The following is a 125237-nucleotide window of genomic DNA, read 5'->3' as shown; positions in this document are numbered from 1 at the left end:
ACCAGGGGGTGCATGGTGGGGGCAGGGGGCCTAGGTGGGTTGGGTGCTTGATGGAACCAGGGGGTGCATGGTGGGGGCATGATGGAACCAGGGGGTGCATGGTGGGGGCAGGGGGCCCTAGGTGGGTTGGGTGCACGATGGAACCAGGGGGTGCATGGTGGGGGCAGGGGCCCTAGGTGGGTTGGGTGCACGATGGAACCAGGGGGTGCATGGTGGGGGCAGGGGGCCTAGGTGGGTTGGGTGCACGATGGAACCAGGGGGTGCATGGTGGGGGCAGGGGGCCTAGGTGGGTTGGGTGCACGATGGAACCAGGGGGTGCATGGTGGGGGCAGGGGGCCCTAGGTGGGTTGGGTGCACGATGGAACCAGGGGGTGCATGGTGGGGGCAGGGGGGCCTAGGTGGGTTGGGTGCATGATGGAACCAGGGGGTGCATGGTGGGGGCAGGGGGCCTAGGTGGGTTGGGTGCTTGATGGAACCAGGGGGTGCATGGTGGGGGCATGATGGAACCAGGGGGTGCATGGTGGGGGCAGGGGGCCCTAGGTGGGTTCGGTGCACGATGGAACCAGGGGGTGCATGGTGGGGGCAGGGGCCCTAGGTGGGTTGGGTGCACGATGGAACCAGGGGGTGCATGGTGGGGGCATGATGGAACCAGGGGGTGCATGGTGGGGGCAGGGGGCCCTAGGTGGGTTGGGTGCACGATGGAACCAGGGGGTGCATGGTGGGGGCAGGGGCCCTAGGTGGGTTCGGTGCACGATGGAACCAGGGGGTGCATGGTGGGGGCAGGGGCCCTAGGTGGGTTCGGTGCACGATGGAACCAGGGGGTGCATGGTGGGGGCAGGGGGCCTAGGTGGGTTGGGTGCTTGATGGAACCAGGGGGTGCATGGGTTGGTTGGTGCCTGGTGGGGGCCTAGGTGGGTTGTGTGTGTGGAGGGGACGCGGGGCGGCTGGGGTGCATAGGTGGGTTGGGTGCATGGAGGGGTTGGGGGAACGCATGGGTGGAAATTGAGGTGGGAGCAGGAGGTGCATGAGGCAGAGTGAGGGGCACTGCAGTACAGCAGGGACTGAATTCCTTTCCCAAGTGCCCCAGAAGCAGGAATTGGGGAATTCCTGCACAGAGATTTGGGGGAGCAACCAGACCCCTCATTTTCTCTTTGTTCTGCCCTTCTCTTCCCACTGTGGGATCTGTTTGAAACTGGCCCTGGGGGTTGGGAAGGGAATGGGGGGTGACTCATTAACCTCCCCCGCATCTATTCAGCCCCTTGCCCCAGAGTGACGGAGAGGCTCTAAGTGTAAAGTGGCATGGATGTGACCACACTCACACCAGTCATTACACAGTAAAGACTTGTGAGGTGAGGCAGCTGTCTGGTCTGTGAGAGGCCTGGGGATGCCCCCCTCCCCCCATCCCTCAATCCATCTATCTCCCATCTGGTCTGTCAGAGGCCAACATGACCCCCAGGAACTGTGAAATTGGAACAATACTCTTTGGACTTAACGGATGCAATCATTTGATATTTGGAATGAAACCATAGAAGGGGGTCAGGTTGCCGTAGGGCTAGAGGAGAGTCCATCGGCTCAGAGACCCATTAGAACATCCCATTCAGTCCCCTCTCATTTACAAATGCAGGTTATAAAGTTATGCTAAAAATTTCATCCCAGTGGGCCCTCACAAGTCTTCTACACTCAGGGTATGCCTTTCCCCACACTTGCAATGCAGTCACTTCTGGGGAGGGGCATAGCAGCACTTTAACAGCATACAGCAAGGCTAGACAGCCGTTGAAAGACATCAGCTGAAACTGCAGGGGGCTTTTGATTGACGCAGTGGGATTAGCAGAGTTAGAACTTGGCTGGGACAAGAGATTTCACAACCTGCCTTCTGGGGAAAGTGCCATGGGATCCCTGTCTGCAGCAGCTGCACCCCGGGGACTGCTTCAGAGGGAACGAGCACCCTCTACTGAATCACCTCACCATTTTCTCCTGGAGCGCAGGCTGGGTGTGAGTTGGCCCTGTCCTACTCAGCTTGGAGAGCTGAGGGCAGATCACAACCTGAGTTGAAATGGCTGCTTCAAAAATAAGCTTGTTCTGGCTTCATGCTGTTGGTACCAGGAAATCTGCCCCTGCCTTTCTCACCTGGAGCCAGTCACGTGCAGGTAAGTGAAACATCGATCATGGTCATTCCAACCAGCAGGAGCGTACTGGATTTGCTTTTTCTCAGTGTAAAGGGCAAGAGGACTGAGCCACAGGTTGGAGAGAGAACACCGTTAGCAAGGGGGCATTGCTTCGGCTGTGAAGCAAGGTAGCTTTCTAGGGAAAGGAAGACACATCTGCGGTCTCTTTCTGTATACAGCATGCTTCCATCTGCTTCCTGCTTTTGCAATGCTCAGACCGGGATTGCTGGTATCCCTCGTGCTCTCCTGTGGCTTTTCCAGTGGCCCGGCTGGACTCTTGGCGTGTTTTCTACCTGCGTCTCACGGGCGATATCAGGCATGTTTGGGTTGATCTAGCCCCGTGTAACACTGATCCATCTGCTCAGGTACAATGGATGCAGATGCCCCAGCCCCCATATGTCCACACAAGGTGCAGGGGAGAGGCAGAGGGCTGCTTTAGTTAAATGCAGCGTTTAACCACCTCAGAGGCCTCCATCCCCTGCGAGTGGTTTGGCTGCAGACGCCAGCCCACTATAATTACATTTTCCATGGCATTAAATATGGATGGTTCAGGTTCTGCTGTTTCCACTCCGGGCTTGATTGTGCCAAGCAGCAGCTGCCAGCCGCCAGGATCCTTGTCTTGTTCTTGGAGGAATTTCATTTAAAAAATGGCTTTTAATTGCACCTGCTATTAGCTGGCAGTACCGAGTGAATGGCCGCACCCGTCTCCAGGCTGGCACTCCCGCTGCTCGCAGTCTGGGATGGCAAACTCATTCCTCATGTGGGCGGGGGGGGCAGTAAACGTGGGCTAATTCAGGGTGGGGGCAGCTGGCTCATCCAAAAACCAGGTAGGTACCTGAAGCACCGCCTCTCTCTCCAGGGCTGATGAACACGTGGCTCTTCAACGACCATCCAGTCAGATAAAAGAAACACGGCTCATCATGGGCAGAGTCTGGCTGGGAGGCAGAGGAGCATCCTGGTAGCAAATGCCCGAGCTGCCAACTTCCCAGGTTCCCCAGAGAAGAGAGCATAAGGGATTAATAACGTCACAGCGCCCCCCTTCCCATTGGGCCCTGATCCTGCAACGAGCCCCTGCACAGCTCATCACAAGACGGGGTCTTCGTTTCCTGGAGGTTAGTAACAACTCAAGGGAGCTTAAAATTAACATTGTTGTGACTGGCTGGCGGCCTGTGTGTGCACGTACTTGTACAATCCCTGCCCTTTGCTGGGTAACTGTGTGTCATAGGAGCTATACTGTCTCCAGCTGAAGGAGAATCTCCTTCAGGCCAAGCAGCAGGTGAGCTGGGATCTAGAGCATGAGGATCCACATTCTAACGCCAGTAGCTACCATGAGTTGCCCGGGGCAATGGCTTCGTTACGCTGTTTTAAGACCCACACTTCTTTGGCTTTGTTGATTATCTGCAGGTTAAACTCCTAATTCAGGCCCCGATCTTGCAGGCTCTTAGGAACGTGCCTGGCTGTCTGTGCTGAGGCCAGCACAGTGCTGGTGTGCAGCTCATGTGTTCGTATCTGTGGATCAAGCCCGCTCTTTACTGCCCGAGTGCTGTTTGCAGTGCCGCGTGTAGAGAGCCAGGATCCACTAACCCACCTCTCTCCCTGCCTGCTCTGCACAAGCCCCATGCTGCCAGCACAGCAGGGGGAATCACCACAAACAGAGCCGCTTCCACCAGGGTTCACAAAATCCCACAGCTGCAGCATCACTGGGCCTCTTGCAAAACCTCCTCTTTATGCCTAAATCAACCCTGCGGTGCCCCCGGAACACGGCAGTCAGGGCCAAGGCCGAGCTCCGAACGGAAGAGCAGCTGGCACGGAGCATGGCAATGCCATGGCCTGTCTGAGGAGCGGGACTCTGCCCCAAGAGATGCCCCTCACCTCATGGAAGCTAAGAACATAAGGAAGGAGAAGGGAGGCAACATGCCGATGGCTGAGCTCCATGTCCCTCTGTCTGCCTGGCGCACACGTGCAGGACATGGAGGGCCAGCTGGGTCCAAGGGGCCACCCCACAGTGGTGCTACCTTAAAGTTCCAGCTTTATGGCAGAAGCTGCCCCTAATTGATGGGGGGTGTCTCCTCTCAGGGCAGCTCACTTCCAAACTGTCCATTCTAGGGGGGGCCTGGAGCATCTGTCCCACTACAGCAGCTCCCAGGCTGGTCGTAACCACGGTCGATACCTGCCTGCCTCTGCCCCATGCCTGGGAATGGGCCCCTCCTGTGGTGCTTAATGAGGTGTGTGGCAACCCCTGCTGGCACATCTGTGCCGAGAGAGACTCCCCCCAATGGCCGTAGTGGAAAGCCTTGCCCTACGCCCTCCCTTTCCCTGCTTCGTGCCCATTGCTTGCCCCATCTGCCAGGCCAGGTGTCTGCTTGTGTGCACTGGCTCCCCCTTTGCTCCATCTGCAAGGCATGAGTAGAGATCTAGGGGGCTGTGCCAGACCCCCCCTTCCTGCTGGTGCACCCTCCCATTACTTTATGGGGGTCTTTGCAGATCGAGCCCCGTGCCATGCCCCCTCCCCCACCCCAGGCTCCCTCCTGCCCGCGCTGCACCTCGGCAGCTCTGCGCTGGGATGCAAAGGCTGTTCGCATCAAGCTCTGCCTCTTCCCGGCGCTGCTAGCACCTGTCCCACTGCCCGTCCCCTCCACCCTCCCCAGCTCGAAGCAGACGCTGCGGCTGCCCATTCCCCAGCCAGGGGCTGGTCTCCCAGCCAGGGGAGGAGGGGGCAGCCTCCCCTGCTGAGATGGGGCACATGCCTCCCCAGCAGCACTGTATGGCCTCAGGGTGCCGAATGCGAGGAGCCCCAGCTGATGCATCCATAAAGTTGAGTTAAAGGGTTGCCATGGACATGGCTTCCTGCTGCTATCGCTCATGGGGACTCAGCCGTGATCTGCAGGAGGCGGATGCCTGCCCACGGGGCTGGCACGGGCAGAAGGGCTGGGCCAGGGACAGAGGGAGTTGGGTGCAGGAGGGAGCGGGTGCCAATCCAGCTATCGCTAACCAGCCGATACCCCGCGTCCCCAGCTGGCACTAGGGTGGGCTGTTTGTCTGCTGCCTGGGGAGGGGGTCCCTGCATGGGCAGGGAGGGTGCTGTAGCTTGACACACACCACGCCAGCACGTTGTGTCCCCGCCGAGTGGGGCCTAAGCCTCTGGGAGGGGAAATAGAGCAGGAGGGGGAGGCTGCAGAGTGGTTAACGGCCATCCCCCATCTGCGCCCTGCCAAGCTGTCTCCCAGAGATGGGGCCCAGGTCTCTCCCGAGAGGATGACCCTGCCCCAGGAGGTCCCTGCTCAGTTCAAGGGGCTGCTGCCCCTTTAAAGAGTCTCCTGTGGCTGCTGCGATTATATAACATCTCCTCTAATCGCCTTAGATGTGATTTTTGACAAGGCTGATGGCAGCAGACAGAGGGTGGGGGTTATGGGCAGCAGCTGGAGACAGGAGTTATGGAGCCCCTCAAGGCCAGCTCGGAGCAGGGGGCCTGGTCCCCCAGAGCTCCCGCCTGCCCTGACACAGGTCCCACAACCAAGCTCCATGCTGCTGAACAAGGGTTGGCTCCTGGGAGTGTTCTGTGGGGGTAGCATGGCAGCCTGTCTCCATCAGCCCACAGTGCAGAGCGCTTACCTTCACTGCAAGCAAACAGAAGCCAGATCAAACTATCAAACACTTGCTGCAAGGTTGCATTGAATTGTGGTTTGATTGCTTAGTCCCCAGAGCAGTAACACCCAAGAACCCAAAGCCAGAGAGAGACAAAGCAGGCTGCTCCCAGGGCAGACACACAACTGACCCCACCCTGGCTGGCTGGCTCTGGTCGGACAGGCTTCCCTGCAGAATGCCATAGGCTGCACGAGGAACAGGAATCCCCTGACATTTAAAGCAACAGCTTACAATGTCCATATGCCACAGGAACCACCCCACATTTGGGGTTCTCTCCCCTCAGGCTCCTAAATCACTAGCCGTTTGCTTCTGCCTCAGGGACTCATCCACAAAGCTGGGCGTTGAACCCAGCTCTCCCCTGCCCCAGCTCAGCCCTGAGACCCGGCCCAGCCTGTCTTCACCATCTTGAGAGGGGCTGGCAAACGCAGTCGCCTTGCCCAAGTCCCTGCTGCTTTCCCCTCCTGGGCCTCCAGGCTGCCTTGTTGGGCCGCCCCACCCAGGCTGCTGCAGGTGCGTGGGTGGACTGGCCCAGGGGCTGTAGATGAACGTGGCCCCCGAAGCTCCCCCTGCCATCGAGTGCAGGGACCTTGAGCGACCCCACCACTCTCCGTCAGACTGGCTTGGCTGGGCACCCCCAGACCCAGCTGCCTGGTCAGTCCTCCCTCCCCTAGGCTGGGAAGGGGCACGACTGGACCCAAAGCTCAGCCTAGCCCTGCAGTAACCACATACCCTACCATGGCACTGAGTGGGGGCTGGGCTGTGCTGCTCAGCTAGTCCCGCCCGGGGTCTCAGGGCAGCCCTCCTCCTAGACACTGCAGCGGTGCTGGCCCAGGGCTCCGGGAGCTCCCGCTCTCATGGGCTCCCAATGCAGCAATGCCCCACAGCAAGGGCACGTGAGTCACAGTCCTGCCAGCCCCAGAATGTGGCCCCTGTGAGAAATGAAGTGGGGGGGAGAGGGAAGAGAGGGCTGCACAGCCCCAGCCCCCTTTCTCCTCTCCAGGCAGTATTTAGGTCTAGGACGAGGGCTGCTGGAGTCCAGCACAGAACCCCCGGTCCCCCTTATTACCTCGGAGCAGCCCATGGGGCAGTGTCCTCCAGCCCCACCCTGACCCAGCCAGCTGCTCCACACGGAAACAGGATTGCAGTTGTTAGTTATTAGATTGGCTCGTTCTGCTTAGGACGTAGCTAATCCACAGGGAATTGGCTGCAGCAAAACTATTAACCACAGCACAAGGCGCCCAGCTGCCATGCCCCCGCCGCACCGGCCCCAGGAGTTAAACCGCTTACCCATGCATGCAGGGCAGAGGACTCCTGGCTCTCGGAGGGGTGCAGGCTCAGCATGGGGGCTGAGGCAGTTGGAGGGGCTGTGGCTCCAGCCTTTGATTTTCCTCTCTACAGATCCAAACAAACCTGCCTCCGAAACCCAAATAGGAACACCCACCCCCCCCCCAACCTGCAGCGAGGGCTCAAACTTACTTTAACTTTTGTCTGGGCTGGTGATTTCTCGATCCAGGATGGCCCCCAGTCTCCTGCCCCAGCTAGCCCAGCCCTGAACCTGCCCCCCACCCCTTTGCTGGTGCCCCTCAGTCCCAACCCACAGTCCTCCTTGCCCCTCCACCCCCTGGAGCCAAGTGGGTGAGATGTGGACAAATATTCAATAGGGACCAACAGGCCATATGCTCTGGCCTCGAGCTCCATGCCGGAGACCCACGGGTTGGTGCCTAACGCTGACATGCCCTCACGCTGGGGGGCTGGAACTCTGGGGCCTGGAGTGTCCCCCCTCCTTTTAGAAAAATGGGGGACCATCAAGTGCAGTCCCCCCTGCCCCCGAGCCAGCCGGTCCCCTGCCCCAGAGGGAAATGGCCCCGTACCCCCTGCCCCACCCCCTGAGCCAGCCAATCTGGGCCTGGAGCCGCACAGGAGCTGGTCCCCCTAATCCCCCAACTTGCTCTGACAGCTTGGAGAAAGCCGAGGCCCAGGGGCTGCACCATTGACAGAGGCCACTAGAGGGAGCTGCAGATTCAGCCAGGACACACCTGGTCCCAGCACCGGCACCCGGCTGCAGGTAACCAGGCCAAGGGGCAGGATGGGGCCGTGCTGTCTGGGAAGCAGCTCCCAGCAGGGACTGGCAACGCTCCATGAACCGGGCTGGCAGCCCGAGCTTGCGGGGGGATAAATGCCACTGAACCCCCGCCCCACCATCTCACTAGGGCTGCCCCAGTTCCTGCCCAGACAGGCTCCTTCCTGCCATGCTGTGGGCCCCAGGCCTTCAGCCTGCAGGGGAGAGCCCCCCCATTGGTGAGCCCCATAAGCAAAGGGCTCTCGGCCCAGCTGGAGCAATTCATGGACCAGTGGAAGGAGACATCCCGTCTGCAGCTGAGAGCACTGCAGGTTGTAATGGGCTTGGCACTGCCCTGCTTCCCTTCCAGCCAGAGGCACCCCACACTCCCACCCTCGCACCTAACTCAGCATTGGGGCACAGTGCCCCCCACTGGTGAGAGTGCCGCTCACTCAGCAGCCTCACAAAATCGTAGACTGGAAGGGACCTGGAGAGTTCATCTAGCCCAGCCCCCCGGACCCATGGCAGGACTAAGTATCATCTAGACCAGGGGTTCTCAAACTGGGGATGGGGACCCCTGAGGGGATTGTGAAATTATTACATGGGGGGGGTCGTGAGCTGTCAGAGGCTTCCTGTGTGAAAGGGGTCCCCAGTACAAAAGTTTGAGAACTACTGATCTAGACCATCCCTGACAGGGGTTTGTCAAACCTGCTCCTACAAACTTCCAGTGATGGAGATTCCACAACCTCCCTGGGCAATTTATTCCAGGGCTTCACCACCCCGAGAGTCAGGAATTTTTTCCTAACATCCAGCCTAAACCACCCTTGCTGCAATTTAAGCCCAGTGCTTCTTGTCCTATTCTGAGAGGCTACTGAGAACCATTTACCTCCTGCGACAGAGAGCCAGCCACCGGACGTCCTTGGGCAATGCCAGTGCAAGCTGCCTCTGGGGAGGGGGTGTGAATGGCTGAGCTCCACCACCCAGGCAGCCCCTCCCCCAGAACCCGGCACCACGGGGGCTGGGATTTCACCCCATTTTCACGCGGTAAATAACGGGCGCACACGGGTCGGCGTTTCTCACCTGTCAGCTTTATTCCAGGGGCAGCGACACCTCATTGCTCTGGCTCCCCTCGTATTGACACCTGTCCTGGCGCCGTGGGCCGTGATTAGCGCACCCAGAGGGGGAGCTACATTCCCAGCGGGGGTTTGCAGCAGGCAAGATGGACGGGCATGAGCGGCTCCGGGTCCCCGGGACGCAGAAAGCAGTGCAGAGTGGAGCAGGCTGGTATATGGGCACCCATGACAAGGCACAGACAGCCGCCGCCGCCACAGGGGGCATGAGCCGTCTGGGCACAGTGGTGCAGGGAGGCTGGCAGCTAAGCAAGGGGCAGCAGTGCTGGGCATCATGGGGCAGGCGATGGCAGCCTCAGGCCACGCTGCCAATGAGCGGGGATGCAAAGGGACCTGGTGAGAGGGGACCGAGCGGCCTGGGCCAAAGCCAGGGGTTCTCAACCTGGGGGTCGCGAGGTGTCAGCCCCGCACGCGGGGTCACCAGTACAAAGCGTTTGAGAACCCCTGGCCTGAGCAGTGGGTGCTACGCCCTCTGGGGGCAGACAGGGCAGCTACAGCTCGTTATACAGCAGAGCCCTGCTCTGGGTCCCACCCCGGGAGAGGGATTGCCCCAGAGGCTGAAGACAGGGCAAGAGCCCAGGGACCTGCTCTGGGGTCCTCTGTTTGGTCTCAGTGCAGGGTGGTCCCGCAGGGCGAGAGGCTGAACGGCACCTGCAGCAGGGCAGCGTGCAAACCCCCTGGAACGGGCTCTGAAAAGAACCACAGGAACTGGCCTTCTGCCCTCAAGGAATGGAGTCTGGGCGCAGCCCCACTCAGCGCGCCTGGCCCTCAACCTGCAGCGCCTCCCACAGTGGGGTCCCAGCCGGGATGGGGCTTTCTGCGACGTTTTCTTTGGTCTGAGTCCTGGGCTGTGCCTGGCCTCTCCTCCCGCTGCAGGACGCTATAATTTGCTGTAGATGAAGTGCAGCAGCTTCTCCAGCTGGCTGTCCAGAGAGAGCTCGTCCCCGTCGTTGGTGATGACCCAGTCGAAGGTCACGCCCTGGTCCAGGCCGCACTCGGACTCTGCGTTGTCCACCCCTGGAGAGGAGCAAACCCAGAGATGTGAGCTCCCTGCAGATGGACTGGGGCAATGGACAAGCACCGTCCCCCCGATCCGGTGCTGGCCCCAGCACTCCCAATCCTGGCTGGATGGCCATGAGCTGCAGCCACACGGCTGAGGGCACCAGCCAGGGATGGCACAGCCAGGCAAACTCTGCAGAGCCAGCCTGGAAAACGGCTCTTCCCCAGCACTCCTCCTCCAGCCTCGGCTGCTCCACACAGCTCAGCTGGGAGGGAGGAACCAGGGGGGCAGCGGCAGCTGGGGGTGCAATACGGCCAACCCCAGGGAGTTTTGTGCGGTCTCTCTTCAAGCCCCAGGAGTCAGGGAGAATCTCCACTCTCCCTTAGAGACCAGAGAAGTGCCCAGACTCATGGTGTGCAGGGAAACGAGACCCGAGCGTGACTGAAAGGCTCAGAGGCCGCAAGGCGAAGACCCGAACCGCCCGCACACCTCAGCATTTGCTGGTGCCTGGCTCGTGATGGCTGAACACGGAGCAGAACCTGGCAGTTCTCAGCCGTTGTCGTTACCCCAAACCGGTGCCACTCACCCGCTATGAACACCCAGTTCCTCCTCTTCCTCGTCTCCTCTGTCGCGACCACCCGCACCAGCTGCACCGCGGCCCCGTACACGTCCTGGAACCACTCCACGTCCGACAGGCGCCGCGTGTCACTCACCACCTGCGCAGGGAAGGAGATGTCACGGGGGGGGCTGCCGGCAAGGGGGAGTGGCTCCTAGTTGCCCCTCTCCCTGGCTGGCCCCCTCCTTACCCAAACGGGCTGCGTTACACCCTCCACCACGATCCTGCAGAAGAAGCCCGGGTCTGTGTTGCGTTTCTCCTCCCCCCAGCGGATCATGTCCTTCCGGTAGGTCTCTTTGTAATCGCTGGCGTCCAGCAGCCGCTGGAAATCCAGCCCGTGCTCCTGCAGAGAGAGAAGAGGTGGCCCTGAGCCTGGGCTCAGCCGCTCCGGGCGCCTCCTGGGCCGCAGGGGGGGTGGCAGGGCAGTACCTTGGCATACTGCTCCTTGAGGGGTCCCGACAGCTGGAGGATGGCGCAGACATCTGGCCCCAACCTGCCAGGGGGAGGCACAAGGGGTTGGAGGGTGACAGGCAGCGGCCCCAATTCCTGCCAGGCCCATGGGAAGAGAGAGATGCATTTCCCCCCCTACCCCAGCAGTTCCCAAACGTTTATCCTGGGGACCCCTTTCGCTGAGCAAGCCTGAGTGCCACCCCCCCTTATACATTTAAAACACCCGTATAAACGCTGGAAGCAAAACAGGGTTTGGGGGTGGAGGCTGACAGCTCACAACCCCCCAAGTAGGGTGCCCCGACCCTGGGGGGCTTCCCAGGGCCAGACTGCGGCCAGCAACCCCCCCCCAGGCCTTAGACCCCCGCTACCACCCGATGGGGGTCCCGATACAAGCACCTTGGCGTAGGTGCCCCCCACGTGGGGCCCTCACTGCCCCCGCCCCTCGTGCTGCCCCATATCCCCGCCCGGGCTCCTCCCTCCTCTCCTGAGCAGCGTCACGCCACCGCGGCCTCCCCTGGCCTGGATCGCCGCGAACGGAGCCACCCCCAGTTCCCCGCCCGGTCCCGGATCCCCCGGTCCGGTCCGGTCCCTGCTTCCTCCCTGCCGGTCCGGTCCCGGTTCTGGATCCCCCCGGTCCGGTCCGGACCCTGCTCCCTCCCCGCCGGTCCGGTCCCGGATCCCCCGGTCCGGTCCGGTCCCGGACCCCCCCCCGTCCGATCCCGGTTCTGGATCCCCTCCCCAGTCCGGACCCTGCTCCCCCCCGGTCCGGTCCCGGATCTGGATCCCACCCTCCGGTCCGGTCCCTGCTCCCCCCCCAGCCCGGTCCCGGTCCCGGTTCCCCCCCCGTCCGGTCCGGTCCCGGATCTGGATCCCACCCTCCGGTCCGGTACCGGTTCTGGATTTCCTCCGCCACGAAGTCCTTGCCCGACTTCCTCTTGCCGCTCAGCAGCAGCACCAGCCGCGGGAGCCCGGCCATGGGGCTGGGACACCCCCGCCGCGCAGCGCACGTGGGCCCGCCCGGGACAGACCATCCGGGCCGGGGGGGGCCCCGAAACCGGACTCCCCTGCGTGGATTCGAGCAGTCGGAAGCTCCTCCTCCTCCTCGGGCCCGCCGTGGTACAGTCCGTTTTCACCCTGCCGCCTACGTGGTGAAACCCGATTCCCCCCCTCTGCTGGACATGGGCCGGCCCATCCCAGGCGCTGCTGCCCACGAGGGGGAGCGCTACCACTGCCACAAGAGAGGGGACAATGGTGCAGCCCGAAAAGGGGCGGAGTCAAGTCTGCTGGGGGGGAGGAGCCTCCATAGCTCCTCCCCCTGGGTATGAAGGGGAACTGGGGTCTTGGCCTCGCTTCGTGTTACGTCCGATCCCCCAGCCAGTCCCACCCCCGCCGGGCAGCAAACTCCATTGGAAACAGACCCCTCCCCCCAGCACAGCGCCCCCTGCGGAGCCCCCTTACCCTGCAGCACAGCGCCCCCCACGGAGCCCCTCTCCCCCCAGCACAGCGCCCCCTCTTGAGCCCCCTTACCCTGCAGCATAGCGCCCCCCACGGAGCCCCTCTCCCCCCAGCACAGCGCCCCCTCTTGAGCCCCCTTCCCCCGCAGCACAGCGCCCCCTGCGGAGCCCCCTTACCCTGCAGCACAGCGCCCCCCACGGAGCCCCTCTCCCCCCAGCACAGCGCCCCCTCTTGAGCCCCCTTCCCCCGCAGCACAGCGCCCCCCACGGAGCCCCTCTCCCCCCAGCACAGCGCCCCCTCTTGAGCCCCCCACCCCCGCAGCACAGCGCCCCCCACGGAGCCCCTCTTCCCCCAGCACAGCGCCCCCTGCAGAGCCCCCTGACCCTGCAGCACAGCGCCCCCTCTTGAACCCCCCTCCCCCGCAGCACAGCGCCCCCTACGGAGCCCCTCTCCCCCCAGCACAGCGCCCTCTCTTGAGCCCCCCTCCCCCCAGCACAGCGCCCCCTACAGAGCCCCCTGACTCTGCAGCACAGCGCCCCCCACAGAGCCCCTCTCCCCCCAGCACAGCGCCCCCTGCGGAGCCCCCTGACCCTGCAGCACAGTGCCCCCTACGGAGCCTCCCACCACCGCAGCACAGCGCCCCCCACGGAGCCCCCTCTCCCCCCAGCACAGCGCCCCCTGCGGAGCCCCCTGACCCTGCAGCACAGCGCCCCCTCTTGAACCCCCCTCCCCCGCAGCACAGCGCCCTCTACGGAGCCCCTCTCCCCGCAGCACAGCGCCCTCTCTTGAGCCCCCCTCCCCCCCAGCACAGAGCCCCCTGACCCTGCAGCACAGCACCCCCCACGGAGCCCTTCTCCCCCCAGCACAGCGCCCCCTACAGAGCCCCCCTCCCCTGCAGCACAGCGCCCCCTACGGAGCCCCCCTCCCCTGCAGCACAGCGCCCCCTACGGAGCCTCCCACCACCGCAGCACAGCGCCCCCTACGGAGCCCCTCTCCCCCCAGCACAGCGCCCCCTGCGGAGCCCCCTGACCCTGCAGCACAGCGCCCCCCACGGAGCCCCTCTCCCCCCAGCACAGCGCCCCCCACGGAGCCCCCTGACCCTGCAGCACAGCGCCCCCTACGGAGCCTCCCACCACCGCAGCACAGCGCCCCCTACGGAGCCCCCCCCCCCATCTGGAAGCTTCCTGCACCGCCACCCAGGGCTAGAAACTTACTTTTTCTTTACAGGGGAAGGCTGAAGCCGGGGGTCTGTCACTGCAGTGCAGCCAGATACTAAGGGCCCCTGCCAGGGCTGGGCCACGGTGCTCTGGTCCCCTTATGCCGGGGGCTCCGGGGGGCTGCAGCTCCCTGCCCATCTCAGTCCCAGCCTGGCCTAGCTCCAGCTCCGATGGCCCTGCCGAGGCAGCAGAGCCATGGGGCAGCTTTTGTCAAGGTGAGATCTGGCCCTCCAGCCCTTTAAAACCAGCCACAGCTGTGGGGCGTCCAGCTGCAGCCCAGGGCAACCACAGCGACCCCCATGGCTCCAGCCAGGTGCCGAAAGCAGCCGCCCAGTCCAGCCCGGAGAGCAGGGGCAGGTGCCGGGGCCACGGGATGGGAGCTGATCGAGGGCAGCAGAAACAAGGCTTCCCCACACTAAGGGCCACGGGTGGTGAGAAGCCTCAACCCTGGGGCGTCTCCAGGGAACCCCCACCCCATGGAGCTGAGAGTAGCCAGCTGTCCCTGCACCCCAGAGGAGACCAGGGCTGGGGAGCCATAGCGAAGGGCCCAGCTTACTGGGAGGGGGAGAGCTCTGGCCTGGGGGGCCAGGCTGGACGCAGGAATCCCTGGGTGGGTTCTCTGGCCTGGGCGATGCGGGGTTCGGTGGAAGACGACAATGGGCTCTGCTGGGCTGACGTGGGGCAGGCTGGCCTGGGGCCCACGGGAGCGGAGGGCCTGGGAGTGGCGAAGGAGGCGTCTCACCGGGCACTGGCATCATTTGCTCCACCCCCAGTCCCCCAAGGAAACGGGCCCCACGGCAGCGCTGCCCAGGGAACCATGTGGGCGGGCAGGCAGGGTGCTGCCGACCCTTGGAAGCTGCCCCCCGGCCCCAGTGCCCCACGGTGTACGCAGCCCCGCCCCACTCAACAGCGGCCAGCCTCAGGAGCTTCCCAACAGCGAGTTTATTTGTTTCTAGCAAAGTGCAACATCACACGGGGGGCAGTTAGTGCCGAGAGCGCCCGGCTGGGGAGCACAGAGGGAGCCCCACGTGGCCCTCCAGAGGGTGGCGGGAGGAGGTGGGGGGGATCTGGCATGACTCGGTGCAGGGATGGCAGTGGAGTGGGCACGAAGCCAGGCCGCAGCAGGGGGGACACCGTTACCAACCCACAGTTGGGTGCACGTGGGAGCTCAGTCCCCACAGACCCAGCCCTGGCCCCATGCCAAGGAAATCAGGGGCCCCTTGGCACCTGGAAGGGACAGAGCAGGTGGCAGGGTGCCGTGGGGAGCCCTTTGGCACTGCACCAGGGGAAAGTGCAGGCTGTGGGCAAAGCATTCAGGGCCCCTGCTGTCCCGAGAAAACCCCCTAATGCCCCCATCCTTTTGTCACGGCTCAGCCCCCCCAACTCAGCCATGGGAAGGGGCCTCTCTGCCTGACAGCAGGCACAGGGCATCGGCTGCATTGGCATCTCACTGGGGTGTGCTGTTTGCAGAGCTGGTGCGCTGGGCAGGGGCTGACGGCTCTGATCAAACTCTGGCCGTACAGATTTAGAGGGGGCACGCCCCTGCTCTGGCATCACCTTCCCCCAGGGGTCACCCCCTCCCAGCCCCCCCTAGCCTGGGACACAGCGCAGCAGAACAAACATCGTGTCCCTACAGGGCTCTGGCTGCTGCCCCTACACAGTACAGGGCTGGCTGGGGCCCCGCTCGGCTGGCGCTGCCTTCCCAGCTCTAGCCTTTGTCTGGCGGGCTGTTCTCCTTCCCGCGGGGGCCGTCCCTGTCCCGCGGGGGGCCGTGCCCACGGCGCTCCTTGCTCTGCTGCTTCGCCCGCCGCTGCGCTCTCTCCTTCCTGGCAAAGCTGCAAGTCCGAACGCACAGGGCGGGTTAGCGGGGAGGGGCTCGTGGGGAGCAGAAAGGGCAATGCCCCCCGGCCTCCCTCCTCCTCCCCTCCGCACACACCGGGGAGCCCCGGCTCCCCTCCCCTGCGCGCACAGAGCCACCTCCCCTGCCCCTGCTGCCTCGGCTGACGGTGCCACGTGCCCACCCACCGTAGGGCCTGGTCGGGGAGCGGAAAGGGGGCAGGCTCAGCCGTCCTCGCCGTAGGGCCCGGGGGGGAAGGGGGCAGGCTCAGCCGTCCTCGCCGTAGGGCCCGGGGGGGAAGGGGGCAGGCTCAGCCGTCCTCGCCGTAGGGCCCGGGGGGAAGGGGGCAGGCTCAGCCGTCCTCGCCGTAGGGCCCGGGGGGGAAGGGGGCAGCGGGAAGGGGGCAGGCTCAGCCGTCCTCGCCGTAGGGCCCGGGGGGGAAGGGGGCAGGCTCAGCCGTCCTCGCCGTAGGGCCCGGGGGGGAAGGGGGCAGCGGGAAGGGGGCAGGCTCAGCCGTCCTCGCCGTAGGGCCCGGGGGGGAAGGGGGCAGGCTCAGCCGTCCTCGCCGTAGGGCCCGGGGGGGAAGGGGGCAGGCTCAGCCGTCCTCGCCGTAGGGCCCGGGGGGGAAGGGGGCAGGCTCAGCCGTCCTCGCCGTAGGGCCCGGGGGGGAAGGGGGCAGCGGGAAGGGGGCAGGCTCAGCCGTCCTCGCCGTAGGGCCCGGGGGGAAGGGGGCAGGCTCAGCCATCCTCGCCATAGGGCCCGGGGGGGAAGGGGGCAGCGGGAAGGGGGCAGGCTCAGCCGTCCTCGCCGTAGGGCCCGGGAGGGAAGGGGGCAGCGGGAAGGGGGCAGGCTCAGCCGTCCTCGCCGTAGGGCCCGGGGGGAAGGGGGCAGCGGGAAGGGGGCAGGCTCACCCGTCCTCGCCGCAGGCCCGGGGGGGAAGGGGGCAGCGGGAAGGGGGCAGGCTCACCCGTCCCCGCCGCAACGCTGCAGCACATACTCCTCGAAGTCATCGGCCGCCTCCTCGTCGCCCTGCTCCTGCTCCGCCAGCAGCTCCGCCAGCTCCTCCACGACGTGGCGGAAGCGCGGGTGGTCGTGGGCGAAGGCGCCGTCGAGCTGGGCTGCCAGCCCCGAGAAGTGCTGCCCCCAGCCCAGCCCGGCCATGTAGCCCTTCAGCAGCCGCAGGAACTGCCCCTGCTGCACCGACGCCAGCTCGGCCCCAAGCAGCTCCAGCCCCTCCTGGCGGGCGCAGCCCTGGGGCGCCCGGTACCGCTGCAGCCGGGGCGGCTCCCAGAAGACGTTGTGCTCGTGGGGCCCCTGGAGCGCCCCCTTCCCACCGCCCGCCCGACGCTGCCCGTTCTGGTCCTTGGCCGGCCTGGCGTCCCGCAGCCCCTGGCGCTTCGGGGGCTTGGCACCATCCTGCTCCCTCCTCTCCCTGCCCCCCGGGTCCCCATGCCGGCGCCTCCGCTCCGCTCTGGTCTCCTGCCTCTTGTGCCACCCACCCTCCTTCCTGTCAGCTTTGGGTGGCTCCAGCCAGGGGGGGCGGGATGGCTCCGTGGCCCCTCTGCCTTCCCCGCCGCGCCCCCCGCCGTCGGTCTGTTCCCAGCTCTCTGCCCGCTGCAGCTCCTGTGCCAGCCGCTGCTCCACGCCAGCCAGCTCCGCCCGCAGCCGCTCCGTCCCGCCCGAGCCCTGGGCTCGCTGCAGGGCCTCCTCCAGCTCCCGCCGCACAGAGCCCAGCAGCCCACGCTGCCTGGCCAGCTCCTGGGGCAGCAGCTGCTCCTCGGGGGGTCGCTCTGCAGCCAGCCCCTCCCTCGGCCGCGGGGTCTCGGCCGCGCCCTCCTGCTCCAGGCCCTGCAGCTGCTCCCGCAGCTCCCGCAGCTCGGCCTGGGCGGAGCGGTGAGCCTCGGCCGCCTGCTGCAGCGCCTGGTGGAGCCGCGCGTTCTCCCCTGCCAGGCTCTGCTGCTGGGAGCCGACCGACGCCTTCTCCCCCTCGCTCTTCTGCAGCAGGGCCTGGAGCTCGTCCTTCTGCGCCTGTGGACACCGGGGTGGGTCAGGACAGACGGGTCCAAGCCTGGGGGAGGCAAACCGCCCCCCGGCTGACCCAGGGCACTGCCCAGTAACCCACCCCCCGGTGCCCTCTGCCCATATCTGCTCTGCCTATTCGTTAGGCTCCTTCCACCCAGATACAGCAAATGGCTCGAGCTCTGTCCACAGGTCCCCCCAGCACAGGCTGGAATTGCCCCGGGAGCTCAGCCGCGGGCCATCCCAGCGCACAGAGCGGGCGAGCCGGTCACAGACGCGGCAAGGGGCGACGTGTCCGCAGGGCGATACACAGAGCTGGCTCCCGGACACCACACGGACCTGCTGCAGCTCACCCCGAGGCAGCTGAGCGCCCTGGCCCCGCTAGGAGCTGGCTCTGCCCTTGGCCGAGAGCTACAGCACAGACAGGATATGATGCAGCCAGTGCCCCCCGTGTGCTCCCCCCAAGCACCCACCTGCAGCTCCGCCTGCATGAGCCGGATGTCCTGGTTCTCCTTGGCCAGCTTGTCCAGAAGCAGGCTCATGGAGTGCAGGCTCTGGGGGTCCCCAGCCGTGTCCAGCGGGGGCTGCTGCAGCCAGTCCTGCGAGCGAGGGTAAAAGCTCGACTCTGTGACTGTACCAGGCACGTGAGAGCTAGGACGCCAGGGTTCCCCTCCCAGTTCTGCCCCAGCCCACCCTGCCTCCCTCTGTGCCTCAGTTTCCCCAGCAGGATGGGGCCAGCGGGTGGCAGACCTCACTGCAGCGCTGGCTACCCCAGGGGTGGGAGGGATCTCACGGCAGTATCGTGCAGGCCTGTGTGCCCGGGAAACAAAGGCAAGGAGGCCTGGGGCTGCATTTCCAGGACCTCTGCTCCCCCCAAAGCCAATGCTGGGGACAACCCCCTTGTTCAGCAGTGGGGTGCCAAGCTAGTCTCAGGCCTGGAGACCTCCCCTCGCCACATACCTTCACGCCAGCAGCCAGTGGCTGCTGCTCCCCATCTGGGATGTCCCTGGGATCCATGCTCTCTATGGGGCCTGGCAGGAAGGAAGGAGAGGAGATCTGAACAGCCGGCTGGTCTGTGTCCCAGCAGCTCCACACAGGCGGTTCGGGGGGGGGTGTCAATGACACTGCCCCCTTCGCTCCCTAAGCGGGGAGTCTGGGGGTCGGAGACAGGCGGAGGCCCGGCGAGCGGGGCTGGAGCAGCGCGGCTGGTCAGTGAGGGGGAGACCCCCAGTACTTACCATCCCCAGGGTCGTAGATGGCACCTGGGGAGAGAAGTAGACGGTGAAGGAGACGCCAGCATCAGCCCCATCTGCCCCCCAGCAGCCGCAGGGCCTCACTCACCGGAGAAGGCCAGGAGCCCGATGCCCAGGAGCGCCAGCACGCCCAGAAGGCATGAATTCACACGGAGCCCGCTCTCCCCGTCACTGGCTGCCTCGGCCCCACGGCACTCGGCAGGGCCCCACGGGGCCTGGCGTGAGTCCTGCGGCTGCTGCCGGCGCAGACCCGGGGCATCATCCTCGCTGCTGCTCCCCTCCTCCTGCGGCTCCCCTGCGGAGAATGAGAGGAGCCCACCGAGAGCGCCTCAGGGAGCCAGGCCCCGCCCCCAGCCACTCGGCCCCGGCCCCACTGAGCCAGGCCCCGCCCCAGCCACTCAGCCCCGCCCCCACTGAGCCAGGCCCCGCCCCAGCCACTCAGCCCCGCCCCCACTGAGCCAGGCCCCGCCCCAGCCACTCAGCCCCGCCCCCACTGAGCCAGGCCCCGCCCCAGCCACTCAGCCCACCCCCACTGAGCCAGGCCCCGCCCCCAGACACTCGGCCCAGCCCCCACTGAGCCAGGCCCTGCCCCCAGAAACTCGGCCCCACCCCCACTGAGCCAGGCCCCGCCCCTGCTGAACCAGGCCCCGCCCCCAGAAACTCAGACCAGCCCCCATTGAGCCAGGCCCTGCCACCACATTCAGACCAGCCCCCTGCTAAGCAGCCCCCACCATTGAGCCATGGTTCCCTCCCACACTCTCTCTCCCCTGAGACAAACACCTACTGAGCTGGGCCCCCCCAACACTGAGACAGGCTCCCCACTGAGCTCTCTGTAGAGGGGTGGGGGCTGTGTACCAGTCTCTAGGGGCGAGTCCTGCACAGCACCCCTGTGGCCCAACCCTGGAGCCTGTCCCTGGAGCCGCCCAGTGACTTGGGACCCACCTGCTCTGCCAGTGGGCGCGGAGCCTGGGGTGTTGGTGTCAGAGCCCAGCTTGGGGCCCTCGGAGCGTGGCCCTTCCTGCGCCTGGATCTCTGGCGCCTCGTGGCCCAGAGCGCCAGGCCTGGGGGAGGCTGCTGAGCTTGGGGTCTCCCGGGGATACTCCTCAGAGTCCTGGGGACAGAGCGACGCTGTCAGGATCCATGCGCCGCCCACCCCCATGTGGTCCTCCTCCCGGGCCGCAGGCAGGGCACCCTGGTCCCAGCGGGCAGGAGCTCTGCAGAAGAGACCCCGGGTGGGGCTGTGTGCCCCGGCTTGTCTGGCACCTTCCCCCATCACGACAAGGCAGCATGGGAGCCTAGCTCTAGATCCGACCCCCGACATCAGGGATTAGGTAATGATGCATACTGGCCTCGTTACCTAGGCTGCCAAAGCTAACACCCCCCTTGCTGGGGGACAGATCTGAGCATTTATCTACAAAATCCAGCTGCAGGGCTATAATTCCACCGGCGTCTGCTGTCGCCCAATCTTGGTTGGGTGCAGGGATCAGGGGAGCGAGCCTGGATCCCTGCGTGCAGCTGAGGACTACCAGCTAATGCACCAGAAGTACCAACTGTAATCCTTGTCCATCTCCTCGTAACTCTCTCCTGCAGGCAACGTTCCCTCTAATTTTTGACAGGCCGTGCGCGCAAAAAATTTCTTCTGTGCAGATTGCTGGGTGGGCGGGGTTTCGCCATGTGCACGGGGTTTAGGAGCCGTGCGCACGCGCAAACAGCTTAGCGGGAATGGTGCTGCGGGTGCTGGGTCCTCACAGGTCCAGCCAGCAGCGGAGAAGCATGCGGTTTGGCTGGTTGGTCAGTTGCACTGATTAAGCTCTCTGAGCTGATGTACTTAGCTGAACAAAGAGCCGGTTCAGGGGTGGCTTGATCCCCCCTCTGAGGATCTACCTGGGAACAAATATTAAATCAGGGGCTCGTCCGTCTAGCAGAGGAAGGTCTATCCGGAGCCGTGGCTGGGAGTTAAAGCTAGACAAATTCAGACTGCAAGTCAGGTGTAAATATTTAACTGTGAGGGGAATTAACCATTGGGTAGTACTGGGTTCTCCATCACCGAGGGGCTGGTTTTCTAACCGCTCTGCTCTAGGGATCACTTGGGGGTGGGTCTCTGGCGTGGGCATCTGTGACCCTCCCTCAGTAAACGTACCTTGAACTCAGCCTCCTCAGGACAGGGGGACGTGTTCAGCTGGGAGCCTTCACTCTTCTTGCCTGGAGAGGCGCTGGCTGGGGAGAGACGGCCTTGTTAGCATCCAGCGGCCCAGAGGGCAGCGAGTGGGGAGGCCAGCGTGTCCCCAGTGCCGGGGGAGGGGGACGGGAGCTAGGGCCCTTCTTGCCCAATGCAGAAGCCCTGCTGGGCACCTGCGGAAGCCCCCCACCCCCTCCGCCCCCAGCCAAAAGGGGCCCAGGGATCCTCTCCCTCAGCCCAAAGTGGAAGAGAGAGCTGAGAACCCAGCCAGGAGGCCAGAGCAACCCATAGGGCCAGGCCGTGAGTGGGGGGAGTTGGGGGGACGGGGCAGGACAGGGAGATGGAGAGGAAGAAGGACTGGGCAGGGTGAGAGGGCTGGTGGGGAACTAGGGGCAGACGGTGAGAGAGCTGGGCAGGCCAGGGGGGCTGGATGGGGGTAAGCTTGAGGCAGACAGCCGGGGGGCGGTGCTGTGCAGACGGGCTGGAAGCTGGGGACAGACAGCCCAGGGGGCTGGGTAGGACGGGGGGGGGGCTGGGCAGAGGGAAGCCGGCAGACAGCCAGGGGCCTGGGCAGAGGGAAGCCGGGGGCAGACAGCCAGGGGGCTGCACTAGTGGGGCTCATCCCATATCTGCTCCGTTCACGTGCCCATGTGCGCACCCTCGGTGTGGTGCCCCTTGGGGACGCTGTGTCCTGCTGGCTCCTCATCTGCGGGTGTCTGGGTGGCTGCGCCCAGCTCTGGGCCCACGGTTTCCACAGGAAAACCCTGGAGACACAGAGGGCTGGTTACCCCAGTCCCTACCTGCCCCCGGGTGCTCCCCAGGCACAGCCCAGCCCTGCCCCGCCCTGCCAGGAACAGCAGGGAAGACCCTCGGATGCTGAAATGAGAGTTCCTGGGTTTCAGATCCCCACCCCCGCTGCCCCCTGGGATGTGTTTGGGGCCCACGGTTTGGGCCTGGACCCCGTACCGCCACCAACCCAAGGGGGGGGGGGCAGCACAATGACACCCCTTGCCCAAGGGCAGGCAGCTCAGAGTCCCCCAAGACCCCCGAGCAGGAGGCAGCAGCTGCTCCCCTCGCGAGAGGGGCAGGGATTTAGGGAGTGCTGGTAAAGGGGGTCTCAGCAGCTGGGTGTTCAGCAGAGGCCAGGGAAAGCCCCCTACCCCCGAGGAGCTCTGCACCCCAGACCAGCGGGAAAAGGAGCAAGAACCGAAGAGACCACCTTGGCCAGGGCAAGTTCTGGGCCCCCCCTTGGTACATCTCCACCCTGCAGCCCAGGGCCTCCTCCTGTACCCCGGAGCCTGCGATCACCCAGCTGTTATCCGAGTCCCGAGAGTCCGAGTTCTCAGCCATTCCTGCTCCGGTCCCAGGACAGCCCGGATCCCACCTGCAGGACAGAGGGGTCAGTGCTGGGGCAGCCAGCAGGGACCTGGCTGCAGCGACCTGGGACTACAGCCAGCGTGTGGGCCCAGGGGAGAGACACTGCCCAGACAGGGACTTTGCCAGGCTCTGGGTACCCAGCTGACGCTCTGCCCTGGGTGATTTGACTTGCAAAGGAAAATTTGCAAATGGAAACAAAGAGACCTTCAGGCCCTGTTTCCGTGCAGCTTGGCCTCACAATGGGAGTGGGAACGCCATGTTCCCACTGCTGTGCGACACAGCTCCAGGTCAGACGGGAGCCAGGAAGAGACCCCACCCCCCCTCTAACCACTGGGCTTTATTTCCTACCCGAGCTGGGAATAGAGCCAGGAGGCTGAGCTGCCAGCCCCACCGGCTCTCACCCATTAGTCCCCTCTTCCTTGCAGGGGTCGTGGGGTCAGGGTGCCTGCACTGGGAGGGGCTCGGAGTGTGCGGCCCCGTGCGGGTTTGGCACCGTTGATAACACAGACCCCTGGTCCCCCAGCCAGGCATGGTGTGGGGAGGGCAGCCTCATTCCCCGGACAGGTTCTGAGGGCTGGAGATCAGGGGAAGGGGGCAGGGAGGAGCCAGCTGCCGCATTCCCCTGCCCAGCTGCCAAGGAGCCCCGGCCCACCCCTGGGGGCGGGGGCATTCCCAGCTGGCACAGGACATGGGGTATGAAGCCCCAGGCCTCAGACGACAGCTGGCAGCCCAGAGAAGGGGAGGGAGTCCAGGTGCCAGGGCTGGGACTGGAGCTCCAGGTGGTTCTAGAGAGAGGGGTCACTCCCAATTGCCCGTCTCTGAGCTCCCTGCCCCTGGGGCTCTTGGGATTTCACCCAGGAGCTTCCTTCCCACCCGGAGGACACCTCACCCCAACTGCCCCTGCAGTGACGTCACAAAGCAAACTCCATGACATCACAATGTTTCCATGACAGTAAGATGAAGTCACACAGGTTTGGTTCACATAAAAGGAAGAGCTGAGCTGGGAGGGAGCCCTTAATAGACACACCTGTGGCAAGCAGGACAGTGGGGGCTGGGAGCCAGGACTCCTGGGTTCTATTCCTGGCTTTGATGCCACAGACTCACTGTGTGACCTTGAGGGAGTCCCTTCCCCGCCATGTGCCTTGGTTTCCCCATTAGTACAATGGGGATAAAGATCCTGCCCCTGTCCTGGGGCGGCTGTGAGGTTTGGGCTCTCCCACTTCAGCACCAGCCCAGGGGAGCGCAGGAGGATCCTGGCTGCAGCCCTGCCCTCTCCAGCACTCGCTCTCCCAGGGCAGGTCACCAAGTTCTCAAGAGAAGCAGGAAGTGCCCCAAGGTGAGGAAAGGGAGGAAACGCTGCAGGCAGGTGAGACCCAGCTGGGCCCGGCAGAATGCGGGTGCAGCCTGAGGGGGCCCACGGCCCAGCCCCTGGGGTGACTCAAGAGGGTCTACAGCAGTGGTTCTCAAGCAGGTGTCCGAGGCCCCTGGGGAGCTGCAAGCAGGTTTCATGGGGTTCTCCAAGCATGGCCAGCGTTAGACTTGCTGGGGCCCAGGGCAGAGAGCCGAAGCCCCACCGCATGGGGCTGAAGTCCGAGGCCCTGAGCTGCCCCACCACCCAGGGCTGAAGCCGAAGCTGACTGATGTAGTTTCATGGGGGCCCCTGTGGCATGTGGACCCCAGGTAATTGCCCTGCTTGTTACCCGCTAATACCGGCCCTGGCTTTTGTATGCAGAAAACCAGTTACTGTGGCCTAGGGGGGGCCGTGGAGTTTTTATAGCATGGGGGGGGGGGGCTCAGAAAGAAAACGGTTAAGAATCCCTGGTCTACAGCAGGGCTTCAAGCATGAGCCAAGCTTCCTGGAGAGCTGCCCGGGGCACCCGTCTCCCCACGGTCCTGTTCCCTGCGCAGCCCCCGCCCTGCATTCCCCTCGGCCCAGCCCCTGCCTCCCCTCCCCCTCGCGATCCCCAGGCCAATGACACCAGTTGCAACGTGGGAAAGCGACAGGGGGGAGCTACTTTTAGCTGCTTTTAACGCAGTTAAGCAGGTGGAAGTAGAGATGGTGACGCTCCATGGGGCCAGGGCAGCTGCAGCTCAGCACGACGGGCCCCTGGGCACGGCTGGGCAGGGGGGTGCCCTTCTGTCCCCTGCTCCCCGGGCGCTGCACAGCAGCCGTCTCTGCTGGCAGCGCCTCACGGGAAGGAAGTGGCAGAAACGAGTTTATCGGAGCCGGGCGGGTGAGACTCCCTCCCCGGGGACACCATGGCAGCGGGAGCGGGCACACTGGGAGAGCGACGTGGGGCGGCGGGCACAGCCCCAGGGGCCGGGCAGGGAGCAGAGCGGAGGAACCTGATCCTCGGGTGAGACTCTGCTGTGCAAGGCCCGGCCCGGCGAAGGCGCCAAGGGCATCGTCGGGCGCCTTGGCCCGGCGCCTGCTGCCGGGCACTTTCAGGGGCCTCCCTGAGCTGGTGAATGGAGGGGGTCCCTAGCTAAACTCACCCAGTGCAGGGTTCTCGGCCTTACAGGACCCCCGCTCCCAGCCAGCCCCTCTGCCCACTCGGGAACAGGACCCCAGGCTGGGCGCACCGGGCCGGCAGATCCCCGCCGCTCACCCCGCTGGGCTGCGTGCCAGGGGCCCCCACCCAGCTCGGGCTCAGCCGCTCGCCCAGACTATCCTGCACCCGCCGGTGAAGGCGCCCAACCCCCGGGGTCCTCTCCGAGCACCGGCCGCGCCCCTGGCCAGGCCAGAAGGGGGCTGCCCTGGGAACGGGGCGATGGGACCTGCGAGAGCCCAACCTCAGCCCCCCGGGACGCGGGCTGCAGCCGGGCCAGGGGCTCCGCTCCCCGCGGCCTCACTGACCTGCTCCGGGCTGGCGGGGGGGTCCCGGCTCCGTCTCCCGGGAGGGTCCCGGGGGCTCCGGGGCGCGGCAGCAACTTTGTATCAAACTCCGCCAGCTGCTCGCAACACTCCGGGCGGGCGGGGAGGGCGCACGTGACCCGCAGCCAATAGCAGCCACCCTCTGCTCCCAGCTGTCGGGGGGGGGCAGTGAGGAGGAGGCAGGGACTCTCCCCCCCCCCCCCCCCCCAGGCCCCGGCGCTCGGGGCGGGGCCAGCCCTGGCAGGACCAACCCCCCAGCTGGGGGGCGGCCCCGTGGGGGCGACCGGCCCTTTCCTCCCGCCCGCCGGCCTCGCCCCCGGGGGCGACACCCAGGAGCGCGCGTGGCGAGGAAAGGCCCGTGTCACCCCTCGGGGCTCCGCCCCCCCAGCAAAGCCCCCGTGGGGCAAGGGGAGCCCCCCCTGGAGCCACTTGCCCTGCACAGGGCTGCTGGCCTTCCCACCACTCCAGTTGCTTTGCGTCGCCAAAAGGGCCAGCGAAGCCCAGTCCTTGGACTCTTGGGGCAGGCTAGATGCTACCCGGGGGTGCCGATAACCAGCTCGAGCACCAGCTAATATACCAGGCTGGGGGGTCACTGCTGGCACCATCCTGGGAGAGGCTAACAGAGCAGAACTTCTCAGCTAAGGGGGCCCCAGTTCAGCAAAACCAACCCAATGCAACAGGGGGCATTAGAAAAGGTTCAGAAAAGGGCAACTAAAACAATGAGGGGTTTGGAACAGGTCCCCTATGAGGAGAGATTAAAGAGGCTAGGACTTTTCAGCTTGGAAAAGAGGAGACTAAGGGGGGATAGGATAGAGGTCTATAAACTCATGAGTGGTGTGGAGAAAGTGAAGAAGGAAAAGTTATTTACTTGTTCCCATAATAAAAGAACTAGGGGCCACCAAATGAAATTAATGGGTAGCAGGTTTAAAACAAATAAAAGGAAAGTTCTTCTTCACTCAGCGCACAGTAAAGCTGTGGAACTCCTTGCCTGAGGAGGTTGTGAAGGCTAGGACTATAACAGGGTTTAAGAGAGAATTGGATAAATCCATGGAGGTTAAGTCCATTAAAGGCTATTAACCAGGCTGGGTAAGGAATGGTGTCCCAAGCCTCTGTTTGTCAGAGGGTGGAGATGGATGGCAGGAGAGAGATCACTTGATCCTTACCTGTTAGGTTCGCTCCCTCTGGGGCACCTGGCATTGGCCACTGTCGGCAGACAGGACACTAGGCTGGATGGACCTTTGGTCTGACACAGCATGGCCGTTCTTATGTGTCTCAGATGGACGGACAGACAAGAGTCTGATTTCAAAGAGTTTTATAGCTGGACAATACAAAAAGTTTTCCTTTAATGCTCAGACGGTTAAAATGGGGCAAGACTGTGCCCCCTGGTCCTGCAGAAAGCTCTGGGAGGTTAAAAACTATTACAAACCACACCAGCAACCACTTTACAAAAGGGAACAAGTCATCAAAACAGCAAAAAATTAACAAACCCAGGAGAGTTCCCCAACACACCCGAGAGCAGCAGGGCCCAGCCAGCTCCAAGCCCCTCACACAGCACACAGGCCAGCTGCAGCCCTGTCCAGGGTGCCCAGCGAGGGTTGGGATGACCCATGGCTACTAAATACGAGCAGCTGTTAGCCAGCTAGCAGTCCTGCATCCGGGCAACGTGTGTACGCAGCTGGGTAAAGTGTGCGCCTACCAACACAGCCCCTGTGCCATGCGCCAAGCTGCTCCCAGTGCTTCTCAGCTCAGCCCACTCACCCTGTTCATTCCCCACCCACAGCTCATGACAGGCCCCCACCACTGGCCTGCCCACCTCCCTCAGCCATTTGGAGCAGTAAGATCCCATCCCATCTACCAGGCCAGGCTCTGGGTTCCCCGCTCCCCCCAGGAGTCTCTCTCTCTGCTGTAACTGGTTCCAGACCGTTACACCCCTACACCTGGCTTGCTAATCTCACTCTGCACCACTGCTGGGAAGCAAGCTGCCCCCTGCACCGGCTAAGGGGTGCGCTCAGCCCCTGGGGCTCTGCAGCTCTTGCTGACACCAGAAGTAAACGCAGGGCCCTGAATCTGGGAGTCTGTTCCAGAATCCCCGCTTTGAGTTAAAAGCGTGGGAGCCGAGAGACCTTCACAAACACGACAGAGTGCAGCCGCGGCCTGCCTGAGCCCCCACAGGACCGGTCATGACAGCAGCCGGCCAGGCAGCCGCAGGAGCCCAATGGGCTGGTGATCGGAGCAACACGGGAGGTTGGGAGCCAGGGAGACAAGCCCTGCAGCAGGCTACATCCCTGGTACAGATGGAAGGGAGGCACCTCTGTGCTGGGCTGCTGGCCACCCCAGGAAAACACCTTCACACCCACTGCTGCCTACTGCCTGTGCGTGGGAAGGGGGGGCAGGAGGGACTCCCGGACAGACTGAGCTGACAGTGCCATGCCCTTCAGAAGCTGCTTCCACGGGCCTGGGTCCCGCTGTGCCAGAGGATGTGGCCGGCTCACAACATGTGCATTTCCGACCTGTGCGCCCCCCACGCTCCGGCCACAGCGGGACCTGCCGCGCCTCCCAGCCCCACAGCCTGCCACGTGTGACATAACTCACGGTAGAAAGGGGCACGCACAGCTTCTGCTCAGCTGCGTAACCGCCCACTGGCTTTCATGGGCGCCCAGGAGGCAACAGGCACCATCCAACCAATGATGAAATGGAGCAGCCCAAAGTGCGAGGACATCTAATGATGGCTGTGGAGCCCCTTGGGCCACGTCTCCTAGCTGCTCTCAGCAGCCCCTCGGGCTGGAAGGTGACTCATAACCAAAGCTGGGTCTCACCTAATCTGGGTCCAGGGCTGGAGCTTTACGGAAACCCGCAGAGCTGTTCCTCCCAGGGGGGCAGGGTGCCGAGAGCACTGGGGCCGGGGGTCTCATCGCAGATGCTATTCAAGAGTGACCAGTGACCAGGAGAAGCCACCTCGCGCCTGCAGCAGGCCAGGAGCAGGCCTGGCTCAGCCCAGCCAGGTAGAGCAGGCTGGGCCTGCGCTCCAAGGGGCCTGCGTTGTAGCTACTCGGGACATGCGTGGAATCCCGGCGAGGCGTGAGCACGCGTGCAGGGCACCGGACGCGGCCTGGGGAAAGGGAGCGAAAGCTGCCTTCCCAGCTGCTCAGAGGCACGCTGGCAGCCACACCCTGTGCCACAGACCCACCGCCCTCCCCTCCGGCAACAGCACAGGGCCGAGTGTTGCTTGGGAAGCGGCAGTTCAGGGGTGGGACACCCCCCCAGTGCAAAGGGCTCAGTGTGCTGGGTCTGCCAGGAGACAGAGCCCAGCCCTGGCTGCCGGGGGCAGGGGATCTGTAACGCTGCTCTGGCCTGAGCTCCCAGCTCTAGTGGTCACACCACAGCTCCCCCACCACCAGGACACAACCCCCGCCAGCTCCGCCCCACTTCTACCCCACAGAGACTGCTCCAAGCATCAGCATTTGCAGGACACCCCCTTCCCCAGGGCTCTCTGTGGGACAGTTGTTTACTCTGCTTCCAGACAGCAATTCTGGCACCACTGGCTGCTCAGCTTGGCCAGTGACAGAGACCTCAGAGCCCCATTCTGGACTTCACACTCTGGGCTGGCAGGTGTGGGGGTAAGGGGGGGGCAGGAACTGGTCTTGCCTCTCATTCCGATGGATGCTCCGAGTATTTTAAAAGGGGCATGAGCTGCACCAGGGCCAGCCACACAGATGAGCAAGAACAGAGAGGAAACTTTACCAAAGCCAGACGCCAGCACTCAACATCGTCTCTTGCACGCAGGGAGAGAGGTGGCTACAAAAGAAGGGTGGGGGGGAGTGGCCCGAAAACCAAGCAGGGATCTGTACAAGGTGAGGGTAGCATGGCCCCTCCCTAGCTGGGCCCAGCGCCCGCTCAGCCGTCATTGGCTGCCACCAGCTGCCCCATACCCTCCCGGATGTACACTGACTGGATCTCCTTGGTCTTCAGGCAGTAGTCACAGGCCCAGACAGCCGAGGCCTCGGTGGTGAGCAGCCCGTAGGCATTCTCTGTCATGCCTGTGCACTCCCGGTGGAACCACTTCTGGCAGGAGGCCTCACACAGGATGGCGTCCTGGTCATCGTTCACCTCGCTGCGGCAGGCCCCGCAAGGGTACACCAGGCCCGGCGGTGGCTGGTGCCCCGAGTTGCCAGACGCCTTGCTGGAGGGAGGGAGGCTGTTAGTTTCGGGGGTGCTGCTGCTCCGGCTGGCGCTGCTGGGGGCGAAGCTCGGCTGGGCCCCATTCACTGCGGCTGGTGAGCCTGAGTGCAGGTCCTGGCTGAAGGTGCTGGGAGGGGGGTTGAGGTTCTTCCCCCCATCATCCCCTCCAGTCGGGAAGCCAGGGTCAGCCCCAGGGAAGGGGCTGGTGTTTGGGGGCAGGTTCTGGCTGGGCCGCTGCATGGGAGACTGTCCAAAGAGATTGGCAGGCTGACTGAATCTCTGGGCCATGGGGGGGCCAGCAGGGGGATTCAGGGCAGGCCCTGGTGTCATGTCTCCCCGGGGAGGCTGCCCCATGGTGGGGGAGATCATGGGCCCAAAGCCCCCGACTGGCCCCTGCATGAGCTGCCCTGCGGGGGGGCTGAAGCTCTGTCCGAGAGGCTGGTTGAAGGGCTGGCTGGGGAAGCTCATGCCACCAGGCTGCACGTAGTTGGGGTTCTGGGGGGGCATGCTGAAGGCCGGGCCCATCTGGCTCGGGGCAAAGGGCGGGGGCTGCCTCCGCATGGCCTGGGGGCCCCCTCCGTAGCCTGGTGGCACCTGGGATGTCATGCCCCCCTGCATGCGGAAGTTCCCAAAGGGCACAGGGTTGCCGAGGAACGGAGCCGACGAGGCCCCCACTTTAGGCGTTCCAAAGTCATCTTCAAAGGGGTTGGAGGCCACCAAGTGGTCGACCATTGGAGTTGGGGGCGGGGCGAACTCCGAGAGATGGGAATAGGCAGGGCCCTGTGGGGAAAAGGCACAGGAGTTAGTGAGGGGCTCACCCATGCAACAATCAGGTATGTGGGGCCCAACCTGCCAGAAGCACAAGGCCCTCAGCTCCTGCTGGTGCCAGGAAGGGCCTGGGAGGAGAGAGAGCAAAAACTGGCAGGGCCAAGCCCACTAGTTCCTCTGCATAGCCTGGCAACCCACGGCATTCAGAGCAGCAGGAAGCTGCCCCTCCCGGAGCCTCATGCTACTGGGAGAGGGGAAAATAAGCCCTGGCTGGAGCAGGGACCCTGGGCTCCTAGCGCCATCCATGTCAAAGGCATCTGAGGCACTGGGATAGTCCCTAGCCCATGGGCACAGCCAGCACCGGCGGCTTTTAAGGATGGGCACCGCTGCCCGTACAGCCCCCACTGGCTGTGCGCTGCTCCATGGGGGCGTGCATGTCCGTCCATCGGCCCTGACGCAGGGCCAGCTCCCTTGCTCTCATAGTACAAGCTGCAGGACACTCCAAGCAGCCCCAGGGTTTGGCTCCAACCTGCTGTGGGTGGGGCTGTCTGTGCCACCAGAACCTTTTGGGGTTCTTTCCCCCAGGTGCCATGCATGCACTCGTGTCGTGGTGCTGGGCTGACCGCCTGGCCCCCACCCTTCTATCATGGGGTTTGAATGCACAGGGTCCCAGCTGTGCCCCCTACCTGAGTGTTGGATTTGCGCCGTTTCTTTTCAGGGCTCTTCATTTGCAGACCTGTGAGAGGAAGCGTCAGTGAGTGCAGTCAACCCTGGCATGCCCTGAAGACATCCTGCCCCCATTTCCCCCCGACCTACGTACGGAGGGAAAATAAGGACCAGCATCTCCGCCAACCCTATGCTCACTGTCTCAAGCGGGCCCTGCACAAAGAACAGACACCCCCAAACTCTCTTCTCCCATGAAGCCTCCCTGTTCTCAAACCTGACCTGCTCCCCCAGGGCAGGGGCTGGGCAGGCTCCAAGGCACGGGCAGCGTTTCCAGACCACTAATGATGGGACAGAAGAACTTTATGGCCTGAGAAGGTCATGGATAACTCATCTAGGGAGAACAGGTGCAGCCCATGGCCCCAGGACTGAGCCGCACCATGGCCCTGCATGCAAATCCCCGGTTCTCAGCCGCGTGCAGAGTGGCTGGCGTCCCGGTCCAGCTCCCCGGTGAACGCGTTCCCTTCCCCCACAAAGGGCCAGGCTCCAGATGGCTTCAGCGCAACCGTTGCCCATGCAAGTGCAAGGAAGGGCCGGAGGGGACGGCTGCTGCACCCCGCCAGGACCGAGCTCGGCCTCTGCGCGCCGGCCCCTCCTGCGCTGCAAAAACGCCTGCCGACCACGCCATGTTCCACAGGCCTGCTGGGCCGTGCCCCGCTGGGGGAGGCCAGGCACACCTCAGCCGGGGAACGGCCAGACCCCCTTGGAAGCACCATGGGGCAGGGACCCATGGCCCAGGCTCTCCGTGCAGAGCCCCAGACATAGGGGCCAGTGACGTGGCCCTGCCCAGGGGAGAAGGGTGCCATACAGACCCCACCACCCCTCACTACAGCCCAGCATTTACCAGTCCCGCAACAGCCCTGCCAGCGTCAGCGCCCCACATCCCTCAAAGCCCCCCTGGCCCTGCCAGCCCCCGCCAATCCGCCTTGCCACAGTTCCCTCATCCCCTTCGAGTGCCCCCAGCCCCCCCCGGTTACACCCCCCCCGGGCCGCCCCGCGGCCCCAGCCCCCCCCCGGTTACACCCCCCCCGGGCCGCCCCGCCCCACGGCCCCCCGGTTACACCCCCCCCGGGCCGCCCCGCCCCGCGGCCCCCCGGTTACACCCCCCCCGGGCCGCCCCGCTGCCCCAGCCCCCCCGGTTACACCCCCCCTGGGCCGCCCTGCGGCCCCAGCCCCCCCCCCGGGCCGCCCCGCGGCCCCAGCCCCCCCCCCGGTTACACCCCCCCCGGGCCGCCCCGCTGCCCCAGCCCCCCCCGGTTACACCCCCCCTGGGCCGCCCCGCTCCGCGGCCCCCCCGGTTACACCCCCCCGGGCCCCTCCACCCCCAGCCCCCCCCAGGTTACACCCCCCCTGGGCCGCCCCGCCCCGCGGCCCCAGCCTCCCCCCCGGTTACACCCCCCCGGGCCGCCCCGCCGCCCCAGCCCCCCCCCCGGTTACACCCCCCCGGGCCCCTCCGCCCCCAGCCCCCCCCGAACCCCCAAGCACCCGCCGCTCCACGGCCCCAGCCCCCCCCCGTTACACCCCCTCAGACCCCCCCCAACCCGCGGCCCCAGCCCCCCCCCGTTACACCCCCACAGACCCCCCCGCTCCACGGCCCCAGCCCCCCCCAGTTACACCCCCACGGCCCCCCCCGCCCCGCTCTCACCCCCCTTCCCCTGCTTCCTGCCGGGCCCGCCGGGGGGGCCACTGCCCGGCGGGTTGGGGGGCCCCGGGGGGGGCGGCGGGGCCGGGACTCCTCCCTCCAGCTTCTCGGGGTGCGGAGCCGCCATGGGGGGCCCGGGGCTCAGAGCCGGGGGGGCCCGGGCAGCGCCATGGCTCCTGCCCGCACTCAGGGCGGCCGCGCCGGAACCGGAAACTAGCCGGGCCCTACCACCGCGGGGGGGGGGAATAAACCATTCCCGGGGGCGGGCCCCACCACTCCATGTGCGGCAGGCGGGACAAACCATTCCAAGCGGGAAAGGGGGGGCGAGCCCTACACACGCCTGGGGTTAGACTGTTCCACACACTGGGGAGGGGGGGCGCTGGAACAGACCATTGCTGCACAACCGGGGGGGGGCGCTGAACCATTGCGGCAGACTATTCCACACACCGGAGAGAGGGGGGGTGCTGGAACAGACCATTGCAGCTCGGGGAGCCAGGCGGCTGCCAGGCACCTGAGCCCCCCACCCTGGGAGCTGAGCCCCTCGCTGGGGCCCCTGCCTATGGGCACCCCCAAGCTGGGCCCTGCCCGGGGACTAGAGGGAGGCCAAGCCCCAGGGAGCCAGAGCCTGAGCTCCCCCCTTTGCCCCCCACTGCTTCCCCCAGGAGGCAGGGCCGGGCTGGGCCAGGTGCTCCCAGCCCAGCTCGCTGGGGCTGTCCAGCACCTGCAGCCCGGCCTGGTGTGAGCAGCCGTCGCAGGTGGTGGCTGAGCCCTGGCCCCGCTCTGAACGGCCGTGGCTGGGGGGCAGCTGGACGCAGGGCTGGGGCGATGCTCTGCTTGCCCGCCCGCTGCTGGGATGTGACCTCATTTGCAGCCGCCAACCGCGGCAGGAGGCACCTGGGCGGGGGGAGATCTCAGGCAAGGGAGGCCGAGCAGGGGCAGTTACTGGCCCTTGTAAAGCTCAGGGTCTAAGAGCGAAGGAGAGGGGCTGCTGGGGCCCAAAGGGCAAAGCATGGTCCCACTGGCTCAGAGACTCCTCAGCCAAGCACACGCCCTGTGTACCCTGGATAAAGAGCAGCTGCTGGACAGGGCCGCAGCATGCCCCTTCCTGCATGTACCCCTCCCGCCACGTCAGACGAGGAGCCACTCACAGCCATGCATTAAAGAAATACTAACTTTAATAATAACCATCCGATTCCTTTGGTATAATCAAGACCTGGTAACAAATCAAACCCATATAAAGGAGAGAGAAGGGAGAGGGGAGAAAGCAAAACCCTCCCCGCATCTGAGCCCAGGCTGACTCCTCCAGGGGGGAGCAGGAGGCGTGAGGGCGAGGGTGACACTTTGGCTTCTGAGCATAACAATGTGCATGCAACACTGGGATCCCCACGGTCCATGCAGACCAGGGGTGTGCAGGCTCCATGCCCTGCAGGGAGAGGGCTCACCTGCTACAGCAGCAGAGCCAGGGAAGCCCAGAAGGCTGCTCCTGGCGGACGCTGCTTAGCACTGGCTGGGGAAACAGCAGAGCTCAGGCCAGCGGTTTTGTCCATTCCCCTGGGACCTCAGCACCCAACTTGTCCCCTGATGTGGGGAGTTCTGATTCCCCCCTTGTGGCTGCCATCTTGCTGGGTGCTACGTGCTTCCTTTGGCTGCGTGGTTGGCCTAGGCCAAGCTGGGGTACAGGGAACTGGCTGTGTCACACCCTGCCCAAGGGGCAGCAGGGCATAATGTACAGCACTGCCCCCCCAAAGGACGGGGGAGCCAAGGGGCTCTTGCCTTCCTGTGGAGAACCCCATTTACCCCACCTAATTTCCATCCATGCCCCTCCCTGGACACAGGCTGGGAGTTGCCTTCCAGGACGAGGAGTGGGACAGTGAGCAGCCTGCTGCAGAAGGAGCCACCTGAGCCCTGCTTCCAGCCAGCAGGACACTGGGATGGGAACAGGCCTGGCTGTGGCCTCTGGGAGCCAGTGGAGCCTTGCGTGAAGACAGGGGCTGTGCTCCCAGCACTCCCCCAGCAGCCAGGTGGGCTGACTGCTCGCCCCAGCCTGCCCCAGGGCCAACTGTTTTGCATAAGTATCTGGGACCTGTGGAGGGTCAAGGCACAGAGTTAATACGTAAAGTGATCGGGTACATTCGGTGTGCGGCCGGCCCAGCCTTGTGCTTCGCGGAGCAGAGCGCCAGGTTCACCCAGGGAGGGCAGGGGGCCCTCCACTCCTGGCCTCTGGGGAAGATCTCCCTTGTTCTTGCCCTGTGCAGCAGGAGCCCTGGTACTGCTCTGTGGAGCGGGGTAGGGGTGGTTCTCCCAAAGGGGTCACACAGGTGGTGCCACCCATGGGTATTGGCCCCTAGGGATTGCAGGGGAATGGCAGATGAAAATCCAGCCCTTCCCTGCTGGGGGTGAGCTGCCTCTCAGGAGAGGGCGGGGACCAGGAGCGCTTGGAAACCTCCAGACAGGCAGGCCTCTGAGCCAATAGGATTGAACCGTGACTTCCTCCCAGAGGCTCAGCAGGCACTTAGAGGTCAGGGCAGGCTCCCTCCCACCCACCCTGCCTGAGGGGGGGATGAACACGGGACGAGGGGGAGCGCACGTGGTTGTGATCGGCCTTCGGAGCAGTGCCCGCAGCCGCCCACAGGGCTGGAGTTTGGTGCTAGCAGAGGCGTGGCTGGTGCAGCTCCCTGGATGCAGAAACAGGCCCCCTCCCTCTGCCCCAATACCCAGCCCTGGCTCCCCCGGCTGCCTCCAGCTCTGCTCTGTCTCCGGGGGGCTGGTGTGAGCCCAGGGAGTCTGAGCTCCTGGCGGTGAGACGGGGAGCCCCAGGGCCTCCTGGGGAAGCAGTGGCTGAAACAGTCCAAGAGCCCTGCTGGCAGACAGGGGATGAGAAGGCCAGGGTGGGCAGGGCCCGGGGGGCTCTGCCGAGGCCCCCATGTGCCTCACAGTCTCCTCTCCACAGGCTGCTGCAGGCACAGCTCGCTGCCCGCTGAGATGATGGGCAGGTGATTGTCCATGTGGTAGCTGATCAGGTGACTGACGCTCTCAAAGCGATGATCCTTCGTCCGCACCTGCAGGGGCCAGAAACCGGGCTCAGAGGATGGCCAATAAGTGGGTGGAGCCAGGAGGCATGTGCGCCCTCTTGTGACCAAATGATACATGGCAGCACAAACCCTGCAGAGACGAGCCAGTGTCCCGTCCGGTCCACACATGCCCCCTTGCAGGACCCAGCTGAGGCACCTCCAGGAGGGTGGGGTGGCCGTACCCACCTCCGGGGCGGGGGTGGCTAAGGGCCCACGGGGCTGAGCTGGAGCCAGGGCCGGAGCGGGGCAGGGCTCCTGTCAATTGTTCTCACATACAGAACCCAGGAGCCCATGGGGGGCAGGAATATGGGGTGCTGGCCCTGTGCCCAGCTGGCACCCCAGGAGACCCGCAGGGTAACACTGGGCAGTGGCTTGGCTTTGCTCTGGGCTCCCAGCTCTGATTAGCTCTTCCCCTGAGCACCAAGCCTGTAGGACTGGGGAAGGGAGCCACGCACCATGGCCCCAAGGCCGACTCACCACTCCCTCGGGGTCGACCAGCAGCAGGTGCTTGGGCTGCCCACCCTGCAGCCCGGTCAGCACGTACTGGCCCGGTGTGGTGGTGCTCTCCCGCACTAGGAAGTCCCCGTTCACCTTCAGCAGCTTCTCTGCCTCCTTGCGGCTCATCTTCCCGTGGTACCAGGGCTCCCGCCGCAGCTGTTCCTCCATGGAGGCCAGGAGCTGGGCCGGCGGCAGCCCCACCGGCACCGCAGGCGGGACGCGCAGGGCGTCCTCAAAGGGCTCTGCGGGGGGAGAGAAGCAGGGGCTGGATGGACACGGAGCCCACACCCATGCCGTGCCCTGAGGCTCTAGCCGGTTGGACAGAGGCAAGCTAGGCCCCTCAGCCCAGCAGCCATGCAGAGCTCGTGCAGAGGGCCAGCAGGACGGGCCAACCCTCACTCACTCATGTCGAAGAGGTCTCGCTGGGCACTGCCGTTGGCCGTGCCCGGGATGCTGGTGGCAGAGGCCTGGCGCGACCTGTCCAGGTTCTGCACGTTGACATAGGATGGGTCGTCAAACAGATCGGTGCGAATGGCTGGGCCGGTGCCGGGGGCGTATTTATCCCTTCCTGCAGGGAGGGGAGCTGCAGTTAGCAGGGCTTGCCAGCCCGAGAGCCAGACCTTCCCCCACAACCTCAGCTACAGGGTCCAACACCCCCCCTGCTGGGCCTTGGGTTACCCCAGGGACAGCGGCAGAGACCCCAGCTAGGGGGCAGGAGGAGACCAGCCCCGCACTCTGCTGGGAGCCCTTGATTTGCTCCATGTGATCCTGGCAAACCCAAAGATGATGCAGAACTGGACCCAGGGACACGAAAGCCCTGGGGTATTCAAGCTCCCTGCCCTGGCACACACAGGGCACTGGGCCTGGCACCATGGGTGATGCTCAGAGATTAGCCTGTCCCACTGCGGAGGGCAGCGTGGAGGCAATGCCGGAGCCAGCCCCGTCGCATGGGGCAGGAAGGCGCTGAGCCGTGCCAGGCCATGAGGCCCCCAGCAGGTGGGTGAGGGAACCTGTGGCACGGCTGCCCGTGGTCCGGTACCTTGGGCGGGAGGGTGCTGCTTCCGGGGCTCGTGCTCTGCGCTGGACATCTGGCCCACAGGCTGCAGGAGGAAGAGACAAGGCTCAGACTGTTCCCTTCTCTTCCCCATGCCCACAGTGCCCAGCTCCAGTGGCCTCCAGTCTGACCATGTGCCACCCATCCTGCACCGACTGGCAACAGGCAGCCCCTTCGGGGGCAGACTGGCCTGCAGATGCCCCCTGTGCATGGACGTACCTTGCTAGGTTTCACCCTGGGGTCTGAGCAGGAAAGAGGGACTCATCGGCCAGGTGGCCCTAGGCCCCCCACTCAGCCCTGAGTTGCTTCCCCTCTTTCTGGCCACACCATGGGGATGGTAGCTCCCCCCACCCCAAGCTGGCCCCAAGGGACCCACCCGGCACGGCCCTGGGAAGGGGTGCAGTGGGACGAGCCGGTGGAAGCAAGCGATGCTTACCAGCGTTGCCCCCAGGGGATTGGGCGTCTGGGTCGCACTGGCAGCCTCACGCAGCCGCATGTCCACCACGCCCCCAAGGGGGGGCTCTTTGCCGGGGAAGTCATTGTAGTACTGGTGGTCCGATGGCTCTTCCTCCTCCTCGTCCCAGGCTGAGCCGTCGAACCCGGCCATCCTAGGGGTTGGGCAGCACGGGGTGAGCAGCAACATGCCCCAGCTCTGCCACGCGCCCTCCGCTCCCCCGGCCAGCTCAGCGCCTGGCGCCCCACCAAGGGCACTGGGGTTCCTTGTCTCAGGCCCAGCAGCCCCTGGACTGGACCCAGGCAGCCAGAGCGTCCTACCCAGAGCCCCGCCATCCGGCCAGGGAGCTCCAGGGGATCCTCACACCCTGCAGCACCCCACTGAGGGTCCCCCCGTACCTGTCATGGGGCGTTACGAGCTTTGGGGGGTTTTTCAAGTACTGCTTGAAGCGCAGCTCGAAGGCCTGCCCAATGGTGCTGATGACATCCTGCGCCAGGCCCTCGGGGCACTCCAGGATATGGCAGGCTGGAGAGGAAACAAGAGCAGGGCTCAGAGGGAGGGACCCTGCACCCACACCCACCCACCCACCCCGAGCACTGCCAGGCTCCCATTACACCTACCCCTGGCCCACCCTGGCAGCAGGGCCCCAGCAAAGCAACAACTGCTGCTGCAGGCCTAGAGCCAGCCAGGGCGTCTCTGCGAGCGCAGCCTGGGGGGGCCGCCAGCCCAGCTCTCGTGGCCCCAGCTGGCTGGGGGGCAGCACTGGGCCGAGGCAGGCGTCCCGCAGCGGTGGGGTTAATGGCTGTGCCAGCCAGCCAAGAGGTGGCAGGAGTCACTCACCTCTCTGATTGACGGGGTCTTTGGCAACGTAGGCGACGTACTCGGCAGTTTCCTGTGGGTGAGACGCGGCGGGTGAGGTGGGAGTGGCACCCAGAGCTGGGGGCACCACCCCACCCATCGCCCACAGCCTAGTGTTCAGCACAGCGATGGCAGTCCCAGGCGTGAGGCCAGGGTGAAGGGCTGGGGGACGTACCAGGGCACCAGCCCGGCCCTGCTGGAGCGGCTCACCCCTGCTGGGGCAGTAACGGGGGTGCTGGCCAAATGCAGGGGCTTGGGTCAGAACGGCACCGCGAGCGGGCCAGCAGTGGGGGAGAGCTCCCCCGCCCCTCCGAAGGAGCCCTGGACGGAGGTGGGATGGAGCCCAGCCATCAGCAGAACCTGGACACAGAGCAAAGGTCCCCAGCGGCTCACTCACCGGGTCCCCCCCGGAGGCGAAGGAGATGGACTGCATGTGATGGTTGGCGATGATCTGTGGGGAAGGGAGAGCTGTTGGTTAGACACAGCCCCCGGCTGCTCTGCCCAGCCAGGGACACCTGTGTGGGGGAGACACCCCCAGGGACGTGGGGTCTCCGCCTGGCCTTCGGGCCCCCCCACCGCCCCTGGAGCTGGCAGCCATGGACCTGCCCTGCATGGTGCCCTGTATTGTGGCATCATGGGCCTGGGTCGAACCAGTGACCCTCCGTGGGGGCCCAGCACACGGGGTCTGAGAGGCAGGCCTGGCCTGTGTCCCCGGGCAGACAGGGGGAGTGGAGCTGCAGAGATGGGGGCTGGGTAGGCAGGGGTGGGAGCCCCACTCCTGTTGCTCCCCAGCCATAGCAGACAGGAAGTGGAATCTGTGGCCCCACCGAGCCCCCCTCCTCGCCCGGTGAGTCTCACCTGTTTGCAGTCGGACGCCATGAGGTTGAGGCTGCTGGTGGAGATGGTGAGGGTGATGGGCATGCCGGCAAACTTGAGGTTGCTCTTGCCCAGGATGGAGTTCAGCGAGCGGCCGCAGGGCTACGGAAGCAAAGGACCGTCCGCTAGGGGGATGGGGCCGAGGGGAGAACACCCCTCACTGCCCAGTCGGGCCCCCGAGCGCCCGGGGCTCAGCCACACCAATCCTCCAACACTTCACATCTACCGCCCCAGCCACCCCAGGCCTGGCACGGAGCGACCCGGGAGCCCCTCCACAGCAGAGCACGCCGTGGCCCTGGGCCAGGTGGGAGCAGAGCTCCGCTCCAGCGCAGCCCAGCCCCTGTGCAGGCCCCACTGCCCCTCACCTTCCAGGAAAGGCAGCAGCCCCCACGCGCTATCTCAGAGTCTCCCGCCGCCCGCCCCACACTCATTAACCAGCAGCAGCAGGGCCCCCCCACCCTGACTGAGGGGGGAGGGCTGCGCTGGAGCCTCTCGCTCCTCCATTAGCGCCAGACAGGGCCGCTCTGGATCGATCAGCCCCCACAGCGGGGGGCCTAGCCCAGGCCAGCCACACCTGCCAACCCACGGCAAGGGGGCAGCCAGGAGAGGGCTGGAGGCTCCTGCTCCAGTAGAAGAGGGAGGGGAGCAGGAGTGTGCACGGCTCCCTCCAGAGACCCATGGGGAGGGGGTGTGCATGTGCCTCCCGACTGCAAATACAAGGGCTTCCCAGCTCCCAGTGCTCCCCCCAACCCACCGAAAGCCTCCTGCCAGACACCAGTACTGCCTGGCTCCTAGAACCCGGGGTCAAATTCCCAGCTCTGACCCAGCTGAGCCGGGGCTGGGGTGAGAACACGAGCGTGTGGGAAGCGAAGGAGTCAGAGTCCTGCCCCTTTGCCCTGTGGTCCTGCCATGTCCGCTCCTCGCCCCCACCCCTGGCCCCCGGGAGTCAGCGGCAGGGCTGTCCAGACTCTGGGCCCCCCCTCCAACCGCCAGAGCATGCGGCCTTTACCCGGCCTGGCCTTACCTTCCTCCTCCGGACGGCTCCTTTGGCACTGGGCACCGCCTCGCACACCAGGCTGATCGCCTCCCTGCGGGACCACAGGGCAAAGTCAGGGCAGCCCCAGGGAGCAGCCAGGCCCCAGCCACTTCCCCGATGAGCCCCCCACAGTATCCCTTCCCCCAGGGACCGGTGACACACAGACCCCTGAGTGCTGGGAGGGGAGGCACAGGTCTTAGCCCACTTGGGGAGAGCGAAGCTACAAGGAGACGGGCCCCTAGTCCAGGGCCTGGAAGCGGCTCTGCAAGGGGGATCGACCCTGCCCCCCAAAGAGGCTGCAGTCGTTCATACACACGAGCCTTGCGCAAAGGGGCCAAGGGTTGTGGGCTGAGTGCAGAAAGGGGGGAAGGGCTGGGAAGGGCCTGCCATCCTGAGAGTCCCCCAAACCATCCTCTCCAGCCGGGGGAGGGACACGGGCGGGGCCCCCTTGGCCTGGCAGAGGCTGGAGCGAGTGTCTGGTTTCGCTAAGCCCATCGACAGAGGCACCGGTCTCCCTGGCACCGCCTATGCAGCTGCGGTTCAGACCCCACCACACTCCTTGGCAGCTGCCACCCAGCAGCACTGGTGGGGGGCACCATGGGACTTGCTCTGGGCCCAGAGTGGCCTGGCTGCCTGACGGGCTCCCGTCCTGCTTCACCAAGTTCAGCTCACCCGCAGGGCACTGGGTCAGAACCCCCCCTCCAGGCCCATGGGCATCAGTGAAGGGGGTACATGCGGGTGCACCTCCTGGCGTGAGGCCTCTCTGCCCACAGCCAGCTATTGTGCCTGCGGGGCTCACAGGAGGCAGGGCAGCCTGGGGCTCACCTGGTGACCTGCGTCCTGGTGTTGAAATCCAGCGCCCGCATGGACTGGAGAACTTCCACGCAGCCCATGTACTGCGTGTGCGAGAGAGAGAGAGAGAGAGCATCAGACAGCAGGATGGGGTCAGCCCAATAACCTCCACGCCCGCTGGGATGGCACAGCCCGGCCTCTCCCGCCAGCCCCAGGGCTGCAATGCTGGCAGGCTGCTCCCCTGCACCGGCTCAGCACTCAGGGTGCAGGGCCATTCCACAAGGCCTCCCCCAGCCCCACAGCTCCAGACACCCCAGCTCCCACGCACCACAGGGTGAGCTGCAGGGGTGGAACAGGGGAGGGGCTGTGTTTGGGCACTGGCTGGCCTCACCGAAGGCCGTGCTCGGCTCCCCACGACCCCCCGTGGGCTCGCATGGGGAGGTGGGGAGCAGAAATATTACAGCGTGAAAGAACCCTCCCTGTGCTTCTCTAGGGGAGGGTCTGGGTTGGTGCCTGGCTCTGGGGCACCATCCCTGAGATGCCAACGCCCTCCAGGTGCCCCTTGGGGGATTTCCTCACACAGACCCCAGCACTGGCCCCTGGCCAGCTCAGCCACTGCACACGCCCAGCCCCCGGCCAGCTCAGCCACTGCACACCCAGCCCCTGGCCAGCTCAGCCACTGCACACGCCCAGCCCCCGGCCAGCTCAGCCACTGCACACGCCCAGCCCCCGGCCCCAGGGCAGCTCAGCCACTGCACACCCAGCCCCTGGCCAGCTCAGCCACTGCACACGCCCAGCCCCCGGCCAGCTCAGCCACTGCACACCCAGCCCCTGGCCAGCTCAGCCACTGCACACGCCCAGCCCCTGGCCAGCTCAGCCACTGCACACGCCCAGCCCCCGGCCCCAGGGCAGCTCAGCCACTGCACACCCAGCCCCTGGCCAGCTCAGCCACTGCACACGCCCAGCCCCCGGCCAGCTCAGCCACTGCACACCCAGCCCCTGGCCAGCTCAGCCACTGCACACGCCCAGCCCCTGGCCAGCTCAGCCACTGCACACGCCCAGCCCCCGGCCCCAGGGCAGCTCAGCCATTGCACACGCCCAGCACCCGGCCAGCTCATCCACTGCACACACCCAGCCCCCGGCCCCAGCCAGCTCGGCCACTGCACACGCCCAGCCCCCGGCCCCAGCCAGCTCAGCCACTGCACACGCCCAGGCCCCAGCATCACAGGGAGTTAGTAGGAGGAACCCACCATCCCCTGCAGGGGTCAGTAACCCACCCTCTCTGCTCCCATGACCCAGCCCCCCTGGACCCTCAGGAGGAGCCCTGTGTGACGATGTGACGCAGCAGGGAGGGGGGAGTGTTGACCTGGGAATGTGCCCTGGGGATGGGAGACCTGAGAGCCTGTCACCTGAGCCAGGAGGGGGAGGGGGAGGTAACACCTCTGCCCAGGAATGTGGACGGAGGCTGCAGGAGGGAACCTGCTGGGTGGGTTTAGTTTCAGTTTGGGGCTGGGTGGAGGAACGCGGGGAACCCCAGGGCTGGGGTCTAAGCTCCCTGCTCCCCCAGAAGGACTTGACTGAGGGGTCCTGGTTGTACCCACAAGCTCTGTTTTGGACTGTGTTCCTGTTGTCCAATAAACCTTCTATTTTACTGGCTGGCTGAGAGTCTCAGTGAATCCCAGGAAGAGGGGTGCAGGGCCCGGACTCCCCCACACTCCGTGACACCCTGCACACCCGTTAGATGATGAAAAGGGCACAATTCAAAAGCCCCATTCCCAGGATGGTTTCGGGAGCCCGCTAGTGCCCCCTTGGCTTGGCAGAGCCCTGAGCCCTGCCTCTCTTGGCTGATGCCAGCTGGGTAGACACTGGCCCTGGGGTCGTTTGCTCCCTGCCCCCAGCTGGGCTAGGCACTCATGCCAGACACGGTAACTCTAACTTCTGCCTACCAAGAACAGAGCTTCTCTATTTAGTGCCCCCCAGGTGTGGCCTTGATGCTGCGGGGGGAGTCTCCGAAGAGCTAAATTCAGCCTTCCCTATCTCTTCCTATGCTGCGGGGATGGGGGCGTAGGGCTCTGAAGGGAGGCCCCCAGCAAGGGACTCTGAGCAGGGCCCCCTGCAAGCCCCTGCAGGCTAGAAACGGGGCTGTTTAATCCTGGCTCAGGTCACAAGTGAAATGAGTTGTCTGGTCTCCGCCTGGTGCTCCATGTGCACGTCCTGCCCCAAATGCGTTGCACCCACTCAAGACACACCCAGGCTGTGAGCTGTCAGCAGAGCTGGGGGGAGAGCAGTGAGCTGCCCGGCAGGAGGGGGCTGCCCGGCAGAGCTGGGTGTAGGAAGCTGAGTCCCCTTCCCTGGTCCTGCGCCCTGCCCCAGCCTCACCCCGTCAAGCCCCAGCCCCCGAGGTGGCTCTCAGCAGCAGGGACCAGAGCTGGCAGCCAAGCTGAAAAGCATGAGGCAAAGAGGAAAGGGCCAGCCCAGCTGGTACGCAGGGGGAAGTGCCTGGCGCTGCCCCACCACGCATGGGGCTCTGCAGGCTGAGCTAACATTGCAGGCAGGCTCCAGCTACACCACCTGGGGGGAGACAGCCAGGAGCGCCCCAGCACCAAGGCTGAGGGCGTCTCTTGGAGCGGAGAGCTGGGATACTGTGCTCTAAGCAATGCACTGGAGTGGCCAGCGAGTCTGGCTCGGTGCCGCCCTCTGCCGCATGGCACCAGAGCCATGGTGCCAGTGTGGGAGGCTGGCCAGCACATCCTGGGGTCTGTCTCCAGGGCCCCATGCAGGCTTTAAGCGGTGCCCACGGACTGGTTCCAGATGTCGCGTATTGACACCTCATCAGTTACTGGGAGTGGACACATCCACCCTGACTGAACCAGCCCGGTCAGCACTGGTTCCCCACTTGTGAGGTAGCTCCCTTCTCTTCGTGTGCCAATATAGTTATGCCTGGATCTGTAATGTTCCCTCCATGCATCTGAAGAAGTGGGGTTTTGACCCACGGAAGCTGATGCCCAAATCAATCTGTGAGTGGCTTTAAGGTGCCACCGGACTCCTGGTTGTGTAGGTATGGCTGGGCATGCCCAGTTACACCCGTGCCCAGGCACATGGGGCCAAGGGCGGTCCAGCGGATGGCGCAGCCCAGAGGCTTTGATCCCAGCATGGCCAGGCAGCAAAACACGCTGGAAGCTGCAGTCTCCACAGGCAGCTCCGAAGAAGCCCGTCAGACTGAGGGCAGGGGTCCCTGCGTGGAGCGACGGGGGTGCCGGGCAGCGCGGGAGGGACCCCCGCTGGGAGCGGGCTCTGGCAAGCTGTGCTGGGTCACAGGGAGGAGGAAGGCTCCTGGCCCAGCACCCGAGGGCCAAGCAAGAGGCCAGCGCCAATGCAAGTGAGGGAGTGTGGCAACACTTCCCCATGGAGCGGCTGCCTCGGGCTTCCTGTGCCTCCTACAGCGCCCGCCTGAGTGGGCATCTGCCTGGCGGACTTGGGAGGCACCCTGACCCCAGCTGCCCCCACCCTGCCTGCCAAACCGCTCCACTCGCAGGGGTGCAGCAGCCGCCGGCCCAGGGCCTTGGAGCCCTTAGTGTGCCCCCGGAGTTGGGGGGGGGCAGCCAGCCTGGCTGAGGTGCACGAAAGGAGAAGAAATCTCACTGGGCACACAAAGGAAGCAGCTATGTCCAGAGCAGCTCCCCTCCCGCCCGCAGAGGAGGGGCCCCTGGCAGGCCGGGGTTTGGAGACCTCAGGTGAAGCGCTGTGGCAATGGACACGCAGGTCCCTTCCTCCCAGAGCAGCGGCACTGCAGAGCCACTCAGGGCCGGGGACTCGCGGGCCGCCCCCTCCATGCAGGCAATGAAAGCGCCCTGGGCAGAGGGTTCAGAGACACTGCCCTGCCTGGCCCTCCCGTTGTCTCCCCCGAGCCCCATCCTGCCCCCCAACAGGGAGCCGACAGGCATGGACCCCACCCAGATCCAATCCTGGCCTTCCGGGAACCGCATTTCCCCTGGAGGGCAGTGCCCAAAGGGGAAAGTGCCACCTGGGCCAGATTGGCAGGGCGAGCTCCCCACACACTGCCCTGCCCAGGGGCCTCTCTGCTGGGGCAGCCAGGGGTGTGGAGCAACGTCCCCTGCTGGGGGGCTGGGACAGCTGCTTAGGCAGTTGGGTCCCTACAGCCCAGTGCAGGTGTGGTCACCGCCCCTCCCTGTCCGCCCCCTGCTCCCTCCTCGCCACGCCGGGGCGCCCGCTGCACTCACCCTGACGAGGTAGGAGACGCCGGGGCCCATGACCTTGTCGTCGGGGTGCAGCCAGCCGCGGGTGGGCTTATTGACGAAGCTGCCGTGGCGGGTCCATTCGTCGCCCCCCAGCTGGCCGCCTTCCACCCGCGTCTTCTTCCCGCAGCTCAGCTTGTTCATATCCTGAGGACAGACAGCGACAGGCCCCGCTGAATCGGGGCTGGGGCGTCCACCGCAGCCAGCGCCGCACCCGGCTCCCCGAGGCTCCCCGCCTCCTTCATGCTGACAGCCGAGAAGCCCCGCAGGCCGAGCAGGTTGGCGGGGTAGGAGAGCTTCAGGTTGGCCATTTTGGGGAAGAAGGAGCACAGGGTGGTGGGGCTGTCCTCGGACTCCGACGAAAGCTCCCCGATGGGCAGCATGGGGCTGAGGGAGGAGGACGACAGGGAACTGGGCACGAGGGACTCCACTGGGGACCCCAGGGACCCTGCGCCAGCCACTGCCTCCTCCAGGGAGGAGACCGACTCGTTCCGGAGGTGGCTGTATTTACTCTTCTGCAGCAGATCCATACTGGAGGGGCTCAGGCAGGCCAATCCGGCTCTGGAGCAGGGTGGCTGGCCTGGCCCTTACGGCCTGCCCCTGAAGAGACCAAGAGCCTAGGGCAGCCAGCACCCTGTGGAGCAGGGACTCCAGAAACATGCAGCTAGACCAGCTCCCACGCCAGCCCCCCGCCAGCGCAGCGTGACCACTGGGAGAGCCGGCCCCGAGCCCCCGGCCAAAGGGACGCCGGGTGAGCGTCACTGGGAGCAGGCAGGAGGGAGCAGCAGCGTCTGGTCACAGTCAAAGCTCATCTCCCCGCAACACACAGCCCCCTGCACCAGCGCTCCCCAGGCAGCGGCAGACGGATCCCACCTCGTTACAGCCAGTCAATAACAAGCAGCGTGGCAAGGGCAGGACAGGGAGGGACACGCTGGTGCAGCCGGCTGGAGAGCAACCCCTGCCCCCTGCACGATTCCAGCTCAGCTGCAGAGAGGAAGCAGGCGAGGCCGCTGGCTGCACCCGACGGGGCCCAGTGGGCGAGGCAGTCGGAGCCACAAGCTGAGCCCAGGGCTGCTGCTCCTCCACCTGTCAGGATATCCTCAAGCCGTGCTGCCCAGAGACCACTGTCCAGTCCAGTGCCCCCAGCCCTGCCAGCCTGCCAGCACTCCCTGGCCTGCTGCGCCAACCCCTGCCTCCAGCCCAGCTCCTGCTGTCTCCAGCTAGCAGGAAATCAAAGGCATGAATATTTAAAGTCCGGAGACAAGGCAGCCACAGAGCGTGTTCCAGCCCAGCCCGGCTGCACTCTGGGCACCAGCCTGGAGCCGACGAGGCCCCCTCCGTGGGCGTGGGTGCTTTGGCCCACGTGCTGGGGCCAGGGATGCTCCCCTCTCAAAGGCAGTGGGCAGCCACGCAGGCTTGGCGGGGGTCCCGTGGGCAAGGCGAGATGCGGCTGCCGCACGTGTCCAGCCAGGGCCTGGGGCCCCAGAGCGACTGAGAGGAGCAGGGAGCTGGGCAGAGACCGAGCAGGGCTGGGTGCTCCAGCTCCAGCCGGGCAGGGCGCAGGAAGCTGGTGCGTTCAGCCGGCCGCAGCCAGAGGTGCAGGCGGAGATTCCCCAGCTGCCGGGAGCTGGGGAGGAGCTGCTGCTTCCTGCATGGAGCTGGCTCTAAGTGACTGCGGCTCCCGGGAGAGGAGAGGGGGCTGCTGCCAATCGGAAGGGCAGTGCTGACTCACAGCCTCTGCCCACAGCAGGGGGGGGGGGGGGGGCCTCACTCGCTGGCTCCCTCCCGAAGGGGTGTGGTCGCAGGGAGTATCTAGAGCAGAAAATCAAGGTCACAGGCGTGGGGCGGAGCCAGGGGGGAGCACAGACCGGGGGTGCCCTCTCTCTGCAGGGACACGTGGGCCTGTGTGCCGGGCAGGGGCACCACGGCTCTCCATGCTCACCCCCTTCTCCCATCCGGCCCAACACCCGCTGGGTGCCAGCTCTCCAGCCCCGGCAGGACAGGTAAAGCAGGGCCCCGTGGCACCCGACTCCAAACTCCCCTTTCCATGCTGTGCCAGACGCTCCGCCCCTCCCCGCTGTGGGTGGAGAGAGCCTTCTCCTCTGCAGCGCCTGTCACCCGCAGCAGCCGTCCCTGCCCTTCCCAAACCTGCCAGTCACTCTGAGCACCAAGCTTGCTCCAGCACTGCGGGTGCTGGGGGGCAGCAGCCGGGGCACGTGAGACCCACGTTCTCACGCCCTTTGCATGTCACTTTCAGCTAGGCCCAAGCCGCGGGGAGCAGCACCCCCCCGCCCACACATGCTGCTGCAGCCAGCTCTGGACACGGCAGCACTGGGCTGAGGCCCGAGGCCTCTGGGGCAGGCTTGGGTCAGAGTTTGTACTAACTGAAGAGCGAGAAGGATACAATCAGCAACAGCCCCCTTGCAAATACTTGCAAATTGCCAGCTCCCCACTGGGCCACAGAACCGCGTCTGCAGAATACAGCTCTCTAGTCCAGCGGGCCCGGGCGAGGGAAGTTTGGGCTGGTGGGCAGTCCTCACTAGTGTTCAGAGTTAACACCCACCTCAGGCCACACCGCTCAGAGCTATTGTTTCAGGCTCTCTGCAGACTCAGGACAACAGCTCTGCCTCGGTTCCACGCAAATCCCTTTGGCTGCTCTACAGCCAGAAGGGCTGGAAACACAAGGGGTGGACTCCTAGCAAACGAAAGGCCCTGGCTCCACCACTGGACCCAACTCCATGAGATTTCACTGGCGGGTCCCCTTACGACTGCTCTGGCTCTGAATGGAGGCTGAGGCCGGAGCTGAGCCCCGCAGGGCAGGACGGATATTCCTGGGTGTGGCCAGCCCCAAAGGCTAAGCATGAGTAAACGACATTCCCCCAGCCAGACACATCGCAGGGGAGCACCGGCTCCAGACCTCGGAGCAGCACCGGCCACTTGCCATGGCCACGTCCCCCATACAGGTGTCAGCGCTTCCCAGCCGCGGTGCGAGCCCTGGCAGGCAGCCACGAGCAGCAAGGGAAATGGAAATCTGGCCAAGGCTGGAAATAGCCTCCCGCGTCGCCAAAGTGCTGCTGCTAACCACAGCAGGGAGGCTCAGCCGGCCTCCGGGAGCCACCAGCACCACAGACAAGAGTCCTTGGGCGCAGCGGTGAGACCCCCCGTGCACCCCCACCCCTGGGAGATCCCTGTGCACTCTGCGCCCCACCCCCACCCCCGGGAGACCCCCGTGCACCCCCACCCCCCCCCGGGAGATCCCCATGCACTCTGCACCCCCACCCCACCCCCGGGAGATCCCCGTGCACCCCCACCCCCGGGAGACCCCCGTGCACTCTGCGCCCCACCCCCACCCCCGGGAGATCCCCGTGCACTCTGCGCCCCACCCCCGGGAGATCCCCGTGCACTCTGCACCCCCACCCCACCCCCGGGAGATCCCCGTGCACTCTGCGCCCCACCCCCACCCCCGGGAGATCCCCGTGCACTCTGAGCCCCCACGAGATCCCCGTGCACTCTGCGCCCCACCCCCGGGAGACCCCCGTGCACACACCCCTCCCAGCACCATTCACCAGCACTCACCACAGCCTCTCGCACCAGGGAATGACCATTCCAGGGGTCCCTGCACAGTCCGTGCGAGAGCAGAGCTCACTCTGCCTGGGGCCCAGCAGTGCTGCACAGCCACTTGAAAGGCATGCAGGAAGCAGCGACCCACCTACCCGGGATTTCCCTGAGCCGAGCCCTGCGTGTTCCACCCCACAGCCGAGCCCGGCTGCATGCTCTTGGCAGGCAATGGAGGGGCTTGCGCCCCCCGGAGGCCAGGCAGCTGTGCACTGCCCTCTGCTGGAAGGGGCAAACAGCCAGCCAATGGAAATGGGGTCGAAGGTCACCGAGCACCAAAGCACGGTGCCCTACCTGCCTATCACAAGGGGGCAGGGGGGGCTGGAGCCGTACTCTGCCGGTGGCATCAGGTGCCCGGTGCAGACTAGCCCCAGCAGCAGCAGGAAGGGGGCAGAGCAGCCCCCGCCTGAACCTCCCTGCTCTGCGCCTTTTCCACTCCTCCTGGAGCCAAGGGTCTGTTCATTGCCCGCCCCACGTCTCTGGAGCAGCTTCCGAGGACAGCACAGGGGCCAGGATAAAAGCTGGCTGGAGTCACACACAGGAAGCAGCTGCCCATGGGAGCAGGGAGTGAGGGGCAAAGGGAGCAGCTCAGGGCTTTGCCTTAACTCCTTCACTCCCAGACCGGGCAGAGCCCCGGAGCACAGGGGTGGGGGAACAGGCATGGGCAGCGAGGGCTTGGCGCGGGGCTCTACGCAACTGATCCAAACCCTGAGCTCCACGAACTCACTCCTGATCTGCAGGTTCCCCCAGTCCTGACCCGCAGCCCCTGCTAGCCCAGCCCTGGGCTCCCCCTAGCTCGGCTGGTGCCCCTCAATCCCGACCCGCAGCCCATTATCCCAGCCCTGGGCTCCCCCCCCTCAGCTCTGCTGGTGCCCCTTGTGACACAGTGGGACTGAGTGGGGCGGATTGTCCTAGGAATGTGGCAGGGGAGTTTACTGGGACTTTCTGCATCGGTGATGAGATAGCAGGGGGTGACTTCACTGGCTGGGACGATACCTGAGCCTGTAACCTGAGCCGGGAGGGTGGCTGGGGCCAGGTAACACCTTCTGCCTGCGAAGCTGGACAAAGGCTGGAGGAGGAGCTGGGGGGAGGCTGGGTGAGCCGGCTGGAGGGAGTTTCCGTTGTTGGAGTGGGCTGGGGAAGAGGAGAGAGCCCCAGAGCTGGGGTCTAAGCTCTCTAACCCCCAGAAGGGCCTGACTAAGGGGTCCTGTTTATGTCTGCAAACTCTGGTCTGGACTGTGTTCCCGTTGTCTCTAATAAACCTTCTGTTCTACTGGCTAGCTGAGAGTCACAGTGAATTGCAGGAAGTGGGGGTGCAGGGCCCTGACTTCCCCAATCTCAGTGACAACTGGTGGCAGAGGTGGGATCTACTGCACCCATGAACAACGAAGAGGGATTGACAGGGACAAGGCGTGCTGAAGAGTCGGAGAGGAGCGGTTTCGGGGGCCGGAGGAGCTACGCTTAACTTTTGGGAGTGTGTGACCAGCAAGAAGGACTGTTGCAATAAAGGGGTCCCCTTGGGCACTGCGGTGAGCAGTCTCGGGGAGGAGGAGTCTGCAGCTCGACCCTGGGAGAGAGGTGGTGACCGGGAGAAGGGCTGGCACAGTAGGGGTTCCTCCTGGACACCACCGCTCCAGCACACAGGCCTGCGAGTGGCCAGCAGGAAGATGTTTGGGCTGACTCCCGAGATGTACAGGAGAAGGTTCTGGAGTCAGCGTAAAGCCCCTGAGGGCACATATCTACAAGCTCTGGTCTGGACTGTGTTCCTGTCGTCTCTAATAAACCTTTTGTTCTACTGGCTGGCTGAGAGTCACGGTGAATCGCAGGAAGTGGGGGTGCAGGGCCCTGACTTCCCCAATCTCTGTGACACCCCTCAATCCTGAACCACAGCCCCTGTTATCCCAGCCCTGGGCTCCCCCAGCTCTGCCGGTGCCCCTCAGTCCCGACCCACAGCCCCCTCCTATCCCAGCCAGACTCCCCCAGCTCTGCTTTTGCCCCTCAATCCCGACATGCAGCCCCTGCTAGCCCAGCCCTGGGCTCCCCTGCACAACTCTGCTGGTGCCCCTCACTGCTGCCCCACGGTCCCCCTGCTAAATAGTCCTTGGTTTCCCAGACACGGAGCACGGGTTACATGGACCTGAGCCAAACTGCAGAGATTTAGCAAGAAGAACAAAGTGGGACTTGAATGGGACTGGACAACTCACTTCACATGTGACGTGGGCCAGGCGGAGCCACTCCTGGCGAGCATGGATGCTCCTTGGTCTCCAGAGTCCCGTTTACGTGAGCAAGCACCTCAGCAGAGACAAGCAGTCAAGCTGGGGCTTCACCAAGATCTGCCCCAACACAAGGAAGTGTGCGCGGCTCCCCCCAGCACAGCCCCCAACGGACAGCGGGGTAAACAACTCCCAGTCATACGCTGGGAAACCAGGTTAAAACACACCCCTGGTTGCGTCTGGACCAGCGGCCCCAGGAGCAAGGCCCTCATGCCAGGAGTGACAGGGCCGGCTGCAGGCAGGTGTGGGAAGTAGCCCGGGCTAGCCCATGCCAGAAAGGGAGAGTCTGCAGCCAGTGTGCGGCGGAGCCATTAGCAAGGTTTAACTGCAGCACCACAGCCGCGGGTGGGGGAGCTGGAGAGGGCAGGGAGCCCATGGCTAAGAGGAAGTTAACTCAGCGCCCCACGGGGGAGCCCTGGATGCTGCAGGGAGGTGGAGGCAGAGCTGCTCTCTCCCAGCCCTGGGATGATGCAGGGACAAGGCCTGGGGGACGGGGAGCAAGGGCCCGGGGGACGGGGAGCAAGGGCCCTTGGAGAGCCAGACCCTGATCCCTGCCCAGATCCCTTGAGACCGGGAAAGCAGGTGGGCCAGGAGCCCGGGCTAGAGAGACACATGGGCTGACCCAGCCTGTCAACAACTGCGGCCAGGTGAGGCCTAACTCTTCTTCAGCCGCCCGTGCACAGAGAGAGCCCTCCCCGCCAGGCACATACAGCCTGCCCAGAGTTCCCAGGCGGTAGCATGGGGCCAGGAGAGAAGCCGGCCCCCAGGCTCTGTGGGCTCACTGGAGACCAAGGCCTGTGCTTTCCAGCCACCCTGCCGCGCTCCTGGCAAAGGCCAGACAGCAGGGCCCATGCAGCGCGGCCTCAGCCAGGCATTGTGAGGCAGGGACCCAGAAGAGAGAAGACTGCAGCCCAGCGGCTGGGCACAGTACGTGCTCTCTGGCTGTCGGACTCCAACAGAATCCAGCCCCTTCCAAAGCAGCTGCTCCATCCCAGGGCTGAGCGTGCTGGATCCCATTTCTGGAGAGCTGGTGGGGAAAACAAGCCCTGCAGAGAGCCCTCCCCCCACAGCCAGCGAGCAGTCTGAGAGACACCGGGAGACTCCTCCAGCCCTGCTGGATGCTCTGAGGAGCAGAGGTCAAGGGCCGGGGGCCCTCGGGTCCGTGCTGGATGCCTCCCAACTCCTTCTCTGGGGCGGCCGCACACAGTGGCTCTGCCTGGGCCTCTGCCACAGGGTCCAGCACCCGACGCCCTCCTAGGAAATACAAGCCCGGGAGCTGAAACAGAGCTTTGGAGCAGGCGAGCAGCTTGGGAGGAAACCCACGCGGAGCCGTGCGCACACAATGATGCACAGAGCCGGACAGAGAGAGTCTGTGCGAGTTCAGGAGACGCCGCACCAATTCATGCTTCCTTGGCTGACATGCCCACCTGCTCCCTCCTGCAGCCAGGAGACATGGCTACTTGTGGGCAAGCTGTTTGTTCTCGCCCAGAGCTGACACAAGGTCTCTTGGACAGGCCAGAGCCCCCGGCAGACTGCGATCCCGATGTGCAGCCACACGACAGGCTGCGGACGTGCTCCCTGCGGGCAGGGCGTGCGGCTCAGGAAACACACCAGAGAAGGGAGACGTGCAGGAAGGCAGGCAGATGTTCGGCCAGCGGCAGGTCCTTCCCCAAGTGACACAGCAGAGGCACCGGTGACACCGCTACCCGATCCCATGGGGTGAAAGCATCTGTGTCCCATCTCCCAGATCTCACGCGCACGCCAGCTCTCTCTCCCTCTCTCACACCCAGGCTCCCTGCAACTCTCTGCAACAGCAGGAGCCGTGTGTCCAGGAATGGCTCTTCATCACCAAGGGGGACAGAAAATTGTGGGACCCCCAAGAGTCACATTCATGGCCCCCTTTGGGGTCATGACCCCATGGTTGGGCACAGCTGCTCAGTGAGAAACACACCAGAGCCCAGTAAGAAGACGCAGGAGAGGCCAGCGGGGACCAGCAGGTCCGAGTGAGAGAAAGAAAGTCTGGTCCATCACCAAAGCCGCCTACCCACCACCACAGTCCCCGAGAACCGCTGGCCTTACCACGTACTCCATCTGCGCCGCACACAGGGAGCAGAGCTGCAAAGCCCCTCTTCGCGGAGTCCAACCTGCGGTTCAGTGACAAACAGGGAGTTAGCCGGCCTGGCCCAGCCCCCAAGGAGGCTGCCGTGCACTCAGCACTGACCGGACGAAGTGAATCACTCGCCATGTCTCTTGGAGCCAGCCCCACCATTGGGGCAGCCTCTTTCCCCACTGACTTGCTGCTTGGCTCCGTCCAAGCCAGGCCCGCCCCAGGAGGTCACTACGAGCCAGGGAAGAGATGGTGTCTGGCTGCTGGAGATCACACAGGGGAACCCCTGGCACTGGCTCCTCGTTTGGATCCCTGCTTGCTTGGGAGGCTGCCTGGCACCCGCTTCCCCGGAGGAGGCATAGCAGACAAGTGTGGGAAGTTTGGGGTCTCAGCCAAGGTGAGCCTGGCTCCATCTGCCAGGAGATGCCGGGGCCTGGAGCAGCTGGGGTGCGGTGGGGACATGAAGGGATGCCTGGGGACGCTGCTTGCCACACATACATCCAGCCAGCCCATGGGAATCTCCCTTAGAGGAGCAGCAAACCCAATGAGCCACTGAGACGACGTTGGAAGCCCATATTCTAGTGGAACAGACCAAAGCAACCGGGCCCGGGGGTTTCCCACCTCCAGACAGAACCTTCTGTGATGCTGCTGCCATGGGCCAGACTGAAGCACCCCACAGAGAGAGGCTGGGCTCTTGCCCCCACAGCCAGGGAGAGCCAGGAGCCTTCACCAGCACCTCCAGCCGGGAAGGAGCAAAGAAGTGGGGGCCTGTGGCTGGGTCCCAGCAAACACCCAGGGCTGCACCTAGTCTCGGCCCCCTCATAGCCCACGCACCATGGGGTCTCCCCAAGTGCCAAGGTGAGTGAGCCGCCCAGGCTGCTGCTGGAACTCCCCAGGACACTGCAGCTTTTCTGGGTTCGTGCGCCCCTTGGCGGGGCCCACAGCAGCATACAGAGCCCGCGGGTGGGGACTGTGCGCTCACCTCCCGAGGAACCACCCCTGTGGGCCCAGCCACTCCTCCGCCTGGGGGAGCAGCACTCGCAGCCCAGCCAGCGCCTGACTCCTGCCCACAGCTGCACCCAGTGAGCTTGGCAGGCAGAGACCAGCACAGGGCATGGAAGGGGAGGAGGTTCCAGGCCCAGGGAGAACATGGCCAGGGCAGTGGGCACGGCTCCTTCTATGGCCCAGAAATGTCCCACTCAGCTCCAAGAAGAAAAGGAGGACTTGTGGCATCTTAGAGACTAACAAATTTATTTGAGCATAAGCTTTTGTGAGCTACAGCTCACTGCATCGGATCCTGGCTCGACCGCCCATCCTCCCTTTGGACAGGAAACTGCCCTCCAAGCACAGCAGGGAAACAAACCCAATCTACTTTCTGGTCGCACCTGGGCCCGGAGACATGCAGCTGCCTGGGCAGCCCGGCCCTGGGGTGGGCGCCTGGGCCCCACTGAGCACAGCCACAACTATCTATCTGGGTCCTTCCCAGGGGCCCGTCTGCAGCAGAGATGGCCCCTTGCTCCCTTGAGACGGGCCAAGTGAGGGACACCCCTCCAGCTCCTCTGCGCAGACCCTGGGGACATCACAGAGCCCAGGACAGGCCAGCCAGGAGGAGACGTCACTTGCCCTTTGACCCCGGGTCCGAGGGTAACAGCTCATTTAGCATGAGCCAGTGTGAGAAGTTCATAGCTAGCTGAGCCTTCGGCGGGGCTGGGGGGCGCTCAGCTCCGCTCCAGGGCACCCCAGGACCCAGTTAAAGGACACACAGGGAAACACACCCCAGAGGGAGGGGAGAAGGCAACACAGCCACTGCCAGGGTGGGACATGGGAGCCTGGGAGAGGCCCCATCTGGGGAGCCCAGGAGCCCTCGAGACACCCCAGAGGTGCTGGAACGAGGCGATGCCCTGGTAGCCCCCAGGGGCTCTCTGACCAGCCCAGCCAAAGGCCCCTTCACACAGGAATACCCCCCCACACGCACCCCTCCTTCCCCAGGGGTGCAGGAGCTAAAGGCAGCTGAGGGTAAACCCCAATCAGTCTGCGCTGCCCCCCCTCCCCCACAAACACCACGTCTGGCCCCCCAGAGCTGCGCTGAGCCCATTCCCAGACGCGGGACAGGCGCCCAGCAGCACTTTGGCCAGAGGCTGGAGTGGTCTCTCCCCTTGGCCTCCTAGACGGGAAGCTCTTTGGGGCATGGGCTGCGTCTACTGAGCACCCACCATGGTACGGGCACTGGGGCAACCCCCAGCATGCAGCCCTGGGCACACACAATGCCAAACCATTTCGGACACCTGGAAAGTCGAGCGCCTCCTACAAGGCAGGAGAAATCCGCTTTCAAAGCCTGCGTCCTCGGGGTTATTTCAGTCCCTTTCTTCTGCTCATAATGGCAGAGACAGCGAAAGGGCTTTTCCCATCCAGGGCTGGATCCAGGCTCTGGCTGGCCCAAGTGAACCAAAGCCCCACTCTTCGCAGGACAGGGCTACCCCTTCCCACTCACATCTTCCCTGTGAGCCAGAGGATTAGCACCCCGGAAATGGAGCAAGATATGCCCTGGAGTCCGAGGCCCACATCTGTTCTACCAAGCTATGAGCCACAGCTGGGCCCACCTGGTTCCGCCAGAGCATTCAGCCTGCTGGGGCCATGAAGATACACAACACAGGAGGCTTCTCTGCAGCCTAAATCTCATTTCCGATCAGCTGTTTCCTGACTCAGCATTTCTGCGCACATCATTTGGCAGCCCACAGGGTGGGAGCTGGGTCTGAACAAAGCAGCACCTGGCACGCAGGTTGGCTGGGCAGCTGCCATGCAGTGCGGCGAGGGCAGGGGAGTCACACCAGCAGCAGGCTCAACTAGTGGCTGTTTCCCAGGAGCTTCACTCAGGGAGGGCCCTGGGACTAGAGAGGCCCAGATTATTTCCCTGGCCCACAGGGGAAGAGTTCAGACATAAATAAACGTGAGTACAGGCCAGCACTGGCTGCCACTCGCAGTCATTAGGGTCTGGGCAGCCAGCAATAAATCACGTGGCAGAGCCGCCAGGCACAACACGGGCAAGGCAGCAAAACCTCAGCAGCTTTGCCAGCAGACCCGGTGCCCTTAAAGTGATGCTCACCCCCTGTCACTCCAGGGCACGCTCCAAGCTACCCACGCAGCAGCAACCAGGGGGATCCCAAGCCGGGACAGAGCACAGCACAGATCCATGCCCGGGCTCAGGTTGGAGGCTGTTGTGTACTGGAGGGGGAGCAGAGATGGGAGGGGAAGCATGAGGGACCGTTGGGCTTTTGGAGTATTCCTGCTCACTGCAGCTTCTGATGCCAAGACCTCGGGGAGGTTCTTAAAATACATCCAGAGGGGAGGCTCTGTGAGGCTGGGACACAAAGGCAGCAATTTAGGTGTTAATCCAAGTCCCTAGCAACAGAACCAGTGACTAATCCTACTCACCCGCTCTCCCCACCGCACACTGTAATTTACCAACATCAGCTACAAAACCCAAAGTTTAAACAACGCTCACATTCTGACAGCAAACCACAAGAGGCAGGAAATTCACAGGCTGGGTGAGAACCCAGGCTGCATTTATGCAACACGGCTGGGCTCGGTGATGAAAGAACGCTGCACTTGCAGCCTGAACTTGGCATTTCTGCACTGGCCTCAATAGCACCAGCCCAGTTGCCTCTCAAGGTGAAGAGTCCAGCCTGTGAAATATACACCCAACAAGCGACAGCCCAGTACATGTCCCTGCACAGAGTCTATGCCTTTTGTTTACAACAGCGTCTAACACAGCAGGAGGGGTCGATCCTTCTTTTGGTGCATAAGGTCCTAGTGCTTGTAGGGCCCTGGGCAACAGATGAGCCAGACTGTGCCAAAGGCGATGAAGCCTGATCAACAGCAGGCCAGACGTGACTCCAAAACCCTCCACAGGAGACAAACATTCCAAGGTCTCGCTGACGGGTGAGCATTCCGCACAGCTGCCACGCCCACAGGGTCAGCAGCTGCAAGCTCCCCATGGTCAGACACTTAAATCCCCCCTGCCCTGCCCCCTGCCACGTCATGGCGTTAGAACACACAGCCCCTGCTTGGGCAACCCCTTGGAGCCCCTTTGGGATCACAGGCTCTCAAGCACGCGTCCTCTGCTCACACTACCATTGGCCAACTCTGTACAAGGAGCGGGCTCAAGCTAGCACAGTGCAGAGACCAGAGTGATCCGCCTGGCACAGCTACCGGCAGTGCGCGACTTTACAAAGCACCAGTGCCCAGTTCCCAGGGCCACGCACCAGCCCGAGCCAATGCTGAGACCTTCCCAAACAGCTCCCAAACTCAGTCAAAGCTCTGCAGCTGAGCGTGTGATGGGTCTGCTCGCCCCAGAGCCAGGCGTTGAGCCGAGGGATTACCCTTCGCCCCCCGAGAGCAAACCAGAGCTACTCAGTCTGCCAGCACAAGCAGGGAGAGGCAGACTCCTTGCAGGCTGGGATGAGGAGAGGCTGCCGGGAAGCAACAGGAAATGAAGAAACACCAGGAATGTTTCCAGCCGGGGGAGGAAGGTGAAATCACAGCTAGACAAAGGTTACCAGGGATGTAAACACCAAGCGGGGCCCCGAGCACCCGCTTCCTGTGGAAAGGGGGCGTCTGGTGGGGGGAGCCAAAGAAAGCCACACGAGGCACAGACACAGCTAGTCACAGCTTTCCGTCCCTTGGCTCCACTGCACCCAGGCTGGGACTTGAGAGCAATGCTGCCCTGCGCAACCCACATGGGAAAAGGAGCGACTTGCTCCCACACCCCGTCCCAAGTGGAACCCGGTTACCACTGACAAGAGCATTGACATCAGGCTCCTCACTCACCGGAGAGCAGCCAGTGCTGGCCTGTTCTCACACCTCCTGTTCACGGAGCAGAGCGGGGCTGCCCTGGCAGTCACCCTGCAGGGATGGAGGCTGAAAGCGAGGTGGCTACGGGTGTCACGCTGGGACCCAACCAGCCCAGGTCTGAGGCACTGGGAGCCTGGCCCCATCTCACCCTGCCAGTGGCCCTCGCTTACTCACCATCTGCTCCGTGACACACAGGGGAAAGTACAAGCACCCAGAGGCTCCCTGCCACTGGCAGATAACCGCCCCACTCAGGGTGCCCCACAGGGACGTCTCACGGACCCCGAGACTTTAACTGTCCAGCAAGGAGCGAAAGGCCACCACAGACCCAGAGCAGGTGCAGTGACAGTAACCGGCCCATGGCTGGAACCATCTACACGGGCCGCGGGGATGATGGAGAACAGGCAGAGAGAGCGACTGGGGGGGACAAAGAGCGAGTGAGCGAGGGGGCTGCCAAGGGGGGGAAGCAGGGTGCACCGGGGAGGCTGCGGGGAAGGGGAGCTTGGGGCCAGTCCATGAGAGGAGGAGCACGAGCTGGGGAGACGCAGGCAGGTTCCTGGGGGGCACCAGAGCAAGGGGGTTTGTTACACCCGGGGAGCCTGAACCCATAGAGACCAGCGGGCAAAGGGGGAGCTGTGGAGAGGCAGTAGGGAGCTGAGACCCTGTAAAGCAGGGGGCACCATAGGAAGTGGGGCAGGGGCAGGGCAAAAAGGGGATCGGACCCAGGGCAGGATTGGTGGGCTGGGCGGCAGAAGGGATCAGGTCTGGCGGATCCAGGTCGGGATCATGATGGGGGGATCGGGCCAGGGGTGGGAGGGATCCGGGACGGGATCGTGGGGGGGGGGAGCGGAGGAGATCGGGCCCGGGGGAGGGAGGGATTGGGCCCGGGGCGGGGGGGGGGCGGAGGGGGGCGGGCCCGGGGCAGGATGGGGGCGGGAGGGGGCGGAGGGGATCGGGCCAGGGGCGGGAGGGGGCGGAGGGGATCGGGCCAGGGGCGGGATGGGGGCGGAGGGGGGCGGAGGGGATCGGGCCCGGGGCGGGATCAGGTCTGGGGGATCCAGGACAGGATCGTGGCGGGAGGGATCGGGCCCGGGGTGGGATGGGGGGGATCGGGCCCGGGGTGGGATGGGGGGGATCGGGCCCGGGGCGGGATCAGGTCTGGGGAATCCGGGGCGGGATGGGGGCGGGGGGCCCGGGCCGGGATCAAGTCTGGGGGATCCGGGACAGGATCGTTGTGGGGAGGATCGGGCCCGGGGCGAGATGAGGGCGAGGGGGGATCGGGCCCGGGGCGGGATGAGGGCGAGGGGGGATCGGGCCCGGGGCGGGATGAGGGCGAGGGGGGATCGGGACGGAGGGGATCGGGCCCGGAGCGGGGGGGGGATCGGGTCCGGGACGGGATGAGGGCGGGGGGCCCGGAGCGGGGGGGGGGATCGGGCCCGGAGCGGGGGGGGATCGGGCCCGGGGCGGGATGGGGGCGGGGGGCCCGGGGCGGGATGGGGGCGGGGGGCCCGGGGCGGGATGGGGGCGGGGGGCCCGGAGCGGGATGGGGGGGATCGGGCCCGGGGCGGGATGGGGGGGATCGGGCCCGGGGCGGGATGGGGGGGATCGGGCCCGGGGCGGGGGGCCCGGAGCGGGGGGGGGGGATCGGGCCCGGGGCGGGATGGGGGCGGGGGGCCCGGAGCGGGGGGGGGGGATCGGGCCCGGGACGGGATGGGGGCGGGGGGCCCGGAGCGGGGGGGGGGGGATCGGGCCCGGGACGGGATGGGGGCGGGGGGCCCGGAGCGGGGGGGGGGGATCGGGCCCGGGACGGGATGGGGGCGGGGGGCCCGGAGCGGGGGGGGGGATCGGGCCCGGGGCGGGATGGGGGCGGGGGGCCCGGAGCGGGGGGGGGGGGATCGGGCCCGGGGCGGGATGGGGGCGGGGGGCCCGGAGCGGGGGGGGGGGATCGGGCCCGGGGCGGGATGGGGGCGGGGGGCCCGGAGCGGGGGGGGGGGATCGGGCCCGGGGCGGGATGGGGGCGGGGGGCCCGGAGCGGGGGGGGGGGATCGGGCCCGGGGCGGGATGGGGGCGGGGGGCCCGGAGCGGGGGGGGGGATCGGGCCCGGGGCGGGATGGGGGCGGGGGGCCCGGAGCGGGTGGCGGGGGATCGGGCCCGGGGCGGGATGGGGGCGGGGGGCCCGGAGCGGGGGGGGGGGATCGGGCCCGGGGCGGGATGGGGGCGGGGGGCCCGGAGCGGGGGGGGGGGGATCGGGCCCGGGACGGGATGGGGGCGGGGGGCCCGGAGCGGGGGGGGGGGATCGGGCCCGGGGCGGGAGGCCCGGAGCAGGGGGGGGGATCGGGCCCGGGGCGGGATGGGGGCGGGGGGCCCGGAGCGGGGGGGGGGGATCGGGCCCGGGACGGGATGGGGGCGGGGGGCCCGGAGCGGGGGGGGGATCGGGCCCGGGGCGGGATGGGGGCGGGGGGCCCGGAGCGGGGGGGGGGGATCGGGCCCGGGACGGGATGGGGGCGGGGGGCCCGGAGCGGGGGGGGGATCGGGCCCGGGGCGGGATGGGGGCGGGGGGCCCGGAGCGGGGGGGGGGGATCGGGCCCGGGGCGGGATGGGGGCGGGGGGCCCGGAGCGGGGGGGGGATCGGGCCCGGGGCGGGATGGGGGCGGGGGGCCCGGAGCGGGGGGGGGGATCGGGCCCGGGGCGGGTCTCACCGGGGCACCATGGATCCTCCGGGCTCGCTCGGCTGCCGGCGGCCGCGGCTCCAGCACAAACTTCTGCCCGGACCCTCCCTCGGCCACTCACTTCCGGCCCCGCCGGCCCCGGCTCGGCCTCAGCGGGCCCCGTCACGTGACGGGGGCGCGCTCCGCTCCCCACCCCCGCCGGAGACGAGCCAATAGGAACGCGCGCCCCCTTCTCTCGGCTTGGCCAATGAGAGCGCTACGGCATCCGGGCGGGGACACGCCCCCCGCTGGAGTCAGTCCGTCGCGTCGCGGGCGATCACGTGAGAGGAGTCCGCCCCGCCTCCTCCGGCTGGGCCAATGGGCGCGGGGGGCGGCGGCGTTTGAAAGCGGCCGTTGAGGCCGGCGGGGGGGGAGGGCGGCGCGAGAGCGACCCAGGCGGCGCGTACGGCCCGGGAGCGCGCAGGGGCTGCCGGGAAGGGGGCGGACCGCGGGAGCATGGCGCACAAACAGATCTACTACTCGGACAAGTACGACGACGAGGAGTTCGAGTACCGGTGAGAGGGGGCGGGGGCGGGGCCGGGGGGAGGGGCGCCGGGCGGGCCCCGCCCCCTCCCCCGGCGCCGCGCGGGCCCGTGCCTGGGGGGCCTGGCCCGGGGGGCCCCGCCCGAGAGACGCGAGGCCGGGCTCGGGCCTAGCCCCGCGGGGGGGGGGGGGGGGGAGGAGGGGCTCGGGCCTAGCCCCGCGGGGGGGGGGGGGGGGGAGGAGGGGCTCGGGCCTAGCCCCGCGGGGGGGGGGGGGGGGGGGGAGGAGGGGCTCGGGCCTAGCCCCGCGGGGGGGGGGGGGGGGAGGAGGGGCTCGGGCCTAGCCCCGCGGGGGGGGGGGGGGGAGGAGGGGCTCGGGCCTAGCCCCGCGGGGGGGGGGGGGGGGAGGAGGGGCTCGGGCCTAGCCCCGCGGGGGGGGGGGGGGGGGAGGAGGGGCTCGGGCCTAGCCCCGCGGGGGGGGGGGGGGAGGAGGGGCTCGGGCCTAGCCCCGCGGGGGGGGTCCGCCCCCCGGGCCAGCCCGCCTGACCGCCCGCTGCCCCCCCCCCCCCCGCTCGCAGGCACGTGATGCTCCCGAAGGACCTCGCCAGGCTGGTCCCGAAGACGCACCTGATGTCGGAGTCCGAGTGGCGGAACCTGGGCGTGCAGCAGAGCCAAGGCTGGGTCCACTACATGGTCCACGAGCCAGGTCAGCGGGCCGGGGCCGGGGCGCCCGGGGGCCGCGGGGCGCCCGGGGGATGGGCGGGAAGCCGGAATCGTATCGGGGACCGGCTCCGGGGCAGGTTTTGTGCTGCGGTCCCACGTGTCTCCCTCCTGCCTTCGGTAGGAGTCACGGGCAAGTGCGGGGAGCGGAGCCCGGCCCGCAGCCGGCTTGCTGACTCCCCAGCAGGAACATCCCCATTGCCGGCGACATTCAGAGCCTGCCGCCGGCCCAGCCTTCTGTTACTAATGGTGATGAGCTTTGCAGAAAGAGACCGCACCCGCTTCAAAATCTGAATTTAGAGACTCCTGCCATTGCAGTTCCTTCTTGGATAAACCCCGCTGCATGCTAGCGGGCCGCTGTGTACGGTAGCGTTGTCCCCCAGCTGGCCTGGGGACAGAACCGAAGCTGAGGGCTCAGTATGCCAAGTGAGGTGCTGAGGGACAGGGTATTGTAGAAGTGATCTTTGTAGCAATATGGGATGTTCAAGAGGGAAAACTCCCGTTGTCATCAGTCAACTGGGATCCCTTTCAGTCTGCAAGCTTGAGCACATTTGAACTCTGGGGCTGTTGGCTCGCTCCTGGGGGAGACCTAATCTATAACGTGACTATATAATGACACACCTGGCTAAAGGGGCTTCTGGCAAATTAGATTAGATTGTCAGTGTCAATTTACAGGGCTCCGGGTCTATGGTTTTATTCCCTTTCCAAACACTGGGAACTAGGGAATAAGTGAACAGAACGCTTGTGCATTTTAACCTGCAGATTGTCCTAATGCTCTGCTCTCCATCTCCTCTCAGAGCCTCACATACTGCTGTTCCGACGGCCACTGCCAAAGAAGCCAGAAAAATGAACCTGTTACACTTGACCTGTGTATAGAACCTCCCTCTTTGTCTTCTCTTAGATACATGCACCTTTGGAGGTTTTGTCTCCTGTTTTAAAATGTCTGACAAATGTCTCAATACGTTAAAACTCCTGGCGATTAACTTCAAGCAAATCCAATCATCATGACAATAGTGGCTGGTAGAAAATGACTTAACTCAAAACTAGAGTCTGGCCTTTACATAAGAAATATCCTGTTGTATAGAACCCAATGATTCTTACCTACTGAGTGTGTCAATGCTCTCCTGAGTTCTACTTGAGCAGAGAGATTTTAACTGCAAAATCTAAACTTCACCAGTTGAAGCATAAATATTTTAACATTGTTTGGCACGTGATAGTTGCTGCTTGTACCTTTTACTCCAGGGGGTATGTTGGACTTTATTCCAGGTGGACACTGTATCCACTTCCTTGGCATCTGCTTTAACACTGTTTGATATGTATTTTTGAATCTGTATTTTTGAATAATTTTTAAAGTTCTAGAAAGTCTGTTCAAAATCTGTGGTTGAAGTCCTTCAATAAAGAGGAAGTTTTTTTAAAAAAACATGGGTTTCCTCTCATTCATCTGAAACAATCCTCTCTGCCACCTTTTGTTGTCTAAACACTGGATATCTTCCCCCACCCCCACCAGGTGGTGCTAACACATGTCTTTGTTTCATTAATTTCAAGTGTTAATCCTCCACAGATGTGTAGAGAGAAATAACTTTGCAGGATTCTAGTAATGTGCCTTAATCTCATTTGCTCTCAGAAAATCTTTCCTAAAAGAGATGAGACTATTTAACTCTTTTTAAAAGGCTTATTACCTCACTGCTAAGTACCCAGTGTTTCTCTAAAACCCACCCCCACCCTTTGTCTGCAAAATTCATGTTAGGGCTTCAAGGCTAACCTTCTGTCCATCAAGGCAATAATCATAGTAGAGAGTTTAAGTATGGTTAGGTCTTTAGCATTCAAGGTTTAGAACAGGGGTTCTCAGACTGGAGGTCGGGACCCCTTAGGGGGTCACAAGCTGTCAGCCTCCACCCCAAAGCCTGCTTTGCTGCCAGCATTTATAAGGGTGTTAAATATATAAACAAGTGTTCTTAATTTATAAGAGGGGTTGCACTCAGAGGCTTGCTATGTGAAAGGGGTCACCAGTACAAAAGTTTGAAAACCAGTGGTTTAGAAGACATCCTACTGTCTAACTAGATGCTAAAGTTGGTTTTCCTAGTGGGGAGATGACCTATGTCCTTTTTGGAGTCTCTCAGCTATTGATGTATAGCTCCTCTGCTTAGCTCATAGAGAAACCGGTCAAGCACTTGACTGGGGGTAGCTGCAGGCCCCTGATACCCTGAATCCTTGTTAGCCCCCTTACTGGCAGCTTTTTTTTAGTGCGGCATGACTGAGCAGTGAAGCAAGGAGCTAGTTAGTGTAAAGTGGTATGGGCAGGAACCATGCCCCTCGCTCTAATTGCCAACAGCTAATTGTCCCTGAAACAGGCTGCCAGAGCCAGCTGCGGTCTGGTGTCCATAGGCAGGGCCCCACGGTGTAGGGAGGGAAGGGTAGCAAGCCTAACTTCCGCAGCATGCCACAATCCCAGTACCATGAAACTCGCTGGGAAGGGTGCATGCGTAGGCAGGACTCCTGGGTTCTCTCCCTAGCTAGGCAGCAAGCCCGGATCCCAGCACCAGGAGGTCCCAGGGAAGGGTGCCTAGGTAGGGCCTCGTGGGGTGGGGGGGCAGCGAGCCAATCCCTGCAGTGTGCCAGGATCCCACCAGGGGGCGCCCAGGGAAGGGTCCCAAGGGCACGCCGGTCCGTGCCCCGCCATCGCTCGGACTGTGGCCACGCCCTGTGCATCAGCGCCCTGTGCATCAGCGCCCCGCCCACGGGGAAGATGCAGGCCAATCAGCTGCTAGGAAGTGCCATTGCTGGGAGGAGCCCTCCGCAGGCTGCAAGGGTTCCGCCCTTGCCCTGAGAAGAGCAGGAGTCTTCCGGCTCTGACGTACGTCTCTTTCGCTCGGGTCAAGACTGGCCAATCAGCGCATTTACAGTCTTCCTGTCTACTGACTGGCATCCCGACTATCCAATGAAAGGAGAGAGGGCTGAGGCGGCCGGGAGAGCTCGGCGGAGGCGGGGCTTCACTCTCTGTGGGCTGGGGAGGCGGGGCCGGGACTGGAGGCGCTGGGCTGCTAGCGGGCGGCATGGAAGGTGGGGGGGGGTCGGACTCCTGGGTTCTCTCCCCGGCTCTGGGAGGGGGGAGCCTGGGGGGTCAGAGCAGCGGGAGCTGGGAGCCCGGACTCCTGGGTTCTCTCCCTGGCTCAGGGAGGGGAGTGGGGGCCTGGGGGGTCAGGACTCCTGGGTTCTCTCCCCAGCACTGGGAGGGGAGTGGGGGCCTGGGGGGTCAGGACTCCTGGGTTCTCTCCCCAGCACTGGGAGGGGAGTGGGGGCCTGGGGCGTCAGGACTCCTGGGTTCTCTCCCTGGCTCAGGGAGGGGAGTGGGGGCCTGGGGCGTCAGGACTCCTGGGTTCTCTCCCCAGCACTGGGAGGGGAGTGGGGGCCTGGGGGGTCAGGACTCCTGGGTTCTCTCCCCAGCACTGGGAGGGGAGTGGGGGCCTGGGGGGTCAGGACTCCTGGGTTCTCTCCCCGGCTCAGGGAGGGGAGTGGGGGCCTGGGGCGTCAGGACTCCTGGGTTCTCTCCCCAGCACTGGGAGGGGAGTGGGGGCCTGGGGGGTCAGGACTCCTGGGTTCTCTCCCCAGCACTGGGAGGGGAGTGGGGGCCTGGGGGGTCAGGACTCCTGGGTTCTCTCCCCAGCACTGGGAGGGGAGTGGGGGCCTGGGGCGTCAGGACTCCTGGGTTCTCTCCCTGGCTCAGGGAGGGGAGTGGGGGCCTGGGGCGTCAGGACTCCTGGGTTCTCTCCCCAGCACTGGGAGGGGAGTGGGGGCCTGGGGGGTCAGGACTCCTGGGTTCTCTCCCCAGCACTGGGAGGGGAGTGGGGGCCTGGGGGGTCAGGACTCCTGGGTTCTCTCCCCGGCTCAGGGAGGGGAGTGGGGGCCTGGGGCGTCAGGACTCCTGGGTTCTCTCCCCAGCACTGGGAGGGGAGTGGGGGCCTGGGGGGTCAGGACTCCTGGGTTCTCTCCCTGGCTCAGGGAGGGGAGTGGGGGCCTGGGGCGTCAGGACTCCTGGGTTCTCTCCCCAGCACTGGGAGGGGAGTGGGGGCCTGGGGGGTCAGGACTCCTGGGTTCTCTCCCTGGCTCAGGGAGGGGAGTGGGGGCCTGGGGGGTCAGGACTCCTGGGTTCTCTCCCTGGCTCAGGGAGGGGAGTGGGGGCCTGGGGGGTCAGGACTCCTGGGTTCTCTCCCCGGCTCTGGGAGGGGGGAGCCTGGGGGGTCAGAGCAGCGGGAGCTGGGAGCCCGGACTCCTGGGTTCTCTCCCTGGCTCAGGGAGGGGAGTGGGGGCCTGGGGCGTCAGGACTCCTGGGTTCTCTCCCCAGCACTGGGAGGGGAGTGGGGGCCTGGGGGGTCAGGACTCCTGGGTTCTCTCCCCAGCACTGGGAGGGGAGTGGGGGCCTGGGGGGTCAGGACTCCTGGGTTCTCTCCCTGGCTCAGGGAGGGGAGTGGGGGCCTGGGGGGTCAGGACTCCTGGGTTCTCTCCCCGACTCGGGGAGGGGAGTGGGGGCCTGGGGGGTCAGGACTCCTGGGTTCTCTCCCCAGCACTGGGAGGGGAGTGGGGGCCTGGGGGGTCAGGACTCCTGGGTTCTCTCCCTGGCTCAGGGAGGGGAGTGGGGGCCTGGGGGGTCAGGACTCCTGGGTTCTCTCCCTGGCTCAGGGAGGGGAGTGGGGGCCTGGGGGGTCAGGACTCCTGGGTTCTCTCCCCAACTCGGGGAGGGGAGTGGGGGCCTGGGGGGTCAGGACTCCTGGGTTCTCTCCCCGGCTCTGGGAGGGGACTGGGGGCTGGTGGGTCAGAGCAGGGTGGGGCTGGGAGCCCGGACTCCTGGGTTCTCTCCCGAGCACTGGGAGGGGAGTGGGGGCCTGGTGGGTCAGAGCAGGGGGGCTGGGAGCCCGGACTCCTGGGTTCTCTCCCTGGCTTTTGGAGGATAGTGGGGTTTAGTGGTTAGGGCCAGGAGACTGAGAGCCAGGACTCCTGAGTTCTTTTCCCAGCTCTGCCCCCACTCGTGGTCTGACCCTGTTTCCAGCTCTCATACCCAGTCTCTCTCCTTTGGGTCATTTCTCTGCTCTCTCAGGCATTCACATTCATGCCGCCTTAGCATCCTTGTGAGCGCTCTGATGTTTGGTTGCAGGTGCCGCTGTCCTGGAGATGCCTGGGTGTCATCTCTAGAGCTGGGGGGACCTGACTGGAGGTGTCCATGCAGTGGGCCCTCAGGATCTGCAGGAGCATTGGGCGGGTGGGACGGGAGAGCAGGCCTTTCCAAGCCATGGCTGCACAGAGCAGCACCCTCCCTGCGCAGAACGGCCCTGCTGCCGTGACAGCCGGGATCATCATCATCGGAGATGAGATCCTGAAGGTACAGTACTGCCGTCCTCTGCGCCTGTGTCACACCGTTTGGGGGCAGGCTCCGTGTAGGCAGAGACTGGGACAACGATTTCTGAGGCTGGCCGTGACCTTTGTCTTCCCCCACGCTTGGCCAGATTGCATCGCCCATGCTCACCTTGGTGGCGCCTCACGCTGCGGGCCAACCCGGGGCTACTTGGCAGGATGGAGGGGCCCCCATTTGGCCCTAAGCTAGTGGATCTCACCCAAGAGTCCCTGTTGAGTTTTATTCAGGGGCCTAGCTAGGACATCCATATTGTGGGGAGGTCGAAGTGCACGGCCTGGACAATGTTCAAAGACAGCACCTTCCCCCTGAGGGTCTGAAAAGTCCCAGGCATTAACCACTAGTCCCCACTCCCTCCCAGAGGCAGGGACAAAACCCAGGAGTCCAGGCTCCCAGTCCCCCCGGCTCTAACTACTAGCTTCCACTCCCTCCCAGAGGCAGGGATGGAACCCAGGAGTCCTGACTCCCAACCCCACTCCCAGAGGCATCTCCTAGTTCTGCAGCGTGTGGCCAGTTGTGATGCACCGCCCCTTTGCTGGCTGGGGGGTATCTCACAAAAGTTTTGCCTACAGGGATTCACCCAAGACACAAACTCCTTCTTCATGTGCCAGAAGCTGCGGTCGCTGGGGGTGAAAGTTGCCAGAATCTCTGTGGTACCCGATGACGTCGATACCATCGCCACAGAGATCTCCTCCTTTGCAGCCAAGTTCACCTATGTGCTGACATCAGGGGGCATAGGCCCCACCCACGATGATGTGACCTTTGAGGCGGTGGCCAAAGCCTTCGGGGAGCAGGTTTGCCCCCACCCAGAGCTGGTCACCCTGGTGCACAGGTTCTTTGGCAAGACGGACGTGTGTTGCCCCGAGATGAAGCTGGCACACGTCCCTGAGTCCTCGCTGCTCAATTACGGCATGAACAAGAGGACGGGCGATGCCTTGAAATACCCCCTTGTCAGTGTGCGCAACGTCTACGTCTTCCCAGGCATCCCGGCGCTGATGGAGCGGGCGCTGGAGGGGCTCGGCCACCTCTTCCGCAACGAGCAGACCTGCTTCCACTCCCGGGAGATCTACGTCAGCGCCGACGAGACGCTTCTGGCACCCGTGCTCAACCAGGCCAACGCCCGCTTCGGGCGCCACGCACACCTGGGCTCCTACCCTGACTGGGTCAACAACTACTACCGCGTGAGGCTGACCCTGGACTCAGAGTCCGAGCAGCACCTGGAGGAAGCCTACAGCTTCCTGATGCAGAACCTGCCCCCTGCGCTGATCGTGCCCCTGGTGACAGAGCCTGTGGCACGGGCAGCCACGGACGTGTATGCCCTGGCTGAGTCTGGTATGGCCTGTGAGCTCTTTGGACAGGGACTGTCTCTCTCTGTGTCCGTGCAGCGCCTGGCACGATGGGCGGGGCCTGTAGGCACAGCCGTAATGTGCTGCTAAGGATGGTGGAGAAGGTCTCTGGAGCCTCCGTGTCTTTGGGGATCAGGCAGGCCTCGTCAATGCCAGCCTAATGAGACCAGCCGTGCCCTCCCGGCGTAGCAGCACTGGGAGAACTCTGCTTTGGGTGGCATCGATTGTGCCAGTTCCCTGCCCCGGCACGGTTCTGCCAGTATAAATGCATCTGCGAGGGCTCGTGCCAGCAGAGCTGCGTTGGTGAAATGTCCCCAGAGTCGACAGCTGGGCAGGGTCACCTGTCAGCGCCGTGTGGGCCTTGGGGTCGGCCTCTTCCTCCCGGCATAGCTGTGTTGCACGGGCACATGGGCATGGATCTCAAGGATGGTTTTGCTAACCCTGTTCAGACCCCCCACCCCCAAAGCCAGGCTTCCAGGGGCCCTGTGGAGAGAGGGTCCCTTTTCACATAGTGCTGGAGGACAGGTGGTGGGTCTTAAAGGTGATGGGGAGCAGGGGAGTACTCGCAGCTCCCTGGCCAGGAGTGTAACCAGCAACCTCCGAGATGGGGCAGCCCCAGGCTTTGAGAGGCTGGGACCTACCTTGCTGGCTGCTGAGCTGACTCCGTGCAGCAGATGGAGCTGGGGCGGGGGAAGGGGGGCAGGAGTCTCCGAGCCCAATCCCCCATCGAGATCCCACCGCATGCGTCCTCGCTGACTCCTCTCCTCTGTGGCAGGTTCCGCCCTGGGCCAGAAGGTGGCAGCAGCGCTCCGGACCATCGAAGAGGCCTTGGATCGGTTCAGCCTGGCCCAGATCTGCGTGGGTTTCAACGGGGGCAAGGACTGCACGGCCCTGCTGCACCTGTTCCACGCTGCCGTGCAGAGGTACCCGCTGCTTCCGCTACCCCGCTCGCAGAGCAGGGTCTGGCCTGCAGCAGAGTCACCCACAGCGGGCTGGGCATAGCACTCAAAGGAGGAAGTGAGGTCTAGGGGTTAGAGCAGTGGGGTGGGAGTCAGGACTCCTGGGTTCTATTCCCCGCTCTGGGAGGGGCGGGGAAGGGCAGCTATTGGGGAGAGTCATAGAAATGTGGGGCAGGAAGGGACCCCACAAAGTCATCAAGTCCAGCCCCCTGCGCTGAGGCAGGGCCAAGTCAAGCTAGTCCATCCCTGATGGAGGTTTGTCCAACTTTCTGAAACTTCTGCCATGGTAGAGAGTCCACTGCCTCCCTCTCCAGAGTGTCACTTGTCTTCGAGTCAGAAAGAGTTTCCTGAATCTCCCCCGCTGCAGATTCACCCGTCGCTGCTTGTCCTGCCTCCAGTGGGGTGCAGCACAATTGATCCCCATCTGTAGAGCCGCCTCTGCGGATTTGCAGGCTGTTCTCAGGCCCCCTCAGTTGTCTTTCTCAAGACGGAACGTGCCCTGTTTTTGAGCCTTTCCTCCCAGGTCAGGTTTTCTAAACCTGTGATCAGTTTTGTGGCTCTCCTGAGGACCCTCCAGTTTGTCCCCATCTTCCTTAAAGGCCGTACCCAGAACTGGACACAGGCCAGCTGGGGCCTCAGCCCTGCTGAGCAGAGCGTGACACTTTGTGACGCAGCAGGGAGGGGGGAGTGTTGTCCTGGGAATGTGGCAGGGGAGTTTCACTGGGGATGGGAGACCTGAGAGCCTGTAACCTGAGCTGGGAGGGGGAGGTAACACCTCTGCCCTGGAACCTGGGCAAAGGCTGCAGGAGAGAGCCTGCTGGGGGGTTTTTGGTTTCAGTTTGGTGCTGGGTGGTGGAACGCAGGGAACCCCAGGGCTGGGGTCTAAGCTCCCTGCCCCCCAGAAGGACTTGGCTGAAGGGTCCTGGTTGTACCCACAAGCTCTGTTTTAGACTGTGTTCCTATTGTCCAATAAACCTTCCCGTTTTACTGGCTGGCTGAGAGTCACAGTGAATCCCAGGAAGAGGGATGCAGGCCCCGGACTCCCCCACGCTCCATGACACACTTACCTCCTGTGTCTTACACACAACACCCCCAGGAACATGCCCTAGAAAGATAGTGGATTTTTTAGCAGCTGCATCATTTGTTGACTCCTATTCAGGTTGTGGTCCACTGTAAGCCCCAGACCCTTTCCAGCCGTGCGACACCCCCCCCGCCCTTCAATTAGTCCCCGTTTGTAGCTGTGCTTTTGGTTTTCCCTTCCCGCCTGTCATGTTTTGCACTCGTCTTTTTCTTAATTTCATCGTGTTGATTTCAGATTCATTCTCCAATTTTGTCAAGGTCATTTTGAACTCTAATCCCGTCCTCCCAAGTGTTTGCAACCCCTCCCAGCTTTGTGCCATCCACGTATTTTGTAAGCGTGTGCTCCACTCCATTCTCCCAGTCAGCAGTGACAATACGGAGTTGTGCCTGACCCCGCTAGGTACGCCCTCCTCCTCTGACAGTGAGCCACTGCTAACTACTGTCTGTAGACGGCCTTGGAGCCAGCTGTGCACCCACCTTAGAGTCATTTCATCTAGACCCTGGCTTGCTTGTGAGAAGGTCATGTGGGACTGTGTCAAAAGCCTCACTCAGCTCAAGATCTCTCACATGACCTGCTTCCCGCATCCCCTGGGCCAGTAACCCTGTCCGAGGGGGAAATTGAGCTGGCTTGGCATGACTGTGACAAACCCATGCTGGCTGTTCCGTATCGCCCTGATCTCCTCTGGGTGCTCACGACTGGATCGTTTAATAGCATGTTCCAGGATCTGTCCAGGGATTGAAGTTGGTCTGACTGGGGTATAATTGGGGTATAGTTCTGGTCCCAGCTCTGTCATTGACTCGCTGCATGGCCCTGCACAGGCCAGGACAGGCGGCTGGGGATGGTGTGTCGTGGTGACGGATGTCTCTCTCTCCAGGCGATTCCCACAGCGGGAGGAGAAGCTGCAGGTGCTCTATATTCGCATTGTGTCCCCCTTCCCCGAGATGGAGCAGTTCATTCAGGCCACCACCCAGAGGTAAGGGTGGGGCTGTATTTCCAGGTAGCTCCCCACTTCCCTGCAGTTGAACAGCCCAGGCAGGATGGGCTTCAGAGGCAACTCTGGCACTTACAGGCCGGTGAGCCTAACTTCAGTACCGGGCAAGTTGGCTGAAACAACAGCAGAGAGCAGAATGAGACCCAAAGCTGAACTCGACAGGTTGGGGAAGAGTCAACACGGCTTTTGTGAAGGGGAATCATGCCTCAGCACTATTTGAATTCTTTGAGGGGGTCAAAAAACATGTGGAGAAGGGGGATCCAGTCGATATAATGAATCTGGACTTTCAGAAAGTCTTTCCCAAGGTCCCTCGCCAAAGGCTCTTAAGCAAAGCAGAGAGTCAGGGGATAGGAGCAAAGGTCTGATTGGTAACTGCTTAAAAGAGGGAACAAGGGATAGGAATAAATGGTCAGTTTTCACAGTGGACAGAGGTAAATAGCAGGGTCCCCCAAGGCTCTGTACTCGGACCAGTGCCGGTCAACATATTCATAAATGATCTGGAAAAAAGGGGTAAACGGTGAGGTAACCAAGTTTGCAGACGATACTAAATTACTGGAGATTAAGTCAAACGAGTTACAAAGGGATGTCACACAACTGGGTGACATGGTAACAAAATGGCAGATGAAATTCCATGTTGATAAATGCAAAGTAATGCACATTGGAAAACATCATCCCAACTATACATGTACAATGATGGGCTCTAAATCAGCTGTTACCACTCGAGAGAGAGATCTTGGAGTCACTGTCCTCTGAGGAATCTACGCAGTGCACAGCGGCCGTCAAAAAGGCGAAGAGAATGTTGGGAATCCCCCATTCCCCCATTCCCATCATTGGGAATCCCCCATGATTCTGACTGCCAGAAGCTGGGACGGGATGACGGGATGGATCACTGGATACTTGCCCTGTTCTGTTCATTCCCTGTGAAGCATCAGGAACCGGCCACTGTCAAAAGACAGAACACTGGGCTAGAGGGCCCATTGCTCAGACCCAGTATGGCCTTTCATACGTTCTCATGAACCAACCAGTTCATTGCGGTGGGGGCCTTGACATTCCCACAGGGCTTTCCCACCCTTGAATGTTGTTTCCCCTGTTGCTCTTTCTGCGTGCTAGGTACAACCTCCACCTCTGCACAGTGCAGGGCCACATCCAGCAGGCACTAGCAGACCTGAAGGCCCAGCACCCCCAGCTGCAGGCCGTGCTGATGGGGACGAGGAGGACCGATCCCTATTCCCGCACTCTGACGCCCATGTGTATGACCGACCCCGGCTGGCCTGAGTACATGCGGGTGAACCCCCTGCTGGTGCGTCATGGCGCTCGGGCCGCTACTCGTCAGGGAGAGAAGTGCGGTTTGAGCACAGGGCAGGGAGCCAGGACTCCTGGGTTCTATCCAAGCTCTGGGAGGGCAGTTGGCTCTAGGGGGTTAGAGCAGGGGGGCTGGGAATCAGGTGTAAGGGATGAGACCTTGGTCCCCTTCTCCTGCCCGGCACTTCCTCCTACCCACCTCTCCCCTCCCCACAGCATCCATCCTGCCTCCCCTGGGCAGCAACCACCTCTGCTCCCGCTCAGACTCTGACGCCTGTGGGTTGTCTCAGGCCCTTCCCAGCAGTGATCCAGTCCCAAGCTAGTTCTCCGGACGAGCCCCAAGAAAACTGGGCTAGGCGTTAAAGCTGCTGTGCACCTGGGTCCGCACCCCACAGCTCTCCGCCCTCCTGTGCGCCTGGGTCCGCACCCCACGGCTCTCCGCCCTCCTGTGCGCCCGGGTCCACGCCCCACGGGTCCCTGACCCGCTTTGCAGTGCCCTGTTGTTTCACCCTTCCCTCCACCCCCCATCTGGCCATGCTGAAGAGGATGGTTGGTGTGTCCGAGAGGGAAGGCATTGTGGGGAGAGTGACAGTCCTGATGCCTTTGGGGAAGGGATGCCAGTGGCATGGAGCAGGGACTGGCTGAGCCCCACACAGCCCTCTCCCCACCCCGTGCCCACTGGGCTCACAGCCAGCCGGCCTCAAACGGGGGGAGGGAGCTCAAACGGCTGCTGTAGTGACTTCTCTGTTCTGCCTGCAGGACTGGACGTACCGGGACATCTGGCACTTCCTGCGCACGCTCTTCGTCCCCTACTGCATTCTGTATGACAAGGGGTAAGAGCCTGGCTTGGGGGGCGCTGTGCCTCCCCTCCCCCAACCCCCCCACTGCTCCCTGCGCCTTCGTCCAGCAGGACCAGCTGGGCTGGGCTCCATGGCGCTGGGGGTGGGCAGCTGGGGGTCAGTGCCAATTGGGTGCTGCCCAGGCTCTGGAGGGGCAGAGTGAGGGCTGAGCAGTGTGGGAAGGGAGCTGAGGGGGTGGCAGGATGGGGCGGCGTGATGCACGGGGCCAGACGCATGGCCAGACTCGCCCCATTCAGGATGGTGCAGGAGCTTTCTCGCACAGAAGGAGGCACTGGGCAGCGCCTGGCATCTAGGACCCATTGTGCCCCCACCCTGCTCACAGCTGCCCTCCCCCTGTTGCAGCTACACCTCCCTGGGGAGCATGAGCAACACACAGAAGAACCCGGCACTGCGCTACACCAACGCCCTGGGCCAGGAGAGCTACCGGCCGGCCTACCTGCTGGAGAACGAGGAGGAGGAGCGCACCTCGCGCCAGTGAGATCCTGCCAGGCGGGCCCCGGCCTCAAGAACCCCCCACTCGGTGGTGAACTGGACTGAGCGCGGGCTGCTCCCCCGGGCACTGTCGTCGGGACACCCACCCCCGGCTCTACCAATTCCTCCGCCACGGGTGCTGCCTCCCCATGCCATGGATGCACCCCATGCCAGCCGTGTGCCCCCCGCCGGCTGGGCACTGCTGACTGGGGCATGCGGAGGGAGGGCCCGGGGGCCCTATGAATAAACCCGCTGACCTCAGCCTCCTGCCTCTCCTGCCAGCGCCGGCTCCCTGTGGGTTCAGAGCATCACCCCCAAGGTGTGGGTCAGTGGGTACATGGCAGTCTGGCCTGAGGAGGGCAGAGGATTCTGGGAGATTGGATTTGCAGGGAATCTGACCCCTCCCTGGAACCATTGGCAGGGAGCCCCCCCCGCCAAGGCCAACCACAGCTAGAGCCCCGCCAGTCCTGCTTGGTCACTGGCAATGTCTGCCCCTGGCACCATGTTTCCCCATCCGCACTCTCCCTGGGGCAGCGCCGGGCATGGGACTCCAGGCCTGGCATCTCACTGGTGCCACCTGGGCACCAGGGGCTGGGGCCCCATGCCCTGTCCAAGGGGAGGTCTCCTAGGGAGGCTGCCCCCCTTTTCCATCAGGTTCAGTCCGGTTGGAGGCCAGGCCCCCAGGGGGTGGGAGCGAGCCCAGGCCTGGCGCAGGCAGCAGCCCCTCCCCCACCTTGCCCGGGGCCGTATTCATGCAGCCCTTTCAGCTGCAAAGAATCCAGCAGCTTCCAGCCTTTGCACAAGGGGCTTGGCTGGGTCACGCGGCTCTCCCCTGCCCGCGGCAGGGCCCAGAGGCAGCTCATCCCCACACGATGCATCTCCTGGGCAGACGCTTGGCCTGGCAGTCCCGGTCCCTGGCCCGCTACCCCCTGGCGCAGCTGGCCCCTTACCCCCTGCGACGGGCGGTTCAAGGCATGGTGCGGCCGGGGCCCGTCCCCAAGGGCCCCGTGGGGCTGAATCTCAGCTACTGGCTGCTGGACGTCCTGCGGGAGTGCGCCTATGTCCTGCTATGCTGCTGGTGCATCAAGGAACTGCTGGACTAGCCCCCCGCCCCCTCGTGTGCCGTGCTGCCGTGTGCGTTTCTTCCCAGCCCCCCCGCCCCTCCACAGGGCTAGACCCACTGGCTGCACTCTGTGGTCGCCTGACCCCATGCTGCTGGGGGGCCTGGAGCCGACGGAGCTCCCACCAGAGGGACGCTTTGGGACGCCCTGAGCCTGTAGAAGGTGGGTACGAAGGTCCCCCAGCCTTGACACTGCCTCCTGCCTAGCCAGCCCAGCGCTGGTCAGAGAGTGGGGCCGGGATCCGAGCCCCTTCCCAGGGACCCAGATCCAGCGGGGTGTGTCTACCCCCAACAGGCAAATCCACAAGTGGCTCCCCCAGTGCCCCTGTCTGCGGCTAGCAACAGCCAACAGGTGAATGGGTCGGGCTGGCATGGCCACCCCAGAGCCACGCAGTTCAGAGCCATCAGAGTGGGGCTCCAAGGACACCTTCCTTCCTTCCCAAATGCCAGCGTGCCCCAGCCTGGCTCCCCAGTCTGGCACCCTCTGCTCAGCAGGGTCCCCAGGGCAGTGGGAGGTGCTGTCACACCTGCGGGGGACGGGCAGCTCTTTCCCCCCACATCTGTGGGCTCCAGGCTGCATCCGAGCCGCGGCTACTGGCTGTGTTTTCTCTTCTCTAGCTGGAATCCCGGCTCTCCAGCCCTGACAGGACGGGAAGGGGACTCAACGGTGGGTGCCTGGCCCGCTGCTCAGCGCTTCCCAATAAACCTGGGCAATGCATGACTTCCCCGAGTGCTCCATCTGACTGCTTCAGCTGCCCTGACGCCAGGCCCAATGAACCTTCCAAACATCTACCCCGGCCAGGCCTGGGAGCTGGTCGGGGCTGTGTGGGGTGGGGGGCAGGGCCTGGCGGCCAAGTCTCTGGGCCGAGTTTCCTGCAAAGCTCCTGCTGTTTATCCAACTTTTCCTTCCTGTGCTTGGGACATTATCAGCATGGGCCCAGCCCCCTCCCCCAGCCAGCCCCCGCTTGGGCAGGCAGGGGTCCCTTGCCCAGCACACTGGGATGCCGCTCAAAGTGAAGCTGGCATGGGCAAGGAGACAAGGAATGGCCCCATGGGGCTGTGCCCTGGGACGGGGGACTCTGCACAGCTCACGGGGGGCCAAATGCCCTGGGCCAGGATCTGGCTCAACCCCCAGTGGGAGCGTCTGTCCCCCCTCAGCCATGGAGCCCCGGCGCTGGGCAGGGAATAGGCCCCTGGGGCTAAGCACCAGGCAGCGCTGCCTAGTGGTTTGGGCAGAAAGTGCTGAAGGAGCCCAGCTCTGGTGCAAGGGTCCCTGGGAGCAGATGATCTGCAGCCAGGATGCCGGGGTTCTTGTGCCAGGCCAGGGCACCACAGCTGAGCACAATGGCATGAGAGGCATCGGAGCCCACCACTGCTTCCCACAGCACAGGGTTCCCCTGGGAGGGATCGGGCACCGCTGTGCTGTACCACCTTTGTCTCAGGGTGCCAGGAGTCCTGGCTCCCAGCCCCCCTGCTCTCACCACTAGCCCCTGCTACCAGCCCTCCCCTCCCCTCCGTTTATCTGGCTGTGACTCAGTTCCTTGTTTAGAGAGTTGCTTTCTCGGCCTGTCTCCACTCCAGGCCGTTTCCTGTCTCCTGCCCCCCAGAGCCAGGGGGAAGCTGCAGAGGCAGGAATGCACCCAGCGGGCCAGACTGGCTGGAGCTCCAGCAAAGGTCACAGACCGACCGGCCGCTGACCGGCAGCTTGGCGTACCCCAGGCCCTGCAGGACCTCCCTGGCCCAGGGCATCCCAGCCACGGCCTCCCCCTGCCAGCCTGGGCATGGCCGTGCAGGCGACTGGGGGAGCCCAGAGGGAAGGCTGGGGGTGGGGCATGTGTGTCCCCAGAGCCCCTCGCTGCGCCATGCTGCCCGCCCGGGAGAAGGGCTGCCCCCTGGCGCTGTCTCGGCCCCGGCAGGGACCCACTGTGCGGAGGCTCCGCGGGGCCTGGGCCCGGAGCAGAGCTGAGTGGCTGGCGCCAGGACAGCGGCCTTATCTCAGTGGGAAGTTGGGAGCAGGAAGCCCGGCTGAGAGTGGGATAAGGGCCCGTTTACATTAACCGCCTTTCCATGGAATCTGCTCCCACCCTCTTAAAGGGACAACCCCCCAGCGCCAGCCTCGGGGAGTCCCCTCCCCACAGCCTGAGCCAGCCGAACCCCAGGGTCTGCTCAGCCAGGGCCCTGGGTGCAGGGCTGGTGGGGCGGGGGCTGGCTAGGTAGAGGGGAGCAGAGAGGGGGCCAGCTGGGGGGATAGCAGTGTGGGGGCTGGCAGAGCGGGCCGACGGGCATGGGGCTGGCGGAGGCGGGGCGGGGGTGGCAGTGGGGCTGGCAGAGCGGGCCGACGGGCATGGGGCTGGCGGAGGCGGGGTGGGGGTGGCAGTGGGGCTGGCAGAGCGGGCCCACGGGCATCGGGCTGGCGGAGGCGGGGTGGGGGTGGCAGTGGGGCTGGCAGAGCGGGCCGACGGGCATGGGGCTGGCGGAGGCGGGGTGGGGGTAACAGTGGGGCTGGCAGAGCGGGCCCACGGGCATGGGGCTGGCGGAGGCGGGGTGGGGGTAACTGGGGCTGGCAGAGCGGGCCCACGGGCATGGGGCTGGCGGAGGCGGGGCGGGGGTAACAGTGGGGCTGGCAGAGCGGGCCGACGGGCATGGGGCTGGCGGAGGCGGGGCGGGGGTGGCAGTGGGGCTGGCAGAGCGGGCCCACGGGCATGGGGCTGGCGGAGGCGGGGTGGGGGTGGCAGTGGGGCTGGCAGAGCGGGCCGACGGGCATCGGGCTGGCGGAGGCGGGGTGGGGGTGGCAGTGGGGCTGGCAGAGCGGGCCCACGGGCATGGGGCTGGAGGAGGCGGGGTGGGGGTAGCAGTGGGGCTGGCAGAGCGGGCCCACGGGCATGGGGCTGGCGGAGGCGGGGTGGGGGTGGCAGTGGGGCTGGCAGAGCGGGCCCACGGGCATGGGGCTGGCGGAGGCGGGGTGGGGGTAACAGTGGGGCTGGCAGAGCGGGCCCACGGGCATGGGGCTGGCGGAGGCGGGGTGGGGGTAACAGTGGGGATGGCAGAGCGGGCCCACGGGCATGGGGCTGGCGGAGGCGGGGCGGGGGTGGCAGTGGGGCTGGCAGAGCGGGCCGACGGGCATGGGGCTGGCGGAGGCGGGGCGGGGGTGGCAGTGGGGCTGGCAGAGCGGGCCCACGGGCATGGGGCTGGCGGAGGCGGGGTGGGGGTAACAGTGGGGCTGGCAGAGCGGGCCCACGGGCATGGGGCTGGCGGAGGCGGGGTGGGGGTGGCAGTGGGGCTGGCAGAGCGGGCCCACGGGCATGGGGCTGGCGGAGGCGGGGCGGGGGTGGCAGTGGGGCTGGCAGAGCGGGCCCACGGGCATGGGGCTGGCGGAGGCTCAGTGGGGGTGGCAGTGGGGCTGGCAGAGCGGGCCCACGGGCATGGGGCTGGCGGAGGCGGGGTGGGGGTGGCAGTGGGGCTGGCAGAGCGGGCCGACAGGCATGGGGCTGGCGGAGGCGGGGCGGGGGTGGCAGTGGGGCTGGCAGAGCGGGCCCACGGGCATGGGGCTGGCGGAGGCGGGGTGGGGGTAACAGTGGGGCTGGCAGAGCGGGCCGACGGGCATGGGGCTGGCGGAGGCGGGGTGGGGGTGGCAGTGGGGCTGGCAGAGCGGGCCGACGGGCATGGGGCTGGCGGAGGCAGGGTGGGGGTAACAGTGGGGCTGGCAGAGCGGGCCCACGGGCATGGGGCTGGCGGAGGCGGGGCGGGGGTGGCAGTGGGGCTGGCAGAGCGGGCCGACGGGCATGGGGCTGCCGGAGGCGGGGTGGGGGTGGCAGTGGGGCTGGCAGAGCGGGCCCACGGGCATGGGGCTGGCGGAGGCGGGGTGGGGGTAGCAGTGGGGCTGGCAGAGCGGGCCGACGGGCATGGGGCTGGCGGAGGCGGGGTGGGGGTAGCAGTGGGGCTGGCAGAGCGGGCCCACGGGCATGGGGCTGGCGGAGGCGGGGTGGGGGTAGCAGTGGGGCTGGCAGAGCGGGCCCACGGGCATGGGGCTGGCGGAGGCGGGGTGGGGGTGGCAGTGGGGCTGGCAGAGCGGGCCGACGGGCATGGGGCTGGCTTCTCAGGCCAGTAGCCTCGGTGCATTGGTGTGACTGCCCAGGGTGCCCAGACGGGGTGGGGTTGGAGGCCTGGAGCCCGTCTCACCCCAGTGCTCTGCCAGGGCCCCGCTCTCCCCAACCATGAAGGACCCAAGAACCAGAACTGGAAGGGGTGTGACAGCAAAACCGGCCAACCCAGAAAAGACACCAAGATGGCCCCACGCTTCAGAGCCCCCCCGTGCTCCACAGAGCCCCCACCAGCACTGCAGAGTCTGCCTGCCCCACAACACAGAGCCTCCCCCACTGGGCAGGGCAGACTCTGGCTCGAGGGGCAACCCAACCCCAAGGCAGCATGTGACCCCCATTGGAGTGTGACCCCCCCATCTTGCTGGCCCCTCTTGCCATTAACGCCATGAATATAACCCAAGATGGGGGTCTCTGTGTGAACGGGAGCCCTGGGGTGAGCTGGCGCCTGTCCACATGCTGCCCAGGTCGTGGTGAGGGTCCTGGCATCTGCCCAGCTCCCGGCCCCTTGCTGCACTTTGCCGCCATCCGTCTGGCTGTCTCTGGGGGCAGCCCACACCCCCCAGCCCAGGACTCTGCCCCCCTGGGCTTCCCCTCACTCCACACTCCCCCCTGCCCAGGGCTCTGCCCCCCTCTTTCCCCCCCCAGCCTGGGGTTCCCTGTTGCACTGTTTTCACTGAGCTCAGCTTCCCTCCCTGCAGCCCAGCCAAGAAGTCTGAGCAGCCTCGAATCAATTAATTCCCCCAGCTGGGAGGGCCGTGGGAGGGGAGCCGCCGGCAGGAAAAAGCCCTGGCCGCAGAGTGCGCCAGGCAGAAGTGTCCCAGCCGCCGGAGAGCAGGGCCCCACCACTGAGCCCCAGCGCCAGGCACCGCGCCCCCCGGCTGCCCCACCGTGAGTGAGCCACCCCCGCTCTGCCAACGGGGGGCTGTGGCCTTGCCTGGCACCTGGCGTGTGCGTGTCACTGTGTGCACGCGTGTTTGTGAGCATGTGCTCTGCGTGTGTGTCAATGTGACCGCGTGTCACCGCGTGCATGGCACAGGGGTTGCATGAGTGTTTGAGCATGTGCTGTGTGCGACGGCATGTTCACGCCTGTCAGGGCATGTGTATGTGCTCGGCAGTACATGTGTTAGGGGGTGTGTGTGTGTGTGCACCAGGTGCCATGTGTGTCAGAACACGTGTGTGCCAGGTGATACATGTGTCAGGGCATGTGTGTGTCATGTGCAAGGCGGTACGTGCGTCAGGGTGTGCGCGCCCCAAATGGCATATGTGTCAGGATGCATGTTTGTGTGCTGGGTGCCACTTGTGTCAGGACGCATCTGTGTGCCAGGTAGTATGTGTGTCAGGGCATGCTTGTGTGTGTGCCAGGCATGTCAGGACATGTGTTTTTGTGTGTGTGTGTGTGTGCGTGCCAGGCACTACGTGTGTCAGGATGTGTGTGTGTATGTGTTGGGCACTACGTGTGTCAGGCAGAAGGGGGGGGTGTGTGTGTGTGCGCGCCAGGCACTACGTGTGTCAGGCAGGACGTGTGTGTGTGTGTGTGTGTGTGTGTGTGTGTGCGAGTGGCTGTGTCTCTCGGGGTTCTGGGTGGGAGGCAGCCGAGCCTAGGCCCTTGTCCCTCCTCCCTGCCCCGTCTCTGGCTCCTTTTCTCTCCTCCCCCCCTTCCCCGCCCCTTCCCCCCCACCGTGACCATAAATGCTGCTCATCACAGGCTGGGTCCATCAGATCCCCCCCCCGGGGAGCCAGGAGGTATGTGGGGAAGGGGGGCAGGTCTGGGGGCTGGTGGGTGTTACCTGCGTGACCCTGCCTGGCTGTTCTGTGGGCATGGGGGGGTTCGCTCTCTCCCTGGGGGGTCAGCACGGGGACCAGGCCCCAGTCCCAGCCGGGGCGCTCTGCCCCTCACCCTTGCACGCTTGCAGGGCCGAGCTACGCACACCAGAGACCCCGGCGCAGCCCGAGTGCGGACGCAGTGGGTGGAGGTGCTGCCAGCGCGGGACGTGTCCCGTCAGGGGCGGGGTGAGCTGGCTGGGGGGGGCCGTCACACCGGGGGACTGGCCCGTCCCTGGGGGTGCACCAGTCACTAGACGGGGGTGCTACCTGGCTTTGGAGCTGGCCAGCAACACTCGGCACGGCCTGAGGGAGCCGCTGCATCGACCTGTGCAGCAAGTGTGTGACTGTGTGTGTGTGTTCTGCAGTGTGTCCGCACAGGTGTCAGGGTGTGGGTCTGTGAGTGTGTGTGTCTGTGAGTGTGTCAGTGAGCGGCGGCATGGGTGTGACTCTGTGTGTGCTGTGCAGTGTGTCCGCACAGGAGTCAGGGTGTGTGTCTGTGAGTGTGTCAGTGAGCGGCGGCGTGGGTGTGACTGTGTGTGTGTTCTGCAGTGTGTCTGCACAGGAGTCAGGGTGTGTGTCCGTGAGTGTGCGTGTCTGTGAGTGTGTCCGTGAGCGGCAGCGTGGGCGTGACTGTGTGTGTGTTCTGCAGTGTGTCTGCACAGGAGTCAGGGTGTGTGTCCGTGAGTGTGCGTGTCTGTGAGTGTGTCCGTGAGCAGCGGCGTGGGTGTGACTGTGTGTGTGTTCTGCAGTGTGTCTGCACAGGAGTCAGGGTGTGGGTCCGTGAGTGTGTGTGTCCGTGAGCGGCAGCGTGGGCGTGTGCTGCATTGTGTGTTTGTGCAGGTGTCCGTGAGTGTGTGGGACCGTGTGTGTGACAGTGAGCAGCAGATGAGTGGCAGTGAGTGTGTCAGGAGCGAATCGAATTCTCGGTTTGACTGCCAGGGTCCCGGGGACGTGGCTGCCCGGTGGGTGCTGCTGAGGGGCGAGGGGCGCCCCGCCGCGTCCTCGGGGGCTTCACGCCGGCCCCGGCAGCGGGTGCCAGAGGTGGAGAATCCCTGCCCGGCTTTCAGAGCCGCCGGCCGCTGCCCAGCTCCCAGCACAGACCCTGCCCCCTCCCTCCGGCCCCGGGGGTTTGGATTCAGACTCCCGGCCCAGCTGGCCTGGGGGCCGCGCTGGGGAGACTGGCTCAGCGCAGCCCCAGCCAGCCCGGCCTGGTGTCGTCCCCGGGCTGGGGCCCAGCCGCAATAAGGAGCGGGTCCAGCCCCGGCGGCGTGGGGACCCCGGTGTCCGGCTGGATCCCTGCTACGCCTGGTGCCGGGGGCGGGAGGCGGGGAGTTGCAGGGCAGCACCTGCTTACCCCCGGCGCGGCTGGGTGCCCCGGGCCTGGGCGGGCAGGGCCGTGGGGATCTCTGGAGCGGCCCGTGACCCCTCTCTCCCCCGCAGGTGGGGCCCGCGCCCCATGTTCCGCTCGCGGCGGGCCGGCCTGGTGCGGCGGCTCTGGAGGCACCGCTGTGCGGCCCCCGGCCCCGAGGATGGCCCCGGCGCCCTCAAGCCCGCCGCGCACGCCCTCTTCAAGAAGCTGAAGGACGAGGAGCTGGAGCTCCTGGTGCAAGCGGTGGAGAGCCGGGGAGCCGGGCAGTCGGGCTGCGTCTGGGTGGCCCGGGCGGAGCTGCGGGGCACCAAGCAGGCCCTGCCCCCTCAGGTGCTGCTCTGCCGGCTCTACCGCTGGCCCGACCTCCGGCACCCCCACGAGCTCAAGAGCCTGAGCGGCTGCCAGAGCTTCGGGGGCTGCGGCGAGGGGGCCACGCTCTGCTGCAACCCCCACCACCTCAGCCGGCTCGCCAGGCCCGGTGAGTGGGGCGGGGCGCCGGGCGGGGGGCCACACACGGCACAGCCCCCCCCCCCGGCCCCCCGGCCAAGCAGCGCCGCTCGGAGCTGGGGGGTCAGCATGGGAAGGGTGGCTGGCCCACCCACACCACTCGATTGCCGAATCTGTCCCCAGACACCCCCTCTGTCTGTCTGTCTGTCTGCCTGTCCTCACACACCTCCTCCGTCTGTCTGTCTGTCCTTGTACACCTCCTCCGTCTGTCTGCCTGTCCTCATACACCTCCTCCGTCTGTCTGTCTGCCTGTCCTCACACACCTCCTCCGTCTGTCTGTCTGTCCTCGTACACCTCCTCCGTCTGTCTGTCTGCCTGTCCTCATACACCTCCTCTGTCTGTCTGTCTGTCTGTCCTCATACACCTCCTCTGTCTGTCTGTCTGTCTGTCCCCATAAACCCCCTCTGTCTGTCTGTCTGTCCCCAGACACCCCCTCTGTCTGTCTGTTTGCCTGTCCTCATACTCCTCCTCCGTCTGTCTGTCTGTCTATCCTCATAAACCTCCTCTGTCTGTCTGCCTGTCCTCATACACCTCCTCCGTCTGTCTGTCTGCCTGTCCTCATACACCTCCTCTGTCTGTCTGTCTGTCTGTCTGTCCTCATAAACCTCCTCTGTCTGTCTGCCTGTCCTCATACACCTCCTCCGTCTGTCTGTCTGTCCTCATAAACCCCCTCTGTCTGTCTGTCTGTCTCCAGACACCCCCTCTGTCTGTCTGTTTGCCTGTCCTCATACTCCTCCTCCATCTGTCTGTCTGTCTATCCTCATAAACCTCCTCTGTCTGTCTGCCTGTCCTCATACACCTCCTCCGTCTGTCTGTCTATCTATTTATCCCCAGACACCCCCTCTGCCTGTCTGTCCTCATACACCTCCTGTCTGTCTATCCTTGTACACCTCCTCTGTCTGTCTATCTACCTACCCCAACACCCCCCTCTATCTATCTACCTATCCCCAGACACCCCCTCTGTCTGTCTATCTATCCTCTTACACCCCCATCTATCTATCTATCTATCTATCTATCTATCTATCTATCTATCTATCTATCTATCTATCTATCCCCAGTGTCACGGAGTCCCCAGGCGGGTGATGCTCTGGAACTGCTCCCTATGAAGCCAGGCAGGACTCTGGGGAAGTCTCCTTTCTGGGACCAGACTGTCCCCCAGGACACACAGCTCACACGGCTTCCACCTTCCTGGGTCTGACCTTGGAGCATTCAGCATCCTCTGCCCCTCAGGGAGTCCGCTCAGGCGGGGTCCTGGGGAAGCCAGAGGGTCCTGCCCCCCAACTCCACAGTCCGACGGGACTCTCAGCAAGCCAGTAACACAGAAGGTTTATTAGATGACAGGAACATGGTCTAACACAGAGTTTGCAGGTGCAGAGAACAGGACCCCTCAGCTGGGTCCATTTTGGGGGGCAGTGAGCCAGACAACCACGTCTGCACTTCACTCCATGTCCCAGCCAGCCCCAAATTGAAACTCCCTCCAGCCCCTCCTCCTCTGGGCTTTGTCCCTTTCCCAGGCCAGGAGGTCACCGGATCCCTTTGTTCTCCAACCCTTTAGCTCTCACCTTGCAGGGGGGAAGGGCCCAGGACATCAGCTGCCGGGAGACAGAGTGTCGGCCATTTATGTACCCTGGCCCTTTGCTCTGCAACAATTACACCCCCTTATCCCACCCCCTAGAGACTTAAGAAATGCATAGGGGAAACTGAGGCACCCCTACAGTATTCAGAGGAAACATTAAGAACAGACCCACTTCATCACACCCAGACACCCCCTCTGTCTGTCTATCTGTCTATCCCCAGAACTTGGTCCCCCTTGCCCTGCTAGTTTTGGGGCTGCATTGGGCTGGAAGGGGAGAGCTGGCATCGGAGTGGGATGGGGAGCGGGCTGCCCCAGAGGCAGCTGCTCACTGGTTTCCGCTCTTGTCTGGTTCCCTTTCAGAGACGCCGCCACCCCCTTACTCCAAAATCTACCCCTTCAGCTGCCCATGGACAGAGGTGTCGGAGCGCCCCAACTCCAGCCACCCGGAGTCTGGCTGCAATGCCCACGGAGACTGGCGAGGTACAGTGAGGACCGGGGGGCAAGGGGTGCCCAGAGGGACTGGGGGGCACCCAGGGGATGTGACCCCCAGGCCCAGGCAGGGAGCTTCAGGGGACTCCGGATGACCAGCCCTGGGCTGTGTGGGGACCAGCCCTGCCAGGCTGCAGCCTTGGGTATCAGGGGGATCCTGCCGCCACCTTCCTCCCGCGTGAGGTTTTGGGGGCCCCACTGGAGAGGAAGGGCCCTATGGTGGAGCCATGGAGAAGCCCACCACTCAGGAGCCAGCAGCACTGGGTGTGGGTCAGGTAAACCCCCCATCCCCACTGTGAGTCGGGGGCGCGGAGCACCCACTGAGCCATCCTGGCCCTCAGAGCCTGGAGAGCTGCCGACATGGGGCCCCTGGGGCAGCCTGGTCCCTCCCCTGCCAGCTCAGCCCCTCACAGTAGGTCAGGGGCTACTTCGGTAGGTCAGAAGGAGTTGGGGGGTGGGAAGGGCAGGTGAGGTCTGGCCCAGCCACCGCCCCCCCGAGAGCCCCAGAGCAGATCTGACCTTGCTGCTGCCCCCCATCTCCCCTGGGGCTTCAGGGGAGGGGGTTGGGGGTGATAACCAGCCCCCCACCCCTGAGTCAGGCCCCCCCACCGAGTCCGGGAGGAAAAGCTGCTCAGAGCAGCCAGGGCCGGGGGGTTCCTGTCTGCGGGGGTGGCTCCGTCCCGTCCCCCAGCCCCGGCTGCGCCTGTTATTTTTGGCCCGTCCGCGTTCCCCGCCGCAGGAAGTGCTGCCCACAGGGACACTCACAATGTGCCTTGACGCACAAGCCGCGCTCCGGCCTGGCTGCCGGCCACCGGCTCCTTCCCCGGGCTCCGCCTTCCCTCCCTCAGCTCAAGGGCCTTGGGACCGGCGCCTGCTGCCGGGCCCGCCCCCCCCTTGCCGCGCCACGGCAGGCGGTCCCCTGGGACGGTGGCTGGGGTCGTCCCCGGCCTACGTGCCGGATCACAGCACACCCCCCCCCGTGACTCACGCCCCCCGTGATTGTCTGGCTCCACGGTGGCGTTGGATGCCCTGCTCCAGCCCAGGGGGGCCGAGCCTGGGGCATTGGGGGGGTCGTGTCCTTCTGCTCGGGGCCAGCGGGGTCGGGCAGCCAGAACCCCAGGAGGGCCAGTGTGGCGGGGCTGAGCCCCCACGCAGGAGTCACCCCGCCAGCCACACTGAGACACAGAGCGAGGCAGCTCCTCTTCATCAGCAGAGACGGGGCCTGAAACTGCCCCTTGCAGAGCCCAGGGCCTGTTCCCCACTCGCCCACACCGCTGGCCGGGCCGCATTTCAATCTGGGGCCTTCAGGCCGGCCTGCCCCCAGCCCCCGGCCGCTTGAAAGAGACGACCAAAACTGGTTCTATGTGGCTGTATCCAGAGCCCTGCAGCTCACCCACCCAGGCGAGGGGTCTCTGTATAACTAGCCCTCACGTGTCCCCCCCACAGCCAGCACGGGGGGAGGGGTCCCTGTATAAACACCCCCTGCATCCCACCCCAGAGGCAGCTGCATCTCAGCGCCGGGCGAGGGGTCTCTGTATAACCGATCCCCGCACCCCACCCCAGACGGGCTGCGTCCCAGCGCTGGGGAGGGTCCCTGGGTGGTCTGTTCATTCTCTGGGAGCTCAATGGGGGGATGCGGGGGCTGCTCTGTGCATGGGCTCAGAGGTCCCTTCTCACTCCTGCAGACTCCGGCCTGGAGAGGAGCACCACCAGGGACGGCTGCTGGTGCAAGCTGGCCTATTGGGAGCACCGGACGCGGGTGGGCCGTCTCTACGCTGTGCACGAAACCTCCGTCAACATCTTCTGCGAGCTGCCGCAGGGGAGCGGCTTCTCCCTGGGCCAGCTGCAGGCCGAGAGGCGCAGTGCGGCCGTGCGACGGGCCCGGAGCAAGATCGGCCGCGGGCTGCTGCTGAGCCGGGAATGGGACGGGGTGTGGGCCTACAACCGCAGTGAGCACCCCATCTTCGTCAGCTCCGCCACGCTGGGGCCCCCCGGCGCCCGCGGCCCGCCCGTGCACAAGGTGCTGCCCGGCTATTCTCTGCAGGTGTTTGACTACAAGCGTGTGGGTGGCCAGGCCGGCTGGCGGAGGCCGGGTGATGGGCCCTGCGACCCCAACAGCATCCGCATCAGCTTCGCCAAGGGCTGGGGCCCCTGCTACTCCCGCCAGTTCATCACCGCCTGCCCCTGCTGGCTGGAGATCCTGCTCACCAAGCCCCGCTGACCGGGGGCACAGCCCAGCACAGCCGCTCCCACTGTGGCCACAGGCCCTGCCAGACGAGTAGAGTGGGGGAGCGTCCCTCGGGCCCCCACCCCTGAGGCCTGGCCCCGCTGCCTCTGTCCCCTCTACCGAGAAACCCCATCGCAGCCTCCCTCCGCCCCGACCCCATCATGAGCCTGCAGCTTGGGCCTATGGGCCTCTCCAGCCATCCCCAGCCTGGGTCCTATGGCCCTGGTCAGCCCCTGTCTGCCCTACTCCCTGCCCCCCAGCCTCCTCTCCCCCTTCCCCTTCTCCCCAGCCCCCCACCCCCGTCCCTCTGGCTATCCCTCCCCCTCCCCCTGCCTTGCCCTTCCCCCACCCCATCTCCCCTTACCCCCAGCCCCACCGTCCCTCTGCCCTCCCCCCCAGCCCCTGCCCTGCCCTGTGGTGCCGGGCGCACTTGTCAGGGAGGCAGTTCTCACATTTATTTCAAATTATCTTATTTTTGTAAAGAAACGTAGATTAAAATCCTGTCAAGTGTGGCGGGAGCGGCTCCATGTGCCAGTCCGACCCCCTGCCCACTTGCCACCTGCCAGGCCAGCTGATCCATTCTGGGCACTGGCCCAGGTGGTGGCCAGGTGAGTCTCAGCCCCCTCTGGGAGCCTGCTGGGCTGGGCTGGGGTTTTCGAGGTTGAGAGGGGCTGAGCACGTCTGCAAAGGGGGGAGGAGGTGAAGCAGGAGGGAGGTAGCAGTGGGGCAGGACTCAGAACAGGGCGAATTCTTGGCCCTGGGGGCTCTGACCAGGCCCCTATCCCCAGGGCTCAGGAGGAACCTTGGGCCCTGGGGTGGGGGCACAGAGGCCAGTCCGTGCATGGGGGAGGCACAGAGAGTGGTGGGGAGAGGCTGGGGGCAGCTCAGAAGGAGCCAGCAGGGCTGCGGGGGGAGCAGGGTCCCGGTGGCCAGCAGCACCCAAAGCTCCCGTGTTAGGAGGGCTCAGGGGCTGGGGGGGCAGCCCCTCCGGGGGAAGTTCTCGTGACTAGCAGGGTGTCCTGCATGCAGCAGACAGCTCCGGGCCCAGCCTGGCAGGGCAGAGGGCCGTGCTGCAGGTCCCCCGCAATGCAGACCCGTCCATCTCCGCAGCCCGCCCTGCCAGTCACAGGGGCCTGGCTGGGCCGCACCGGTGCTGCGTGGAGCAGCTCTAAGTTCTTATAGCCACAGCCACTCTGCCGGGAGCTGCCCGGCCCGGCGCTGTTATTTATAACTCCAATAAACGGTGCCACGGAATCGCTGCTGTCCCAGGTGTTGTCCCTGCGCCGGCCCCACCTCCTGTGTCCAGCGCGTGGGGAGCTGCTGCGCGGCCCAGGGAGCTGGGGGGGTCAGCGGAGCTCAGTAACCACCATGGCAGCTGGCGAGGGGGCCAGCCCCACAGTGCTGGGTGCGACAGGTATCGGCCCGTCCACAGCTGGGTCTGGGCGTGGGGCAGGGAGGGACCCCAGCCTGTGGGTGCCTGGCCTCCCTGAGAATCATGGCTGGGGCTGGGGGCCTTCCTGCCATGGCTCTGATGTGCACCTCCCCAACCCCAAACACTGGGCACCCCCACAGCACAGACCACAGCCAGTACACTGGGCAGCCTAACCAGGTGTGCCACACGCGTGTCCACGCACCCCTCACTGGCTAGCGTGCATATGCACACGCGTGTGCGCACACACACATGTACACACATGTACACACACCCTCACACGCGCACACACACACATACATGCACCCCTGCACACACACACTCACACACACAGGTACTCACACGCGCACACACACACGTGCACACCCTCACACGCGTGTGCACACACACGTACACACACACGCACACACACACCCTCACACGCGCACACACACACATACATGCACCCCTGCACACACACACTCACACACACACTCACACACACAGGTACACACACCCTCACACGTGCACACACCCTCACACGTGCGTGCACACACACACGTACACACCCTCACATGCACGCACACACACACCCTCACACGCGCACACACACACGTACACACACGCACACACACACCCTCACACGCGCACACACACATGCACCCCTGCACACGCACACACAGAGGTACACACACCCTCACACATGCACACACACACACGTACACACACCCTCACATGTGTACACACACACACCCTCACACACACACACACGTACACACACCCTCACATGCGCACACACACATACATGCACCCCTGTACACGCGCACACAGAGGTACACACACCCTCACACACGCACACACACACGTACACAGACCCTCACACGCGCACACACACACACATACATGCACCCCTGCACACACACACACACACACACAGCTGCACATGCATGTCCATGCACTTCACAGGCTAGCATGCACACACACAGATAGGCACATGCACCCCTGCACACTCACACACACACACTCACACACACACACGTACACACACACACACATGCACACACACATACATGCACCCTTGCACACACACACACACAGGTGCACATGCATGTCCATGCACTTCACAGGCTAGCATGCACACACACAGATAGGCACATGCACCCCTGCACACTCACACACACACACACACACACACACACGCACGTGCAGCCCATTCCGGCTCTCCCTTGCACTCCGGCTCCCCGTTCGGTGCCCAGCAGTGCCCTCTGCAGGCCAGAACAAGCCAAGGCCGCCCGCAGCTGTCGGCAATGACCGCCCGGTCCTTCCTGCCACGCTGCCCGGCTGGGCAGAGATGGGATCAGAGGCTCCCTGTCCTCAGGCTGGCCCCGCTGCCGTCAGGCGCCCTCATCTCTGCTGTGCTGCCCAGTGCCCCGGAGGGGCCTTGTCCTGGGGGGGCGGAAGGTGAGTGCCCGTCGATGCCCCCGCCTGTCCCGCTCGGGGCCCGTGGGAATGTCCTGGGCTCAGTGGGGACAGGGCACCTGCCAAGCGACTTCCCAGCTCCTTTGTGTTGGGGGTGCTGGAGCTGAGCCAGGGTCTGCGATGGGGGTGCCAGCTGCCCATGGGCAGTTCAGGGGCTCTGGCTGAAGGACTGTCCCTTGGCAGGAGAGACGGGGATGGGCCCAGCACCCGTGGGACATAGCCACAGCCCCCACACCCCAAAATAGACTGGTGCCTAAAAATAGCACAGTGCACCCCCAACGGCGGAGGGGGGGCTGGTATCTGCCAGCCTGCGCTGGGGCGAGGGTGGGGCACCGGGGGGCTGTGTGGTTTGGTGTCTGGTTCCTAGAACACTAGGGGCTGCGGGCTCAGCAAGGCCTGGCGGGGCCAAGGGGGAGAGACTCTTTCCTATAAACATGCACCAATCCAGCCCACGGGGCTTGCAGAGAAGCCGCCCGACTTAGAGAAAACCGGGGGAGGGGAGAGAGAGCGAGGGAATGGGGAAGCGAGGGAGGAGGAGTGCGGCCTTGCCAGCTGCGAGCACTTCCCCCTACACCCACTGGAGCCAGGAGGTGGTGGGGGGGAGGTGCCCGCACAGCGCCCAGGCCTGACTCCAGCAGCCAGCAATGGGCTTGGCTGGCACCATCTGGAGCGGGGAGGCCAGGGTGAAAGGGGGCTGGACGCTGTCCCTGGCCTCTCGCTCTGCAGAGGAATCTCTCCGTCCAGTGCCAGGCTCCCATCCCCATGGGCTCTGGCAGCTGAACTGGGCTGCCCGTTAGCCCTGGGTGCCGCCCTATGCGGAAGTGGGAGGCCGTGGCCAGGCCTGGGCGGGTGCAGGGAGCTGGGGGCTCCTGCCCCTCCTGCCGGTTCCTCCTTAGAACCATTTCCCCTGCGGCATCTATAAATAGCTGGCGACGCTGGGGCCTGCGGTGGGTTTGATTTCGGCTCTTGGCGGCCTCAGGGGGTTTGTGACACGAAGTGCTGGGCGCCTTTCATCCCCCAAGCTGCCTCTGAAGTGGTTGGGGCGCAGGAAAGCTCGGAAGCTCCCCCCACCCATCTGGGGCCCCCAGGAGCCGGGCAGGGACGTGGATGTCTCTGTGCGGCAGGGTCTGCAACACTGCATCCCATATCCCAGGGTGCGGTGCCCCCCACCCGGCACACGGGGGCCAAGAATGCCGCCCAGCCCTCAGCAGGCCTGGGCCAGGCCTGCCTGGCATTGCCCAGCGCCTGGCACCTTAGGCCCGTGGTGGCCCTGATTCCAGGATCTTCCCAGGGACTGGGGCTGCCAGCCACATCCCGGCCCCCCAGCCTTCCCCCCCACCTCCCCGGGGTGCAGCTGCATGGCCCCTGAAAGTGAAAGTGGGAGGGGCCGTGGGAGGCTGGTTTCGGGCAGGTGGGCGGCTGGGCCGGCTGCAAGTCAGCACCAAAGAGGGGATTTTCTCTGGATTTCCCCCTCACTCGCCTCATCCGTCCCCACGCGTCCCCAGCTCTTCAGCAGCCCCCTCCCACCCTTGCCTGCTCAGGCCAAGGGAGAGACAGCAGCCGGGCTGGGCCAGGCAGGCCACTCCCTGGAGGTACCACAGCTCTGGCCAGGCCCCTGGGTGGCTCCTGCATGATCTCCCTCTGCCCCCGCCCCCACCCTGCATGCGGGTTATTGTAAGCAGCCTGCGAGGGCTTTGCTGAGCAAGGGGGAGAGGGATGGATGGACGGGTGGGTGGGTGGAGGAGCAGATGGACCAAAGGTGCTCTCTCTCTCTCTCTCTCTCTCTGGCCAATGCAGAGGACTTGCCCCAGTGGGGTGGGAGGAATGCGTGGGGGGCAGCCAGGGCCAGGCACCTCAGGGCCATCGCCCCAGAGGACAGGTTTGCAACCCTCCCCCACCCCACTGGGGACACATGGGGGCCCCAAGGGCTGAACCCCCTTGTTGGGTCAGCAGCCAGGTACGTGCAGGGTAATTGCCCCAGCAAGAGGGGTGATCCGGCCCTGGATCTGTGCCCATTGCAATGGCCTCTGGGTGCAGTGATCCAGCAGGAGGGGAGACCCGGAGCTGGATCCCTGCCCCCGTAATGGACTTGCCTCCTGCCAGTGAGCTAATGTCTGCGCAGGGCCCCTGTTTGGCTTGGTGGCAGGGCAGTGGGGGCCTGGCCCAGGGCCATGTCTGAATCAGGCCGCCAGGGAGCCCCTCCTTGGAGCAGCAGGCAGGGGTGGGGGTTGGAGGGCAGGGGCAGGCATGGGAGTGGGGGGGGTTAGCTGAGGTGAGCAAGGAGCCAGAACATTTTGATTCTTTCCCTCCTGGGCGCCGGTTGTGGCCAAACAGGTTGTGTCTGTAACCCCACCCAAGTCACCTGCACAGGTGGGGGGAGCTGCTGCTGCTCGGGGAGTCTGCCCCGCCCTGGCCTGCCCTGCCCTCCTGCCTGCTCCAAGTGTCTTGCTCTCCATGAGCCCCCATTGCCCCAGGTCCTTCCTGCCACTCTCCCAGGCAGGCACAGGAAAGGGAGGCTAATGAGGCATGTGTACTCGGGTGGATACCTCTCTCCCATCACCTCAGAGACCTCCCTGCCCCCGGAGAAAGCAGGGCCTGGGCTATCTTTAGGGGCTAGGCCTCTGAGTTCCCGCCACCACCTCTGTGCAGCAAGCTGGGGCTGGGGGATGTCACCAAAGGCCACCCAGCGACTCTGGCGGAGACAGGGTTAGAACCCCGGAGTCCTGGCTCTCAGCCCCTCTGTTCGAACCCCATAGGCCCCACTCCCCTCAAAGAGAAAGGGACAGAATCCAGGAGCCCTGGCTCCCAGTCTTGTGTTCTGGCCCAAATCCATCTTCTTCCCTCAGTGCCTCAGCCCAGGCGTTGGGCTCCCTGTTGGCTGGGGGTAACTCTGCCGGGTGCAGGTGAGACCTTCGGACATTTTTTGCCAGAGGCTGGGAACGGGCGGCGGGGGACGGGTCACTGGGTGGTTCCCTGCTCTGTTCACTCCCTCCGGGGCACCTGGCAGTGGGTGAGTCCCTGGTCTGTTCACTCCCTCCGGGGCACCTGGCAGTGGCCACGGTCGGCAGACCGGACACGGGGCTGGATGGACCTTTGCTCTGACCCAGTCTGGCCCTTCTTATGTTCTGACAAGCAGGGCCCAGGGCGTGGGGCTGGGAGTGGGCCAACCAGTTTCCTTGCTGGCTGAGAGAACAGCCAGTCAGGTGGGGGCTGTGGGGAGGGAAAGCGTCCCCCATTCTGGCTGTTTTGGTGCCTCAGTGCTTGGGGTGGTGTGTTGACAGAGTACCTGGAGCCACGGGGAGACTGCGCTAGATTAGATGGGTCTATGTGGGCACAGATGGATGAAGGGGTGGCTGGAAGGATGATGGACAGAGGGATACGTGTGGGGATATTTGGATGGAGGGACAAGCAGACGGATGGAGGGGACGATGGAGGGATAGATGGCAGGACAGACAATGGGATGAACAGAGGGATATGTGTGGGGATGGACAGATGGATGGATGGACAGAGGGATATGTGTGGGGATGGACAGACAGATGGACAGAGAGATATGTGTGGGGATGGATGGATGGACGGAGGGATGGACAGACAGAGGAATGGCCAGACGGCCAGAAGGAGGGACAGATGGCCAGCGGGCCAGTCGGGGCAGGGCGTGGGGGAACAACCCTCCCCCCGGCCCTAGGGTTGCCAATTTTAGTTGGACGTGTTCCTGGAGGTTCCATCCCATGACATAATCTTTAATTCCTGGAGACTCCAGGCCAGTCCTGGAGGCTTGGCAAGCCGGCCCTGCGGGGGGCCAGGGAGGAACGGCCAGCTCCAGCCGCAGCAGTTTGCAGCCACTGGCCAGCAGCTTGGCCGGGCCTTTGGGGGCATCCAGCCCCGAGGCTTCCCGGGCCAGGCCGGCCCCCCTCCCCGGGTACGAGTCCGGCCAGGGATGGGTCAAACTTTCCATCTTCAGCCTCCTTCCCCAGCTCTGACTCACCCTTCCTCCCCGCCAGCTCGCCTGGCCCGAGCCCCGCCCTGCGGCCGGCCGCCCCCCGGGCAGGGCCCCCCCAGCGCTGCAAGCCCCCCCCCGCCCGCGCTGCGAGCCCCCCCACGGGCAGCCCCCCCGCCCGCGCTGCGAGCCCCCCCACGGGCAGCCCCCCCGCCAGCGCTGCGAGCCCCACCCCACCCATCCCGGGCAGGGCCCCCCAGCGCTGCGAGCCCCCCCGCTTCAGCCCATCCCGGGCAGGGCCACCCCCCCGCCAGCGCTGCGAACTCCCCCATCCCGGGCACGGTCCCCCCCTCCCCGGGTGCAGCGCAGCTTTAAAGGACCCTTCGTCGGGGGGGCCCGAGCCGCTGCTGCTGCAGACACTGTCAGCTCCCCCGACTCCTCCCTCCTTCCCCCGCCCCTGGGGGTGTGTCCTGGGGGGGCCCTGAAGGGCAGCACCCCACGCCAATGAGAGGCTGGGACCCCACCCCCTGCCCAATGAGCTGGGGCGGGGGCGGGCGCTTCCTGGTAGCCGGCTGGGGAGGGCGAGGGGGGGATGCGGAGCAGCTGGGGCCAGGTGGAGGGGAGGGGTCGGGAGGGGAGCGGGGGGGCCCGGCCAGCCAGCCGGCCGGCGGCGGGCGGGGAGGGGCCGCGCCGCGGCGAGGCGGGGCCGGGGGACCGCGGGGGGGCGGACAGGTGGGGCGGGGCGGGCCAGGTGAGGTGGGGACCGGGGCGGGCCAGGTGGGCAGAGCGAGGGGCGGGCGGAGCGAGGGGCCCCTGGCGTCCGGCCCCCAGCGGAGCGCACCGACCCCGCCTGCCGCACCTGAGCCGAGCGGAGACCGGTGAGTCCTGCGCCCGGAGCTGCCCGGACCCCCGGCTGCCCCGAGCCCCATTGGCGAACCCCTTGGTGGTCTGGCTCCTGCCGCCTCGCTGCCCCAGCTCGGGTCCCTCCCCGGACTCCGCCAGGTGCGTCGTGGTCCCTTCAGCGGAGCCCCCCATCATCGCCTGGGGGAGGGCTGCCATGGGAGGGGAGCAGGCCGGGTTGGTGGCTCAGGTCCTGGTTATAAATAATCCTCCTTAAGCTGGTAGGAGAGTGGCAGGGCGGGCGTGCCTGGCCCGGCTCGGCCCGGCCCGGCTCAGCCTGGCCTGGGGAATCCGAGACACCGGCTCAGTGGATCTGCGCTGTCGGGGCCCCGGCTGATGCCCCTCGGGGCTGCCCGCGGCGAGCCGGCTCGGCCTCCGGTGGGGTAAAGGGTTGCCTGGGGCTTGGGCCCCACTGGGTGCTGCTCCCCTGGTGCGCCGGGGGGTGGGAATGGAAACGCTGAGTGCGCCCGTGGGGAGCGGCAAGTTACAGCGAATGTGGACACGTCGCCAGGCCGCTGGCTCTGGCTCTCCTGGAAGCTGTGGGTGGGCAGGGTGCCAGGCGGGAGGAGAGGGGTGGGGTGGGGAGGATTACTCGTCGCATCCCCTGCACTGCCCGCGTCTGGGTGGGGGAGTCTGACTCCTATGGGGCGAAGCTGGAGGGGGTGGGGAGTGGGAGCGTGGCTCCTGCCTTGGTTCGCTGTGCCCGCACGGGGCAGCGGTGGAGGGGGCTGGTGCTGGGCTAGGAATCGGGTGGCGAGAGCTAAGCAGACCTCTGCCCCCCCCCCCCCCCACCGGCGACATGTGCTATCTGTGGGGCAGCCTGCTCAGGCCTTGGGGCCCTTCCCTCATGGCTGGGCAGGCCCCAGAAGGAGGATGGTCTGATCCGGCCCTTCTGGGGTTCTGTTTACCTCTGTCTGGCTTGCGACCCAACAGTAACAAACTTGGAGTGTGCTCACCCCCTCTCTGTGTCCTGCTGGGCACAGGGCCCTTTGCCCTCCGGTGCCCTGCCCACTCTGATGGCGAGTGGGTGGCCCAAGGGAGCAGCCCCCCCCCCCCGCCCCGGTGGGCCAGCAGAGTGGGGAGGAACTGGGTGACACTGTCACCATAATCTATCCTGTAGTAGTCACCGACTAATGCCTGGGGCACTTGAACTAGGCCCTGCACATAACCAAAGCCCCGCCCTGCCCCCTCCCCTCCCCCGCCCCGGCCATCGCTTAGCACACCTGATCTACTTTGTTTGGGTAGGGCCTACAGGAAATGGGGTGTGTGTTCTGGCTGTCCCTTGGCGAGGGAATGTTCAGGGGAAGTGTCACCTGTCCCTGAGTGGAAGGGGGTCTCGGTGGGAAGGGATAATCCCTGCCCCCTGCTCCCCATTAACGCTTCTGTATCCCAGGATGACTGTGTGTGTCTGGCACAGGGATTCTTGGGACATCTGGGTCAGACTCTGCTCTGGGGCCGCCCACCGGGAAGCCGGTGCCCCATCGCTCTCACCTTGCTCTGAGGCTGCTGGACTCTGCCCTGAGTGTGCCAAGCCCATGGCAGCTGTTCCCACCCAAGCCGGCCCCTGGTCACGGTGTTTACCCAGGGGGTGGGGCATGTATTTACCCTCCCAACACTGTCTGGGCCACAGCGGGATGACGAGCAGCTGCTGTCTCAGGGCTGAGGCTCCCCTTGACCTGCTGGGATCTACCTTCCCAGGGCAGCTCCAGCAGGCACGTGGCTCCTGCACTGGGCCGGAGTTCAGGGGGTGCTCTCATGGAGGGAGCATGGGACTCCTGGGTTCTATCCTGGCTCTGGGAGGGGAATGGGGTCTAGTGGTTAGAGGGCGGGGGGGAGCTAGGACTTGTATTTCTAGCTTCTGACACTGCGGCTTTGGGCGGCGAGTCCCTTCCTGGCTCCGTGCCTCAGTTTCTCCCTCCCTAATAGGGCATTGACTCCTGCTGAGCGTAGGGCAGGCTGCTGCACTCTGATGGCACCTCTGGGTTCTGCCTGCTTGCTGTCCAGGGGTGTACCTATGGGCTGTCCCTGCTGGGGTGTACCTATGGGCTGTCCAGGGGTGTACCTGTGGGCTGTCCCTGCTGGGGTGTACCTATGGGCTGTCCAGGGGTGTACCTATGGGCTGTCCCTGCTGGGCCCCTCACTTAGCTGGCATCCCATGGGCATGGAGTGGGCCTTGCAGGTCTCTCTGGAGGCATGAACGGCAATGTATGAAGAGGGTGGGCGGGGGCATGGCTGGGGAAGTGTCAGTGGGTTGGAAGGGAGGGGCTGAGCTCTGCAGGGCCTTGAAGGGCGGGACAAGGGGCTTGAGCTTGGTGTGGGGGAGAAGGCAGAGCTAGGGGGCCCTGGGGGTGGAGGGAGGCTAGGCTGGGGGGCAGGTGGGCTATGTCTGCAGCTGGAGCTTGCCTGAACCACAGGCGTCCCTGGGGGGGTGCATCGGCCGAGGCAGGAAGCGCTGCTGGCTGTGAGGAGCGGCTGTGGGGAGGGGCAGGTGTGGGGTGGGTGCGGTGTGAGCTGTGGGAGTCAGGTGGGAGGCAATGCTGCTTGGCCCCCCGGCTGGTGTAATCCTGGGAGTTCGGTGGCCCTGGCTGTGCCGTGCTGTGCAGTGCCCTGGGGAGGCTCCGAGGTCGGGAGGGTATTTGAGGGGAGGGGTCTGCCGAGGACGCCCCCAGCACCCCGGGGAGTCCCAGCTGCATCACACAGGGTGCTGAGCAATGGGACTTGGAGCCGTTCCCATGCCCAGTAATGTGATGTGAGACCCAGGGAATCCAGCTGGGCCCCAGCTCCTCCCAACACCCCCTGAATCCACGTCCCCTGGCTGGGGGCACCCTCTGGGTCCCAGGGAACATAGAGACCATGTCTGCTGGTGCACTGGGTGCCCTCCCCAGCTCAGGCCTCTGTGAGGGGTGCAGCAGGAGGGGGTCAGTGGGCCAGAGTGGCCCAGCCTGGTCCGGCCGGGCGGCTCTGGGTCCCGGTTACTGGCTGGGGCTCGGAGGAGCAGGGGCTGCTGCCATGCCCAGCCCAGGAACCTCTCCCCTAGCAGGAGAGGGTGGATGATGAAACCAGAGAGAAATAGCTGCTGGTAGCGTGCTGGAAGCCCCGGGAGCCCACGCTGTGCCTTGGGGCCTGCCGTAGTAACCTTGGCATGCTGGGGGAGGGGCCCGGACGAGGAGGGGCCCAGCTTTTGGGGGGGATGGAGTTCCAGGAGTCGTGTGTGGGGGCGGGGGCAGATCAGAGTCTGGATCTGCTGGATGTCTCCTTCGTGCTCCCCGTGGGGGGCAGGGTGAGCCCCATTGGGCCCAGGGAACAGACAGCATGCAGTGTCCCTGGCTGGAGCGAGATGGGGTGTCCTAGGAGTGGGGCGCCCACACGGGGCTCTGGAGTCTGAAGTCCTGCAGACGATGGGTCTCAGCCTGGCCCTGGGGGATTGCTCCCTGCTGTGGGGGCCCAGGGGGCTCGCCAGTGCCACAGTGGCTTTAAGGCCACTTGTGCTAAGAGGCGCCAGGCTGAGATGCCCCAGGCGCCCATTCGAGGAGCCCCAGGGAACCGCTCGGTCCATCCCTGCCCCCGTGCCCGCTCCCCCAAGGCTGGTGACCTTCAGCTCCTGCGGGGAGGCGCTCATGGTGTCCCTGCCCTGCCCATGTGCATTCTTGGCACCTTCTGGAGCTGCTGGGCCTTGGAGCCCCACGTCCCCAGGGAGCAGCCGGTGTGGCTTGGCCGGGTTCCCCGGGTGGGCGGGTGGGCGGGGGGGACCAAGCTGCGGGAGGGAAAATGAAAGCAGGTGATGCGGAAGGAGAAGTAGGTCAGGCGAGTGCTGGCCTCTCCTGGCTCGGGGTGCACTGCTGCTGCCAGCTTGTCCCTGCTGCTCCAGCCCGGGCCCCGATGGGCCGCGCCCGGCAAGCGTGGTGAGTGCTTCCCCGTGCCCTGCCCCTCCTGGGCGGGGTCCTGCTGCCCAGGGGCGTCCCCTCCTCCCAGCATGCAGCCCAGGCACTGATGTCAGGCTGAGCCATTGGGGGGGGCCTGGCTGTCCCAGGGGCTCCCAGTGCCGGGGGGGGGCTAGCTCTGCTCCCCCACTGGCTGCCCCTGGCTCTTGCTCCAATTCTCCCCCACTCCATGTTCCCCTGGAGGGTCGGGCGGGGGACGACTTACCCAGTCTGACTCTGAGCCCCCTTGCTTGTGTCCTGGCTGATCACTGTGGGGGAGCAGGGCCTGACCCCAAGGGAGCTCCTGAATCCAGGCCCTGCTGGCCTAGTGCGCAGTCACTCTGTGCTCCACCCCTGGGGTGTCCTCCCCCCACCCCCGGACTGGAGCTGGCCAGGTGCTGGAATTGCCCAGGGCCCCTCCGCTCTCTGCACCACGGCTTGGTTCTCCTGGGTGGGGGCAGAGGCTTTGCCTGGGGCAGGGGTAGCGTGAGGGAAGGTGCCTTGCTGGGCTTCCCCATCTCCAGGGTTGGGGGTTAGCGGCTGTCAGTTGCTGGGGAGACCTGCCCTGTCAGAGCGGGGTGGGAGGGAGCCGGTGAAGGCCCCCCGGTGCTGGGAGACCGAGCAAGGGGGGCAGAGCCCGGGGACCTCCCGCTGCTCAGCACCTGTCCAAGCCAACCTGTGGCCCTGATGCCTCCCTGGTGCTGGCACGGGCTGTCATGCCCCCCTCCCACCCCCCAGGTGCTCAGTGTGCTGCAAGGACATTAGAGTCCTCTCCTAATTAGTAGTAATTAACCCTGCACATGCTGTGCTGTGGGGTGGGGCCTGACTGAGAGGGGTTGATGAGGAGGAGGTTTGGCAGGAGAAGCATGTGGGACTGCAGAGGGAATGATTCCACCCCCCCCACCCGCGGGCGGCAGGGCCCAGCAGGGGGCGCTCTCACCTGGCAGGGCTGACCCCGGTGCAGGGCTAGGGGGCACTGTGCTGCAGGGAGCAGGTGGGGGCTCAGCAGGGGGCGCTCTCACCTGGCAGGGCTGACCCCGGTGCAGGGCTAGGGGGCGCTGTGCTGCAGGGAGCAGGTGGGGGCTCAGCAGGGGCGCTCTCACCTGGCAGTCAGTGCTGGCCCCATGCCCGGGGGCAGCACTAGGGGGCACTTGCCCCTTGTGACATTCACTACCCCGGTGCATAATGGCTGCTGCATCCTGCCCAGGGCTGTGAGGAGCAGTTCCCAAGCCCCATGGCTGGGGGGCCAGCACAGCCTGCCCCAGCGTGGCAGCCGGCATTGCGTGGGCTGTGGGAGGGTTGAGCCGGGCGGGGTGGGGCTGGGATCTTGGCAGTGGCCTAGTTCTGAGCTCTATTCCAGGCTGTGGGGCTGTGGGGATTAGCACCGCCCACTCCGGCTGGCGGGGATCAGCGCTGGCCTGGCCACTGGGCTCAGGTGCAGCTTGGTGGCCTCAGCAGCTGCCTTGGGGGCGGAAGCCGAGCTATTTTTGTTTTGGGTGGGGGGGGGGGGCACACTGAGGGCCAGCCTGGGCTCCAAGCAGCCACTGTCCTCATGGAGTGGCTCAGAGGCTTGGCCTGGTCGTGGTGCTGAGCCCAGCACCCCTGCTGTCTGTAACTCTGGCCCTGTTGTAGCAAGGCTGGGAACCCTGCTGCCCTGCACCCCCATATACGGGGGGATTCTAGGGATGGGGGAGCGGGGCGACGCTGGGGGGGGCTGATGGGCCGGCCTCCCCCGTGAGCTGCAGCGTTGAGCTGGCTGGGGATTTGCCTTGCACCTGATGATGTGCTCGTTCCATGCCGTTGGCACTTGGGGGGAGGAGGGGATCCTTGCTTGCAGGCCCCTGGATGGGGGGTTGTGGTCCCCACTCCTGTGCTCTGGCCATTCAGCGCAGGCTGGGCTGCTCTGCTCTCTGGGTCTTGGGGCTGCTAGTGTCAGAGACCAGAGCAGCCCAGCGCCCAGATGTGAGGGGCAATGGTGGGCTCTGGGCCAGAGGGGCCTCCTGGGCTGAGATCTGACCCAGCTCACTGCACTGCTCCTGGGCCCCAGCATGGGCCAGCTGGCACTCTGCTCCCACCTGGTGCCAGGCTGGGAGCTGGCACTGCCCGGGGGCCCTGCCCTGCCTGTTCCCACAGCAAGGGGCTGGCCGGCCTCCAGCCAGCTCCCGTGACTGTTTGCACTTGTCTGGGTGGGGAAGCTGCTGAGGGAAGCGGGAGCTGAATGCAGCAGGGGGGTCCTGTCCCCCACCCCAAGGCTGCAGAGCTGGGCAGGACAGAGACTGGGGGGCTGATCCCAGGGGAGAGCATGGCTGCTGCTGGCTCACTGTGGGCTGAGCCTAGGAGGAATTAACCCTCTAGTCCAGGGCCAGGTGTGGAGGCAGTGGCTAATTGCAGCACTGGGTCTCGGAGCGGGACCCTCCTGAGGCAGCAGTAGCCACCTGGGCTACGAGGTGCCCGTTCCGCCCTCCCGCAAGGGCAGAGCTGGAGGGGCTGCACCGAGCCAGCCTCTTCTGCGTCTCATGCTCTGCAGCTCTTGTGCTCTGTCGCAGAGGTTCCCATGGGGCAGGGGAGCCCTGCTCCATGGTTTGAGCTGGGCTGAGGGCTCTGTAGATTGTAGAGGTGTGGGGGTTCCCCGGCACACTGCCCCCCAGCGCCTGGGTGGGTGGGAAGCAGCTGTGGCTGAATGGGTGTCCCTCTGAAGGCCTTGGGGTGCATACCCCATGGGAGGGTCCCTCTGCGGGGGGTCGGAGGGGCAGCTGCCTGGGTGGCTTTCTCTCCTGGCCCTTGGAGTTGCCCAGTCCTCTCCCCCTGCCCCACATAGCCCCAGGGCTAGTAGGACTGTCTGCCCAGGCTCCCTCTTGCAGTGGGGGTGGGGAGTGGGGGGAATGGGCCTGGTGCTGAGGTTTCTGGATTGTCCCAGGCAGGACAGGCTGAGTGGGCCCCCATCCTGTGGGGGGTGGGGTGGAAGTCTGTGCCCTGCCTCCGGGACTCACGCCCTGAGTTCGTCTCCCTCTGGTTTGGGGTTTTTTGCTGTTTAATATTTCCTTCCTGTTCCCCCATCGACTGCGTTTCAGCAACTCCTTCCTTCCGCTACTCCTGCCTCCCACGTGGCCCTGTCCCCCCTCATGCCAACTGCCCCCCAGAGCCACCGCTGGGCTGCGGGGCTTGCCCTGTGGAACGCCTCCCCTTGCAGGGGGGCCAGGTGTGGCTGGGGGTCTCCCCCTCACACGTTGCTCCCCCAGCAGCCACAGCCTGATACAGGGATGTTGTTGTCCCCCCCCACCTGCACCATGACAATGCCCACCCGCTTGGCACGCTGCTCCCCAGCCACCCGCAAGGGGTCTGCGCCCTTGGCATGAGCCCCGTGGGGCTGGGGCCTGTCCCATGGGTCAGCACCAGGACCCCTCTGGGGCAACTCATGGAGACTACGAGTCCCAGCATGCAATGCTGCCTGGAGCATCTGGCAGCTTTCTGGGGCCTGCAGTCTGCCTGGGGGTGGGGGTGGGTCTTGATGATTGGGAATTGAGGGTCCTGCAGGGGAGCTGTTCTCCTGAAGGGAGGGCAGAGCCGGGGGGCAGGCAGAGGAGCTGTTCGGCTGGGGGGGCGGGGCTGGGAGCTGGGGGGGGCAGACAGGGGAGCTGTCTGACGGGGGGCAGGGCTGAGGGGGTGTCCTGCTTGTGGGGGGCAGGGCCAGAGGCCTGCGGGGGTCAGGGGTCAGGGGGGTGTCCTGTGCTGGGGCAGGGGGAGTAGGTTTGAGGATCTGTGCCGCCTTGCTTGTCTGCTCTGGCAGTGACACCGATGGGGCCAAAGGTGTGGGGGGTTGGGGGGTGCACAGCCCTAGCTGGCATCCCAGGTCAAATCCCTTGGTGAATAACAGGGATGGACCTCCCTCCCTGGAGTTGGCTGGGCAAGATCTCCCAGCACCTGGGCTGGCCCTTGCCCACTGGTCCCCTTCCTTGGGCTCTTGTAGGGCCCTGGCACTGGCAATGGAGGAACTGTCTCGGTGGGGGGGTGGGACGGACAAACCTGTCCGAATAGGGCCTGCTCCTCGGGGTACTGGGCGCCCACAGCCGTTGCTGGGAGCTGTGGGTGCCCAGGCCGGCTGGGTTGGGGGCTCTGCTGACATTGGCCTTGGGCATCCGTCTGCCATAGAAGGAGCTGTAACCCGCCTTGGGTGGGGGATTCGGGGCAGATGGGGAGCTCGCACCCTGGGGCTGCCAGGGGTGCTGGGAGCAGAGCCGTGGCAGGTGCCGAGGGTGCATTGGGGGGCAGCTGTGGAGTGCGAATGCGTCTGGGGACAAGGGGGGTCTGGGCTGAGGCTGGCATGGTAGGGGTAGTGGGAAGGCAGCTGTCCCTGCCCTGGCTCTGAGCTTGCATTGGGGGGGTCTGGTAGTTGGTTTGCTGGAGTCCACCTGGCTTTGGCCTGGCTTCTGGAGCCCCCCACGGAGCCCCGTCCCTGCCAGTGACAGGGAGCAGTTTGTGGTTTGCTTTGGTGACTGAAAGCAGGAGGTTGCGACACCCCTGGGGGGCGGGGGTGGGACAACCCGGTGACTCACTTGCCACCACCGGGATCCTTCTGACTCAGGGCTGCGTGCGACTCCCTGTGCCCATGCCCCTCCCTGCCCGCCTCGCCCACCTTATCTCCTGCCCTTAGCACCTGGCGCACCTGGGCTGGGGGGCTGGCTCAGCTGCAGCCGTTCCCCTCCTTTATGGGGGCAAAGGGCAGGTGTGGAGGGCTGGCAGGCAGGTGCCTGGTGCCCTTCCTCTCGGGGCTGTGCCCACCGGGCGCCCAGAGCCAGCCTCTGCTGCCCCAGGCTGGCTGCTCCGCTCCTGGCTGGCGGCTGGGTCCTGGTGCTCCCCGCAGTAGGACCCTGGGCCGGTGGCTGCTCTGACTGACCCTGCAAGGCCCTGGGCAGGGCTGGGGGGAGGGGCTCCACTCTGCCCCAAGGTGGGGGCTCGGTGCCAGGCTGGCTGGGCAAGGCTCCTGCCCTCCTGTGTGTGGGTGGCACAGGTGATGCTCTGACTCCCGCCTATCGGTTCTGCTCTGCCAGATGGCTGCAGCCAGGAGCCAGAACCCCGTGGCGGGGGTTCAGTCCTGACACCCCTCCAAATGCCTTGCGGGGGCCTGGCACCCATAGCTCCCATTGACTCCAGCAGGGGCACAGAGCACCTCTGGGACCCGGGCCCCTTTAAACCCTCCGCAGAAGGAGACCCCAAAGTCAAGGCTGCTTCTATAGATGTTCCCTGGCTGCGTCCCACAGGGCTCGGCTTCTGCACCTGCCTGCTGGGGTGTGGGTCCAGCATAAGGGGGGGTGCGCTGGGGGGTCATGTGGTGGGGGGCAGTGTGGGAGGGGGTCCTGTGGCATGGAGGAACACTGGGGGGTCAGTGCAGGGTGGGGGGCAATGGGAGGGTGTCTGCTGCATAGAGGAATAGTGGGGGGGGTCAGTGTGTCATGGGGGGTAGTGAGGTGGGGGGGTGTCAGTGTGGCATGGGGGGCAGTGGGGGGTCGGTGTGCCATGGGGTAGTGAGTTGGGGGGGTCAGTGTGCCATGGGGGCAGTGGGAGGGTCAGTGTGGCATGGGGGGTAGTGAGTTGGGGGGGTCAGTGTGCCATGGGGGCAGTGGGAGGGTCAGTGTGGCGGGGGGGTAGTGAGTTGGGGGGGTCAGTGTGGCATGGGGGGCAGTGGGAGGGTCAGTGTGGCATGGGGTAGTGAGGTGGGGGGGGTCAGTGTGGCATGGGGGGCAGTGGGGGGTCGGTGTGCCATGGGGTAGTGAGGTGGGGGGAGCAGTGCCATGGGGGATGTGGGAGGGTCAGTGTGGCATGGGGGGGTAGTGAGTTGGGGGGTCAGTGTGCCATGGGGGCAGTGGGAGGGTCAGTGTGCCATGGGGGGTAGTGAGGAGGGGGGTCAGCGTGCCATGGGGTAATGAGGTGGGGGGGAGCAGTGCCATGGGCGCAGTGGGAGGGTCAGTGTGGCATGGGGGGTAGTGAGTTGGGGGGGTCAGTGTGGCATGGGGGCAGTGGGAGGGTCAGTGTGGCAGGGGGTAGTGAGGAGGGGGGTCAGTGTGCCATGGGGTAGTGAGGTGGGGGAGCAGTGCCATGGGGGGCAGTAGGAGGGTCTGTGTGGCATGGGGGGTAGTGAGGTGGGGGGGTGTCAGTGTGGCATGGGGGGCAGTGGGGGGTTGGTGTGCCATGGGGTAGTGAGGTGGGGGGAGCAGTGCCATGGGGGCAGTGGGAGGGTCAGTGTGCCATGGGGGGGTAGTGAGTTGGGGGGGTCAGTGTGCCATGGGGGGCAGTGAGGAGGGGGGTCAGTGTGGCATGGGGGGTAGTGAGGTGGGGGGGTGTCAGTGTGGCATGGGGGGCAGTGGGGGGTCGGTGTGCCATGGGGTAGTGAGGTGGGGGGAGCAGTGCCATGGGGGGCAGTGCCCTGGCCCCGGCTCCGTGCGGAGCAGCAGTGTGATTGTTCTCTGGATTTGCGCTCGGCATGTTCCTCTGGCTGCATTTGTGAAGCACCTGGTGGGTAAGGACTCGCCGCCATGGAGGGGTCTTGGGTGCATCTCTGCTCCCTCCCTGGGGGGGCTGGGTGCCTTTGAGTGCCCTAGATTGCTGCTCCCTTCCCCCCTTTCTGGCTGCCAGGGGCCCCCAGTGCTGCTGGGCAGGGGACCGAGCATTCCTGGGGATTGGCGTGGTGTGAGCATGGACTCGGTGGGGAGCTCTGGGGGGCTGTGGGGTGGGGAAACCGGCACTGGCCTGTGGTCCCTCTCACCACCCCACCCCTCTGGCGTGGCCTGTCTCTCTCTGAGAGGCCCCAACGGGAGGGCCGGTTGCCCCGCCCTGACCAAGCCGGGCTGGGGACTGCGGGTGCTGGGGCAGAGGTCCCTGCTGCTGCTCCTTCTCTCCTGGGTTCCCAGTGCCCGCCCCTGCGACCTGCCATAGCCCCTGGGGATGCCAGCGTTGCCAGAACAGCTGGTGCCCAGCGAGCGGGGCGATGCGGCCGCTCCAGGAGTGCTCTCTGCTGCTGCCCGTGTGCCTAGCGGGGCTGTGGGCTGCCCAGGGTGAGGGCCCGGCAAGCGCTGTGGGTGGGCTGCGGGCTGTGGCAGGTGTGTTTGGGCGGGGTGGGGAGGAGATACTGTGAAAAGCCGCAGCTCTGCTAGGGTCACCAATCCTGCAGGATTGTCCTGGAGTCTCCAGGAACTAAAGATTGTGTCGTGTGATGAAACCTCCAGGAATCTGTTCAACCAAAGCTGGCAACCGTAGGCTCTGCCCAGGGGATTGGAGCACCCAGCGCCCTGGCGGGGGGCAGTGGCAACAGTGTGTGGGTGTCACGGAGTGTGGGGTAGTCAGCCCTGCACCCCCCACTTCCTGCGGTTTACTGCGACTCTCAGCCAGCCAGTAAAACAGAAGGTTTATTAGATGACAGGAACACAGTCCAAATCAGAGCTTGTAGGTACAGAGACCAGGACCCCTCAGTCAGGTCCATCTGTGGGGCAGGGAGCTTAGACCCCAGCCCTAGGGCTCCCTCCGTTTCCCCAGACCTCTCCAAACTCAAACCCCTCCAGTTGTCTCACCCAGCCTCCCCACAGCTCCTCCTCCAGCCTTTGTCCAGCATCCTGGGGCAAAAGTTTCAGAGTAACAGCCGTGTTAGTCTGTATTCGCAAAAAGAAAAGGCGTACTTGTGGCACCTGGGGCAAAAGGTGTCACCTGGCGTGTCCCCTGTCCCCCCCCCCCCCCGGCTCAGATTACAGGCTCAGGTATCATCCCTCCATGCCATTCCATCCCCAATGCAGACAGTCCAGGAAAACTCCCCTGCGACATCCCCAGGTCAATCCTCCCCACTCCCTGCTCGTCACAGTGGGTGCAGATCAGTGGGAGGGGGCTGGCCCCCACCAGCCCCGGGGCATCACCCCTGACGCATAGGAGGAGGAAGGAGTGAAGCTCAGCAAAGGGGGACCTGGCTCCTGGCGGGGGTCTGGGTCTGGGTCAGGAACAGCGTGCGAGATACAACATGCGCACGGCACCTGCCCCATGCCCTGCCTGGGATCTGGGCCACTTGCTGGCTCTACGGCTTGGCCAGCTCTGCCAGGAGCCTGTCTCACTCCCCGCCCTACACGGCGGTGCTTGGCCAGGCTCACCTGGCTGGGTGCTGGTGGGAGCTTGCTGATCACCCGGGGGTGCTGCTCATCCTGAACACAGTCCCAAGGGGGCTATGCTGGAGCCCCCTGTGGCCTAGACATTCTCCAGCACCTTCCTGCCATGCACATGGGAGCTGGGGGCCTGCAGGCAGACACAGGTTGTCTGCCCCTCACCCCCGGGGCACTGGGGGCAACCCAGCTGCCGGCCCCAGTCTTTCTCTGGCATGCGGGGCCAGGTCCCTCTGGGGCTAGGAGGCTGGGGTGGCTCCTGGGGTCGGCCGGCTGGGCAGGTCACGGCACGCAGCGCAGAGCCTGGCTCTGGTGGTGATGCAGCCCTGCGCCCTGGGGCGAGCCCAGGGTTGGAGCACAGCTGCCAGCCGCCGAGGCTCCCTGCTGGGCCGGGCAGCGCACCCCACCCCAGGGGTTCCCGGGGGGCTGAGCTGGCCGGGGTGCGGGGGCTGCAGCTAAGCCAGCAAGTGGAGCCTTATCCCACAGGCAGCAGGGCCCCCATTAGGATGGCAGTGGTGGGCTGGAGCAGGGGACCTGGGGGGAACACCACCCCCATGGCTGGGCTGGGGGCAGCCCTGAGCCCCCTTCCCCATGCGATTGGCCTCTGCACCCCCTGTTCCCATCCCCACAGGGTCTGGCATGTGGGGAGGGGGTTCCCCCGGCTGTGCCTCACCCCGGGTGCTCTGACGTGTTGGCCTTGTGTGCTGGGAATTTCCTCTCTTTCGGGGCGGGGGGGGCTGTCCCCCCGTGGCAGGCAGGGCCCCTGGCGCTGCGGCCCGCTGCCAAAGGGTTAATGCCGTTGTGTTCTGGGGAGCGGGGCTGGGAGGTGCATGACCTGGGGTGTGGGCGTCGACTCCTTTTGAGGTGGGATGGGAGCTGAAGTGTGAGCGGGGAGCGGGGCCAGGTTCACACGGAGCCCAGCCGCCCTGCTGAGAGCTAGCCGCGCAGGGACGCAGCCGAAGGTAAGGGGCCATGGGCGCGGGGGATGCGCTGGCAAGGTTGGCGGGGAGCAGAGGAGTGGGCTTGGCAGCACCCGCAGGGGCGAGCGGAGCGAGGCGTCCGTCTGTGCCCTGGCTGTGCCTGCTTGGCAGGCGCCAGGCGGTGCTGGGATTGTCTGGGGGGCGCTCTCCCCTGGGAGCTCCGTGCCCCCATGGCTTTGGGGTAGGGAGGCTCTGGGGGGCTGTGTGTTGTGGGAAGGGGATGCTGACATCTTGCCCCCCTGCTAGTATGGCAGGTGCCCCTTGCGGAGGTGGGGGGCTGTGCCCTGGCTTCCTCCCGGCGGGGCTGAGCCTCACAATCCTGAACAGACTTGGTCTGCAGCTGCTTGCCTGGGAGGGAAGGGCCAGTTGGGAGCCAAGGCCTGAGAGAGGCGGGACTGGCTTGGGGTCCCAGCGAGAGGCTATGGCAGGGCTGGGAACGGGAGCCAGGTGCCGCCAGGTGCCCCCAGGTCTCAGCCCGGTGGCCTAGTGTCAGGCTGTCCCTGCCCCCTCTGGCCGCCATGCATGCTCTGTGGGGGTTCCGGTGGGGGACGATCCCTTTCTCTGCCGGGGGCTGGATGTGCTGTCCCGGGTCTGCCAGCCCAAAGGGGTCCCCATAGGCTGGAGTGGGACTGAGGCAGTGAGCTGGACCCATCTGCACAAGGTGGGGAGACCCTCAGCGCTTGGGACCCAGCTACACTAGGTCAGCCCGGTGGGGGAGGGGGGAGCATAGGCCTGGGGGAGATGGGGTTGGGACAGCCCTGCCTGGGGGTGGGGGGGTAACACAGGCCCAAGGGGTTGGGGATGCAGGTCCTGGGGGAGCCTGGGTTGGACTGGTCCTGTTGGCCAGAGGCCGGGGGAATTGCAGGCCCTGGAGGAGCTGGGGGCAGGCTGGCTCTGGATGTGTGTGTGGTTTGGGGGCCTGGGGGAGCCGGAGACAGGTTGGCCCTGTGTGTGTGTGTGTGTGGGAAGGGTGGCGGGGGGGGGGGCAGTGTGCAGGCCATGGAGGAGTTGGGGGCAGGTTGGCTCTGGGGGAGCCGGAGACAGATTGGCCCTGTGGGGGGATGTGTGCAGGCCATGGGGGAGTCGGGGTTGGGCAGGCCCTGTTGGCACGGGGGTAGTTTGCAGGCTCTGGGGGAGCTGGGCCACCTAGTCTCTCTGTTCGGCACCGTGGAGCAGAGTGGAGGCCCCGGGCGCTATGGTGGGGTTGGTGCTGGATCTGAGGGGTTGGATGTCCCCCACTTGTGGAGCTGCCCCACATCTAGGGGCCTGCTCCTGATGCCCTGGCTCTGCCTGGTGGGTGGCTGGAGGCACCGGGAGGGTGCGCGTCAGTCCTGGATCAGCCTGGTCTCCCTGGCTCTGCCCCCCTTGGGTGCCTCTCGCCTAAGCCCTGCATTTGGGGGTGGGCTGGGGTTTAACATGCATTGGGGGCCTGGCTCCAGGGGGCCTTGCTGCCTGGCCTCCCCTGCAGCCTGCTAGACAGCAGGCATGGCCGTGGGGGTGACGGGGTTCCCCCTTCCTTGGCACTGGGCCTGGGGTGGGATTGCTCTGGCATCTGACCCAGGCAGGATGTGTCTGGCCCGGCCTGGTGGGGGTGGGGGGTTGCCCTGGCTCCTTGGGGCAGTGGCAGGTGTCTGCAGGGACCGCGCGTCCCACACACCACCCCAGCCCATTAGAGGATTAGGGAAAGGCGTGAGTTCTCCCCACTGGGGCTGGGGGTGACCCCGTGGCTTTGCTCTGTGTGTGTGTGTGTGTGGGGGGGGTCCGTGGTCCCATTGCTGTGCCCTGTATATGTGTGTGTGGGGGTGTCCTTGGCCCTGTCGCTGTGCCTGGGGGGCGAGGTCCGTGGCCCCATCGTTGAGCCCTGTATGTGTGTGTGGGGTCCGTGGTCCCGATGCTGTGCCCTGTGGGGGGAGGGAGGCCCGTGGTCCCGTCGCTGCGCTGTGTGTGTGGGGTCCATGGTCCCATCACTATGTGCTGGGGGGGGGGTCCGTGGTCCCGTCGCTGTGCCGTGTGTGTGTGTGGGGGGGTCATCTGTGGTCCCGTTGCTGTGCCTGGGGGGGGGTCTGTGGTCCCGTCGCTGTGCCGTGTGTGTGGGGGGGGTCTGTGGCCCCATCACTGTGCCCTCTGGGGGGGTCTGTGGTCCTGTCGCTGTGCCGTGTTTGTGTGTGGGGGGGTCCGTGGTCCCGTTGCTGTGCCCTGTGTGTGTGTGGGGGTGTCTTTGGCCCCGTGCCTGGGGGGCAGGGTCCGTGGCCCCATCACTGAGCCCTGTGTGTGTGTGTGTAGGGGGTCCGTGGTCCCGATGCTGTGCCCTATGGGGGGAGGGAGGCCCGTGGTCCTGTCGCTGCGCTGTGTGTGTGTGTGGGGGGGGTCCGTGGTCCCATCGCTGTGCCATGTGTGTGGGTCCGTGGTCCCATCGCTGTGCCCGGGGGGGGTCCGTGGTCCTGTCGCTGTGCTGTGTGTGTGGGGGGGTCCGTGGTCCCGTCGCTGTGCCGTGTGTGTGGGGGGGTCTGTGGTCCCATCGCTGTGCCCTGGGGGGGGGTGTCCGTGGTCCCGTCGCTGTGCCTTGTGTGTGTGTGTGTGGGGGGGGGTCCGTGGTCCCGTCGCTGTGCCGTGTGTGTGAGGGGGGGGGTCCGTGGTCCCGTCGCTGTGCCGTGTGTGTGAGGGGGGGGTCCGTGGTCCCGTCGCTGTGCCGTGTGTGTGGGGGGGGTCCGTGGTCCCCTCGCTGTGCCGTGTGTGTGTGTGGGGGGGGGTCCGTGGTCCCGTCGCTGTGCCGTGTGTGTGAGGGGGAGGGTCCGTGGTCCCGTCGCTGTGCCCGGGGGGGGTCCGTGGTCCCGTCGCTGTGCCGTGTGTGTGGGGGGGGTCCGTGGTCCCGTCGCTGTGCCCGGGGGGGGTCCGTGGTCCCGTCGCTGTGCTGTGTGTGTGTGTGGGGGGGGTCCGTGGTCCCGTCGCTGTGCCCGGGGGGGGTCCGTGGTCCCGTCGCTGTGCCGTGTGTGTGTGGGGGGGGTCCGTGGTCCCGTCGCTGTGCCGTGTGTGTGTGGGGGGGGGTCCGTGGTCCCGTCGCTGTGCCCTGGGGGGGGGGGTCTGTGGTCCCGTCGCTGTGCCGTGTGTGTGTGTGGGGGGGTCTGTGGTCCCGTCGCTGTGCCCGGGGGGGGGGTCTGTGGTCCCGTCGCTGTGCCCGGGGGGGGGGGTCTGTGGTCCCGTCGCTGTGCCCGGGGGGGGGGTCTGTGGTCCCGTCGCTGTGCCGTGTGTGTGTGGGGGGGGTCTGTGGTCCCGTCGCTGTGCCGTGTGTGTGTGGGGGGGGGGTCCGTGGTCCCGTCGCTGTGCCGTGTGTGTGTGGGGGGGGTCTGTGGTCCCGTCGCTGTGCCGTGTGTGTGTGGGGGGGGGGTCCGTGGTCCCGTCGCTGTGCCCGGGGGGGGGTCCGTGGTCCCGTCGCTGTGCCCGGGGGGGGGTCCGTGGTCCCGTCGCTGTGCCGTGTGTGTGTGGGGGGGTCCGTGGTCCCGTCGCTGTGCCCTGGGGGGGGGGTCTGTGGTCCCGTCGCTGTGCCCGGGGGGGGGGTGTCTGTGGTCCCGTCGCTGTGCCCGGGGGGGGGTGTCTGTGGTCCCGTCGCTGTGCCGTGTGTGTGTGGGGGGATCCGTGGTCCCGTCGCTGTGCCGTGTGTGTGTGGGGGGATCCGTGGTCCCGTCGCTGTGCCGTGTGTGTGTGTGGGGGGTCTGTGGTCCCGTCGCTGTGCCCGGGGGGGGGGTCTGTGGTCCCGTCGCTGTGCTGTGTGTGTGTGGGGGGATCCGTGGTCCCGTCGCTGTGCCGTGTGTGTGTGGGGGGGGGGGTCCGTGGTCCTGTCGCTGTGCCCTGGGGGGGGGTCTGTGGTCCTGTCGCTGTGCCCTGGGGGGGGGTCTGTGGTCCCGTCGCTGTGCCATGTGTGTGTGTGTGGGGGGGTCCGTGGTCCTGTCGCTGTGCCCTGGGGGGGGGTCTGTGGTCCTGTCGCTGTGCCCGGGGGGGGGTCCGTGGTCCCGTCACTGTGCCGTGTGTGTGTGGGGGGGGGTCCGTGGTCCCGTCGCTGTGCCCGGGGGGGGTGTCTGTGGTCCCGTCGCTGTGCCGTGTGTGTGTGTGGGGGGGGTCCGTGGTCCCGTCGCTGTGCCCGGGGGGGGTGTCTGTGGTCCCGTCGCTGTGCCGTGTGTGTGTGGGGGGGGGGGTCCGTGGTCCCGTCGCTGTGCCCTGGGGGGGGTCTGTGGTCCTGTCGCTGTGCCCGGGGGGGGGGGGTCTGTGGTCCTGTCACTGTGCCCGGGGGGGGGGTCCGTGGTCCCGTCGCTGTGCCGTGTGTGTGTGTGGGGGGGGTCCGTGGTCCCGTCGCTGTGCCCTGGGGGGGGGTCTGTGGTCCTGTCGCTCTGCTCCAGCTGCCACCTGGCAGGGTGATGCGGTGATGGATGCAGTTGAACTTGGAGGTCGACGCACAGTTGGCTCCTGCCGGCAGCTTGACAGCGCGCTGCACAGAATGGGGGGGGTGTGTCACACAACTCCCCTCCCCCCCGCCACCATGGGGCTCCATGCCCCCCCCCGCCATGGGGTGGGTGGGTTTTGTTTTCCTCCGTGTTTAAAACCATTTCCTTTCTTGTGTGCTTGTTGTTTTTCAAAGAGCAGAACCCGCTCAGCCCCCATCCCCCTGCCTGCCTGCACAACGGGGCCCCACCGCCGCCAGATGCTGGCATGGCAGCCCCCCGGTCATGGGGCTGGCTCGGGTGGGGGGGTGACCTCTGATCTCGGCAGCGAGACGCTGGCTGTGTCCCCCTTCTCTTGGCTGGAGCTCCCCTGGGGGGGCTCTGTCTTATCTGGTTTTCCCCCTTTAGATGCTCCCCTTCCCCCGGTGGGGCAGCCCCGCAGGGCCAGGCCGGGGAGCTGCCAGTGCTCAGGGGCCAGCTAGGGGTAGCCGAGCCCAGCGGCCAGACCCTACAGGGAGTTGGGGCGATTGCCTGCTCTGTGCCTGGCTCTTTGTGGGTTTGGTTCCCGCTGGGCCGGCCCGTGGTGGGCCATGAGGAGGGCAGCCCAGGCCAGGGGGTGTGAGCCGCTCCAACTGGGCTCAGCTCTTCGAGGGCATATCTGAGCCCGGGGGGAGGGGGGGCAGGCTGGGGCCGCAATTCAATAGGACAGCTTTCTAGCCCACAGCAGGGTGTGTGAGACCCCCCCCCCTTCCTCCACCCCAAAGACGCTGGGACGGACCCTGCACTAAAGAGGAAATTGTCCTGCTAAGGAGAGAGCGGTGTCTCAGGGCTAGGGCAGGGGGGCTGGGAGCCAGGACTCCTGGGTTCTCTCCCGGCTCTGGGGATGGGTGGGAAGGAAATACATCCCAGTGGTTAGAGCTGCTCTCACCTCCCCCGTGACTCACATTTCCCAGTGCAGCTGTGAAGTCCCTCGAGAGCGTCCCTCACCCGGGGCCCCTGGCTCTGGTGTAACCTGAACAGTTAACAGCTGCTGAGGCTGAGGGGCTGGGTGCTCTCCAGTCCCTGCATGTTCCCCCCAGGGTCCCACCAGTTGTGGGTTAAATCACCATTGCCATGGGGCCCCGGCCAGCAGCCAGAACCCAGTCCTGCCCCAGGAAGGAGGGAGTGGGGCTCGAAGGAAGGGCTCTGAAGGAGGCTGGTGCTGGGGTGGATGATGGTGAAGGGCAGCGGGTTCTCTGGATTGCCCCAGTGGCTGGAGCAGGGCCGGATCCAGCTGGGTGCTGGGCAGTGCTTGCCAGTACCTCGGGGGTTTGCCTCCCATGGGGCCCCGCGGGGGCAGCTGGATGGGGCGGCTGCTCTTGCGTCTGACGCAGGCTCTGAGGTGTGACTGTGGGGACGGCAGCTGCTGATTCTGTGAAGTGCCCAGCGATCCCTCGCCTGGTGCTGAGAGGCAGCTGCCTCTAGGGTGGGGTGTGGTGGCTGTTGAATAACGCACGACAATGCTGCCCAGTTCTGCGCTGGATGCAGCGTCTCCAGCTGGAACGGCAGGGGCTTGAGGCAGCCCCGCAGAGAGGGTTTCCCAGGACCTGGGTCTGGCCACCTGCCCCTCGCACGAAGGGCCGTGAGAGCAAGGAGGAGCCGAGCAGTTGGGCTGTGCCCTTGCCAGGTGGCTCCCAGGCCCTCGCGGTGCCAGGGGCAGGGCTCTGACCTGGGCTGCGGCTCGTTCCCTGGGAACCACCTGGTTGCCAGGTGAAGCAGGGCAGGTAACTAATAAAGTTGCACAAGGGCTCCTCCTGCGTGCTGACACACGGGGCGGGGCGGAGCTGGCCTCTGCGCGGGGCCCAGCCTGCCGGGCACATGGTGTCAGGCTGACCCGCTGGGGATTGCATTGTTCCCCGCCAGGGGCTGTGGCCCTGTTACCAGGGGAGACGGCCAGGGCCTGTTGGGACCTGGGGAGACAGGCCGCCCCCGCTCGGTGGGACTGCTGGGCCCCTGGGAGGCCATGCGGCAGCTCGGAGAGGAGCCGTGGGCGTGGGGAGCCGCGCTGCCTCGGCCCCGGCTCACCGCAGCGATTGGGAACAGGCCCCCCTTACCGGCACTGGCTCTGCTTTCCGGTGCCAGAGCTGGCTGCACTGTGCTGGAAAGAGTGAGATCACCCTGGGCCCAGGCCTGGCCCGGGAGCTGACGCAGCTTCCAGGCGCCCTGCCCGGCCCCGCTGCTGCAGGCCCAGCCGCTGTGCTGGGAGCAGGGGGTCCCCCGACCCCTGCTCCATGGCTGTTCTGGGGGAGAGCGAGGGTGCCACCTTGGCTTGGTTCGGGGCGCCGTCGGCTCCTGCAGGCCCTGCTCTGTGCTGGGCCCCGTGGTGCTGGGCGCTGCAGGGCTGAGTCGCGGGTGAGCCCTGTCCCCAAGCACCCAGCCGGGGCTGTGGATGATTCACGGCAGGGGAAGGGCCTGGGTGCTGTGGATGGGCCTGAGCTGGGGGCTGGGGGGGGAGCACTGGGTAAACCAGGGGAGGGGGTGAGACGTAGGCCCCCGCTCCTCCCCATCGTTGGGATCCTAAGGAGCGTCTCTGGTCTGGGTTGGGTTGCAGGATCCCTGCCCGTGCGTGACCCACCGTACCCCCGCGCAGGCCAGGCTGTGCTCTGCAGCAAGGCTGGGTGGGGCGAGAGCCCCAAGCAGCTTGGCCCAGCGGGGCCGGGGAGGTGCTGTGGCTCCTGGCCCAGAAGAACGGGGGTGGGGGACTTGCTGTTTTCTCGCAGCTGCGGGGGGTGGTTCCCTGCGCCGAGCCCAGGTTCACCCCCCACACCCCCGTGGGAGGGGTTGGGGAACCATCTCTGAAGGGGCTGGCCGGGGGGTCGTGGGGTCAGAGCCCTGGGGCCTGGCTGCTCCACGGGGCGGGGGCTGCGCCGTGCGGCCGCTCTCCATTTCCGGGCTGTGCTCTGCACCCACACACCTGCCCCCCCGCCGCGTCGCTTATCGCTCTCATCTGGCTCGATGGTAACTCCGGCTCCTCATGCAGAGCTGCTCCTGTGGGGAGGATGCACTGGGGGGGGGCAGTAACAGGCAGTGGGTGTGATGGAAAGTCCGCCCGCCCGCCACTGGGACGGGCCTGCCCCTTGGCAGTGCCATCCGGTCTGTGTGCCGACCGTTGCCCATCTGCCAGGCCAGGGGGTTATGAGGCAGCTGACTCTCCACTTCCTAGCTCAGCTGGGCCATAGCCCCCCCCCCCCCCCGTCGCTGTGTCGGGCGCAGTGACCCCAGGGTAGGTCCCACGTTGAGCTGTGGCATGGGGCACGCTGCTCCTCGCCTCCCTCTCCTCTGCGCCCAAGAGGTTGCAGGTTAATGGCTGGAGATTCCCACTTGTGATGTAGGGGCCCCCTAGCCGGCTGAGCTGGGGCCTGGTCTGGGGCATGCCGGGCAGTGGGGGGCGCCCCTGGGGGCTGGTGCCACCTGAGGAGTTGCCCAAAGGGCTGTAGCAGGGGTCCCGCCGGGGCTGGAGAAAGGGAGCGGCGAGGTGCTGGCTGCGGGGCCTGGCAGGTCTGGCTGGGCGCAGCAGCAGGGTGGGAAGCGCTGTTGGCGTGGGGGCCTCTCTCTCACCCGCAGGGAGAGTTGCACCCGGGTGGGGGCAGGAGCTGTGAAACTGCGAGAGACGTGGGGGGGTGGGGGCGGATCTGACTCCGGCAGGGGAATCGAGAGCGAAACGCCGGGGTTCTCAGTTAGCTCTCACTGCACCAAGCCATCAGCCCTGTGGGGAGCGGGTCGGGGGGGGGGCACAGTCGGGGAAGGGGGCAAGGCTCTGTGGGGGCATCGGTGCAAGGGGCCCCGAATGTGGAGCCCCAGGGGGCCTGCCCAGGTCGGTGCGAGGGGCCCCGTCCCCCTGCATGTGGCCCCTGAGCTGCTGTGGAATTTTCCCAGCAGGGACCTGGGCCATTTGGGTGTATTGGCGGGGGGGGGATGTGTCACCCCCCTGGCCATTAGCTGCCAGGCAATCTGGTGCTGCCCTGGAAACAGGAAGAGCTGTGGAGCGTGAAGGGCCAGGCCGGGCGCCCCTCTCCCGTGCATGTGTTTGGGTTTTGGGCGGCTCTGGCTGGCCCCAGCTCCCTGGTGCGGCAGGATACAGGGAGCAAAACAATATGTGGGGCCTGGATTCCTGTGTGCTGGGCCTGCTAGAATGAGAAATGGCAATCCCAGACCGCCCCCCAGAGCCCCCCGCTATTCCAGGCACCCCCACCCCCACTCTGCCGGTGCCCCTCACTGCCAGCCCAGGCCTGCCCCCCAGCTCTGCCGGTGCCCCTCCCTCCCAGCCTGGAGCTGCCTCCTCTCCCGGGTCTGCCCCCCTCCCTCCTGACAGTCTTTCTGCTCCCCCTCTGCCCTTGGCAGATGCTCGGGTATCCCCAGCTCAGCACCCCGTCCCAGGGCTGGCTGGGTCCCGGTCTGGGCCAGTGCTTTGTGTCACGGCAGCCCCTGTTGTGCTGGGTTCTGGGGACACGGTCCCTGCCTTGAGAGCCCCCCGGCCCTGGGGCAGCCTGTGCCTCTGGCTTGGGGTGAGGGGCTCCTTGAGGATCTCCTAGCTCTGTGTGTGGGGGGGTGTCCCCCAACTACTCCAGTGCCCTCCGCTCACTGGGGCTGATCTGCTGTGTGTGAAATCTCCTGCTCGCTAATCCCCCCTGCTAATCTCCTCCCTAATCTGATTGGGGTTTTGTCACGGCTTGTCTGCTCTGAGGGGTGGGATGGGTTAATCCGTGCTAATCTGCTCCCTCTCATCCAGCCAGGCTTGCACCCTCTGAGAGAGAGGCTGCTGGGAGAAGGCCTGGCCTAGTGCTCAACGCCCAGTGCTAGGAGCCAGGGCTCCTGGGTTCTGTCCCCAGCTCGGGGCGGGGAGTGGGGTCTGGTGAGTTAGTGAGTGGGGCTGGGAGCCAGGACTCCTGGGTTCCCTTCCCCGCTTGCTGTGTGACCACGGACCAGTCCCTGCCCTCCTCTCATCCAGTAGCCCCACTCCCCAGGCGCTGAACAGGGGCAAGCACCAGCTAGCAGGAGCCCTAGCCTCGGGCCCCATCCCCCAGCAGTGGGGGCTCCTTGCTGTGGCTGGGGTGGGGCTGAGCCCAGAGCGGAGCATCACCAGAGATGGGAGAGGCAGAGTGCCCCGTGGCAGGAGGGCTGGGTGCTGCGGGGCAGCAGGGTCTGCGTAGCTGGCAGGTCCCTTGTGTGGGCATCTGGGCAGGGGCTTGGACCAAACCCTGGAGATGGGGTTTCAGCCCGGCTCTGCTTCGCCCCAGTAGCCCTGACGCGGCCTCCTTCCCGGGCGCCTGCTTGACTTGGAGGCTGCTGCCTGCCCTGCCGGTGGATCCTGCTTGGCAGAGAGGGGAGGGGCAGCGCTGTTCCCACCTCCCTGCACCGGGAGGCAGCCCCAGCTGGCTGGCACCCAAGCACAGGGAGCGGCCGTGGGGGGCAGGGCCTGTTTGCCATGGGGCTGCTGTCCACACCTCCCCCAGCTGGGCAAGAGGGGGCATGTCCCCTGCCTTCCCGCACAGCTGGGGACAGGGAGGGGCCCCTCACTCACCCTCATTCCTCGCTACGCTCTGCCCCCAGCCCAGCCGCCCGCGGCCATGGGTCCTGCCCTACCCCGGCGCTGGGCGCTCCTCCTGCGCCACTTGGCCCCTCTCACCAGCTCAGAGTGGGGAGCGCTGGGGCAGGCTCCCCCGGCAGCAGCAGCAGTCTCTGGTGGTGAGAGGCGGGCAGTGGGTGCCAGGACTCCTGGGTTCTATCCCCGGCTCTGGCTAAGTCCCAGCTGCCCCAGCACTGTTTGGCTCCCTGGCAGGTCTGGGGCTCTCGGAGCTCGTGATGTCACTGGGCCTCGGAGCTCTTAGGGGCTGTAATGCGGGTGCGGCTGGGGCAGGGGGGTGCGGTGGGGTGAGGCTGGGCTGGGCCTTGTGGGGGGGCTGGTACTGCCCCAGACAAAGCCCAGCCCCGTGTCCCAGATGGGGAGGAGGGTTGGTCTCCATGGCCCTGCTGCCCTCAGCTTTGGGGGGGGGGAGGGGCCCGGTTGGCGTGGCTTGTATCAGGGTCCATGGCTCCCTTCACTGGGCTGAGAGCCCAGGGGACCCTTGCTCGGCACCAGTGCAGCCCGGGTAGCAGCTGGACACGCTCCCCTGCCCACCCCCGGTCCCCTCACTGTCTGGGGCAGAGAGAGGCCAGTCCGCTCGGCCTCTGCTGGGGCTGCCAGCACAGGGCCCGTGTGTGCCCCGGGGATGGGGGCATCTGCCCCATTAGGGGCTTGGTGGCGAGGTTGGGGCCCTGTGCCCATGTCTCATGCCCACGTGGGGAGCTGGTGCGTGCCAGGGGAGGTCTCAGGGCTGGGCGCTGGGGGGCTGTGAGTGGCGGCTCAGGAAGCCGCCTGCGCCGGGTGCTAATTCAAATGCGGCGTGCTGAGATTTCCCCCTTTGGTGTGGTCGTACCGAGGGGGGCGGCGAGCGGGTGCTGCGGCTGTGTCTGGGCTGCGGGGGAAGACGAAGCCCCGGTTCCTGGCAGGGGGCCTTTGCCCAGGCGTGAATCTAAGCCCTGGGTGTAGGTGCGTCCCCTGCCCTGCTCCCCCCTCCCCAGCTCTGGCCTCCTGCACAGACTTCTCTCCCCCTGCCCGGCTCTGGGAGGCGGCTGGTACCTGCTGGGGATAGGGAGCCCCTAGCAGCATCTGGCTTTAGTGCAAACGGATCCCCAGCTCAGGGGGTCTGCCCGTGAGCCCTGCCCTGCGGGGCGGGGCGCGCTATCTCAGAGTCTTGAGATGGGGGGGCAAGGAGCCGCTGAATTTGAGGTGCACCTTCCCAGCACCAGACGTTGCCCCCTGCTTAGGGGTCCCACAAGTTCTGCTCCCCCCGCCCGGCCGGCGTCAGTCTGAGCTCCTTGGGGCAGATTTTATCGGCGCCATGGGAGCATGGTGCCGGCATTATCTCTTCTAGGAATCTGCTGTGCTGGGGGGCTGCACGCCCACTCCCCCTGCACACCGCCATTGGCATCGCTCCGGGGCGGGGGGGTTTCCTCCACCGGTGGCGGAGCCAGCCACCTAACGCTCTCACCACAGAAGTTTCCTTTGAGTGGCTGCTCCCTCCCACTTCCATGCGGCCCTGTGGGCTGCTTCCCTCCCCCTGGGCCCTGTAGGGCTGAGGGCCCTGGCTGCTCCCTGGGGCAGTGGAGGGGGTTATCCCTGGGGCTTGAGTGTTGGCGCTCTGGGGAGGGGGCCCAGCCCCCTGTAGGGCCTGGCTCGGGGCAGGGCTAGTCCCAGCGTGGGAGCTGCCTTCGCTGCCCCCCGGCCCAGACTCGCAGAAGCCGGGGCGGGTGCCGCAGGGAGTGCAAGGCTCTGACCAGGCCCTGTCTCTGCCTGCAGGTGAGGAGGATGGGGAGCCCCGAGGATGACCTGATCGGCATCCCCTTCCCGGACCACAGCAGCGAGTTGCTGAGCAGCCTGAACGAGCAGCGCCAGCTCGGGGTGCTGTGCGACGTGACCATCAAGACGCGGGGGCTGGAGTACCGCACCCACCGGGCCGTGCTGGCTGGCTGCAGCCGCTATTTCAAGAAGCTGTTCGCGGGGGCCGGGGCCAGGCGCGGGGCAGGAGGTCTGCGAGCTGGACTTCGTGGGGCCCGAGGCGCTGGGCGCGCTGCTGGAGTTCGCCTACACGGCCACGCTCACCATCAGCAGCGCCAACATGGGTGAGGTGCTGCAGGCCGCCCAGCTGCTGGAGATCCCCTGCGTCATCGCCGCCTGCGTGGAGATCCTGCAGGGCAGCGGGCGGGAGGCGCCCGGGCCCGACGACGGGGACTGCGAGCGGGCGCGTCGCTACCTCGAGGCCTTCGCCGCCCTGCCGGACGGAACCGGGGCCACCCTGCTCCCTGCCCGCCCGGCCCCCCGCCGCAGCAAGAAGACCCGCAAGTTCCTGCAGGCTCGATCCTCCCGGCTCAACCACCACACTGAGGAGCCGGGCCCCGGTAGCCCCTTGCCCGAGCCTCGGGAGCCCTCTCCCCTGCCGCCCCCGGCGCCCGAGGGCCTGGCCCAGCCCTACGAGGGCTACGAGGCGGCTGAGGAGGAGGAGCTGCCCCTGCACCCCTACCCCTACCCCTACCCGTACCCCTACCAGCCAGCCCTGTCTCCCGAGGACGCTGGCTCTGACGAGGACCCCATTGACCCTGACCTCATGGCCTACCTGAGCTCCCTGCAGCAGGAGCCCCTGGCCCCTGGCCTGGACAGCCCCGACAAGCTGGTGCGTAAGCGTCGCTCCCAGATGCCCCAGGAGTGCCCCGTCTGCCACAAGGTCATCCACGGTGCGGGCAAGCTGCCCCGGCACATGCGCACCCACACCGGTGAGAAGCCGTTCGCCTGTGAGGTGTGTGGCGTCCGCTTCACCCGGTGAGTGCCCCCGGCATCCCCGCTTCGCCCACTGCGTCCCCCCAGCGCCCCCGCTTCACCCGGTGAGTGCCCGGCTGTGCCCTCGGCACCCCCCACTTCCCCCTGTAGGTTTCCCTCCTGTGCACCCCTGCCCCCCGCTTTGCTTGCTGATTTCCCCACGCGCACCCCTGCTTCACGACCAAGGGGGGACACGATAGAGGTCTATAAAATCATGACTGCTGTGGAGAAAGTAAATGAGGACGTGTTGTTTACTCCTTCTCATAACACAAGAATGAGGGGACGCTAAATGAAAGGAATAGGCAGCAGGTCTAAAACAAACCAAAGGAAGTATTTTATTCACACAACGCACAGTCAACCTATGGAACTCCTTGCCAGGGGATGTTGTGAGGGCTGAGACCATAACAGGGTTCCAAAAAGAACTAGATCAGTTCATGGAGGATCGGTCCCTCAATGGCTGTTAGCCAGGATGGGCAGGGATGGGGTCCCTAGCTGCTGTTTGCCAGAAGCTGGGAGTGGCCGACAGGGGATGGATCACTTGGTGAGTCCCTGTTCTGTTCATTCCCTCTGGGGCACCTGGCACTGGCCACTGCCGGAAGACAGGACACTGGGCTAGATGGACCTTTGGTCTGACCCCGTAGGGCCCTTCTTATGTTCCCATGCCAGGGGATGGATGACGGCGCCCAGCTGGGACGATGGCTGTGCGCGCTGGGGGGGCAGGGAGCAGCGCTGTGCCGGGGGGGCAGGGGCAGTTCTCGTGTGATCCTGCCCCCTGCGTAGGCTGAGCTGGGGCCTCTCCCGGCCCCCGCCGACGGGCGGCCCCCGCCCTCGCCCCCCGCTCACGGTTCTCTCCCCCGCCCCCCGCAGGAACGACAAGCTGAAGATCCACATGCGGAAGCACACGGGCGAGCGGCCCTACTCCTGCCAGCATTGCAGCGCTCGCTTCCTGCACAGCTACGACCTGAAGAACCACATGCACCTGCACACGGGCGCCCGGCCCTACGAGTGCTACCTTTGCCACAAGGCCTTCGCCAAGGACGACCACCTGCAGCGCCACCTCAAGGGCCAGAACTGCCTGGAGGTGCGGACACGCCGGCGCCGGCGTGAGGAGCCCCCCCCGCCGCCCGCCGGCCCCCCGGGCCTCGACCTGTCCAACGGGCGCCTGGAGAGCCTGCGCCTCTCGCTGGCCCGCTTCTGGGACCCGGCCCGCGCCCCTCCGCCCAACGAGGACGAGGAGGAGGAGGAGGGGGAGGAGGGGCCGCAGCTGGACGGGGCCGTCCCCGTGGAGACGGCGTAGGGCCCTGCCCCAGGCACTATCCCCAGGGCGGGTGCTGCCCCTGCCCTGCCCTGCCCTGGTGGGGGGCTGCTGCGGGCACAGCCCCAGCAGCTCCCGCTCTGGGGCTGGGAGTGGGGTGAGCAGGGGCTGGGCGGGGCGGAGGCCCAGCACCCCCTGGGGATAGTGCATCACGGCGCCCCCAGCTGGAGCCCACGGACCCTGCCCCTGCTGGGAGCGGGCACAAGAAGCAATAAGGACCGTCTGGGGCTTTCGGGCATGTGGGTCTTGTGGGGGGGGCGGCAGGCGGGGCTGCCCAGGGAGTACATCCCAGCTCCCCTGGAGCAGGGGCTGCAGGCTGGGCCTCTTCTCCTCGTGTCTCACCGCTCTTCAAAGAGCTGGCAGAGGACTGGGAATCAAGATTCCTGGGTTCTGGGAGGGGAGGGGGACTGGTGGGTTAGAGCAGGTGGGTCTGGGAGCCAGGACTTCTGGGTCCTGTCCTCGGCTTTGGGAGGGGAGTGGGGTCTGGTGGGTTAGAATGCGGGGGCTGGGAGTCAGGACTCCTGGGTTCTATCCCTGGTTCTGGGGGGGGAGTGGGGTCTGGTGGGTTAGAATGCGGGGGCTGGGAGTCAGGACTCCTGGGTTCTATCCCTGGTTCTGGGAGGGGGGTGGGGTCTGGTGGGTTAGAATGCGGGGCCTGGGCGTCAGGACTTCTCGGTTCTGTCCCCAGGTCTGGGAGGGGAGTGGGGTCTGGGGGTTACAGAACAGGGATCTGGGGGCCAGGACTCCTGGCTTCTGTTCCCAGGTTGGGGCGGGGCTGCAGCCTGACCCTGCTCCCTGGGCGGGAAGCTATTCCCTACACAAACTGTCTCTCACTTGACGACGCAAGTTTCTGTTCCTGTTTTTCCCGTCGCTGTTTGTTCTGAATTATGCAAAGGGGGAAACTCCCCCTGGCGGATTTGCACAATGAAATGCTGGGGGGGCCTCGCCCTGCCCCTCCCACAGCCTGGGGGGCAGTGCCAGGTGCTGGCTGGTGTGCCTGAGCTGCCCAAGGGGGGATGAGAAGGGAGCTCGCAGTTCTGCCAGCTCACAGCCCCTCCCTGCTGGCTGGTGCTCAGAGCTGGGGGGGGGGGCAGCATGTCCACACCGCCCCAGCTGGCAGGGAGCCACCAGCCCCACGGGTGGGACAGGCTCTACCTGGAGCCAGTTTGTACCAGGTGCCCCTTCCCTGTATGAATCAGGTGTGTTTAACCCTCCGTGTGCCAGGCCTGGTTGCACCCCCAGCACTGGGTGCCGGGCCACCCTGACAGCCGGCCACGGGGCGCCACCTGGTGGCCTCCCTGGTGCCTGTGGCTGGCCCTGCACCCCACGGAACTGGCTCTGCAGGGTGGGGACTTCACGTTCCCCCCTCCTGTGGGGCTGGCTGGCTCAGGCGCCATGCGTGCCTAGGGCCCTGCAGGGCCTGGGGATGTAGGGGTCACGTAGCGATGCCCTGGGAGGAGCTGTGCTGCCCCCCCCACCCCCCTGCCGTGCATTCGACAGCCCCTGGTTTTTAAAGCTGTATGTTTCTATTTACCGGCTGGGCGGAGGAAAAGCACTTAATGCCCTGGGGCAGAGCTGGTGTCCCACAGCGCCCACTGGCTTTCTCAGCCCCCCCCCACCCCCTTGTAAATAGCTTGTGGAATTGGACTGTGGGTCAGTGTCATTTAGAGCCCCCTGCCCACAGCTGTCCACTGCAGGGAAATGCAAATCTAGGGTGCCCTGCACACCTCCATGCCTTAACTGAGGAGGCCCCCACCCCCCGCGGGCCTCACTCGCCCCTGCACTCCTCGCTGCTTTCTCTGGTTGCACTATTTGGGCAAGTTTGCCCGGGAAGGGGAGGAGGGCCCGTTCTGTGGGCTGGGGGCCCATACCCTCCCGCGGAGGCAGATGAGCCCCAGGGGCCACCTCAGAGCTGCGGCTTTCCTCCCCCGAGGGGCGTCTCTGCTGTTTGCACATTCCCGTCTGCCCTGGCAGCAGCGCCCCCAGCCCCCGGAGCACCCGGGGAGTATTAGCCCCAAATCAGAGTTTATCTATATTTAAAGAGATGATGTAATATATTTCTCCCCCCTCCTAGCCCCCAGTGCTGTCTGCCATCAGTGTCAGTCCTTTGCCGGGGGCGGGGCGGGGGGCCTGGCCTGGCTTTAAAGTGCCTTATGGTGAACTTGAAATCTCGGCTACTTGAACTTCTCTAGTGTAAAGAAACCAAACTACGACTCGAATCAGCGGGAGCTGGCCCAGGGTCGGGCCCCGCACGCGCTTTTCGGTTGCTGTTTTTATTTTTTAAACGAAGGCTGCTTGATAATAAACGGAGAAGCAGGGACCCTCGGCGCTCCTGTCTGTGTGTGGCTGGCTGGCTGGTTCGGGGAGCAGGGCCTGGCCCCAGACCCCCGGACCCTGCCTGTGCTGGGGACCCAGGGCTCTTGGGCTGATCCTGCTCCTGGCCCTAGAGCCCAGGCTCTGCAGGGTCAATAGCACCCC

At 65.5% G+C, this 125237-nt stretch overlaps 8 protein-coding genes across 18 annotated transcripts; 4 read left to right on the top strand and 4 right to left on the bottom strand.

Moving 5' to 3' along the window:
- Positions 1 to 8937: 8937 nt before the first annotated feature.
- On the bottom strand, positions 8938 to 12130 carry PMVK (phosphomevalonate kinase). The gene is made up of 5 exons (XM_073322944.2): positions 11956 to 12130; positions 11045 to 11108; positions 10806 to 10958; positions 10586 to 10715; positions 8938 to 10016 (listed from the first exon to the last, which is right to left on the bottom strand). Exons 1-5 carry the CDS (start codon positions 12039 to 12041, stop codon positions 9880 to 9882), a joined length of 570 nt encoding a protein of 189 aa, XP_073179045.1. The 5' UTR covers positions 12042 to 12130; the 3' UTR covers positions 8938 to 9879.
- Positions 12131 to 14661: 2531 nt separating this feature from the next.
- On the bottom strand, positions 14662 to 25343 carry PBXIP1 (PBX homeobox interacting protein 1). Of its 4 annotated transcripts, none has more exons than XM_073322897.2 (11): positions 25260 to 25343; positions 22316 to 22409; positions 21684 to 21789; positions 20987 to 21063; positions 19789 to 19957; positions 18935 to 19141; positions 18832 to 18855; positions 18554 to 18624; positions 18067 to 18192; positions 16542 to 17602; positions 14662 to 15572 (listed from the first exon to the last, which is right to left on the bottom strand). In XM_073322897.2, the coding sequence occupies exons 2-11, from the start codon at positions 22373 to 22375 to the stop codon at positions 15446 to 15448; spliced, it is 2028 nt and encodes a 675-aa protein (XP_073178998.1). In that variant the 5' UTR covers positions 22376 to 22409; positions 25260 to 25343; the 3' UTR covers positions 14662 to 15445. The 4 variants fall into 4 exon arrangements, 3 of the variants coding, with proteins under 3 accessions (XP_073178998.1, XP_073178999.1, XP_073179000.1); XM_073322898.2 differs by having other exon boundaries at positions 22334 to 22409; XR_013634993.1 differs by having other exon boundaries at positions 15486 to 15572; positions 16486 to 17602.
- A 1231-nt stretch (positions 25344 to 26574) lies between these two features.
- Positions 26575 to 33843, bottom strand: PYGO2 (pygopus family PHD finger 2). Of its 3 annotated transcripts, none has more exons than XM_073322921.2 (3): positions 33763 to 33843; positions 30911 to 30960; positions 26575 to 30236 (listed from the first exon to the last, which is right to left on the bottom strand). In XM_073322921.2, exons 2-3 carry the CDS (start codon positions 30950 to 30952, stop codon positions 29172 to 29174), a joined length of 1107 nt encoding a protein of 368 aa, XP_073179022.1. In that variant the 5' UTR covers positions 30953 to 30960; positions 33763 to 33843; the 3' UTR covers positions 26575 to 29171. The 3 variants fall into 3 exon arrangements, with proteins under 3 accessions (XP_073179022.1, XP_073179020.2, XP_073179021.1); XM_073322919.2 differs by lacking the exon at positions 33763 to 33843 and adding an exon at positions 32593 to 33196; XM_073322920.2 differs by lacking the exon at positions 33763 to 33843 and adding an exon at positions 31327 to 31833.
- Positions 33844 to 35519: 1676 nt separating this feature from the next.
- SHC1 (SHC adaptor protein 1) lies at positions 35520 to 61172 on the bottom strand. 2 transcript variants are annotated; one of them, XM_078850536.1, is made up of 14 exons: positions 61027 to 61172; positions 53452 to 53516; positions 45470 to 45631; positions 41262 to 41332; positions 40425 to 40488; positions 39383 to 39502; positions 38922 to 38975; positions 38507 to 38558; positions 38065 to 38191; positions 37649 to 37820; positions 37198 to 37258; positions 36562 to 36726; positions 36138 to 36400; positions 35520 to 35648 (listed from the first exon to the last, which is right to left on the bottom strand). In XM_078850536.1, the coding sequence occupies exons 2-14, from the start codon at positions 53461 to 53463 to the stop codon at positions 35520 to 35522; spliced, it is 1452 nt and encodes a 483-aa protein (XP_078706662.1). In that variant the 5' UTR covers positions 53464 to 53516; positions 61027 to 61172. The 2 variants fall into 2 exon arrangements, with proteins under 2 accessions (XP_078706662.1, XP_078706661.1); XM_078850535.1 differs by lacking the exon at positions 53452 to 53516 and having other exon boundaries at positions 61027 to 61106.
- A 246-nt stretch (positions 61173 to 61418) lies between these two features.
- On the top strand, positions 61419 to 63651 carry CKS1B (CDC28 protein kinase regulatory subunit 1B). The gene is made up of 3 exons (XM_078850537.1): positions 61419 to 61550; positions 62096 to 62223; positions 63035 to 63651. The coding sequence occupies exons 1-3, from the start codon at positions 61492 to 61494 to the stop codon at positions 63085 to 63087; spliced, it is 240 nt and encodes a 79-aa protein (XP_078706663.1). The 5' UTR covers positions 61419 to 61491; the 3' UTR covers positions 63088 to 63651.
- A 1558-nt stretch (positions 63652 to 65209) lies between these two features.
- Positions 65210 to 74912, top strand: FLAD1 (flavin adenine dinucleotide synthetase 1). The gene is made up of 8 exons (XM_073322909.2): positions 65210 to 65297; positions 67387 to 67611; positions 68214 to 68973; positions 69763 to 69910; positions 71902 to 72000; positions 73129 to 73318; positions 74080 to 74153; positions 74523 to 74912. The coding sequence occupies exons 2-8, from the start codon at positions 67453 to 67455 to the stop codon at positions 74656 to 74658; spliced, it is 1566 nt and encodes a 521-aa protein (XP_073179010.1). The 5' UTR covers positions 65210 to 65297; positions 67387 to 67452; the 3' UTR covers positions 74659 to 74912.
- A 5770-nt stretch (positions 74913 to 80682) lies between these two features.
- Positions 80683 to 89117, top strand: LOC140902626 (mothers against decapentaplegic homolog 6). Of its 5 annotated transcripts, none has more exons than XM_073322922.2 (4): positions 80683 to 80759; positions 83136 to 83542; positions 85508 to 85627; positions 87322 to 89117. In XM_073322922.2, exons 2-4 carry the CDS (start codon positions 83152 to 83154, stop codon positions 87855 to 87857), a joined length of 1047 nt encoding a protein of 348 aa, XP_073179023.2. In that variant the 5' UTR covers positions 80683 to 80759; positions 83136 to 83151; the 3' UTR covers positions 87858 to 89117. The 5 variants fall into 5 exon arrangements, with proteins under 5 accessions (XP_073179023.2, XP_073179029.1, XP_073179027.1 ...); XM_073322928.2 differs by lacking the exon at positions 80683 to 80759 and adding an exon at positions 81544 to 81614 and having other exon boundaries at positions 83136 to 83394; XM_073322926.2 differs by lacking the exon at positions 80683 to 80759 and adding an exon at positions 81546 to 81614.
- A 6339-nt stretch (positions 89118 to 95456) lies between these two features.
- On the top strand, positions 95457 to 123203 carry ZBTB7B (zinc finger and BTB domain containing 7B). The gene is given in 4 exon segments (XM_073322916.2): positions 95457 to 95686; positions 120431 to 120642; positions 120644 to 121447; positions 122312 to 123203. Coding segments are annotated over 3 exon segments (1437 nt in total). The 5' UTR covers positions 95457 to 95686; positions 120431 to 120439; the 3' UTR covers positions 122742 to 123203.
- The last annotated feature ends 2034 nt before the right edge of the window (positions 123204 to 125237 follow it).

The sequence above is a fragment of the Lepidochelys kempii genome, chromosome 24, assembly GCF_965140285.1.
Source record: "Lepidochelys kempii isolate rLepKem1 chromosome 24, rLepKem1.hap1, whole genome shotgun sequence".
NCBI lineage: Eukaryota > Metazoa > Chordata > Testudines > Cheloniidae > Lepidochelys > Lepidochelys kempii.
Note: the sequence above shows the minus strand (reverse complement) of the source record. Positions and strands in the feature narration are given on the sequence as shown.

What these genes read in the sequence shown, in the direction of transcription:
- PMVK (XM_073322944.2), bottom strand. Translation starts at nt 12,041, where the DNA reads ATGGCCGGGCTCCCGCGGCTGGTGCTGCTGCTGAGCGGCAAGAGGAAG. An exon ending in GCGGAGGAAATCCAGAACCG is followed by an intron (nt 11,109 to 11,955) that starts GTACCGGACCGG and finishes TCCCCCTGGCAG; the next exon opens with GTTGGGGCCAGATGTCTGCG. An exon ending in TCAAGGAGCAGTATGCCAAG is followed by an intron (nt 10,959 to 11,044) that starts GTACTGCCCTGC and finishes CTCTCTCTGCAG; the next exon opens with GAGCACGGGCTGGATTTCCA.
- CKS1B (XM_078850537.1), top strand. Translation starts at nt 61,492, where the DNA reads ATGGCGCACAAACAGATCTACTACTCGGACAAGTACGACGACGAGGAG. An exon ending in GACGAGGAGTTCGAGTACCG is followed by an intron (nt 61,551 to 62,095) that starts GTGAGAGGGGGC and finishes CCCCGCTCGCAG; the next exon opens with GCACGTGATGCTCCCGAAGG. An exon ending in CTACATGGTCCACGAGCCAG is followed by an intron (nt 62,224 to 63,034) that starts GTCAGCGGGCCG and finishes ATCTCCTCTCAG; the next exon opens with AGCCTCACATACTGCTGTTC.
- PYGO2 (XM_073322919.2), bottom strand. Translation starts at nt 32,893, where the DNA reads ATGGTTTGTCCCGCCTGCCGCACATGGAGTGGTGGGGCCCGCCCCCGG. An exon ending in CAGGAAGCAGGGGAAGGGGG is followed by an intron (nt 30,961 to 32,592) that starts GTGAGAGCGGGG and finishes TTCCTCTCACAG; the next exon opens with GTCTGCAAATGAAGAGCCCT. An exon ending in GGCGCAAATCCAACACTCAG is followed by an intron (nt 30,237 to 30,910) that starts GTAGGGGGCACA and finishes TTTTCCCCACAG; the next exon opens with GGCCCTGCCTATTCCCATCT.
- SHC1 (XM_078850536.1), bottom strand. An exon ending in GAGCCGTCCGGAGGAGGAAG is followed by an intron (nt 39,503 to 40,424) that starts GTAAGGCCAGGC and finishes TTGCTTCCGTAG; the next exon opens with CCCTGCGGCCGCTCGCTGAA. An exon ending in TGGCGTCCGACTGCAAACAG is followed by an intron (nt 38,976 to 39,382) that starts GTGAGACTCACC and finishes CCTTCCCCACAG; the next exon opens with ATCATCGCCAACCATCACAT.
- LOC140902626 (XM_073322925.2), top strand. Translation starts at nt 81,690, where the DNA reads ATGGGGGGGTTCGCTCTCTCCCTGGGGGGTCAGCACGGGGACCAGGCC. An exon ending in AGCAGGCCCTGCCCCCTCAG is followed by an intron (nt 83,395 to 85,507) that starts GTGCTGCTCTGC and finishes GTTCCCTTTCAG; the next exon opens with AGACGCCGCCACCCCCTTAC. An exon ending in TGCCCACGGAGACTGGCGAG is followed by an intron (nt 85,628 to 87,321) that starts GTACAGTGAGGA and finishes TCACTCCTGCAG; the next exon opens with ACTCCGGCCTGGAGAGGAGC.
- FLAD1 (XM_073322909.2), top strand. Translation starts at nt 67,453, where the DNA reads ATGCAGTGGGCCCTCAGGATCTGCAGGAGCATTGGGCGGGTGGGACGG. An exon ending in TCGGAGATGAGATCCTGAAG is followed by an intron (nt 67,612 to 68,213) that starts GTACAGTACTGC and finishes TTTTGCCTACAG; the next exon opens with GGATTCACCCAAGACACAAA. An exon ending in TGCATTCTGTATGACAAGGG is followed by an intron (nt 74,154 to 74,522) that starts GTAAGAGCCTGG and finishes CCCCTGTTGCAG; the next exon opens with CTACACCTCCCTGGGGAGCA.
- PBXIP1 (XM_073322897.2), bottom strand. Translation starts at nt 22,375, where the DNA reads ATGGCTGAGAACTCGGACTCTCGGGACTCGGATAACAGCTGGGTGATC. An exon ending in CGCGCCCACTGGCAGAGCAG is followed by an intron (nt 19,142 to 19,788) that starts GTGGGTCCCAAG and finishes CATTCTCCGCAG; the next exon opens with GGGAGCCGCAGGAGGAGGGG. An exon ending in TCATGCAGGCGGAGCTGCAG is followed by an intron (nt 17,603 to 18,066) that starts GTGGGTGCTTGG and finishes CGGTGTCCACAG; the next exon opens with GCGCAGAAGGACGAGCTCCA.